Here is a 141,498-nt window from a genome sequence, read left to right as displayed (position 1 = left end):
TTGCCTCATGGACGTCGAGCTGCGTTTTGCCTCTTGTTGGCTCTGGTGCTGCCTGGAAGCCCAGACTGTTTGCAGATCTGTCAGCTGAGGAGGGTCTTGGGAGTTGCTTAGCTCTTTTTGCTGTGAGCACTACTGGTACATGGCTTCTGGTTTCCCCTGGAGCCCTGACCAACACAGTGCTGCAGGCACAGAATCGAGGCTCCCAGGCCCAACACCTCCAGCAGCCATAAGCTGTTCCCTGGGGCTGGAACCCCAGTGCAGTCTGGGCCATGGAGGGTCTGGTAGGACCCAGCTCAGGCCTTTCTCAGGAGCCAGTCACTGGTCTGTATATCCGTTGAGTGGCCCTTAGAGCTGGGGCTAGAAGGGAGCAGATGATCTTTCTGAAGGGAGGATTTTTCTGTGTTTTGGGGCTGGAGAGATGGCTGAGAGGTTAAGAGCACCTGCTGCTCTTGTACAGGTCTGGGGAGGGGGGAGGGGGAGAGGGAAGAGGGGGAGAGAGAAGAGGGGGAAGAGGGGGAGGAAGGGGGAGGGAACGGGGAGGGAGGAGGGGATTGGTTCCTAGCACTCGGGATGGCGACTCACAACCACCCAGGAACCAGTGCCCTCTCTGGCCTCCATAGGCACTGCTTGCATAAGGTGTATACACACACACACACACACACACACACACACACACACACACAGGCACACACACCACACAGGCAAACACACCACACACACATATACAAACACATACCACACACACATCACACATACACACATACATAAACACACACCACACATATATACACACACATATACACATACACACACACCACACACACATATACACACACACCACACACACAGATACACACACCACACACACACACCACACACACATCACACACACACACACACACACACACACACACACACAGGCAAACACACATGTAAGATAAAACTAGAGAAATCTCTCAAAAACAATATTCTTTATTTCTTCTCAAGTGTCACGAATACTACTTTTAGTTGTTTATTTATTTATTTACTATTTTTATGTGCCCTGCCAGTTTTGCCTGCATGAATGTCTGCGGGATGGCGTCAGAACTCCTGGAGCTGGAATTACAGACAGTGGTGAGCTGCCACGTGGGTCCTGGGATTTGAACCCGGCTCCTCTGAACCCAGACGTCTCTCTAGCCCCACAAATGCTATTTTTAATGTAATGAATGTGCCTGTAGTGGGTCTGTAGTCTGATGCTGCCTGTATTCTAATCATAATACTGGTTCCTCAAACCAAGACAACCCCCCTCCCCTCCAGTATGTCCTCACATACTCAAGTGATACCAAGTGGACCTTCCCCCCAGTTTAACTTCAATAAAAGGCTAGAGCCAGTGATCGGGGGAGGTTTGAGAGAAGGGGTTTCAGGTAAAGAGAGAAGAGGAGGAGACTGAGGAGGGAGAAGCCACCATGGATCAGAACCGTGTGGCCAGGAGAAATAGCAAGTAACAAGGGTCATGGAGAATAAGTCAGTATAGCTCGCGTTCTGCCCAATCTAGGAATATGGCTTATAAATAAAATATCTGGCTTGTGAAATTCTAACTACATGTGCCATTGTAAGGCTCCTGTGAACCCACTCCTTCTACACCATCTTGCTTTGTTCTTGAATTCTCATAGGTTATCTTTATATACTGGACTCCTCTCTTGCCCACAGGGCGTGCATAGCCTGCAGGAGAAGTGTGTCAAGGTATTCCTCAGAGGCCTAAAACCAGTGAGAGTACCAGGCTATATGTGAACCGTGTTTTTATTCACTGTTTATTTTATAAATCAGGCACAGTAAGAGATGAGCATTAACTAATAAGATAGGACAGTTTTAATAATAGGATATAATAAAACCGGTTCGAAACTTACGAGTTATTTTTGGAATTCTCCAATTAATATTTTCAGACCAGAGTTGACCTTTTTTATATTAGCTCCTTTCTCACGGATGTGACAAAATATCTGAGTGTTTAGGCTGGTTTCGGAGACGTCGTGGCCCTGTAGTAGGGCAGAACATCACAGAGGTGGGATTGCTTGGAGGAAGAAGAGCTTCTTCACCTCACAGTGGCCAAGAAGCAGAGAGACAGGAAGAGGCAGGGCCAATGATATGCCATTCAAAGGCCTAGCTTCCTTCAGCTACATCCTACCTTCTAAATTTCACACCGTCTGCCAAAGTAGCTTCATCAGCTGGAGAACAAGCCTTCAACGAGAGACCGTGGCGTCCTTTCGTATCTCACCCATGATGCTTTGGGAATCTGCAAGTGCGGCAGGATCCTCGGTTAAAGGGGGGTCCACCATGCAATAGACTCAATGAAGATCCACCAGACACCAGATCGAAGATGGTGGTACCTCCCTTCTGCTGTATCATTTGTTCTTCCTTATCCAGGTGTCCCCACTCCTAAATCTCCTGTGTGAATAAAAAGACTATGATTAAATCTCACCCTAAGTATTAGAAAAGGTTATGTTGTTTGCTTTAGTTCTTAGTGTCATGAATGTCTCATCACTTTCCCGGGAGTCACACGGATCAACCTTGGCTGGTTTGCTGCAGAGGCCAGGCCAGAGAGACAGACAGAGGCTAGGGTAGACAGAGACCAGGGCAGACAGAGGTCAGGGCAGACAGCAGGTGGCTTGGGCTGTAAGGCCCTGCGTGTGTGGTTCTGAGCTATACTCTGTGAGCTTCTGAACATTTGGCTCAGGTCAGCTGCAGTGGGACACGGTGGGACCGCCATTCAAGAGGAAAACATCTGAGTGTGGCTGGTTTAGAGCCAAGGTGTGAGGGGTACTGAGAGAATCACTCCACTTTTATTGCATGTCTGTGTGCACAAATGTGTGTGTGTGTGTGTATAAGTGTATACAGATGTGTACATGCATGTATGCCATGTTGTACCCTATAAACTTATATAAAATTTTTACTTGTCAGCTAAAACTAATCTTTTTGGATACAAGGTCTCACCCTGTAGCAGGGCTGGAACTTGCTATATAACTCAGGTCCGTCTTGGACGCCTGTTGTTCCCCTCCCTGCCTTAGTCTCCTGAGCAACCATGTCTGGCTAAAAATGATACATTTATCAATACTTGTTGATTAGACAAATGTCCTTCCTCTATAAGTCTACACGGAAGAACTCAGAGGGTACAGTGGTCTCCCCTGGAAGACAGAAGGAGAAAGAAGCTGGAGGGGTCACAATGGGGTTAAGAACAAATTACCCAATGGCTGTTTTCTTTCCCAGTAAGGAAAAAAGAGAAATTTCTTTCTCATTCCAGAAGGTGAAGAAACTCCACAGCATTAGGGGAATATGGAACCTGTACCCACTGTCAGGACAGAGGGCCCTGAGAGCTCCTTAGCACCTCCCCTGCTCCTCCCTGACCCTGGACACCTTTCCTCCCACAGCTGTTGGATCCTAGGCTTCCCATGCCATTGGGCCCCAAAATGGCTGCTGCTCTGTCCTCCAGAGTATTTGAGGAAGGCTTGCTGGGTCCAGCTCTGTCTATCTTACTGGAGTGTTAGGCTATCTCAGCCTCACCTCTTAGCACCTGCAGCCCCTGTGTCCCATGTTTGTCTCATAAGGACCAGGAGGTGTCTGTTCCTCACACAAATACAGCCTGAGACCCCAGGTCCTTAGTTAGCCTCCAGGTAGACAATAACAACAGAAGCTAAGCTAACATCTTTTCTGCGTTAAGCGCTCTGTGAGTATCACTTCCTCTAATCTGCAGATGTAGCTCAGTGAGTAGAGAGCTTCCCTGGCAGGCATGGAGTTCCGGATTCAAACCCCAGCACTGCATAAAACTGTGGCACATACCTGTAGTCATAGAACTTGGCATCCCAGGATGATCAGAAAATCAACATAGTCCTCTACGACATAGCCAGTTCAAGGCCAGCCTGAACTGTTCAGGCTCCTGACTCAGAAGCAAAACAAGCTGGCTAGATTGCTCAGTGGGTAAAGGTGTTACCATAGTTGACTTGACGTCAATCCTTGGGCCGGCATGGTGGAAGGATAGAACTGACTCCTGGGGGTGGGAAATGAGCAAAGAAACAAGAATTTTTACTCATTCCTATTTCAGATGTTGCGTCTGAGACTCAGGGGTTACATCACGCGTCACAAGGGGAGATGGGATTCAAACTAAGGTCTGGCCAACTCTGGGTTCTTAGTCATGAGCTGTGGAAGCGTGTCAGTTTGGAGACAGGGTTGAGCGCAGCAGGGATGGTGATGTACCGCCTGCCCCAATACAGCCGCTCTCTCCTCTCAGGCTGGGCCACTGGAGCCATGGGAATGGGCCCATGGCTTCTGGATTAATGTAAACCTTGCTGGGTGGGGGCTCCCAACATGTTCTGCCAAAGAGGACACTGACTCTTAGCTCCAACCTCCAGGTCCCCCCGTGGTTCAAAGAAGGCTGGAGGTCAGCCCTGGCTCGGATGATTTTACCGATGATTTGTCTGGGAGGAATGTGACCCAGTTGGGCAGAAGCACCAGGTACGCTGGGTCTGGGCCAGAGTGAGGCCAGCCCACACATGTGGGTTCCGGTACTGACTGTGGGCACAAGAGTCTTGGCAGGGGGAAGCTTGGGGGGTTGTGGATACGACAAGAGTCACAGGATTGGTCAGGAGGCCCTGGTCAAGGTAAGGACAGGAAGTAGACTGGGGACACCAGCCAGATGAAGCTGGTCTAGCTGTATCCCTTGATGAGCCAGCTCACAGGGCAAGGTCAAGGCAGCAGGCCCTTAGCTCAGGGTGGCCAGCTCCTCACAGGTCTGCCTTCAAATGCCCCCAGGAGGCTGGAATCAGGAAAAGATATGTCTGTGTGAAGAGGAGACTGTCCCTTCACGAGTCCCTGAAATCAGGATGCAAACTCCTCAAGCAAGAAAATGCTCCCTGGAGCCTTGGAAGGAGCAGAGAACCTGGGGAGGTTGCCAAACCCCAAGTTTGCTCCTTAGGCAAAGGCTGGAGAGCAGAGGAGAGCGGTTAACATATGGAGAAGTCAGCATCCTTCTCCCGTTGCCGGGAGATGCAGCTCTGGTTGCGGAAGCTTGGAGGCAGCCTGCTCTTCCTGCCTCCTTCCCGTCCCGTCCATAGCTGCCTGTCTCTAGGATTCAGCTCTGGGTAGGCTCCAATGATGAATAGTGGGTACATACAGGTCCTTGCCTTCAGGGAGTTATGGGGGTGAAAGATCAGATGGTGGCAGGGGGGTGTGGCCTGACAGAGAGCGTTGGTTTTCAGGAACAATCAAGGAGGGCTCCTGGGAGGTGGTAGCAGGTGAGGTCTACTGGAATCTGGTGGGATCCATGGGTCGACGGAGGTGGGCTTCCGAGGTGTGTACACATGGGGACTTGGAGCTCAGAAGCACGAGGTGTGTTTTGCTCTGCTCTCTTAGGGTCGGTAGCCAGGTGAGATAAGATCCAGGCCCAGGGCACATACAGATACTTTGATTCTGGAAGGCGCCTCCTTGGTCACCAAGCCAGGATGACCGAAGGGGAGATGCTGGGGAAATGTGGTCCATTAACCCAGAGCCTCATTTTAGGGAGGAGGTCCTGGGGCTAAGGAGAAAGAGCTTCAAAGGATGACAATGACCTTTGGCCAGGGTCTGGGCTAGAGGGAGTCAGAGAAGATCACGCGCCAGGTCGTTCCCCACAAGAGCATTTCAGACCACCTTCCCTAGCCTCTCAGCAGGCTTGAAAAGGGTGTGCGAGCACTCTCACAGAGCTGTGTGCACGCACGTCTGTGTTCAGCCGCAGCAAGCAGCTGGGACGTGAGTACAGCCTATCCTGGAGACGCGTGCCCACACTTTGGAATCAAGTCAGCAGGAGCTGTCCTGGCTTCAGCCCTGTGTCCAGGACTTAGTGGTGTGCTTGGGTGTGGCAACCCACCGAACATCCTCAGGTTTGCAAGATTGGCAGGCAGACATCAACGCCATACTGGCTGGGCAGGCCAGGTGTCCTTGACTGGCAATGGCCACTAGCTTTTTCCTCTGGAGACCAGGCTGGCCTCAGGCTCACAGAAGTCCTCCTGCCTCTGCCTCCCAAATGCTGGGATTTGGCGCTCACCACTATACTCAGCTTGGCTATTTTCTTTAGAGGAGAAGACCCAGGCGGGCCGGTGTAACCCTGTACAAGTAGCCTGGCATCTGGCAGGAAAGGATTCTAGGGAGTGCAAGGATCTTCACAGAGGACTGGTTAGGGGCTCACATCCCTGCACTTTGACCTGGAATAAGAGTGTGGCCTCTGGGTGAACCCTGGCATGGTGGAGCCCTCGGCAAAGTCACCAGGAAGTCCCTGGAAGGAATCACTTATCAGTCATCTGGCTTCAGGGGCCAAGGCTGTCCTCCTTTGGACACTGACATGAAGGGTCAGGGTTTGGGGGAATTGGGACAGAGCAGGTCCGGAAGCAGAGGCCACATAGGTGGGAGGAGGTGAGAACTGAACTCAGGGGTGTTTTCTCACTTCTACAAGCCTGTACACTGGCTAAAGTCCCTGTGGTCAGTTACCTGGCCCAGGCTCTGACCTCTCTGCAGTCTCTGTTCCTGGGGGGGAGGGGTGCTTTGCTCTGTGGGCACACTGCAGGCCACACTGCGGCCGTCCTGAGATCTCACTCTTGCCTTGACTTTCTTGTGTCCTTTAAAAGCCTCCTGAACCCTTGAGGCACTCAGTGGTTGTCTTAGTCCATTCCATTCAGCTGATCAGGTGAGCCCACCTAGGTGCATTCTCAGGGCCTCTGTGCCCACCCCAGTCCTCTTGTGCCAACCACCAGCTCTCTGCATGACGGCTCTGTGCCAGGGATCACCAGCCGCCACTCTGTTACCAAAGCCCGGGACCAGGGTTTATAAGCTTAAGTGGCGCCCCCTTGTGGCGAGAGCTCACATGTAATCGATGGACTGCACTCCACCCACACAGGGTTGAAGGGAGGTTTCCGTGAACTTCACAGTGGGGTCTGAAGGGTAGCGACTTTACGCTGATTTCAGACTTCAGGTGTTCACCTCGGTTTCACTTCCGCTGTGGTGCCACAACAAACACCCGTCAACTGTCTTTCCACAGACTGAGACTTACTAGCATGCTGCTTTGACCTTCCGTTAAAAAAAAAATCACAGCCCCCCCACATTATAAAACCAGACTCCAAAGACTTTATTACTAAAGAAATGCTTTCCAGGGGTTCCCTCTTAATCCACACTTGGTCCGTGGGGCCTGAGAGGACTCGGGCCCACAGTTTGTAGGTGAGATACATAGCCAGACACACATTTTATTTTGTGTTTTGCTTTTGTTTTTCCAAGGCAGGGTTTCTCTGTGTAGCCCCGACTGCCCTGAGACTCTCTTTGTAGACTGGGCTAGCCCTGGACTCAGAGATCGCCTGCTTCTACATCCAAGGGCTGGGATTAAAGGTGTACACCAGTACAGCCAGATTCCAGACACAAAATTCAACACATACTCTGTTCTGAATGCTGATTCTCTCTGCCCTCAGTCCGGGGATTTTAGGAGAAAGCCAGGATTCCGAGGAATGCAGAGTTACACTGTGAGAGGTAAGTTCAAGGTGAGGATAAAGCCAGAGGTCGGCCCTGAGGTGCACGCTGTAGGCGCACAGTAAGTGTTTAAATGGGGATTGAGGCTGTTGAAAAGAGTAGCCCATACCCCATCTTTAGACTTCAAGGCACCTCTGCCTGGTCCCCTATTCACTTTGCCTTAATGGCTCTGCTGTGTTCCTGTTCTGGTTGCCCTGGTAATAACTGTACTTCTCTAGGATCTGGGTATTAATTAATTAGCACAGGACAATGGCTGCAAATGTGTCTCTAAAGAGGGCACAGAGAAGGTGAGGATTGGGGGGTCAGTGTGGTATTTCTAGGTCACTCATTGATCCCGTTCCCTCAGATTTTCAAACCTTGCTCTAGACACCTGGACCTGAGCCTTCTGGCCTTTGGTAGGTTTGTTGACCCTTTCTGTCTGGGCTGGCTCAAACCCAAATGCCTTGTCTCTGCCTTCACAGGTCACACCTCTCCTTTCCCCCCTCTTACCTAGGTCTCAGCTTCACCATGGACTCCACATGCCTGAGTGGCAGGTACCCTCCAGAGCTCTCATGGTGATGCTTGTGACCACAGGAGCCAATCCTGGGTGGCACAGAGGGCTCCTGCCTGCCACCCCCCTTTCTCTCAGATAGCTGCTTCAGGTAGAGATGCACAATGACATCCTTCATCACTGCCTGTCTGCATCTCGCTCTCTCTGTCCTCCCTGGGATCTGAAAACCCACAGAGATGTCTTGCCGGAGAGGTCAACTCAGTTTTGTCCCTGTGAACTGTCATGGGACAGGCTGGAGGGAGGCTACACCTCTTCCTGCAGACGCACTCATGGGTCCTGTCCTTGCTGGTGGAGAGATTGGGGCTGGGGTAATGGGGTCTCAGCCTTTCCATTTCCCTGAGGGAGCTCTAGCAGTCAGGGCTACCCAATGAGCACAGAGTATAGCAACTTAACTAAAAACACACTGATTTAAATAAAAAAGCATAGCAACTTCGCTATCTCATCTCTTTTTCCTAAGTTATTTTTTTTTTTTTTCGGAGCTGGGGACCGAACCCAGGGCCTTGCGCTTCCTAGGTAAGCGCTCTACCACTGAGCTAAATCCCCAGCCCCCAAGTTATTTTTTTTAAGTTGTGGGTCTGTGTACATGTCTCTTTGTGTGTGTGTGTGTGCGTGCACAGAAGTGTAGGTGTTCCCAGAGCCCAAAAGGCAGTTATAAGCTGTCTAATATGGGTCTTGGGAACCGAGGGCCTCTGAAGACATAGTCTAAGCTCTTAACTCCTGGGCCACTTTCCAGCCCGGCAGAGTGGCATTGCAATCAAGCACACACCATACAAAGATCAGATAGCGGCCACACAGGCATCTGTCACGTCTGTGTTGGGGGATATGTTTAAAAGTCCCCAAGGCAGTTAGTTAGAATTAAACAACCCATCGTCAGTCACAGAGGCCCTACTGTGCCACAGATGTGGAGGAGTCCTGCACTTTCTAAGTCCACCTTCTGGCTACCCTCTTCCTCCTCTCTGCTCCTCCTGGCCTCTGGTAATCACCACCTCATTCTCCGCACCTGTGGGATCAATTTTCCCTTCCATTTACAGGTGAGAGCAGGCGGTATCTGCATTTTTCCATCTGGCTTATTTCTCTTAGCACCACATCTTCTGGTTCTATCCACGTAGCTGCAAGACAGGCTTCCATTCCTTTTTTATGGCTGAATAATATTCCACCGTGTATGTGTACCACATTTTTTTTTCTGCGTGCATCTGTCAATGGATACCTAGGTCACTTTTCTACTGGGGACACTGTATAGTGCTGGGGTGAGTTTGGATGCAGGTGTCTTCCCCCCCCCCCCGTCCCCATGTTGATTTCATTTCCTTTGGATGTGTACCCAGGAATGGACGGAGGGCTGGATCATAAGACCAATGGTTCTGTTATTTTTTTTTAAGGCCTGTCCTACTGTTTTTCATAATGGCTATGCTAATTTATTTCCACCAACAGTTCATGAGCGTTCTCTCTCGGGCACCATCTTACTGAGGTCCGAGTGGGTTTAAAGGAGCCACCAGGGAGGTTGCTATGGTTAGGGGCCAGGGATACCAAGTGGTAGGAACTGTGAACCCTCCCTCAGCAGAGGGATGTAAGGTGGGGACGAGAAGGAAGTCTCCTGGTTGAAGCTGTTGTCACAGGAGTACATGACTATGGCTAGCTGGCACCTTGGTGCTCACTTAAGGAGAGGGCAGAAAAGAAACGGCAGACTCTTCCCCACTCCCCATCTGCAGGGACCTGCCAGTGGCTCAGAGATAAGGCCAAGCTGCTAAGTCGATATAGTCCTGACTGGGTCCTGGATTCCAGCACCACAAGGGGAGATTAGACTACGAGGCAGAAGCAGTCATGGAAGCTGCCCCAAGTTACTCTGGCCCAGGCTGTTGATCCTAGGGTGTCAAGAGAGGCTCTGGAGGGATGGCTCAACCCGAGGATCTTCGGACCCTTTTAAAAGTCAGGTGTAGTGGCTTAATGTTTGTAGTCCCAACCCTGGGGCGGCAGAGACAGGTCCTGGGGCACGGAGGGGGAAGTTTGTTGGCCATCCAGCCTCGACCAATCAAAGAGTGACTGAGGAGGAAGCTGGGTACAGACCTCTTGCCTTTATATGTATGTTCACGTGTAGCTACCCCCCAAACATGCAAGCACATGGGAACGCATGCACACAAGAGAGAAGCCGCTTTTCGTGTCTATGGTATTCCCATGTATTGCAGAGAGACTCTGGAGAGGGGCCTCATGGTGGCTTTAAGGCCTCTTGTCCTCAGCTATTGACTGTTAAGAATGTTGGGTAGATTTCAGAATGCACCAGGGGTCAGGGGTTATAGGTCCGCACTGGGTATTGTAGGGGCATTCCTGTGGTGCCCGGACATGGGAAACTTCACCTGACAGGGTTTTTGCTAGGATCGCCATGGGCCGTTAGCCATCTTCCCCTGCTTTACACCTCAAACCGGTTTGGGTACTGCCAAGGCCACATTAATGCACAGAGCCTAGTCCAGCCACAATTAACCCTTTAAATTATGACTAAGACAGTGTAATCGACCTTCCCGGATCCTCGTCTGTATGGGAGTGGGCTGTGGGTTCTCTTGGCCCCAGTTCAGGGGCAGGTGGCTCCCCAGAAACTTTCCAGGGTCCTGCCACCAAACAGCTGCAGGCCCTGTAGCCTCCTAACCGTGGCAGGAAAGCCAGGCTCCCTGCCTCTCTGACCCAGGCGTCCCAGTGCCCTGTGGCTCTGTTCCATTGTGTGACCAGCGCAGCTGTCGTTTCTGGAGGCCACTGGTGGGCTCTGGGTGATCATTTACAGATCAGGAGGGGGAGATAAGGGCCGTGTGGCTCACTGTTTGCATGTCCCTTATGCTCATAAAGCGATGGTACCGTACGGTCACATTCCCTGCTGGCCCCCCTTTCCTGACTGTCTTTTATTGTCCAGTCTTATCTCTCCCTCCCCAGGCCTCACCCTGTGCAGAGCCCCAGGACCTAACCCTCTTCAACTGCTGCTGGATTCTTTGTGACCTTCTGCCCCAGGTGTGGAAGGAGACCTTATCAGCAGGGGTGGGAAGACTCGGCAGGCCCAGCCCTGGGTGGTCAGAGAGGGGACGTCGTGTAAGCAAAGCTAAGACAGGAGAAAGGCCAGCACTGTGCAACAGGGTTTATAAGGACTCCTATTCTAGGCTAACAACATCCCTGTCAACCACTGGTGTACCTTGCCCCTCGACAAGCTCTTGCCCCTTGGGGAGCGGGATGGGGTCAGATTGGGTTCTTCTTGACTTTCTTGTGCACAGTGGCCTCTCTTGTTAGGCAATGAGACAGAAATGTGAGCCTCTAAGTGACTAGGGACCCCCGAGGGACTCTCGGATTTCTGTCTTTGTGTCTTAAAATGGATTCAGATCCTTGGTGCTGTGTTCAAACCTCCTTAGGATGGGAAGGGAACAGTCGCTGCAGGCTGGAGAGCTACCCAGGAGTGTTTGCGTCGAAAGCATGAATACCTGAATCCAGATCCCCACGCCGAGGCGGCATCTACAGTCTCAGAGTTGGGAGGGTGGAGGCAGGAGGATCTCACAGCCACTGTAGCTGAACCAATGACCTCCAGGTTCAATGAGAGACCCTGTCTGTCTGTCTGTCCATCTGTCTGCCCGTCCGTCCATCCGTCCATCCACCCACCCACCCATCTATCCATTCATCTATGATGAAAGCCAGCCGTTGGTGGCACATAGCTTTAACCCCAGCACTCAGAGGAAGGGGCAGGTGGATCCCTGTGAGTTCGAGGCCAGCCTGCTGGTCTAATAGAATGAGTTCCAGTGCAGCCAAGGCTACATACATAGAGAAACCTTGTCTCAAACAACCAACCCCCGCACTCCTACCTCCAAAAAAGATGGAGAGTGAAAAATTGAAAAAGTAGATGCCACTGACCTCCTGCCCCCCACCCTACCCCACCCCATGGATTCTCCTCAGTTTCAGAGAGAGGAAGTCATAGGACACGAACTCACACCTACAAATCCGAGGTTTGAGCCACAATCCCTAAGTGTACAGCCACCACGGTCAACTTTTGTACTTCCATACATAATCAAGGGGGAAGAGAGCAATCTGGGTCTCACAGATGCTTGGCTGCAGAACTTGGGGTAACCATTGGGCAAATCCATCTCTCTGTGTCTCCATTTCCTGTTTGCAAAACGGAGCTTATGAAGCCCCCTACCCAGGTCCTAAGAGAACTGAAGCGAGGAATGTCCTGGCTACAAACGAATGCTCCCTGAGTTGTAGTGGCTGGCAGATGATACTGAGAAAAGTCACCTGTGTGCCCATCGTCCAAGTAAGAAAACTGAGGGTACAGAAGGGCAGGCATGTGGTGAGCTGCACCAGCTTAGCCTGGGGGCGTATCTGATGCCTCACAAATCCTTTCCTCTCCCTAATGGGCTGCTCCTACAGTAGGTCCAGCCTCAACTCCAGACCCAGCTATGGCCGGCGAGTGAGGCAACAGCTCACCCCTTTTGAATTTGCAGCATAAAGCTAGCATCTGGGTGTCCCGCATCTCATGACTCCATAGAGTAGAGAGACAGTGGGTCTTGAGTTCTTGCTCTAAGTGTTCGGACCCCCTTTATGGACTTTGGGGCATCAATAAGGGTTGGGGAAGATGGGGTGCCTGCTGGTTCCTCCAGTCTTGAGTCACTCTCCTGTGGGCCCAACCCATGTTTGTTTAGTCTTTCTGGGTTTCAGCCCTTTGACCAGTGAAGGTTAAAGATTATTGAGGCAGCTGACAATAAAGTGCCCGGCATGCTGGCCTTTGCACCCCCATTAGCGGCAGCGGGATCACCTTCTACACAACGGCCAGAAAGGCGAAAGTGCCAGGGTGTGGGCAGGCACACCTTGGGCATTAATATTGAAGGACAGTCGCTTTTGCTTGGCAGTTGGACCAAGTTTCTCTTTTATCTGTAGCTGGGCCACAATGTGTCATTGTTCTCAGTCTCAAAGGCCACCGTGCAGCCCCAGAGTGGACCTGGTGTGGACTCCACCTGCTAGAGTAAACATGCACTCGAGGTGGCCGTGGGCCAGGGGGACAAGAACGTTTCCTTCTCCTGGAAGAGTTGCTTTCTTTCAAGTGGGCTGGAAACCAGGGGCCCCATGGTCTCACCAGTCCCCCGTCTGCACCGCAGTCCCTCAACCAAGCAGGTGGCTCTCAGACAACCTGGGCCCCAGGACAGTGTCAAAGGCTTTGTGCCCTGGACCCGGAGGCAGCTGGGGGCCCTCTTCTCAGAAGAATGCTTTCTTGGGGCCTTGGAGACAAAGCTAAGGGATTGAAAGGAAGCTAATGATACTGAAATATAGTTATCAACATATTTCAAAGCGGATTCGAGTCAACCTAGGTGGGTCTTTATGGACGCCATAAACAATCTGGCCACAGATCTGTTGACAGGTACAGCCTCTCGGGGCTGACGAGTGGAAACCAGCTTACAAGGTTTCTGCTGCTGACTCAGGAACCAATGCTCTTCTGAAGGATTCTTGTGCAGCGTGCTTATGTTTGTTTGTTTATTTATTTGGAAGCAACAATCGTTGCGCAGGAAGTCGCAAAAGCAGCATATTACTTCTCCTTGACCAGCTTTTCCCATAGCCAAAACCACTCTCAAAAAGCAGGCCCTCCATCGCCACATCTCTCGTTCCTATTCTCACATACCCGGGTGGGGGCGGGGGTTTCACAGCTCCCATTTTACAAACAGGAAGCTGGGACACACGGAGACGGGCTTGCTTTTCTTTTGGGTTTTTTTTTCTACTAGTGATCCTTTTCACACTGGAAATAGAAAAAACATTGACATTAATTTATTTATCTATTTGGGTGGGGCACAAGTGTCAGGGTGCACGTGCGGAGATCAGAGAATAATGTGCGGGAGTCAGTTCTCTTCATCCATCGTGTGTGTTCCTGGGTATTGAACTCAAGTCCTTGGGTTTGGTGGCAAGCACCTTTACCCACTGAGCCATCTTACTGGCCCTCACCCAGTGTATGATTTTATGTATGATTCCCCATGTTGGAAATAGATACATCGGCCACACGCTTACCAATAATAAGCCGCAAAGGCATTTAATTTAAAATAGTTCTGTGGTACACATATCACCTTATCATTTATTAAACATTAGAGCAAATTTGCATATTAATTAGATGGGCGTGCTTGCTCATGTTCCGTCGACACTTAAATCTTGGATGAACATTTGACATTTTTGGGATGCAGAAGATCTCCGGCATTTCCAGAGGTGACGGATATTTTGATATCATAATTGTTTGTGTTGAGGACGCTGCTTCAAATGAATAAGCAAGGTTTATGTGTTGACTTAAGTGAGAAATGTTCCCTATACGGCCAGCAGGGGGCGCTGTATTTTTTTTTTAGAAAGTACACCCTTGGGGGCGGGCTTTGAGAGTAAAAAACTTGTCTATTTCCGGTTTGTTCTCTGCCCTTGTTCTTACCTCATATCTGCTGCTTGCTGCTACAGTTCCCTCTTATGGTGGATTCTTATCTTCTGGGAACCATAAGCCCAAATAAATGTTCTTATGTAAACTGCCCTGGTCATGACATTTTTGTCATAGCAGCAGAGAAGTAACTGATACAGTATCCAACAAGAAAAGCATGTTTAGGATCATTTTAGAAGCTGCTGTAAATTCTATCCAATTCTAAACCAAAGCTCATTTAAGGATATATTTTAAAACGGAACTCAAGTCAGCGACCCAAACAGTTAATTTTTAAAACAAAACATCGTAACATAGACTATTCCAAAAAGGTAACAATTTGATACATCCTGAGGACCTACATGCTGAACAGGAAATATTAGAAGTCTTTTTTTTTTTTTACTGTAATTAACTATTATGTTATGTGCTGAAAGCCACATTAGCACCAAAAGTGCTACAATTCATGGAGTTCAATAGGGCTGCAGCTGTGGCTTGGTGGTAGAACGCTTGCTTGGTAGTCACAAGGTCCTAGGTTCAAGCCCCAGTATTGCAAAACAAACAAGCAAAAAAAACAAACAGGAAAGTAACTCACGGCAGTCTTTAAACTGATCTACATCGTCACCAGCAGTGTTAGATGTTGGTGTTGTGTGGTGTGTGAGTGTGTGCAGTGTCACGTGAGCTCAGAACGAAACTGCAGTGAAACTACACCAGCCGGAAGCGGTTTCCTTAGGCATCTGTTTTTGAATTAATTTTCATTTGCTGGCACTTTCTGAAACCTTCTACTATTGCCAGTCTTTTTGGGACCTCCTTATACCCACTGTGGTGGTTTGAATAAGAACGGCCCTCATAGGCTCATATATTTGAGTTCTTAATCAGCAGGGAGTGGCGCTGTTTAAAATGATTAGGAGCTGTGGCTTGTTGGAGGAAATGTGTCATTGGGGCTGGGCTTGGTGCTCAACCCCCACCCCCTGACCCCAGTTGCCTACAGATCGGGATGTAGAACTCTCAGCTACTTCTCCAGCACCCTGTCTGCCTGCATGCTGCCATGCTCCCACCAACAATGGACTGAACCATCTCAACCGTAAGCCACTGTCCTGGCTGATTTGTGTGCGTGCGTGCGTGCATGCGTGCGTGTGTGAATTTGGCACAAGCTAGAGTCATCAGAGAGGAAGCAGCCCCAGTTGAGAAAAATGCCTCCCTGTGACCCAGCTGTTCTCCATTAGTGATCAATGGGGGAGGGCCCAGCCCAGCCCATTGTGGAAGATTTGGGTTCTATAAGAAAGCAAGCTGAGCAAGCCATGAGGAGCAAGCCAGTAAGCAGCATCCCTCCGTAGCCTCTGCATCAGCTCCTGACTCCAGGATCCTGCCCTGTTTGAGTTCCTGTCCTGACTTCCTTCAGTGGTGACCAGCAATGTGGAAGTGTAAGCCAAACAAACCCCTTTCTCTCCAACTTGCCTTTTGGATATCATGTCTCATTGCAGCCACCCTGATTAAGACAGCCACCCCCCCTAGGGTTGGGGATTTAGCTCAGTGGTAGAGCGCTTGCCTAGCAAGCGCAAGGCCCTGGGTTCGGTCCCCAGCTCTGAAAAAAAGAAAAAAAAAAGACAAGTAATGTTTTTTTTTTAAATAAGAGTTGTTGTGTTTATGGTGCCTCTTCACAGCAACAGAACAGTGACTCGGTAATGTGACCTCGGACAGGGTCATGGCCTGAAGTTTAAGAAGCTGGGAACCAGACAAGAGGGACTTCCCACTTCTTGCACATGCTCCCCTTTTTGTACGCCTTTGTGGGCAAGTCTATGCCAGCGTGGCACACGTGCAGAGTCTCCGACCCCTCATGTTACCAAGAGGTTGTCCCCCTCTGTTCCAGGCTCCTGCCGATTGCTTCAGATCTCCCTCCCGCCTCAGCCTCCTCACCCCCTGATCTGTTTTACCTCCTGGGCTAGATGAATGTGTACCCCATGCGCTGACCAAGTACGATGCCGTGGTCATAGAGGTTGGCTAATGCTCCCCAGGGACCAGCAGTCAACCGCAGAGACAGGCCACTCATATCTAGGCCTTCTGCCCAGCCCCATTCGGGGATTCATAATCTTGGGCTCCATGGGAGACTTCACTGTTTTCTGCTCCATCGCCAGGGAGCCAGAGGAGCTGGCCAGAAGTCATGGCAATGACCAGCTAAGAGAAAGGCAGGTGAAGATGGGGCCTGAGGCCCTCGTGAAGGGGGAGTCATTAGCTGAAGCCACTGTTTAGTCTACACTGATTGAATAACAATGGGTGAACGGGTAGAGACTCATGGTGCTGCTGTGTAGACAACTCCTGGGTTAGCTAGGATGGGTCTGATTTCATAAAATATACCACAGGGTAGGGTCCAGGGCACAGATCAGTGGGTGTGGACTTGGGAACTTGAATGACAGAGCATCCTTTCTGTCTGTCTTTGGTTTTGTTTGAGACAGGGTCCCGGGATGGCCTAGAACTTGCTACATGACCCACACTGACTTGAACTCCTGGCCTTGCTGCTACAGTCTCCTGAGTTCCGGGATTACAGGCGTGCTGTTTAACTGTGTCTGGCCTCTCTCCATTTGTGGTCTTCTTGTGGAGAGCAGGAGGAACATATGTCCAGAAGCAGCTAAAGAATCAGACACTTAGCCTGGGCATGATGGCACATGCCTTTAATCTCAGCACTTGTGAGGCAGAGGCAGGAGGATCTCTGTGAGTTTGAGGCCGGCCTGGACTACAGAGTGAGTTCCAGGAAAAGTCAGTACTACATAGAAAAACCTTGTCTCAAAAAACAAAACAAACAACAAACAAACAAACAAACAAACAAATCAGATACTTGCATTCCTGTGACCAAGAGGAGTAATAAATCTTCCACACACCGAGGGCAAAGCCCAGGGGGCAGTGGGTCTCCTTCAGTCCTCACTGGGGAAGGCTGTGAAGTGGGATTTGTCAGGACAGTAGCTGGATGGTGGAAGAACATCTTAGGAAGACCCAAGACAGCCTCGAAAGACAAGAAGGGTAGCCTGGGAGTGGGGGAGCCGCGCACAGCAGCATGGGAGCTCAGTCACCATGTATGCATTTGGAAGTGTTGTTACCTGGTTTTCTTTCCCAATATGTAGTTCTTAGCCAGACTAAGCTGAAGAGGATCTATTGTCTGGATTCCTCACTTTAAAGAGGACAATAGGCTTCATCCATCTGTCCATCCATCCATCCATCCATCCATCCTCTACCTATCTTCCAATCCACCTACCCATCCCTCTATCCCTTCATCATCTCATTCATTCAATGATCCATCCATCAACCCACCCCCCTCTCTCTCTACCCATGCACCATCTGCCACCCACTCACCCATTCACTTATCCATTTATCCATCCTTCTATCCACCCACCCACCCATCCATCCAACTGTCCATCCAATGTTTGCCAAATTGCCTGCAGTGTGTGCTAGGAATTGAACATACACTGATGGTCAACCCAGTCTCTGCCTCTGGCTTCCGTTGTTGTCACCAGTTCCTAAAGAGAATGCAGAACACCTCAACTGGCCATCCACCTTCTTCCCACTACCTTTCCTTTCAGACTCACCCATTGCCCTGCCATGACCACTCACAGTCCCCAAAGTCACCTGGTCTTGGCAAGACTCTGTGCTGGCCCCTTCTGCTTGCAATACCCTTCCCACCTCAGTCTCCCACTGGCTCAGCTTCAAGGTCAGGTGCATTTCTACCTCTGTCTGGAACCTCTGCTCTTTGTTTGCTGGGATGGAGGGTCATGTCTGGGAAATTGATACCACTGCGGGCTTCTGAGGCCTGGAGGAATACCTGCCTCTCTTTGAACCTGGACTGAGTACTTTTGGGCCTGTACCTGAAGATTTTATTTCTCATAAGAGAAACACCGTATTACAGCTTGTTCCAAATTCCGTTCACTCCCAGCCCAACCCCCCCCACCCCCACCCCAACCCCCCGCCCAGCTATCCTGGGAGTTTGCTAGAAGTTCATTTTGGCCTTCCACTCCTGGCAACACTGTGAGCCAAGCACACAGGCAATGGGGGGCAGGAAAACGTTTGCTCAAGGCTGAAAACATGACGGTGAGCACCCTCTCTGTCCAGGAAGTAAGAACCGATTCTGGCTGTTCGTGGGGCAGGAAGGGAGGACGTGGACACCTCGTGGGACCTGCCCAATGTGGCATTGTGGAGCCCGGAGCACAGAGCTTGTAAGTGTGAGGCAGAAGGCCATGTCCCCTCTCCTGGGCCAGCCAGGAAACCCAACTGTGTTGATACCTGGTGCAGCCTGGAAGGCAAAGTGAAAGCCCCTTGGAGAAACTGCAGCTGAGGGCAAAGAGCCTCGCTTGAGGAATCCTAAGGAATGCATTTCAAGCAGGTGGACCCCCAGATGCAAGGTCTGAGGTTTGTGGAGAACATCCAGGGCCTGGAGAGATGGCTCAGCGGTTAAGAGCACTGACTGCCCTTCCAGAGGTCCTGAGTTCAAATCCCAGCAACCACATGGTGGCTCACAACCATCTGTGATGAGATCGGATGCCCTCTTCTGGTGTGTCTGAAGATAGCTACAGTTCTGAAAAGAGCTACAGTGTATTTATATATAATAAATAAGTTGAGAGAGAGAGAGAGAGAGAGAGAGAGAGAGAGAGAGAGAGAGAGAGCGCGCACTCGGTGTGTTATGAGAGGCGGGATGTGTGCATGTTCAGTGGGCGCATGCTAGGGATAGTGCTGAAGATGGTCGTGTTGACAGTGGCAGACACTGTGACTTGCAGGATGGCTCTACAGAGAAGCATTTTATCAACAAAATTAGGTTGATCTCTGGCTATCAGCTAAGGGGATCTGAGGCAAGAGGGGAGAGGATCGTGTTTGTGGAATGATTGCAAGTTGAGTTAGATAATGCATATTAAACACCCAGGGGGACGGGGCGGGGCACACTCGGGAATTTGCATCTCAATGTTAAGTTCAATTTATCAGATAAATCCTGAAGGCCAGTCGCCAAACTAGCTGTGCGTGGAACATGGGCTGCATACTAGACACTAAGCCACGGAAGGGGGAGAGATGTTTATTCTGGCTTACACTTCAAGGGTACCATCCACCAGGGGGAGGAGTCATGGCAAAAGGAGATTGAAGGAACGGGCCATATTGAACCTCACAACCAGGAAGCAGAAAGGGATAGATGCCCGCCATTTGTCTGCACTAACACAGTTTGGGATGATGGCTAGAGAGTGTGCTTCCCACAGTGGGCGTGTCTGCCTTCAGTGGGCGTGTCTGCCTTCAGTGGGCGTGTCTGCCTTCAGTGGGCGTGTCTGCCCGCAAACACGAGTAAGATCCTCACCTACTCAGGCTGAGACTTCTGTTTTCCAAGAGGTTCTAGGGTTGGCCAAGCTGACAGATAACATTAACAGTCACATCTAACGCATCTGACACCCAGGACAGATCAGCTTTAACCCTTTGCCTCAACTCAGTAAAGCTATTTTTCTGTAACACTCATGCAACAGACAATATTAATTACTGTTTTTCTTCATTATTCGGCTCAAAAAAAAAATAAATGCAAGAGGAAAACCGTCTCAGTTCCATGAAGTTATTTTCTGTAACAATCGTGCAGCCGTCAATATTATCATTGTCTTAATTATTTCCTTCAAAAAATAAACGCTAAAGGAAAATGAATACCAACTGTATTTACATTCAACAGCATTATTTCATGAACTGAAAATTATAATTTTCAAACAGATATACTATATAAACCTCAAGTTTTTAATTGTGAACAATTTCTAACTATTCTGAACTTGCCTTCTAGATTAGCCCACATATGGGAGTTTATTCATAGGTATTGGTTACAAACATTTTGTATCTGGATCTTTCATCTAAGATATAATATTTGTCAAAGAATAAGTAATAGAAATATGATATATGACATAATTGGTCAGATTATAAAATCTTAACCAGAGAGCACACACCTAATGCTAGCAAAACTTGTCCTTCTTAAAAACTAACTTTGTTATTTAAAAAATCATAATTAACTAGACTCAAAATGAAGTAGGCCCCAAAGACTATACAACTCAATGAAAAATGCTGTGGGATTTTTTTTTCTAAGTACGTCACTGGCGTTATGACAGCTGATTCACAGTATTAAGAAAAATAGTGTCGGGGTTGGGGATTTAGCTCAGTGGTAGAGCGCTTGCCTAGGAAGCGCAAGGCCCTGGGTTCGGTCCCAGCTCCGAAAAAAAGAACCAAAAAAAAAAAAAAAAGAAAAAGAAAAAGAAAAAAGAAAAAGAAAAATAGTGTCAACTTTTAATTGGTCTTAACTGTCTTTAATAAGCTATTGACAAGTACACAGGGACATCCTCCTCTTATAAGCCTTCCTTGATACAGGGTGACCTGTCACTCGATTGGAAACTTCTGATGGAAATTTCCACCCTGGTTAAGGAACTCCTACTTAAAAAAATATTTTATTTATTCATTGACGATTTCATAATATAATCAATGTGTCTTGATCATATCCATCCTAATTTTCCCTTGTACTCACCCAGGCACCTGCAATATGTCCCCTTCTCCAGACTCCTTCCCACTCCTCTTTTCTGGTAACCCACTGAGTCCAGTTAGTGTTGCTGGAATGCTGACTGCTCTTATCTTGATCTTGCGAGGTTACTGTAGCTGTAGTGAGCCGATGTGTCCAACAACCTTGTCCTGCCCAGAAGAAAACATTTTCCAGCATTTCTCTCCATCCCCCAGTTCCTACATTCTTTTCTGTTCTTCTATTCTTGACTCTAAAACCAGAGCCACAGGGTTGAAGCTGTCGAGTTCTGCTGCTTGCAGGAGCTAGAACAAGCCCCCCTTGTTCTATTATCATGAGCGTTCTGTTTTCCAACTCCTTCCCTGAATAAACATGGCTGTCCTGGATCTTGCTGTGTAGATTGACCTTGAACTCAGAGATCTGCATGTCTGTCTCCTGGAATTAAGTGTTTGTACCACCACACCTGGATTTAAGCTTTTCTTCACCTAGAACTTGCTCTGTCCTAGGCTTGTCTTGAACTCAGAGATCTCCCTGACTTATCTCCTTGGATTAAAGTTGTGTATCACCATGCCTGGATCTAAATTTAGCTGGGTGGGATCTTGCCCCATGTCTAATTCCCTTAATCTGCTCTCTCCTAGAACACAGGATTCAGCTCCATTTCACTTCCAGTGCCCCTTTTAACACTCACACTATATAGTTTATATTTTTCCTTTCTCAGCTTGCTACTGTTGTTTAAAATGCTTTCTTCATGAGACTTAACCAGAGAGCAAAGTCTATGATGGGCACTTCTGAGACTTCCTTTGTCAAGGCAATTAATCTGATCCTCTTCACCGTAGCCTCAGGCACACTCTTCAGACAAGAGCCAAAAAAAAAAAAAAAAAAAAAAAAAAAAAAAAAAAAAAAGCCACATACTGAACTTCTACTCTGAAACCTCTTAAGCCAGGTCAGCACAGTTCAAATTATTCCTAGCACAAAGTCTTCCATATTCCTACTAGGATAGCTCATTAAGCCCCATTAAAACATTCCACTGCTTCCCAAATCCAAAGTAGCAAAATCCACATTCTTCCAGACAAAAGCATGGTCAGACCTATCACAGCAATACCCCACTCCTGGTACCAACTTCTGTCTTAGTTAGGGTTTTACTGCTAAGACCATGGCAAGTCTTATAAAGGACAATATTTAATTGGGGCTGGCTTACAGGTTCAGAGGGTCAGTCCATTGTCATCAAGGCAGGAGCATGGCAGCATCCAGGCAGGCATGCTGCAGGAAGAGCTGAGAGTTCTACATCTTCATCTGAAGGCTGCTAGTGGAATACTGGCTTCCACGCAGCAAGAGCTAGGATAATCCCTGAGCCTTGGGCAGGATTGAAATGGGGGAGGGAGGTTAATCAATAGTGTTCCCTGAGCCTCGGGTAGGGTTGAGGTGACAGTTTGATATAAATGTTCCATTTATGGCTGTACCCCCAACACTAGCTTATTCTCAACTCTTGGACCAGTTTTGAGTCTCTGCATGAACTGCAGTGCCATCTCTGTACTAGAAGCATCTCTGCCAAGACAACTCCCACTTTTGATATTCAACTTGTTATATCTTGTTGCTTCATTCCAAGCTATTAACCTAATATCCATTTCTATCTATCCATTGGTTTAAAATATATTATCTGTTAAATGTGTAATAAATACATTGTTTTAACTCTCTCTCCTCTCTCTCTCTCTCTGTGTGTGTGTTGTGTTTGTGTGTGTGTGTGTGTGTGTGTGTGTGAGAGAGAGAGAGAGAGAGAGAGAGAGAGAGAGAGAGAGAGAGAGAGAGAGAGGAGAGGAGAGGAGAGGAGAGAATTTTCCCCTTAAAGTGCATTAATAAATTTTCAAATGAGTGTGTATGTGGAGATGTAGAGTAGAACATGCTTGGGAAGCAGAAGCAGGACAGGAGCCATCACCCCCAGGACAGCCTCAGCTGCATAGGTGAGGGGAAAAGAAAGGACAGCTCCATCCGGGATGCCAGCTGATTGGTGGTTATTTTACTCTTTGAATTTAAAGTTATCCCACGGGGATGAACTCTGGGGCTGTATAAATACCCTTTGCCCCTTAGAACTTGACCCATTAGTTCGAGCATCTCTTGGTGGCTTCTGCCCAAATCGATCATCATTATTTTGGTACTTTTTGTTGATCATTTTTTTTTACTTTTATTACTTGAATTTATAGTTTGTCAATAACAGTGTGGAAACATCTAGTTCCCTTACTTTATTCTATGGTTGTGAACACTAATTCTATTTTGATACTCAAATTGTCTCCAGTTAGCCAATAGAAGCCTCTGTGGTCTGGTTCTTGTTCTCTGACATGCCTTCTCCTTCTCCTTCTCCTTCTCCTTCTCCTTCTCCTTCTCCTTCTCCTTCTCCTTCTCCTTCTCCTTCTCCTTCTCCTTCTCCTTCTCCTTCTCCTTCTCCTTCTTCTCCTTCTCCTTCTCCTCCTCCCCCTCTTCTTCCCCTTCTTCCTCTTCCTCTTCTTCTTTTTCTTTTTCTTCCCCTTCTCCTCCTCCTCCTCCTCCTCCTCCTCCTCCTCCCTGTCATCCTCCTAGCATTTGTCTACTTTTAGCCCCCACAAATGTTCTAAGCTCATCTGGATTCTCTTCATTCCAGCCCTGGATTAGTTATCAGTTCCTTGGTGGTTATAACCAGGATCTTGTTTGTGCATGTATCCACTGCTGCTAGGCTCAGGAGCCAAAGTCATGTACACACATAAGCAAAAGCACTGTCACCTACCTGTTCATCTATCATCTATCAACCAGCTTCCTATCTATCACCTGCCTATTCATCTTCTGTCTGTCTGCCTGCCTGCCTGCCTGTCTGTCTGTCTGTCTATCCTTTTCTGGTGTCTTTCCCTCCCTCCATTCTTTCCTCTCTCCCTCCCTCCCTCCATTCTTTCCTCTCTCCCTCCCTCCCTCCATTCTTTCCTCCCTCCCTTCATTCTTCCCTCTCTCATCCCTCTCTCAGTCCCTCTGTTCCTCCATCCATCCACCCCTCCGTCCCTCCGTCCTTCCCTTCCTCCCTCCCTCCCTCCTTCTGTATTGAAATATGCAACGTCACATTGACATATCTGATTCCCAGAAACACCACGTGGACATCTCTCACTCTTTCTCCCCTTTTTGCTTTTGCAGCTTCCTTCTCAACAGCGACAGCCCTGGCTTCCGTTCTCACAGCACGTTCGTGTGTTTGATCTTAAGATGTACAGAGTAGTTTCGGAATTGCTAATCAATTTTTCTGCAAAAAAGACAAGCCAGTTAGCTAGAATTTAGTATGTGTCTAGAGCTTTTGGTCTATTTTCTGAGGGTGTGTAACTCAAGCATTATGTTCAAATGTTACTGGGTTTCCCCTTTGGTGGGCTCTAGCATTTGTTTGAATCTAGCTTTGTGCTGAAGATGACTTTAGGACCCCCCCCACCACTCCTGCTTTTCAATTTCCCTTTCTTTTCCAGGCATGCCGGATGGGAGCTTGGTCAAGATCACACAAAGTACAATAAGGTACAACAAGAAGTGTTAATTGCACAGCGTTGCCTTCCTCTCTTCCTCCCCCAAAGACTGGGGGACTGTGCTGCTGTTTCTTCAAACCCATGCCAAAGCACAAGGCTCTTTACCTCAGATGGCGACTGTACTTGGAGACACAGCTTGTGTGTCTCTGTGTGGGTGCATATGTATGTGCAGGCAGCCCAGGACAGCAACCCAGGCTATTGTCTCCAGCTGCTGCTGTCCATCTCACTGATTGATTGATTGATTGTTTATTTTTGAGATACTATTTCTCACTGGCCTGGAGCTCCCATAATTAGGCAGGGTGGCTGGTCAGCGAGGCCCAGGCTCCACCTGTCTCCACCTCTCCAGTGCTTGTAGACACATATCAGCACACTTGGCTATCTTATATGAAGTCACGGGAGTGAGCCTTCATCTAAATGGTGGGTATCTGTCACCTACTCGTTCCTCTATCTATACACCTATCTATCTGTCATCTATCAACACCTATCTGTCACCTGCCTGTGCATCTTCTGTCTGTCTACTGTAAGAGAAGGTGCCGTGTAGGCTCAAGGACAAGGCCCCAGAGAAACCAGCTCTGCTGACCCCTTGACCTTGTAAGAAGGAATGGTCTGTTGGCCACCACTACATCTGGTTCCCTTTTGTGGCAGAGGGAACGGACTAGCAAGAAACCAACACACCAATCCTCACTGTACCTTCTTGCTTCCCTTTGTTCAAATAAGCAGATGTAAGTTGTGTGTGTGTGTGTGTGTGTGTGTGTGTGTGTGTGTGTGTTTGTGGGGGGAGGGCACAGCGCCATGTGTGTACATGCGTGGGTGTGTGGGCCACAGTGCACTGTGGCAGGGAACACTCTTTGATGTCAGTGCTTGTCTGTGTGTGTGTGTGTGTGTGTGCGCACGCGTGTGCGCGTGTGCCACAGTGCACTGTGGCAGAGAATACCCTCTCATGTCAGTATTTGCCCTCCATCTTGTTGAAACATGATGTCTTTGATGATTGTTGCTGCATACAGGAGGATAGCTGGACCACAAGTTTCCCCCCATCTCCTCTTAGCGACACTGGGCTACAGATGCATACTACCCAGCCATCTGCGCGCTATCCGGCCCAGCCTACTCCACCCGGGGATTCAACATATTCAAGCTTGCATAGCCCGTGGTTTATCCGATGAGGCATCTCTCCAGTGTAAGGGTGTATTTTCATTCTTTTTTCTTACCCTAAGTGCAGCACTCTGTGGACACTCTCACACTTTTCACTCAGCAGCCCTCTATTCCGGAAGCTTTTCCCACATGGGCATCCTATGCCGAGTGCTCCGTCAGCACGGTGGAGCAAACCCCGCCTGCTCATGACTGTCATCACAGGATTTGGTCTTCTAATCCCTTGTTGAGGACTCGCTCATCTGGGTATGTGAGAGTTGACGTTCCTTAGTTTTCTCTCCTGGCAATGCCCTCATTAGGTTTCGGTCACAGTTACCTCTCACAAAATAAGTTCTGCACCGTTTCCTCTTTTCCAGAAACGTGTGTGGAATTGGTGCTTCCTCAAGTAGTTAAAGAAAGTCACAGGTTAAGCCTTTGGTGATGACTTCTTTTGGGTGTGGTCAGGCAGGTAGAGAGAGGGGAGGTCAGGAGCCATTAATTGAGTCTTTAACAGACACGACCGTAGATTTTTTTTCTGTTTCATCTTGTGTCAGTTTTGATAAATGACACTTCAAGGAATTTTTACCTTTCATCTAAGCTGTTGGAGTTTCTGGGACAAAGGAGACCAGGGACAGGATATAGTAGGTGCAAAGGCCCGGAGGCACACACTGAAGCATGGAGAGCAATGGAGGAGCCAGCAGGCTGTGATGGGGTCAGAGCTCCTACGTAGATTACTGTAGTAAGTCATTAGAACAGTATCGTGATCTGTATCACACCCCGAACCTTGACGGCCTCTTGAGAATAGATGTAGGGACGGAAACAGAAAGAGTAGGTGGGAAGTCTCTGGGTCCAGGAAGGTGGTAAGAATTGGCTGTGCTAGGGGGTTGGGGATTTAGCTCAGTGGTAGAGTGCTTGCCTAGCAAGCACAAGGCCCTGGGTTCGGTCCCCAGCTCCTAAAAAAAGAAAAGAAAAGAAAAGAAAAAAAGAACTGGCCATGCTGCAGAAGGGCTGTAAAGGCAGGGGTAGGTTAGATGCTGGCTGAAGGGACAAGAGAAAGGCCAGGGATGATGCTCGAGGTTTGGTTTGAACAATGACCACCAAGTTAGGGAACATCATGTGTCAGGGGAGCAGATTTGGGGACGTGTCCAAGTTTGCTTTCCATTGCTGTGATACAACATCACGAGTAACGACGGAGGAGTTAATTTGACTCACATGTCCTGATTGTAGTTCATCGTGAAGAGACATCAAGGCAGAAACTAAAGCAGATGCCATGGAGGGGTGCTGCTTACTGGCTTGCCCGCTCACACAGATTGCTCAGCCTGCATTCTTATACCACCGAGGGCCACGGTGGCTTGGGCCATCCCACCTCATTAAAAGAAAATGCCCCCACAGACTTGCCTGCACGCCAATCGTATGGAAGCAATTCCTTAACTGAGGGTCCCCCTCTCCCAGATAGGTCTGCGTTTGTGTGAAGTTGTCAAAAAACAACCAGCACAAGAATGTTTAGAACTCAGTCTCCGGTTCAGAGTGAAGAGCGGCAGGACCTTAATCAGAGAGTGGGATTTATGGAGGTTTGGCTGGGGGGTAGGGCATTAGCCAAGGTTGGAGATGGCTCTCGAAGCTGTGGTTCTGTTATGTGCAAAGAGATGTGTGAACTGAGGGGTCCAACCAATCTCCAAGACCCCCAGGGACTGCCGTATGGCCGATGCCAATGTATAGTGTCTAACACTAGCCACCAGCTCTTCAGAGCCTGTAGCCTGGCTGGTCACTGAGCTTCCAAGGTGGCCCCATGTCCCCGGTTTTCTTTCCCATCTCCCCTTCACGTCTCAACCAGAGAGGACATACAGTTGGTCGCCTCTCGCCATTGGTGGTTGCACCCAGTCCTGCCCTACCTCTTCCAATGGCTCTTTGCAGTATCTCTGTCAAGGTACACCCCTGGTAGCCTTAATTTCTTCACCCATGACAGATGGGAATCTTAGATCTATGCATGATGTCCATCCCGCCGTTGACAGTACTCCTAGAGACAGTTCCTGCCTTCTAGCAGGGGCCTCAACACCTTAGAGTGTTTCCTAATTTTTCTCTCATGCTTGACATCAAGGAGACATTTAGCATGCATGAGGGCATGGTAACGTAGCTGAGACCAGTCCTTATGATGTCATGTGTCACATAACAGGCCCTTTTCCACCTTGAGGTCCCATCATGCATCAGTGAGACGGCGGCTCCTCTGCCATCGGGATGACTACTTCTCTCATGAGCAAGTCCTTAGATTCCTTGAGAGTTCTGTGGTCTTCCAGCAGGAAGATTCCTTGTCTGGAACCAGTTTGGCCCCTTAGGTCTTGAATACGAAGCCCAAGGCCATGATGAAGGCGGATAGTAGCAGAGAACTTGGAAGTTGTTATGGAATATTGTGACCCTTTCTCTCTGTATATTAGAATTCCTATATGATGGTCTTTGGAGGGGGCGACTTGGTCATGGAAGCTGTGAAAGCTCACATGTTGTCTTAGGGTTTCCACTGCTGTGAGGAGACACCATGATCAAGGCAACTCTTATAAAAGACAACACGTAAGTGGGGCTGGCTTATGGGTTCTGAGGTTCATCATGGTGGGAAGCATGGCAGCGAACAGGCAGGGCTGGCACTGAGAATTTTACATCTTGTTCTAAAGGAAAACAGGAGAAAACTGGCTTCCGGAAAGCTAGGTGAAGGGTCTCAAAGCCCACCCTCAAAGCGACACACTTCCTCCACTAGGGCCACACTTACTCCAACAAGGCTACGCCTCTCAAGAGTGCCAAACACATGCAAACCACCAAATGTGTCAACTTGACAGAATCTAGAATCACCTAGGAGACAAGCTTAGTGCACACCTATTAGGGATCACCTAGATTAGATTAGTCTCTGGGCATCTCTGAGAGGAATTATCTAGATGGCGTTCACTGAACAGCACCACACCCTGGGCTAAGACCCTGGACTGAATAAAATGGAGCCAACGAGGTAACCACTAGCATCTGCCTCTGTCAGCTTTCTGACACTGGACACGGGTGACGATCTACGTCATGGTTAAGCTGCCCTGTCTTGTCCACCATGACAGACTACATACACTCTTACACTATGAGCCAAAAGAAACCCTCCCTGTGTTTTGTCAAGTATTTTGTTACAGCAATGAACACAGCAATGACTGTTGTGCTGTCTTCCCATTGCTGTCAGCAAGCCCCTGGACCTGCTGGAGACTCCATCGTGGGCTTCCTTGGCTCCAAACTGTGAGGAATAAGTGTCTCCCCTTCCCCTCTTTAATGATTGAAGAGTCTCCACTAGGCTCCACCCATTTCACTACCCAGTGTCATCCTGGGTCACCCAAGACCCATCTCCAAGCCTTTGTCAGCTTGACTAGAAACAGATTCCTATTCTTCCCCAAACATGTTTCCCGTTTGTTGCTTGACGGCCTAAGACAGAGTAAGAAAAATTTGGGGTGGGGTAGTGGGTAGAGATACTGACACCGGCTTGGAAATGAAGGCCTGACGCCATGCACTGCTCTGGCAAAAATCATTTCTGCCACCCACGGACTCTAACTCCCTCTTGAGGTATGTGGACTGCCTTATCTCCTGGCCCTCTCCTGACCCTTTCCAGCTTAGAATTTCTGTTCCAAATCCACCCATCAAACACTATTTTGAGGCCATTGAAGGGACACCTGGGCATCATTAATCATCTCCCACCTGACTGACGGGTCTAATGGACAAGCTTCAGGATTAGAGGGCCCCCTCCCGAGAGCCACGTCTCATAGGGGGTGAGGTCACCTTTCAGCCGCTCAGGTGTGTTTGCTTCCGGTGGCAGATGGCACTAGAAAGGAAGCAGCTTCTAGACCAAGACATCTCTGCCTCCAGGAAGGCCCCAGCCTTCTCCTGTGGGGTGGGGCCAGTTCAGTGAGAGTGTGGTAAAGAAATCAGTCACAGTTGGTAAATAGAAGAGGGTAGGAAGAGAAACTCAACAGCCCAGAAAGCAAAGCCTCAACACGGTGATGAAGCTTGACCCTTCTCTCTTTCCTTTACCCATGACCTTGGCCTCGGCTGACTCCTGGAGGCTCCTTGTACCTTTCAGTTCACTGTGAATAGTTCAGCACATTCCTAGGGCAAGACCTAGGCACAGCTCTCTGATACGCACCCGCCTGCACGCATTTCCCAGTTTCCTTTGCTGTTACATTGGGTCATGCGACCCAATAGGTTATGAACATGAGGTAGGTGCCATTTCTGGGCTTAAGAAGTTACAGGAGTCTTGGTAGGACCAAGGGCTTCCCCTTCCACTGGTGCTCTCACTAGGCTATTCATTGCTACCTATGAGGTCAGAGTCCAGGGTCAGTCCATGTATATATAGTCTTTGGGTAGTGGCTTAGTCCCTGGAAGCTCTGGTTTGTTGGCATTGTTGTTCATATGGGGTCTCGAGCCCCTTCAAGCCCCCAGTGAACGTGATTGTTGTGGGGAGGGCGGTAATCGGGGGAGGATGGGGAGGGGAACACCCATAGAGAAGGGGGGGAGGGATTAGGAGGATGTTGGCTGGGAAACCGGGAAAGGGAATAAGAATCAAAATGTAAATAAGAAATACCCAAGTTAATAAAGATGAAAAACAATAAATAAAGAAAAAAATACTTTAGCTGAGATTTGATATCTTCCTTGGTAAATGTGCATATGCATGTTAAGAAAAATACTAAGGGGGTTGGGGATTTAGCTCAGTGGTAGAGCGCTTACCTAGGAAGCGCAAGGCCCTGGGTTCGGTCCCCAGCTCCGAAAAAAAGAACAAAAAAAAAAAAAAAGAAAAATACTAAGTAGCTGTGTTATTTTTTTAAAAATTTATGTGTATTTTAAAAATTTTTTTAAATGTGTATGAGTGTTTGCCTGAAAAAAAAAAAAGTTACAGGAGTGACTTCTCCGAGTCCTTCCTGTGTCTGGAGATCATCAGATGTAGCAAGCTGAGCAAGAGGGCTGCAGAAAGCACAAGGTGTGAGCAAAGGTCAGAACTGTCCTAGCACGAGCCTTTGGGATACAGGGCTTGTTTGTTTTAGCAGCACAGCTCGGCTCATCCTGACCAACCAAGGCAGACAGAATAAGGACCGGCATCTGCCTCTGCTGGCTGTGCTCCCTTGGTAAGCTTCACCATCTTGGTCCCTGTGTTGTGTAGGGGACACTGCTGAACTAATAGTGTTAGGTGCTAGGGAAGCAGATGTTACATGTGCTGCCAGTCAGTGCCCAGTGTACTGTGGGGAGCAGTCTCCACCCTGCACTCTACTCCCTGTGAAGGTCGCAGCTTGACCCCTAAGTTAGAACAGCCTGCCGCGTATGGTCAAAGTGGCACCAGGTTGTGGCTGAGTGTGAACCTGGCACTTCTCAGAAGTGTCAACCCTCCATTTGCTTGCTACAGAGGCAGTGCCAACCAGCAGAGCTCCTGCCTGGGTGGGCACCAGGATGAGGCTGTACAGGGCAGCAGAAAGACAGAGAGATGTCCTTCAGTCCTTCTCCCTGCAGGAGCCGGGTTGGAGGGCCATGTGCAGAAATGTTAAAATTGAAACAATTGTTGGTCAAAGTCAAAGTAGGTGATGGCTTTAACCAAAGCCAGCGCGTGCGACTCAGGGGTGCTGTGAAGAAAAACTTCCAGCCCTGGAGACCTTTCAGTATCTATAATGAAGGTTCTTAACCCGTGGGTTGCGAACCTTTGGAGAGGTTAAATGACCCTTTCATGGGGGGTCACTTATCAGATATGCTGTATATCAGATATTTACATTATAGTTCATAACCATAACAAAGTTATATTTATGTTTAGCAATGGAGATAATTTTATGGTCAGGGATCACCACAACAGGAGGAACTGTATCAGTCTCAGGCAGCATTAGGAAGGTTGAGAACCATTGGGCTATACGGTGAAAATGAAACCCAGCTGGCCTCACACAGCGAGCTGACACCTCGGCAGCTGCAGAGGGCCAGAGCTGAACGTGTCTTGCTTTGGGATCAGCTTCAAGTTGATGCTGGTTATGTGGTCACAGGGAAGGTGTGATTTGAGGGCCACAGTGAGTATCCTCCAGCCCCCAATATTTCCTGTACTGAACTGTTACTTAAACCAGATCCTGTGGCGGTAACTGGCACCTGAACTAGGCTGTGTGAAGACCAGAGGCCACTGTGGGGTTCTGGATGGGACATCAGGATAAGCCTGCACGGCTCGGCCCAGGGGATCTTCTGTTCATTGCTTTCAGGAACCAGGCAGTTCTCCGCAATGTTCTCGTTCAGCTGTACCACACAGGGAAAACTCCCTCCATGTCAGCCTGCTTTCCAAGACCTCTGGCCTCAGGCTGGGCTCCTGTGCAGCTGGGTTCCCATGTCAGGATGACAGCGTAGGGGGTGAGGGGGTAGATGTCAAATGCCCTTGAAGGTGTTTCAGAGAGGATTAACAAATGTGGGCCGGGGCCCTGATAGGAATAGGAGAGGAGGAGGGGGAGAAGCCAGGAGCAAGCACAGGCACCCTTGCTCTCTCTGCATCTGGGTTGCCATGATGAATGTGCCTCTGCTTCTTTGTGATGGACTGAAGGAAGCCCAGGTCACTCTGAACCACGGTGAGAGCCCTTTCCTTTAAGGTCTGCCACGGCACCGCGAGAGTCTGTAACATACCTGCGGGAGGGCACAATGGAGTTCATGACAGAGCGTGATACAGAGTGAACGACAAGATGCCTGGGAGCAGAGAGCTCAGGCAGAGTGCAGAGCCACGTGTTCATTTCTTCAGAAGCTGCTGTGTACCGTGCTATGTGGGACAGGACATCCCCCCACCCCCACCCCGCTGCCAGGCCATCAACAGCTTTGCTGAGGCCAGCTTGTCTGCCCTAGTGAGGGGGCACAAGGTACTTTTACTGGACACCCTCCCTCACTTCCTTCTCTCCCTCCCTCCCTCCCTCCTTCCCTCCCTCCCTCCCTCCCTCCCTCCCTTCCTTCCTTCCTCCCTCACTCCCTGTCCTTCCCATCTTCCCTCTGTCCCTCCTACTCCTTTTCCTTCCTTCCTTCCTTCTTTCTTTCCTTCCTTCCTTCTCTCTTTCCTTCCTGTCTGCTTGTTCACTGCTGTGCTGAGGCCAAGCTGAGTTCTGATGAGATGGCTAAGACAGCATAGTTCCTGTCTCCATGGAGCTGAGTCACGCAGACATGTTGGTGAACAGGACACATTGATCTCAGAGGTGACAGATTTGGATCTAGAACTCCTATCGGATGGACTTTGGGTAAAATGGGAGAGAGAAAAATATCAAACCTCCTGCCTTCTACTGCGCTGTTTGTTTTATTTGAGACCCCTGGTCTGAGGGCTGTTTGGACATTGGTGTCCACGGGAGGTGGGAGTGAGTATGGGTTAGGGAGCTCTGGTACTCTGAAGAGGGTGAGGGTTTGCTCCAGTCTTGTGGGAGTTGAGGACATGAGGGCCTCTGGAGAAGGCTCAGAGATAGGAGCAGAACTTGTGCCGTGCTTCCAGGAGGTTCCTCTGCAGGAGCCATCCTGTAGCCTTCCGGGTTCCAGAAGGCTCTGGAGTGAATGCATAATTAGGCCCTCTGTAATTTGGATCTGCCTAGGACACTCAGGCTCCTACCCCCTAATTTACCTCATAAATTTATTCTGCTAAAAAAGTTGAAAATGTCAGTCTTCTGTGAGCACTGCATAAATGAATTATCTTCCCTGATGACAGAAGGTGGGAAGGAGGAGGAGGAGGAGGAGGAGGAGGAGGCTTGAGAGGACATTCCTCACTTTGAGCTTGGCCCAGCAGAGAGCCCAGTGAGGCTCTGTCTCTGCAGGAAGAGGACAAGGCTGCTAGGTTCTGCCACTGTTCCCGGGAGGGCATTCAAGCCAGCTGGACTCTCTGAGGACAGCTTTGGGGACGTTTCCTACTAGGGGCTAGTAGATGTTTACCGCTCTCGTGGTGGACACTCCATCGGAGGTTTCCCCCTGGATTACTCAGTCTTTGACACTAAGCAGATGGGCTGTGATGGCTTGTACGTGCACCCTTCAAAATTCGTGCTGAGTCGTCTTCCTCATTATGTGATGCTAAAATGTACTCAAATTATCACAAATGGGCTAGTACCTTAAAGGGGGCCGGGGGAACTCTTGTTGCTTGGTTTTGTCATGTGAGTCTTTGTCCTTCTTGGCAGACACAGTCCCATCCAGAAAATCCTCACTGGGCCTTGACCTTTGACCTTCACCCTCCAGAGCTGTATGAGTTGCCAGCTCCCCGTATTTGCTGTAATGATGCAGACGGGCCAGGATGAGCTGCCTTGTCAATACTAATGGAGTATATCCACAGAGCCTCCTTCTGGATGAAAACGTTGAGGTGTGTACCTTGGATTGAACAGAATGTAAATTGCTGTAAAATTGAACACTGGACACCGGCCTCCATAGTCTTGTGTATGGCTCCTTAAATGCTTGCACTGTGCTGTGTCCATGCCGGGGGTGGGGTGGGGGTTGGGGGTGGGGGTGGGGGTGGGGGCTTCCGCATAGTCACCTGAGGGACTCCTGCCTGAGGCTGGGGCCTGACACAGGAGGACCTGGGATACATAGGAGGCTCCTTACCCCCAGGCCTTGTAGCGTAAGGGACATCCAAACTCACCACAGCGAGGACGTGGACACCGCATTGGTGCCTGTCTCTCCCATCTTACAAAGCTGTGGGCAGAATGAACTCAAGCTAAGAGGCAAAGGGGCTTTGCACGCTTTCATACTCTTCCCCAACATCAGGAGATTGCCTGACTGACATTTCTCCAGCAGAACCTTCTGTTGGGGCCCCACTTTCTCCGAGTCTGTTTCCTCGGTTCCCTTCTGTCTGAGACAAGGCCTCAGGCCTTCTCCTCCTTCGCTCCCAGCCACTTCCTCCCTGCTTGTTTCCTGGCCAAGGCTGTGACTTTACTACCCTACCCCTGTTCCGTTAACCAGGTGTCCTTGCTTAGTTGGGGGCTGGTTCACCTTTGAACTCTGTGTTTCTCTCCATTGTGTCCTGATTCACTCTTATTCTAGCCCTGGCTTAGTGATGTCTCTGGTACCTGCTTCTTGCTTGTAGGATGGTTACAATGGGGTCTGGGGGGAGGACAAGGTCATGCTTACATGGCCACAGGCCTGGAGGATTTGGGTTCTGTCTCTGGCAACCTGAGTTTAGCATCCCCTGTGTAATGGGGGAGGAGGGGGCGGGGTTAGTCTCTCTCTTCCTAGAATGAATGAATGAATGTAAAACCCTGACAAACATTTTTAGACACAGTGTCCCTGTGCCCCTGCAGGCGGCCTTGGTAAGAGGAACACAGGCCACATGTACGTTCCAGGGGCTAGAGTGTCCTCAGTCTACATAGCTGCCATTGTTCTTCATCTGATGTCAAGGGAGTGACGTATGGAGTATAGGTTTGTTTGAACTAGAACCTGTGTACCAGCTAATGAGTAGAATTACTTCTCCATCACAGTGTGCTGGCCAAGCTGTGTTCAAGGAGAAGCCACAGGGCCTCTGTCATGCAGCTCCTGTGCTTTGGAGGGGCACAGGACTGTCGGCTCACAAGTGTGCTGAGGCCCGGTGACACAGAGACCCTAAATCAGCGACAGCCATGCATCTCCCCACTTTCCTCAGCAAGTGGGGGCACCTTTTCCTACCCATGTCTGCCCCTCTGCCTCCTGGGAGTATAGCGGGAGTATAGTAGGGCTTACGGGCTACAAAACGCCAGGCAGTAAGGAGCCCTCAAGCCTGGTAGGAGGAGAGTGCCTACAGGTCTGGCCATCACTGCAGAAATCCAGCTTTAGACTCAGTTTCCATTTTTCATTCAGTAGAAGCCCTTGATGGGCACCGAGGTGGTGGCAGGGGCTAATTGCACGGAGCCTGGGGCGAATGCAGATGCTGTAATTCCTGTCACCTCCTAACAGCTCGGTGGGAGCTTCTGATGAATAGCGTGTGGTGTTCAGAGGCTGTGTGCATCAGCCGCATGTGTCACCGGCAGAGGTCTGGCAGGGCACCAGAGCGGTGGGGGAACACAGGGCCACCTTGCCAAGTCTTTAATTAAAGGAGGAAATATGTCAGAACCTACTCGGCCACTGTCCAACCTAACAGGCCCTTCCTGGTGTCGGTGAATGCTGCTGTCAGAGACTGGATGGCGTGCTGGAGAGACGGCTCGGCTCCGTGCTTAAGGTTATTTGCTTCTCTTGACAAGGGCTCAGATTCAGTTCCCAGCACCCAAACGGTGGCTCACAATCACCCATGACATCAGCCTCAGGGGATCTGATGCCCCTTTCTGACCATTGTAACACGGGTCACTTACATGGTATACACACATACAGGCAGGCAGGCCAAACACCCTTCTGCAAAAGATAAGAAGCAAGCAGATGAATCTAAGTTTTAGAATAAGGACTTGATGGGGGTCAGCCACACCTCTGTGCCTGCTCCTTGAGGGGAAGAGAGAGAGTGCGGATCTGGACATGTCAGGGGTGAAAAGTGGCCACCTGGAGAGGTCTTACGGTCTCAGAGGGGGCTCTCTCCACCCCCCCCCCCGCCATGGAAGTTTGAGGGTCTAGCCTCTGTGCATCTCTTGCTTGGGAACAGTAACCTTCACAGAGCAGGAGGGGCCTGGGATTGAGACAACTCAATAAAGTCACAATAAAACATCCGAAGCCTTCCATTCTCTCTCACTTCTTTAACTCAATTTATTTTTCATTTTGTGGACAGAGATTTAGTCCGGGTATTAGTTTATGATTTTTTTTTTTACTGAAGGAATTACTCAACACACACACATATAAAAAGGAAATATTATTTTTATCATTTATTTTGTACCATGTATACCATAGGAGGAGCAAACAGTGAAATCACTTCAGTACTGCTGTTTTTCATTACGAAGTTATTACATATAGAAATTACTCCAAATTATCTGAAATGAATGGAAATTATGAGGTTTAAATTCCCCAGGTTACTGCAGGCACAGCTCTGGAAATTTATTTTGTCATCTTGCTGAACATAATTGCTACAACAAAATTTCTCCCATTTTACAACTGCGGTATAACTTATTTATACCGCCGTAGCAGTAATTTTACATCAATAAGTTGCACGGGAAGGAATACACAGGTGGTAATTGAAAACAATAATTTGTGCCGAGGTCCAGGTGGGATGGTTGGCTCAGGAAAAAAAAAAAGGCTCCAGTTACTGTCGGCAACAGCTTCGAGTCACCCATAGCCTCTCCTCATCCCCTTAGTGAACGTGGGTGAGCCATCCAAACGCCTTCCGACAATGTTCTCTGGGGCTGGGGTGGTGAGTCACGCTTGTCCTCTCGACACTGAGGCTGGTGCACTCCATTCTGAAAACGAGGGGTGGGATTCGGGTGTCGCCGAGCCCTGAGGGGCGCGTCCCACACTGCCTCTTTGCCAGCTCCCGTCTTCTTCCTCTGGTTTCCAACTTGCCTCTGGGTTGGGTGCACTTAGGTACCCGGAGCTAATTAAGGTGTGTGATAGATTTCAATTGGAGTGCGAGCTCTTGCCAGAAACATTGACAATTCGGTCCCCCAAGCACGGCGCGCAGTGTTCAATCCACTAATGCTTTATACATTACTGTCTTCCTTCCCAGCCGGAATGTGTGGTCTGGGTACAATACCGAACCGGTCCCCAAACAGGCTCCCAGTCTTCTGTTCTCTAATTGTCCCTGTTAAGCAGATAGAAATAATGAAACTGCAGATGCCTGTGCCGAATCCCAGCAGCTGACGAAGCTACCATCTACATCCGGGGGGGTCCAAATGCAGATTTTAACAATTGACCATAAATCTGCCCAGTTTAGACTCCAGATCCTCAGGGTGAGCTGGACACAGGCTGGAAATGGGTCCCCTCTGTTCCTGTTGGTGCTCCCTGACACACTTGTGGGAGAAAGCGAGCACAAGGCAGGGAGGGGGGGTGGTTGTTGCAAGTTCAGGCGGGGAATATTATAATCGCATCTATATTTTAGAAGCCATTGTTGTTTCAAAGATCCCGAAGGCTTAAGATCACAGGGAAATCTTTTTTTTTTTTTTTAAAGACGCAGATTAAACTAATATCAGAATGTACAACGTTCTGTATGTACCAATTCTCCCTTGGGGGACATTCATCGTCTTTTGTTGTGGTAAATTGTCTGCTTCATAAATGGTACCCAAAGTGCATCTTCAAGCCAACGCACATTTTGTTTTATTTCATATTACATTTTACTTTCTTATTTTTTGATTCGGAATCTCGGGCCTCCCAGGCTGACCTTGGGCTGGTTGTGGGCCTGAGGGTCACCCGGACACCTGATACTTCTGCCTCTGCTTCCCAGCAATGCATCTTTGAAAAGGAAACAACGGAAAACTTCCACACACCCCCAGCAACTGTCCTGTCAAGCAGGGGTTTGCTAGTGGGCTTAGAGTCCCAACCCTCCCCTCTTAAATAGAAGGGAAGCCGTTCTCTAGGATGCAAGCTATCTTTGTTGTATTCACTCGAAAGCATGTGTGTGGCTGTTTCTAAAACGACGGAACAACAGATGAGCTCTTCCGTTTGCTTTCCCAGCTCTGGAAGGCACAACTGAAGCAAGGTGTCGGCTGGCTGGCTGGCTTTTCTTTCTCTTTCTTCCTTTTTTTTTTTTTTTTTTTTTTTTTGATGAGCGCCCCCTCCCAGTGTTCTCATTAGCTGCGCCTTTTCGCCTTTCGGGAGGGATGCTAGCCTGACTGACTCATGCTCCTTCCTTCCCAAGGCCTCCTTCCCCCTCACTTCCCTTGTAGTACATCACAGCACAGATAGGAGTTTTCACAGCCTGGGCCTTGGGGGTGGGGGCAGCTCTCGATTGAATCAAACTTGTCTACAACTGGAGCTTAACGTGTCCTGAAACTTCCTCCTTCTCATACTGCTTAAGGATAGAAACTAATTAATCCTCACAGCCTCATCAAACCTCCTTGGGAAGGTGATCCTCACGGTTACCTCCATCCCCGGTCCTCCCCGCCATCACCAGGCACCTCCTTGTCGCCCTGGTTCTCAGCCACAGCCCTGACAGCCGGAGCTGGAACTGAAAATCCCCTTCCGAATCCTGGTGCTTTCCTCGAATGAACCATCTTCTGAATCCCCGCACACCCTTGCCTCTGCTCTAAATAGGGCTGGTTGCTTGTCACCAGACCACTGAACCCAGGCTCCGGTATGGGTGCCATGTGCCAGTATGTCTGAAGTAGAAATGTCACCACCTTCAGGGAAATGACCCCTTCTGCGTTTTTAAGTCACAACAGACACACTGAGACCCAGAAGAGCAGCAGCAGCAGCAGCAGAGAGAAAGAGAGAGAGAGAGAGAGAGAGAGAGAGAGAGAGAGATCCTGAGCATGACACACATGTGTAGAGGTAGCTATTCCTCCCCACTCTGACCCCTGTCTGTGAGAGATGAGAGTGCAAGCTTGGTGATACTCTCTCCCAACTGGGTGATGGCTTCCTTACCCAATTTGAATTGATGACTCAACTAAAGAATTAAAATTAGCCAAGCAGCAAGAAAATTCCAAACGAGGCGACAGAGCTGTAGAAATAGTTCCAGATCCCTTAGTACTGAGCCACTCAGGGTCACTTCAGATCACAGGGGCAGAGTTAGGAGCATTTCAGTGTGGACGCACATATAGGGTGATGGGCATGTCTTGGTTTTGGTTTTTAATATTTTTAAAGGAAAATAAGGCACGAATCGGGATCCGTGAAACTGGTCTAGGTCTTCTAGGCTGCAGACTTAAAGAAAGCAGGCAGGGTTACCTCTGTCCCACTCCCCCGCCCCCAAGCCCATTCCAGTCTACTTCAAGTAATTAAATGATTGTTAAAATTCTCTAGGGTACGAAGCCCAAATATTTCTTTTTGGGGGGGGGGTTGGAGGGGAAAAAGAGGAAAGAAAAGACGTAATGACTCATGTTTAACAAAAGCCTGGATCTTAATTTCAACAAGAACAGACTGAAGAAAGGTGAGAGGCAAGCTTTGGGGTCCTGCTTAGCCTTTAGGTGCTAAGGCCTAAACCCTCTGTTATCCCTGTTATCCAGAAAAACCTTCCCTTCAACAAGGAAGTACATGCAATTCTAGAAGGCGTTCAGGGACACCTACCAGGACTCTCCTGACCACTAAGGAGTCTGGATTTGATCTCTGGAGCTTTTAAACCAGAGCGGGGGAGATGGTTCAGCCAGCAGAGGCCTTTGCAGAGAAGCCTGAGGACCGGACTTGGATCTCTGGGGCCCCACACACAGGCAGAGGGAGAGAGCTGAGTTCATGATCCACACACACGTCTTAAATATGATAATTAATTAGAAAAGATTTCAAACCACGAGGAAGAAAGCCATCAAGACCATCTTGGGCGCCTTCTTAATGTGTATAGGACTTGCTTGAGGTTTCTGTTCTCAAAAAGAGGAGGTGCGGATGCTCTGATCATAGCGTTCACTGAATTTTCCGAGCCTTCACAGTCAATAAGGTTTGGAGCCTGGAAGAAGAGAAAGCAGCAGGCAGAGTTTACTTCTGAGTTTGCTCCACACTTGTGAAAATGACAAGATTCGCCTTCTCTTTGCACAGTTTTTTTTTTCTTTTTTTTTCTTTTTTTTTTCTTTTTTTTTTTTAAAGCACCAGAGATGAAACCCAAAAGTAATTTGGTAAGCTGTGTTGTTGGGACTTCAGGCAGCTCCAAAGTTATCTGTCTACACTGCAGAGAGAGGATCCTTGTTATGGAGAGAATAACAAAAACAAGTGGGGGGTTGGGGATTTGGCTCAGTGGTAGAGCGCTTGCCTAGCAAGCGCAAGGCCCTGGGTTCGGTCCCCAGCTCCGAAAAAAAAGAAAGAAAGAAAGAAAAAAAAAAAAAAAAACAAGTGGAATGTCGGGTTTTTTCCTGCAAGGACTCCAGGGCTTCCCCCTCCACCCCCACGCTTATCTAGAGCCAACCAAATTTTCCTAAAGACATCAGATAAAATGTAGCAGCTCAGAAGGCAAAGACAACATGACAGACTCTTCCATAGGTCCCAGCCTGCGCCTAAGGATAGAAAGTCCTTCAAGGAATTTTAAGCACAAAGCCTGACGAGGGCCTGCTCAGTCTGCCCTCACCGTGGGTGTCGCGCAAAGCCCATGCGGGGATTTAGGACCCCACACAAGCTGATAAAAATGCACTTTGATTCGGTGAAGCGAATTTTAATTTCTGAATGATTTCTCTGTAAAGGACGACTCTCCTATCCTTAAAGGGATGCAGGCTGCGGGGATTCACCCTGGGAAGGCAGTGTGAAACCCGGGAAGAAATAGTGAAGTGTTGTGACATTCATATTCATTCTCTCTCTCTCTCTCTCTCTCTCTCTCTCTCTCTCTCTCTCTCTCTCTCTCTCTCTCTCTCTCTCTCTCTCTCTCTCTCTCTCATTTCTATCTGATTATGGACTGAGCCAAGAGCACACAGTAGGCTCTAGCAGGTGCAGGAGAAATGATACTACGGTTTTTATGATGCAAGGGGTTCAGGCCCACGTTTCTACCTTCACTCTTTTGGGTAGCCACCTGCATAACACACACACACACACACACACACACACACACACACACACACACACACACACACACACACACACACAGAGGCACACACGCGAACTTTATTCTAAACAAGGCTGTCTGAGGGTATCTTGGACACACCTGCCTGGCCCGAGGTCCGAGAGAGCAAAGGCTTGTAGTGATTTCCAGCCCAGTACCACAGAGAGCAGAGAGAGCCAGAGCTGGTCCCCTGGAGCCAGCAGCCTAAGTAAGGCAGGGTCGAGCAAGAGGTCAAGGTCGGCCGAAAGGCAGCTATTGATCTGGTTGGGAACGCGAGACACGGAGCGCCGCAAGACTAAAGGGGGAGCTGTGAGACCAGACATTAACAGCTTTCAGCGCAAACCATGCCGTGCCAGACGGGCAGAGGGAAAAGGAGGAGACTGGAGTGGCAGCTGGGATCGCTCGCTGCCTGCGCCCGCCCGGGCGCCTCTTGGGAGTGGAGGAGGCGCAGGCCGGGCAGGGCGGCCTCTTGCTGGCGGCCTCGAGGTGGAGAGCGCCCCGGCGACCGCGACAGCTCCGGCCTTGCACCGGCCATCATCGCGCGCGCCTTCCCACCTTCAGGGTAGCGCGCGGTTCGGGGAGGACCTGCTAGGGTCAGTCCGGACTGCAACGCCACTTCCCGCTGCCCTGTCCTTGGTCCCACCCGTGCTCAAACAGGCAGCTGACTCTGGGGCCCCTAAGCTCCCTGTTTTCAGAGAGAGAGAGAGAGAGAGAGAGAGAGAGAGAGAGAGAGAGAGAGAGAGAGAGAGAGAGAGAGAGAGAGAGAGAGAGAGAGAGCGCTCCTCTTCCTCCTCCCTCACCCCGGGCCTCTGACTCGCTCCCCGTTCCTTGTAGCTATCTCCCCCAGAAGGTGAGGGCCACGTGTTTGAATTTCGCGCCCATGGTGGCAGGCTGTCCCGGGCAGGGTGCAGCGTTTTAAGTGCAGACTTGCCCCTGATGTGCTGTGTGTTTTTGGGCAAAGTCATATCCCTCTCTGGCCTTCCCATCTGCGAGTCTACGAGACAGAAGGCTAGATGATCTTTCAAATTGTAGCGGGGGTGTGCGGATAAGGCCAGTTAATGGGTTTCTTGGGAGGTTTATTAAAAGGTGAGTGTGGGCTATATTTTTTTTTCCTACTCCGGCCACTTTCTTGGAATTTTTATTTTTCCTGTGAGGCGGGCTGGGTTGAGAGGAGACGCTTTCAGACTTAGCACCACGTGTAGGGATGCCTATGTGTGTGTGGTGGTGGTGGGCAGCTGCACGCGGCCTGCCCGGCCTACGGAAGGAGGTGTAAGCCCGCCCCCGCCCAGCATCCTCACAGCTCAGCCTTGCCTCGGTCTGTGGACCCTGCAGTCCCTGAGCGCTGGAAACTGCAAACCAGGGCACAACGTAGAGTGATTGTTTTGGGTGAAGTGGGAAGGGAAGACAGATCCTTCTGTCCTTGCTCCTAACACTGCGCCGCTTCCTTGGTGCCACGGCCCCACCCATGGCTTTCGGGATGAACAAAAAGCCCAGGTGCCCCCTGAGGAACAGGCCCCGGGAGAGGCAGCTCGCCTGGAGGCCTTGCAGCCTCACCAATCCCTGGGCTGAAGCCCGGCCGCCAGGCCTGGGGCGGGGTGGCGGGGTGAGGGTGGTGCAGCCAGGCTCACCGCAAAGCTCAGCCCCAGCCAGGCCCCGACCCGCCCTGGCCGCCGGGGAAGGGCGAGGGGTCCAGCTTACTGGCGCGCCCAGCGCGGGAGGCCAGGTTATCCAGTAGACCCAGCTGGTCTCCTGGAGGAGAGCGCCGGGAGGGGGCGGTGCATTCGGGACTGCAGCCTGGCCTTGTCCCCGGGCCACGGGCAGGCCCCCACAACTCCCCTTGTCCTCGCCGGCTGGAGATCAAACGGTTGACAAGGCGGCTCTGTCCTTCCCGGTCGGACAAGCAATTTCAAGTCCGATCCCGGGCGGTGGAGGAGGGGGACGACTTCCAGGTTGCAGAGATTTCACGGAGGGAATTGGGGGGCGCCTCTCTGAGGCACCCTCCTTTCCGACCGCTGGCCACGCCCACTTCTGGGTCCGAGAGTCCCAGACTTCTACGTGGAGTGACCCCCACCCCGTCCCTCTAGCGCGTGCTTCCCAAGGAGACTAGGGGGTGGGGGCGGGGCAACGCTTGACCCCCCTAGGAGTTAATGGGGCCCAGAAAGGCGAAGAACCCTTCTGGAATGGAATTCAAACAAAACGCAACCCCCCCCAACTGTGCCCCCTTAGTATATTTTATTTTGTTATTTAAGACAACCAACCGCCCCCCCTCCGGTTTATATGGAGACACTTTTTGGAAGTTTCTATAAAATACCCCCCTTCCCAAATAAGTAAAACCAACTGTAACTACTTTTCCAGGGAGTGAAGTAAAACAATTGTATCTGTCGCCTCAGTCTCCCCCCCCCCCCCCCCGATTTCCAGCCCTCCTTCTTGAGTGGGTGGGTTTAGACTTACTTGGACTCAGTGTACCTCAGTTACTCACACAGCACTCCGCCCCCTTTCTCAGGGAGTCCGGCTCCCGGGGGAGGAAGAGTGAGTGGGGACAAGATTTTATTTTATTTACTCCCCCCCACCCCCACTTTTGCGAAGCCGGTGCTCGGTGATAAGACCAGCTCACAAAAACAGTAGTTTGCACGTGTGGCCGGCCTGGGTTGCGGGTGTGCGCACTGGCGAGTGTGTGTGAGTGCGCGCGCGCGTGTCTCGGTGTGTGCTTTCTTGTTCTCTTACAGGGTACAATGTTAAAAAGCCACCGCTAGTCGCCCCCAGTGCTCCGACTCTCTGGGTCTTTTTGTCTCTAGAGCAGATTAAACGTCACGTCCGCACTTGAACTTGAATTTTATCCCATTGTACAGAGGCAGCCCCAGCCACAGAGAGACCGAGAGCTCCCGGAGAACCCGGACTCCGCCATCTTCACGTTGCAATCTATAGCTCCCGTCCACGCCCGCACCGACCCGGGCGCATTGGGCGAGCCGCCCCGCAGTCCCGCTCCCCCTGGGCCGGCGGCGCCGGGCAGCGCTGGGGAGCGCACGCGGGGACCCGCAGCCCCTCCGGCCGGCGCCAGCCTGCCAGGTGACCCGGGAAGGAGCCGCTCCCGGAGTCCCCCAGAGCCTCGGAGGGGTCAGCCTCCGAGAAAGAAAAAAAGCAGGCAGCGCGCAGAAAACCCAGAAAGAACCGAACCAAGGCAGTTTTTCATTGCTTTCGGGTTTTTTGAGGGGGCGGGGTGAGGGGGTACGAGACAAGTCCCCAAGTTTTCTTTGCCTTTTTTTTTTTTTTTTGCTTTTTTGAAATTTGTTTGCATTTTTCCTCCCCCCTCCCCTTGGGTGGAAGTGCGCGTTCCACCTACCAGACCCCGAAAGAAAAGTGTCAGAGGCCGGTGCAAAACCCGGCGTAACTTCAAGAAGACATTTACAAGTCTAAGAGGCCAAGCACTTTGAAGAAGTGTGAGAGATATTTTTCCTCCAAAAGAATATATTTTTAAAGAAACCGGCCAGCCCGCGGCGAGCAACAGCAGCTTTATAATTTATTTTAGCCTTTCTCTATTTTAGAGCAAGCCATCTTCCTGGCTTTTTCTTTTTTCTTTTTGCAAAAACAAAAACAAAAACACAGCCCAGAAGAAAAAGCAAAATAAAGACGAAGAAGAAGAAGAAGAGGAGGAAGAGAGGAAGGGCAGAGGCACCAACCCGGGCGGAGGAGGAGGCGCGGCGGCGGCGGCGGCGGCTCAGACCCCCTCCCCGGCCCGCATCTGTGCAGCTTTCCGGGCGATGCCAGAATAGATGCCGGGGCAATGTCCCGCCGCAAACAGGGCAACCCGCAGCACTTGTCCCAGAGGGAACTCATCACGCGTAAGTGTCCGCCGCACGCGCGAGGGGCCGGCGGCTGGGGCTCCGGGCGCCCGGGGCTGGGGACACCAAACCGGGCTCAGAGGCCGAGCGTGGGGCTCTGGGAAAGTTTCTCTGCAGCCGGGGGCAGCCGCCGCGGGCTCCGGGCCGGGGAGGGGGTGCGCGGGCTTGCAGGCGGCTGTGCGCGCCGAGCCCGGCTGGACGCTCGGCCCTCCAAGCGGCGTGTGTGGCGGCGGCGGCGCTGGTGGCGGGGTTTGGAGAGGAGGGGGAGGGGGCCGGGGAGCGGAGGGGGAGGGGGAACCGGGAAAAGTTGGCGAGCGCGTGGGTCCGCGCTCGGAGAAGCGGGCGGACGGAGCCCCGAGTGAGCCCTGGACCCGAGGACCCGCAGGGTAAAGGGGTAGCCGCGGGCTTCGGGTTCCCGGTCGCTGCGCCCCGCCAGGCAGGGCGCCGACCGCGCCGCTGCTAGGATTCCGAAGCCGCCGTCCCCTCCCCTCCTCTCGCTATTTGCAAAAGAATCCAGCTGCGCAGCTGTTTGCTGGGCTGGAGCACCCCCTCCTCATTTCCCCACCTCCGTCTCCTGGGACGGTCTTGTCTTCTTTCCCCCCCAACTCAAAAAAAAAAAAAAAAAGGTGTGGGGGGAGGTTTTGGGTTGGTGAAAAAAAATCCCCGCCACGAGTTAAAAAAAAGAGTCATGAGTGGGAAAAGAGGGATGCTCTTGTAACAGTAAAAATGAAGAGGAGAAAAAAAAAAGGAAGGGGAGAAAATACCTATCATCCTCTTATCCATCTCTCTATCTCTGTATCTTTCATCTTCCCCATCTAAATAAACAAGGCAGGTCGCAGTGCAAATCCGCCGGATTTCAAGCAAGTGGCGGGGCTGGCAAAGTCAGGCAGCAGGGCAGACACTCAGCGGCTTCCAACGCCCCAGCTGGGTTCGTTTAGAAAAGAAAACGCCAGCGCGAGCCGCGCAGGTACACAGTTCTCCCGGAACCCGCCGGGTCCCGGCGCTGCCACCAGCGAGGTCGGCTTGCAGAGCTCTGGGACGCCCTGGCCGCAGCCAGCGCGAGTCTCTCCCCGCGGGTTTTTTTTTTTTTCTCTTTTGGTTGCGGTTGCTTTTTATTTATTATTTTTTTTATTGCAATAGAAATAAAATTTCCTCTGGGTGCCATCGAGACCTCAGGCAGGTTGTAATCTTGCAATTCTTCGCTCACCTCACTGCGTTGGGGCCGGGCTCCCCGCGCTGGAGCTGGAGAAGCCTGTGAATGACGGGCCGCCGCTGAGGACTGACTGCCCTGCAGTCGAGAGCCGAATATTTATGTTATATTTTAAAGAATTTAAATAAATAAATAAATATATAAAGGGGCTCTCCCCTCCCCTCCAACCCAGCACAGGAGCCATCTGCTCGAAGCTATTGCTGTTCCCATCTCTCCTTTGTTACCGCAGACACGTTAGTAAGAATTCGTGCGTTTATTATTATTATTATTATTATTATTATTATTATTATTATCTCGGGGGGCATATATATTAAAGTGAGGTTCTTGGGAGAGGGATGTCTCTTACGGGTAGAAGGGAAGGGAAGTTTCCTTTATTTTTTTCAATGTTGTAATGTCAAAGGAGACTTGCTGGTTGCATTTAAAACAAAATGTTTTGCAGCCAAATTTGAGCCTGGTCTCATCAAGATCCTTTTGACCACTTGACATTTATTTTCTTCCTTTAGCATGCTGCAGCCATGGGTTATTTTACAGTCCACTTCCTACCTTTAGGTGAAGTGGTTGTTAAAACATCCACACTTCCAGACCCTAATTTGTCCAAGAGGCAGTTTGCTGCCACCCCCATCCCCTGTATAATTGCAAGAATTGTTTTTGAGGGGGGGGGGTCTGTGGGAAGGGGGAGAAGCTGGTAGCCCCTGACACTGGGTCATTTGCAGTATTAGGGGAAAGGCAGATAGATTTGCTGTCCTTCTCTGGGCATCCCTGGGACATCCTGAGCAAGCTCTGACCAGAGGGACCGGTGGCAGCTGGGCCTGGGGGTGAGGGGTGCTTCATGTGACATCCTTCCATGCATTTGGTTCTCTGTCTCACCCTTGCTCTGAGCAGCTGGGAAAAGCCAGCTGATGCTTTTGCAGAGGCAGAGAAGGCAAGAGTGCTGGAGAGAAAAGGGGGCAGCAGGCCAGGCTGCTGAGCAGTTCTACCTGCCTTCTGGGGACCCTGGGAGCCTGGGCATTGTTTCAGGGGGTTAAGCAGGGAGAGCGGTTCAAAAGGTGTTCAGAAAAGCAGCTGGCTTTTCTGTCCGTGCAGTATCACCCCAGAGGTAGCAAGACCGGGATGCAGGAGATACAGTGTAGCCTGGGGATTGTGACTAGTTATGAAGCATGGGATACAGGAGCTCTGATTGCAAAAGGCCTGGGCAGCCGAGCAGGTGTTGTCTCAGCCCCTACAGACACTCACTCCCATGTGAGATTTTAGATCTGAAGGAAACCATCTAAGACGTGGCCGATCGTTTTTTTTTTTTTTTTTCAGTTGGGTGGCAGCCTTGGGCCTGTGGGGCAGTAGCTTAAGGTTCTTCGGTGATGATGCAACTTCGAATCACTGATAGTCCAGGAAACCAGAAAGGCCCCAAAATAGCATCCATGATCTTGGTGTATGTGTCGGGAGTAGGGGAAGGGCTTCTTCCTAGTGTGTTAAGGTTACTGTAGGCAGGATGGGTAGGAAAAGGACTGAGGCAGCTAAGGGGGTGGGAGACAGCTGCAATAGAAGACCTGGGCTTCTGGTTTGTTTCAAAATGTTTGACCCAGATGGATGCGGCTTTTCAAACGGGAGGGCAGGCACAGACATTAGTAAAAACAAACACAAAATAGCCTGGGGGGGGTGATGGTAGAAGGGAGGGAAGAAGCAGCCGCTGGCCAGGCAGAGGGAAGGGCCTTGTGCCAGCTATGCCAAGCAGGGTCAGGCAAAGGAAATGTATTCTGAGAGCCGTGGAAAAGCTCAAAGGTTTTCTGAAGAACCGTGGAGGCAAAATGGAGTGGTGAATTATATAGGCCCTTAATGACGCCAACTTTCCAATAAGCCACCAACAGGTTCCCAAGGAAGGATAGCGATTCTCTATATGCATTCGTGATTTTGCCCAACAGCCAGAGACCCAAGATTTGCCACAGAAGTTAGGCTGGTTGTATTAATTCCATGCTAACCTCTTCAGATTGGGTTTTGTGGTGGTTGTATGTTTTAAAGGCCGCTACGTTCACAATTGTCTGAACCCTAGGGTACAGTTATACCTCTAATGGTCCACTTACCTTACTAAACTGCGTCTCTGATAAATTTCATAAGGCAAGGGCCCTTTATCTCTCTCTCTCTCTCTCTCTCTCTCTCTCTCCTTTTCTTTTTCTTTTTCTCTTTTTTTTGGTAGCTGGGTAGAGGCAGTGAAGTTTGTCTGCTGTTTGCACAGAAGGGAACCCCGTGTCATTAGAAGTCTGGTTTGTCAGCCGCTCGGATTCCACACGAGAATAAAAACGTGTTCGTCAAAGGTGTTATGCCAGGTTGATTTTATTCATTTGTAATTCACACCCGAGAGAAAACAGTCACGAGCCCATTTTAACAACCCCTCATATTTTTAGAGGAGATTTTTTTCTTCTCTTATTCGAAGATTTTTGTATATATAGTTGCTTCCTGTCTGGAGGGGGGAGCCCGCTATCTGCAGTGGGCCCTGGCTTTGGCGAAATTTGTCTAGTCTTCAGAATGTTTCATAACAGAAAAAAAAAAAAAAGGTCAGCTGTTTAGTCTTGGGGTGAATGCAGTTGCTCCTGGGGACCCGGCCTTAGAGACTTGGAGAGATTAGATGGTTAGATGCACTTTTCAGCTCACCACCAAAGGACCCAAAAGCTCTTCGTTGGCCAGAGGGAAGGTGTATTTGACAGTAGTCTCGGGTGAAATGGACCCACGTAAGATCAGTCTGCTTACAGACTCCAGCTTCCCACAGCAGCTAGGAGATCTTGAACGCCCTAGTCAGACTTGACTCTTGATAGATCTTCCTCACCTTTATGCAACCATTTTTCACCTCCCGTCTTCATCGTCTTGCACTCTCTGTTGCTTGTTGTGATAAAACACTTTCCAAAGTAAACTTTCAGTGGAATTTGCTTTTGGTTAAGGGTAAAAGCCTGGTGCTCCAAGCCTCGCCTAGCGCCTCTCGTCAGCTAGGGGGCGCTCGGTGCCCGTGTCATGGCTGCGGTGCCTCGGCGGCTATGCCTGGGAACCCGCGTCCATCAGCACATCGGCCGCGGCGGCTGCAACGGCAGCCGCTGCAGTTTGTGTCGCTGCAAAATGTCTTAAGCGTGAAGTTGTAATATTGATTTTCCTGTAGAGATTTGTGCAGGACAAAAATGAGAATATAAGTTTGAGAAATCTATTTTCAAGCCATTGCTATGGATTCGTAAGCCCTTACCTGGCAGGTGGGGAGGCCTTTTTTCTGTTCCTCCGATTTCCTTTTCTTTTTAAACAATTAAAATTGTTATTCCTGAAGGAGTGTTTTTCTCCCCCTTCGTCTGTCCGTGGTCTGGACATTCTGAACACCTTGTTTTGTTGGTTAAGCATTCACTGTCCACCTAGGGAGTCTGGGAAGAGTGGTCCCCGGTTTAGAGGTGGCCCCCATCTTAGCGCATGTTCCCTGGAGGTGGGGGGGGGGATCACTGTGGACTGCTGCTTAAGGGAGTCGTGGACCCAAGACAACTTGATGGATGGCAGTCCTTTCAGTTCCGATTTGATAACAGTCTCAATACGGTCTATTCCGCAGCGAGCCCACAGAACCAAGGGAGCAGGCACTCTTTCCCATACAGCACAATTCAAATAGTGCTGGTGAGTTTGTTTGCAAGCGGCCTGTGCTTGCCGGGGGGGGGGTGATGGGGGGGGGGCAGCGTACCTTTCACCCCAGAGAGTTACCTTCATAGATGGCACGTCACGAAGTTCTGTCTCTCCCCAAACAAGTGCTTCGGTGCTGCGTGCGTTGATTGCGGGGTTTCTAGGTCTATGATGTCTTAGCTTTCGAGTTCATGAGATCTGCAGACAGTGCAGTGAACTGGAGTGGTGTGCGTGAGTTCGGCGGATGGGCTGGAGAGCTTGCCCTGACACAGGAAAATGCTTTATTCTAGCCTGAAAGAGAAATAAATTAGGTCAGACAAAAGCCTTAGCTGTCATCAGCTGGAGGAAGAGGGCCAGCCATTTATCTGATGATGTCTCTACTTCATCTAATGTTTGAGTCTGGCCAGTTGCAAGCAGGCCATGCAGGCAAACACAGGGTAACTGTGAAATGAAGAAATGTTGCACCTCTCAGTCTTGGGTCTGGGCAAACGGCTTATGGCCTACAGAGAACTGTTTGTTTGTTTGTTTGTTTATTTATTTATTTATTTATTTTTTATTGTTGTTGTTTGTTTGCTTTGTTTGTTTTTAATTCAGTTTATAGGAACCCTCAATCATTTGCCTTGGAATTTGGGGACCTTCCCATACTGCGATTACTCACCAACACAGACATTCAATTCGTGAAAAAAAAATTATAAGGGGTGATGGGACAGGCGGCTAGATGCTTTCCTGTGAGAACCTCTCTCTTTCACGAAGGAAGGAGTCTTTGGCTGCCCGGTTGGGCCTTTCTTTTAGCTTAAACTCTCCATGGATTTTGGTCCCCAGGTTAATGCTGGTGGTGAGAAATAAACCATTTTGGGAGGGCTGTGCCCTGCACCACATGATCATGATCAAGGTATTGATGCTAAATGAGCGTCCTGTCCTGAGGACTTCATTAGCTGTAGGGAGGGTAGCTTCTGCTTGGTCGGGAGGAGACAGAAGATGGTGGTCCTGGGTCATACAGCTGTTCCTACTGATCCTGCCTGGGGGGTGTCTTCTGTGCTCTGCCCTCGGTCAGGGAGCAGATTCCCCCAATCTCATAAATCTAGTTCCTAGGGAACTAAATACAGCCCTGTGGGATTTGTCCATGTTTCTCTTCCCCATGATGCCTGTAGTTTGTGGACTGCCGTCCTTGAGTGCTTGGTTTTCCCAGGATGTGCCTAAAAATGGCCTGAAGGAAGCTGTCAGGTGGACATAGCCCCTCTCAGGAGCTTGTGAGAGAGACGAGCACAGCAGCCAGCCTCTTGTTTATTGAGCAGGGCTGTGTTCAGGGGACTCTGGATTTTGACATATGCACGTCTTTTGTGTAGTTGCTGAAGTTTCTCGTTCCTCTCTCTCTCTCTCTCTCTCTCTCTCTCTCTCTCCCCCTCTCTCTCTCCCTCTCTCTCTCTCTCTCTCTCTCTCTCTCTCTCTCTCTCTCTCTCTCTCTCTCTCTGTGGCAGCTGATAATTTGCTTGGGTGTGGAATTAGCCAGCTCCGAGCTATTTACTGCAGCAAAATGCCAGGCCACACAAAATTAAGTAACTTCAAAGTAAAAAAGAGGGCAAAAAAAAAAAAAATCCTCTGTTTTGCTATAACTTTTTACGACCTTGTTCTACTGAATTGCTAAACTACAAATACATTTGTGAACCGCTTTAAGGGGCCTTCTAGAACAGCGTGCAGAGAGACTCTAGGAAGCCGAGTGCCAGGATTCCCTCCATTAAGAAGTGCTCAGACACAGGCTCTGCTACAAATGAGAGAGGACCAAGTTGGAGTCCTATTTAAATTTCCTGGAGAGGATATGTGGGAAGAACCCTTGTGGGCTTCTTGCCGTCTCTGAGTATCCGGATGCCCCTGGAGATAGCCTATGCACCCATGGAAACTCTCCCCCTGTATCTTTGAGAACCCAAAATGTTAAACAAAACAAATGCTCTCATTTGGCCACAGAGAACGCTCTTCTGTCAGGCCATTGCCAGCCCCACCGTGGCTCTGAAGATGGGAAGCATTTGCACTTTCATGGGGAAATGTGTTTAGAAGGTCTTCTGCCTTTGATGGGGTCCCCCTCCCCCCTTTAAAGGCAGCTGTTATCAAAGCGTAAGTGGAGTCATTCTCATCTGTCCTGGGTGTAGATTTTCAGCTTTTGGTATGGTGAGGGTCAATGGAAATACCTGAGTATAAATTACCTTTTCCCTTCCTTAGTCGCTTAGTTTTGAGGGGATCTGGCCTCCTGAACCGTGTTTTTGTGCAGTGGGAGAGAGAGGTTTGGACTAATTAATCCTGCAGAGCATTTTAGGCGATGTTGAGAGGCAGTTCTTAATCAGTCTGACTTCCCCCAAGGTGAAGCTGTTACAGGACAAGCTGTGCAGATGGGGGTCCCCAGCCCCCATCACTGAATTTTCCTACCTAGAGTCTGTCAACCAAGGCTGTATAAGTGAGGTCTGCCCTGTAGCCAGGGCCTCTTTGTGGCTCAGAAACTCCCTACTACCTTCCAGGAAGTCTGACTAGGCTCCATCATGCCCCTCCTTGATCATACCAGGTCTGATCTTGGTCAGTTCCCCAGAGGAGAAACCCACTCTCTCCTCACGTTCTGCGATGGCTGATTCCTCTTAGTCTTTATCTCACTTGTCAGAAGTGGGGGAAGTTTCAGATTGGGTATGGTGGTGCACACCTTTAATCCTAAGCACTTTGGGAGGGAGAGACAGGTGGATCTCTGAGTTCAAGGCCACCCTGGTCTACAGAGCTAGCTCCAGGGTAGCTAGGGCTACCCAGAGAGACCCTACAAACAAACAAATAAATAAACAAACGGACAAACAAAAAAGGTGAAAATTTCAATTTGAGTTGTGTGCACACATGAAGCAGGCAGGGTGGCAACCTGGTGTGTATGTGTCCCTATTCCTCCAGGGAGGTGGCTTTTGGAGGTCTTATGGGGATGCAGGGAAGTGACACCTGGGACTTGTAGGACTTCTAAATCCACTGAGGGGCAGGGTAGAGGGAGTGGAATAGAATGCACAGGTCCTGTACTGGACCTTGTTATTTAGGTGGGGACCTAACCCTTGGCGGTCCCAGAGGGACATTCCTCTCAGCATGTGCCTCATTCTGGCTTCCATCCCCTCCTCTGTGGGCATTTCATTATTCCCTCAGTTGGAGAACTTCATAAAAACCTCTCGTCGTCACAGCGCCTTGCGTCATCTAGCCGTAGATCATTTTCTTCCCCGAGAATTGACTCTTGCTTTCTCCCACCCAGCCTTCCCCTCCCTGTGTCGGTTATTTTCCCTTGGATCTAATAAATTAAACATTGATGGGAGAATGTGCTGTGCTGTGCTCTGCCCGGCCGGCACGTGTGTAGGTGGTGTTACTGTTGCTGTGTCTCTTGGTGTCTCGGCCCCTCCTGAGTGTCCACCCAGAATAGAATGAGAGGCTCCCTTTGCAGAAGGTTGGTAAGCCCGGGCTAGCTGGCCAAGGCTCTAGCTTCCTGGGTATCCAGTGTTAAGTCCCTAGTCAGAGGAGGCAGAACTTGATGGATGCTTAGTGGGTGCTGGACACTTCTTGTAAACATCCATACGCATTGTGATGGGGGCTGTGAGGCTGGCAGCATACCTGTCCCCCCACCCACCCCCGACCCTTCCTTACTGTCTCCACATACCTTAATGACTGTGGGTCAGTCATTAAGGGTAGAGATTTGGAACTGAGCAGAAGCAAAGGGGGACAGGAACTCATGTCTGCAGTCTGTAGCAATGTGCTTGCAGGAGTGTGTGTGTGTGTGTGTGTGTGTGTGTGTGTGTGTGTGTGTGTGCGTGCACACACCTAATGGCTTGAAGACAGCGGATCTCTTGGCTGGAATTCCCTGAGAGGCAGGTGCCCTACAGTTCTACAGTTGTTGATGGTCTAGGGCAGGCAGGGTCCTAGGATCTGTGTGCACATAGGGGACTTTCAGGCTACGTAAGGCCTTCTGAGCCCTGATGGAGGTTTGGTGGCTGCTTGGCTGAGCCAGTGTGAACAGCTCCTTTCCATTTCTGTCTTCTGTCCCAAATTCCTTCCCAGCGGAGCCGAGACGAGGGAAGTTTGCCTTCGGATCAAGGGTTCCCCTTCCACTTAACAGCAAATGACTATTATTACTAGTGAAGCCTGATTTCATTGCCTCTAAATGCGTGTACCAGCTGGGAGGAGGTCCAGCCTTGTAAATAAAATGTGGTTTTGTTATAAAGGAAAATCCTCTCTCTCTCTCTCTCTCTCTCTCTCTCTCTCTCTCTCTCTCTGTGTGTGTACAAATATATATATATATATATATATATATATATATATATATATATTTGTTCACGTGTCTTAAATTTAATATTGAAAACCCTCTCCAATCCTGTGGAATCTTACATTTGAGCAAGTTGCTGCTGCCTCCGTCCATTCATTTCCTCTTAATGAGTCAAACATTTTAGCAACTGCTGTTCTTACTCGGCTCGTGGTGCATTGAGAGCAGTAATGGTGTGCAGGCTGCCTAACGCTTGGAGCTTTTCAAGGAAGCACATATCTTTCCAGGGGAATGCTTTACTTTTTAAGGCTGAGTTTGCGGGATGAGGTTGAGGTGGGGCTGGGGGTGGTTTCTAAACTTCGAGGTTGGAATGGCTGCTTTCATCTGTCTCTTCTCTCTGTGTAGCATTTGGGACTCTCTGCCCGTGTAAACAGAGGCTAAGTCCTCCAAGGTGATTCGGAGCTGGGGGATACAAGTGTCTGGGCCAGATCTATGTTTTCAGTACAGGGCAGTCGAGCAGGGTTCCCAGAGGACCAGCCTCCTTTTTCTCAGGACTTGCCAATAGGTTCTGTTCCCTTTTCTTTCTTCCGTTATAGATACAGTTCTTAGCAGGCGCACGCGTGTACACACACACACACACACACACACACACACACACACACACATACTCACTCACTCACATATGCACACACACTACATACCCAGCCCATATCCGCTGCCAGAGGAAATGAAACCACAGCCTTTGGTGTGTCTCTGAGAGCTTCTGCCCGAGCTTTCAGGCCCAGTCAGCTGCCTGGTCCATTCACTCTAACCCAGAAGTTGGGGTTCAGTAGGACTCTCCTGCCTGAATGATGGGGTGGGGGGCGACCTTGCCACCTCCCTCAGGAGAGAATCATTAGTAACAGGCCAGAGTTCAGAGACTTAGGCTGGGGGTGGGAGAGGAAACCCCACTCTTTGGCGTTAACAGGGCAAGCCTGCTGTCACAGGCAAGCATTTTGCTTTTAACATTGAAAGCAGGAGGGGAGGTGGCTTTTACCTTTCTCCTGGTTTCTTTTCCTCCTAACTCCTTTAGTAGTAGAAGCCCAGATCTAAGTTCTGAGCCTGTGCTGGCACGGCCTGTCTGTCTGTCTGCCTGCCCTCCTGGAGGGCTTTGGCTACTCCAGGTTAGCTTACCTATATGGGGGAAGAACTCAGAACGGCTGTGTAATAAACAGGATTGGAAACCTTCACACCCAATGACTGGGGGTGGGGTGGGGGGCTCACAGGGCTTGCTGCATGAGGGTAGTGAAAAGACAGACTGACAGAGAGGATAGACAGACAGACATACAACCAGATATGACAGAGGAAAGAATGCTGGTTTGGAGTCTTGGTCAAAGGAGGAGTGGAGAGGGAAGGATACTGTGATTGGCTAGCAGTATATGACCTTTCCTAATGTTTATACTGGGCTGTGCTTCTTGGGAGTTAGAATGTCGCCTTGAAATTTCATGGCCTGAACCCTCCTTGCTGAGAGGATGGGACTCCTAATATGAGAACTGTCCAGGTGGGTGTGACTGAAAAAGTTAATAATAACGATAATTAGTAATAATAATATCGAAGGTGGATTCAATTAAAAGGCAAAAAGACACCCTTTTCCGTGGAGAGCAGCGTTGGGTTGGAGGTATGGGTTTATTGTTTTTAATCAGAGTCTATAAGGGCCAGCTGCACTGCCAGGCGTGCTCGAGGTGGGCACTGAAGCCCTCTGGGGTAGAGCACCTCCCCCTGCTTAGTTTGAATCCTCAATTTCAATTTCATTTTGCCACCCCCCCTTTGTTTTGCTTTTCAGTTTATTTCCTTTGTCCTTTTTTTTTTCTGACCGAACAATATTTTGACCCCCTCCTCCTCTTTATCAGTCAGTGTTCCTTTTCCGTGTGCTGGGCACAATTCATCCTTGTATTTCTAAGGGACTCTTTGCGCAGCCCTCTCCTTTGGCTCTGGAATTATGTCTGTGTAATTGGTAATTAAAGGTGCAAGCTTTTCAATATAAACAGTATTGCTCAATGTTAGATTATTAAAGGGAAAGGAGGCACCAAATAATTACCTTTTACGTCCTGACAAACGGTTTACGGGAATCCAGTCTCTCCCTCGAACCTTCAGCTCGAAGGCTGTGATTACATTTTAACCATGGCGGGGGTAGCTTTTCATAAGATAAATTGGTAAATTAATTACGTAGCATTGTCTTCGAGCTCCTTTTTAAGTAAACTCCGATTTCTTTCTCAAGTGTAGTTAATGGTTTCTGGGCGGCGTGGTGAGGACGTCACCGTTACCTGTCTGTCTTTCTTTCTCTCTCTCTTCTTTCTTTCTTTCTTTCTTTCTTTCTTTCTTTCTTTCTTTCTTTCTTTCTTTCTTTCTTTCTTCCTTTCTTTCTTTCCCCTTGCTTGTTGTTATTAATGATCTACAGACAACAGATTTAGGATTTACACACACACGCTCTCGGGGTGTTTCTGAACTGCAGTGTTTCCCCGTGCGTGTCTTCTACATTTAATTCACAGAGGGCCCTGCCTGCCTCCCGGTAACCACGGGCAGAGACTCAAGGTGTGATTCCCATTGGTGATACCTGTTCTTCTCCCTGCCCGGCTCTAGCTGCCCATTCTACATCGCCTGCGTCAGGTTCTGCATTCAGTCTTGCACAGGGACTCACCTAGGCCCCAAGCAAGCTTCTATTGAGAGAACATGGAACGGTGACTTCACGTAGCATTGGAGATGTCACAGACTATTTTCCTTCAGTTTTTCCAGTTTGGCGCTGGCTCATTAATAACCTCACTGCCACGGAATGTCTCCCCCTTTTCCCCACCCCCTCCAGTTCCTCTGTGCCAATCACTACCCAGTCCTGATTGCTGGACAGCTTAGACATTATCTCTCTCCTCAGCGTCAGACCTGTGGCTGTCCCCAGCTCCAGTGGAGACCTGGCCACTTGTCTTCAAGGCTGACACTGAAGCATCCCAGACAGAGCGCCCAGACCTGAGGGGAACACAGAGCTCCCCTGCCCACTTGCTCTGATTTATTATGGCACTTTGCCGTGCCTTCCCAAGATCCCTCGAGGGAGTGGCTGATTTTTGAAGCATTTATTAGCTTCAAAATATTTAGGTCCCGTGCCCCCTTTCCAGAGAAAAAATAACATAAACAACAAAAGGAAGTGTAGTGACTGCTGAAGAAATCTTAAAAACTTCCAGCCCGGCGAAAGTGTGGTTTGAGAGCTGCCAAGAAGTGATTTTTTTTTTTTTTTGCAGTCCGAAGAGGCCGTTTTCTTTCTCGGAATGAAAAGAAAGGATGGTGGGGAGCTATGTGCAGTGAGAATTTTACGAGGGCCTGGAGGTCTGAGCAGGAGCGCAGGGTGCCTCCAGCTTGCTTTCCCCCTCCGTGTCCCCGAGCACCTGTGCTTCTTTCTTTGGGCAGGACTGGCTTTCCAACGCCTGTCTGGGTCTCTCCAGTTTGGTGCCTGGCCAGGACTCAGGTAGAAGAATGTGAGTAGGAAGCTCATGAATGGGGAAGGCCCTGAACGTGAATGAAAGCTGCTGAAGGGAAGGCACGGCTCCAGCTGGAGTGGGGCTTGGGGCATAGCGGTTCCTTCCTCCTCAGCCAGGCCACCCGTTGGAATAACGTGGTACAGCTTAAAGAATGCTGCTAGGCTTCCCAAATCAGTGACCAGGAGTGAGAAGCTCCCTGAGTGACGCCCAGATACCCAGAAGTGCGAGAGAGAGTTGTCTCCAGCCGATGTTGCGGGCAACAGGCAGGGTGTGCGTGCGGCATGCGTGTGCACACACGTGTGTGTCGGGAGAAGTTGGCAGGGCATGTTCTAGGGAGCCCAAAATCGGTGCTGTTATGCTGACCTCATGGCTGTGGTGGCATGGTGAGCTCCAGTCCTGGGGGGATGTGGGGAGCCACAGAGGCTGGCAGCAGAGGGGCTCGTTTCTCACTGGGAAAGGGTGAAAGGAACTAACTAGTCTGTGACCACCTAAGCCCATCTTTGTCTTCTCTGTCCCTTCCCTGTCTCCTTTCTGTCTCCAGCAGAGGCTGACCATGTGGAGGCTGCTATCCTCGAGGAAGATGAGGGTCTGGAGATAGAAGAGCCTAGCAGCCTGGGGCTGATGGTGGGCGGCCCCGACCCTGACCTACTCACCTGTGGCCAGTGTCAGATGAACTTCCCGCTGGGGGACATCCTGGTTTTTATAGAGCACAAGAAGAAACAGTGTGGGGGCCTGGGCTCCTGCTACGACAAGGTACTGGACAAGGGAAGCCCTCCGCCTTCCTCTCGCTCTGAGCTCAGGAGAGTGTCTGAACCAGTGGAGATCGGGATCCAGGTCACCCCCGATGAAGATGACCATCTACTGTCACCCACGAAAGGCATCTGTCCCAAGCAGGAGAACATTGCAGGTACGATGTTTGCTTACCTGGTGGTGGCTGAAGCTACCTCCCCAGCTGGTCCCACTCCCTGACCTCGAAGTACTGATTCCCAGGAGGTCCAGAGCTTTTCAAGATGGCCTCTGGGTCACCATCTGGGGCTTCCCCTTTCTGGTGACTCTCCGGGGAAGACAGCTGAGGGAGGCCTGGCTGTTGTGTGTTGGCTACTTTGCTTTTGCTGAGGAAACTCCATCTTGTGTTTAATCCAGAAGTGGCCTGGAGCACAAGGTGGAAATTTGGAGGTTGGCTCGGTTCTCTTTTTGTTGGTGATCTCGGCCCAGTCCCTGGCACTGGAGCCAGGCTTGGTTTGGGCTCTGTTATTTCCAACCTGGAAACGGTGGTTTTCTCGTCTCTAAGATGGAGTTCAGGAGACCCCTCCCCCTCCCCTCGTATCGACTGCCGTGAGGACGCAGGTGACTCTGAGTGGGGCAGTACCTGCAAGGCACTTGCGGATGGCACTATCTACCCTCCTGTCTTTGGACTCAGTTTCCCCTGTTGTGAAAGAAAGGGGGTAGACCCTCTTTTTCATGAGCCTGTTCCCCATTTTTACCTGACCCTCAGGTTGTGGGAAATCTGTCTGAGTTCTAATCCCTCGGGGAAGCAGCGGGCATTCTTTTTTGGTACACTGTTTGGTACCTGGACAACTATTCTGTCTACCTGAAGAACACATATGGAGCCTCTGCCCCGAGTACCACCAGTGCCCCTCAGTGGGACGTTCCCACTTGGTGACTTTGCTGTATGTCCTTCCTGGCTATACCACGACATGCTAGAGTCTCCCAGGCAGTGTGCAAACCAAAGCCTCTGCTTCTGGGGAATGTGAGAGCCTCCCTCTGCTGTGCTCCCCTAATGAGACAGCAAGATGAATTGCTTTGCTTTAGAATTCATGCAGATGAGGGTTCGAGGCTTGCCTTTTGACTGTGGGCCTTATTTTCCTCTTTGGCCAACGGGGAGTGGGTAATCCTAGCAGGTCTTGTGTGATGATGGAGAAAGAGGGGCTCCAGAAGAGCTTTGGCAGGAGACTGTCTCTTGTGGGGGCGTCCCTCCGGCTGTGCAGCATTTTCAAATAGGCAGCCAGATGGAGAGATGTGAAGCCAGTCCCTGTGGTGTTTGGGTCACAAAGCTCTTAGGACATGGGGGCGGGGGGCGTGGGGGGAGATTGCATTGCATCCTCTTAGGAGGTGGTACAGGAGTATGGACCAGTACCTCGAGTCACCTAGAGGCACTCAGAGTCACTGCAAGGCCAGCTCCACCACAAGCCACATTTGGGCTCCAGTTTATCCTCCTGTACACTGGGAGAAACTGGACAATCTGAAACCTCCTACAGGCACAGGAGGGGCAGTAGGGAAAATCTGTGGGCCAGCTTGGCCTCAGCTTGACTTTCTGGTGTGTGTCCTAGTGGGAATCAGGCATGAAAATACCAGCATAGCCAGGCCTGGGGCAGGCAGACAAGGCCTGCACAACACCTCCACCTTTAAGGCAAAAAGGGTGTCTCATCCCTTGTCTGTGTTGCCAGACATTCCGCTTGGGATGGATTTCAGAAGTGTGGGGATGCCTGGCGTCTGCAGTGCACAGCAGCCTTTGAGGGGTAGCTAGTCCCTACTTGACTTTCATCCACTGACCCAGCCTCAAAATCTTCATTTTATGTTGAAGGTCTTTCCCAATGAGAGCCTAGGGATCACTGTGGGGAAGTTTGCTTAAGAAAGCAACGAAATGTGATTTTTCAAAAGGTGGTTAATCTCCTCACAGCTTCGTCCTTATCCCTCAGCTTCCCCTGTGAACCCCCTCCCCCTGTTTCCTCCCCTCATACTGTTAATGGCCCACAGTATTTTTATTTTATGCATGGTGGGAGATATCCTTGGTCTGTCTGTCCAGTGGCGGTGCAAGAGGAGCAAGGGGAGGGGTGGGTTTCTTCATTCTAGAAGAAACTATGATGTAAAATAAGCCTTTTAGAAGTCTAAAGAGATGTGTCTGCTCCAAGCATTTGAAATGTTATTCTAATCAAAGGCACAAAGCATTCTGTGTCACCTGCCACTGACCATTCCTCCTCCTCTTAAAACCCATCCCACCCTTCCTCTCCACCCTGGAGTCTCCTGGTCCTTCCCTACTCGGGTATCAACTTTTCTTCTTCTTCTTTCTTTTTCTTTTTTTCGTTTAATAGAAAGAAAAGATTAAAGAATAAAACATCAGTGGCTCAAATGTATAACGTAATTTAATATGGCGAGAGCATTAATTATTTTAGCTTAATTGAATTCTGAGGACCCTGCAGTCCTTGTAGCTTGGTAGACAAGGCCTGTTTATTATTTCTCTGTAGATTAACAGTAAAGGAAACCCAGATAACTTTCAGTTATTTATTGTAAAATAAATGTGTCAATTCATGTGTAAAGCAAGCTGCTCAGAGATAATTGAGCCTTTATATTTTAAGAGGGGGAGCTAGGAATCACGGACTCTTCTCCCCCCAGGCTTCCGGAAATCCTTACAGATGCTTGCTGTCCAGGCCACCCTGGCACGCTGGCCTCCATGGGACCCCTGCTCCTGCCTCCCGGCTGTGGCTTCAGGGTCCCTTCCCAGCTGCTCCAGGTCTTGCTGCCATCTCCACTGGCCTTGCTGGTCCCTGCCAGTGGCCGGTGAGCAGGTGGCTGCTGATTCTTGGGACTCTGCTCCTAGCTGGCCATTGTGGCTGAGTCCACGGTGGGGTGGCTGTGACAGTGACATGGTCTGAAGTCTGCCGCCTTCACTTTGTTCCAGCAGCCTTCCTTTCCTCTCAACCAGACACTTCTAGAAGCAGGGCCCAGAGATGGATAGAGGTGTTGTTCTGTAAGTAGGTGAGATTCCCCCTGTCCTTAACTGCGTCTCCAAGGTGAGAGCTGAGTTGGGACTTGACCAGTCATCCAGTCAGAGTGTGGACTCTGTCCCTATGCTTTCCTTGGCGAGGTCTTTCTGGAGATAGTCATAGTTTGTGAACTTTCCGTTGTTTTAAACGACAGAGCAGTGGTTCTCTCCTAACGCTGCAACCCTTTAATACAGTCCCTCACATTGTGGTGACCCTGGCTGTGAAATCATTTTGGTTGCTACTTCATAGCTGTACTTTTGCCACTGTTGTGTAAAGTAACTGTCTGTGTTTCCCTGGTGTTCTCAGGTGATCCCTGTGGAAAGATTGTAGACCCCAAGGAGGTTGTGACCCACAGTTTGAGAAGCACCATGATAGAGGATTAGGAATGTACGGAAAAGATTTTTATAAAGCTCGGCTTCTAAAGGACATTCATTCATTCATTCATTCATTCATTCATTCACTGAACACCTATGCTGTTTCCCTGGGGAGGACATTCATTCATTCATTCATTCATTCATTCATTCATTCATTCATTCACTCACTGAACACCTATGCTATTTCCCTGGGGAGGACATTCATTCATTCATTCATTCATTCATTCATTCACTCACTGAACACCTATGCTGTTTCCCTGGGGAGGACATTCATTCATTCATTCACTGAACACCTATGCTGTTTCCCTGGGGAGGACATTCATTCATTCATTCATTCATTCATTCACTGAACACCTATGCTGTTTCCCTGGGGAGGACATTCATTCATTCATTCATTCATTCATTCATTCATCCATCCATCCATTCACCGAACATCTATGCTGTTTCCCTGGGGAGGACATTCATTCATTCATCCATTCATCCATCCATTCACTGAACACCTATGCTGTTTCCCTGGGGAGGGTGTCTCTCATAGGGAATGTTATCCTTGATGTTGACTGTTGGTGGGACCTTCTTGCTGCTCCCCTGCTACGGAAGAGGAGGTCCCTGGTAGCTGATTTCAAGGCTTGCCTAGGGACGGGGTGATTAGAATTAAAGCTCATGGCTGGAGGTCTGACTCAAGAATGTAAGGGGTGCCTATGATGACACCCGCTCATGGAGGTGCTGTGTGTGTGTCCCTCGTGACTCCTTCCTGTGGCCTCTCCCTGCCTCTGTTAGGAACTTCGCTCAGGCACTAGGTCCGCTCTCCTAAACTGACCTGGGTCAGGGATGAGGAGATAACAGCATTTGCTGAGGGATTGTCTAGGGGAGTGACGGAGGACGGGGTTCACTCGTCTGGGGTCTGAGGCTGTGTGGGAAAGGCAGGACGTAAAGCTGCTCTACTCAGTCAGCTTCCTTATCTGTGAGTGCAGCCAAGGATGACTGTAGCCTTCATGTGGCTTCCTGGTGAAGGGGAGAGCACTGGCATGGTGCACACGTGCAGTGCACATATTGCCCCCACCCCCACCCACACAACCCCAATCACCTGAGGTCTTCCTTCCACCATAGCAATCCTTAGGTCCTCCACCATAGCAATCTGCCGTCCAGCCCTACACTTTTTCTTTGCTTTAGGAATGGCTCCCTGAGAGAGCTGTGGCAGCATCAACTGTGTTCTGAGACTCACACACCAGATACAATGGCAGGGGGGAGATGGTGAGGGTTCACGTCCACCTCTCTGTCTAGTGTCACGTTGTGTCACTTGTGCAGCACCTCACCCTGCAAAGGGGATGGGGGCCATGGTGTCCCCTGGACTGAATCCAGGCACCTTTCTGGTCTGAGGGTGAATCACTATTTTCCCAGCCTCCTGCGGCTGCTCTTTAGCATCCTGCAGAGGATGGAGTGATATAGCACATAGGGCAGGTCAAGTCAGAGACAGACTGGGGTGGGGTGGGGGAGCACAGGAGAGCATGGGCCAGGCTTAGCAGTAATGGGAATCCTACTCTCTCAGTCTTGGAGCGGAGTCCGGCTCTCACACGTGGATTCTTCGTTCTCCTTAGAAATTCCTTAGATGGCCTCCAAAGGAAATTTGCTTTTTCCTGTTATCACCTTGTCCACACCCAAAAGGAGGCCCAGCAGGGAAGAGTCTGCTCTCTCAGCTGTCTTCCTTCTCTCTCAATGAAGAAAAAAACAATAAAAAGAGGACATGGCTGATCCCAAGGGGCTTATTATAGATATGAGAGAGAAAACACGCAGAGATAGATACATCTGGGAAAGTCTAGAGAGAACCTGACTAGACCAAGGCAGGCTATGAAGAGAGAGAAGAACCATCAACCAAGAAGGGTAGCCTGGGCCAAGAGACTGGCATAGCCAGTTATATAGGGCCAGAGAAGCTGGGGGAGGAGAAGGCCCAGTCCAGACCCTGGATAGTTGAAGTTTAGGGTAAGGCGATACAAGCTAGGAGAACCCTATAACGGTAGGGACTGAGGGATGCTGGGAGAACCTGGAGTCCAGAGTCTACTTTGATAGGTAACAGGCATCTCAGCCAGTTGTCCTGGGTTTGAGACCTAACACTCCGCTAACCTCAGATGTCAGGTTTCCGAAATATGAGATTTAGGGTAGTAGTGACAGGAGGTGGCAGACCCCCAGTTTGGAGGCGACAGGTGGCTATCACTGTGCTATGTGTGCCTGATGCCCATGTGTGTCTTCGTTAGAAGCCCGAGCAGGGGCCCAGGATGAGCCTGGATAACCCTTGTATAGACAGGGCTTGGTTTATGGTCTTAGAAACTCACTGCCGTGGAGTTTCTGAACGGGGTCCTGGTGAGCCCCACAATTTACACGCTGCTCTGAGGATACTCTGCTGCAGGCTGTACAGAAAATTCATCGTGAAAAACGAAGACGTTACTTGGGATATTCGGGAAAGAAAATAAGTGGCTTGTGCTGGGAACTGGAGATAACCCCACTTGCAGGACGCCTCAGAACACTTGCATTTGATCTGTTTGGAGTTTGTTATTTCCCTTCCAAATTAAGATGGGCTAAATCCATGTATGCCGTGGAGTGGATTATCTCTTTCTTACTGTTAAATAGGGACAACTAATTATTAGTTCTGTCTGCCCATATTCTTCCCGTCCGAGGGACAGAACCCAGGGTGAAGGTTGGGGGTTGGGTGCTGGTGGCCTGACTTCGGGGTTCCGGATGGGATGTCTACTGGGTGGTCCAGACAGAGGTCATGCCTGTCTCTTCTCCTCCGTGTGCTTTCTGGGTTCCCTGGCTTAAATGTCAAACCTCCGAATAGATATAGCTAATCCTATACTGAATTGGGCTTTGAACGTTCTATGAGACATTGAAGGACTTGCCACCGGCACACATCAAAGGGGATGAGACCGGGTTGGCCTGGCTCGCCTGGGTAGATGTCTTTAGGGAGAGGGAAGTCTGTCGTTTGGCTGGCAGACCTGGTAGGCAGCAGACAGTACCTCTGTACTCCATCTGGGGTGACATTTGAATCCCATGCCGAAGTCTGGATGTAGCCAAAAATCCTCAGGCCCCTAAAACTTGACCCTTGCCTGTGAAGGCTTTGGAGAGAGACAGGTGGCAGCTGAGGGAGCCGTGAGGTGTGAATTTCCATGGGACTAGGCTGGAAATGGTTTTTTTTTTTTTTTTTTTTGCTTGTTTGTTTGTTTGAATTTTACTCATGACAACGTTTTATTTCTGTTTTATACTCATTGTTGAAGTTATTTCCCGCCCCACAAATCATTTGTTTTATTTTGTGGAACCGTGAGGGTTTGAGCAAATCTAGACGCCTCCGGGAGTCTCGGCCCCCCTGTACCACTGGATGATCTGCGCCGCCTTCCGGGATGGACAGTTTACTGTGAATTTTATTTGATACTGCATCTCTGTACACCCAGCCCCTAGACCAGGAGCTGTTGTTACAGGACCAGAGGTGACACTGGGAGAGCAGACAGGGCTACCACAGGCTTGGTCGCTTGTCTGAACTTAGCTCTTGTGATCCCGAGTCAGGACAGACTGCCCCGGGGGGCTACTTATCTCCCAGGGAGGGTCCCATTTCACCTGTGACAGCTCGTGAGCTGTAAGAACCAGAGCTGTGACAGGCACGGCCTCAGTTCTCAGCAGCGGTCCAACATTTTACTGGATTGTGCAAGCATCGGGCTGTTAGAAGGGTAGTCCCCCCTCCTTTAGGTGGGTATCTTTGTCTGCTGGATGGCCCGTGCTTACTGGCCCAGTCTTAGAGAAGCGTTTGAGGAAGGAAGAGAGGGAAGAGAGAGAGAGAAACTTGGCTGTAGGGAGAATTTAATCCCACTCAGTCTGTTATTGTTTTTGTTTGTTTGTCTATCTGTCAGTAGTTAGCAGTTGACTAGAGTATGATTCTATCTATCTATCTATCTATCTATCTATCTATCTATCTATCTATCTATTGATAGTATGTGATAGGGTTTGTTGATGGCACTGTTGTTAGTCTTATACAAAACTGGTGTGTGTGTGTGTGTGTGTGTGTGTGTGTGTGTTTGCTCATGACTGTGCAAACAGGACAGCCTGGCCACTCCTCCTGTCCTCCTGGGTTATCTTTCCACTGAAGGTTGAGGCTTCTGTTGCTGGATTTTTAATTTAACGCATGCCTGTCGAGTGTGTGCTGTGTAGCACTATTTCCAAGGACCTTGTAAAGATTAAGCCTCCATTAAATCCTGTAAACACGTGCAGCAGGAGTTAACTCGAACCCCCCTCTACCTAGGACGGGGGAAGCAAGCAGAGATGCGGTCCTCCTTGACTCTTGGTTCTGCGTGTGATCTCTGTCCTCTAAACTCAGCCACTGCTTTCGTTTTTGCAGGAGAGGCAGCATAGCCAGGGTAGGGCCTAAGTCTGTGGGTGGTTCACTGAAGCCTGGCTTCTGATCCCTGCCCGGGAAGGAGTCCTCACTGCGGACTTCTCCTGCGGGACCCAGTGGGTCTTAACTAAGTTAGGTAACAGACAGGCTTTTTGCTCCTAGTTGGGCCATGGGTGCTGTCTACTGGAGGCCGTTCAGAGAGGAAGTGGGGCCTGGAGGACAGTGGCTTCACCTGTTCTATACTTATCAGTGGTTATGTGTCCACTGCTGCCTGTGTTGCCCCAACTGATCAGAACCATCAGGTGAGGTCCAGGGAGAGGAGGGTCAAACTGATGGCAGGGATCTGAGACCTGGAAGGAGTATTCTTGTTGTGTGACCTTGATTAGGCCCATTCCCTCTCTGGCTCCCCACCTTCTAAGCTAAAATGTGAGAAGGGGTGTTAGTATTATATGGGGGGGTGTTTCATAAACAGAGTCTTGGATCCCCAGTCCGGGGGAGGGAAAGGTTAGACCTCCTGGTAAGCCTCAGACCTGGGGTGGCATCTGTGGCTTCCCACATAATACCTGGACCTGGACCCTACACTCCTGGATTAGACCCGTGGTAAACTATTTAGATGTGCCTCCCAGCCAGGGCAAACCTCCAGTCTAAAACAGCCATACCTAAGGATTTGTCAACAGAGCTGTCATCTGGGGGCTAGAGCCAGGGGCCGGTTTCAATGACTTTCAGGTTGTCAGCATGACCTTACAGGGACAGGGCAACTGCAGGTGTAGGGATCAGCCCTTAAATGCAGAGCCATGTAAAATGGCTATAGCCCCAGTGCCTGGGTTACACCCCAGTGATGACACACTAGTTAGCGTCCAGGAAGAATAAACCTGGTTTCCCTCGAACTGTCTGAGTGGCTTCCTTTCAGTTTTTCCAAGACAGATCAGATTTCTATAGAGGGTAGGGGTCCAGTTAGAGATGGCCCTTGAGGTTATGGACCTCATAACCTCACCCTGGGTTTAGGGTGCTGGGAAGGGTCAGGATCCTTCTCCCTTAAAAAGAAATAGAAGTGGTCCTCCCTTAACCCTTTCCCACCTCATAGCTGGAAAGCCAGTCGCAGGGTCCTAGACCAGAACTGAATTCTTTCTTGGGAGTCGGGTCTGCCCCACCCCCACCCGAGTTCAAAGCGAGCCAATTAAGGGACCCAAACAGTGCGGTCTTCCCTGCATCATTGGCTTGTAAAACTTTCCCTGCAAACCAGGCGACTTTATTCGCTGGGAAGGGGGAAAATGGCATGTAATTTTCCTGACCTGGCCTTTGCTCTGGGGAAAAAAGTGATTTTCGTAAACAGAGTCTATCGAATCGCAAAGGAGGTCGGGATCTGTATACTGCAGTGCAGGAGTCTGGAAAGTGGCCCTTGGTTGTGGTAGTGGTCCCAAAGGTTTCAGGGTGCTTTTGAGGCCTAAGAGGGTCATCTGGGGTGGGGATGGACATCAAAATCTTCTACATTCTGACCTTGAACCTCCTCAGGCTCTTGCCACAAGGCACCACTAATGCAATTTCCCTTGCGCCTGGAACCTGCAGCTTAAGAGACCCATCTCCTTTCCCGCCTCTGGCCGCAGCAGCCCTTCCCCCACCCGGCCTCTGGTCCTTCCTAGACTCCAAGAAGAGGGGACTGTTACTGTGCTTCTTGGCCTGATCCACGTGGTATGCATCTTCAGACCGTCGTCTTGGAGGGCACTTGGAAGTTTGGGTCCACTGACACCAGTTCACTCAGCAGGAGAACACAATGGCCTCCCTTGGAGCCGGCTGCGCAGTGCTCTAGCCCGGCACAAGGCACACCTACACCTTGGTGTTTACACCCGGGCCTCCCTGGCTGCTGGTGACCGTCCCCCGGCCCTGCTGAGTTGGCTGGGGACCTCCGATGAGCAGCTTTCTTTCGGGCCTTGGGACTCTCCAGGTCCTCCTCCGGCCATTCCTGCTCGCCCTCCTCGCCGTGCACGTTGATTGCACCCTGAGCGGGAGGAGAGCGGGTCCGGGGCCATGCATAATTCCCGGGCTTAATGGAGCAGCTGCCCGCGCCGGGCGGGAGCAGGCACAGCTGACCCTGTAGCCGTCTGGCCTCGCGGGGCAGGCGCGTTCCTTTCTTCCCTGTCCGCTTCGGCCCAGGTCGGAGGAAGGGGTGGGGGCTGGGCGAGCCTAAAGGCCACTCCTAGGGGGAGGGTTCGTCCTTCGAGCTTCCATTCTTGCAACTTTTTGCTTTGGGTTTGGGGGATGGGGTAGGGGGCCATTGAGTCGTAGCCGCTCCGACCCGCTCCTGCAGGAGTTGCAGTGCGGGTTTCCACAGAGCGCGCCAAAGTCCTAGACTTTTTTTTTTTCCTTCTTCTTTTATGTGCCCCTTGCTCCACCCCCACCTCCACTCCGGCACCTTGGCGGCCCCTAGTCCAGCCGCAGTCCAGCAAGCACACCGCTGGCTCCATGCCAGCCCCTTTCCCGGGCTGCAGGAGAGGGATGGAGGCGGGGACCAAGGTCAAGGGCGGGAAGGCCGCCCGCCTTGGGGCCCTTTGTGCACTGGCTGCCCTTCCCCCACCGCTCGCCCTCCTCTGCCCACCGTGCGGGCGCCAAGTCGAGTGACCCCTGGCCAGAGGGATTGTATTTCAGAAGCTCCTGGAAGCTGCCAGTGGCCTCTTCCCCGAAAGCCGCCACCGGGAGGGGCAGACCTCACAGCCCTTGTGACTTTTGTCCTGGCTCCTGGGGCCGCCCGGGAACCCCCCCCCCCCCACCTTTGCCGCTATCGCTCAGATGGGATCTTAAGCTCACCTTGGCCTAAGGATCCAGGTGAGACCGGAAGGCAGGGGCCTAAGTTCCCTCCTGCAAGCTTGAGTTCCTGCGGGTCAGGCTTTCCCCATAGTGGGAGAGCAGGACCTGCTGTTTCAGAGGGGAATCTTGGGGCTGTGACCTGGAAACACTCGGGGACAAAAGTTTTCTCAATTGTGCTGTAATGGAACCCGTCACCGGATTCGGGGGAGGGGAGGCATGGAATTATTAGGAATGGAGTTAGCCCCCTCCTCAACCTTTGCTACTTCTCTTATCAAACCCCTAGAGAGAATTTGTATGCAAATGCCACCTAGCTAGATAGAATTCCGGTCCTTTATCTTAAAAATCCGGCCTCACAGTTGAAGCTCTCCAGGAGCTGGAAAAAACAGTGGTGAAACATTTCTTCGGAGCTGGTACTCAAAAAAACGTGTTGCTTGCCTGTGGAAGATGAGGCTGTTACCTTACCCGAGACATCGTTTGCAACATAGGATTGGTCCCAATTCTCTGCTCTCTATTACTCAGAAATAAGTCTGAGGTAGACTGAATCAATTCGTTCATGTGTACTTAAGGTTTGGGCTTGACTGGGCTGCGCCTTCTGCCCTCTCTGGGTCCTGTGTCAACAATGCCTTCCTGGCATTTTGAGAGAAAGTTGATCCTCAAAAGGGGGAAAAAAACGCAACAAAAAAACCAAAACGCACAAGTTTAGCTAATCCAAACTTGGAGCAACTGGCTTTTCTGGTGGAGTCTGAAGGTACTTGTCAATTTATTTGTTGAAAAGCCTTGGGGAGCAGTAAGTCGTTCCCTGGAACGGAAACCCGCCAATCCTGGATAGGAAGGGTTTCTCTCTGCCCGAACTTGCTCCTGGATTTCTCAGACGTCCATTTATGACAGTTCCAACAAGACAGAAACTGTCTTTGGATATCTGTAAATATGGTTAAAGATCACAACCATGCCTTCAGAATGGGCCGAGAGGAAAGACCAGTTCTGTGTCTGATTAATATTTATGTACCTGGGTATCTTTACAGAATGAAAGATGAAACGCCGTGTGTGTGTGTGTGTGTGTGTGTGTGTGTGTGTGTGTGTGTGTGTTTGTACACACATATCCCAGCTCTTCACAGTCAAGGGAGATGAGCATTCAGTGTCTCTGGAGGCTGTGTGTGAGAGGAGGGCTCACTGTTCATGCTTAATGGCCACCACCCCAAGGAGAAGGCCAGTTTAGCACTAGTCCTTTCCTCACTGATAATTTTAAAAATTATATATGGCCCCATTCCCTGGCCCCCCACGATTTGAGTTAAGGCTTAAGACTTCTCAGTGGAAGGTTTTCTTCTAGGGCTGGACTCCCCCTCAGCCCCAGGTGCCATCCTTCAGGGTAAGGGCGTGTGGATCCTTCACGTCTCGGTGCTCCTCAGAGTGACAAAGTGCTGGCCGGCTGTGTGGGGCTGAGCCCTGAGCTGTGTCCTCGGGGCACAGGTGGCTTTGCCTGGGCCTCGCTTTGTTCAGGAGCGGTGTGTGGGAGGTGTGCATGGAAATGGGGCTCTGGGTCAGCTGCATCTCCTGGCCATTCAGCCACTGGGGTGGGTAGCAGCGGAAGAAGCCTCCCAGAAGCATCTTCACATTGGCTGCCCGGAGAAATCTCCATGTTCTTGTAGGGTTTCCTACCACGCTGCTCCCCTTGACGGCACCTGCACCCTGCTTAAGCATTTGATAAATATTTGTTGCTTTTGGAGTATCAGGTGCCGCCTCAGGGCTTAGGTACTGGGGGTGGAGATTGGATCCTTGGCACACAGCCTGGGCTGTCCAGGGCCAGCCAGTCCCTCATCTGTAGAATGGGGACGCGTCTTTTTTTTGTTGTTTTTTTAACCTACCAGTCCCCATCTATAGAGGAGCACAAGCCAGTGGAGAGAAGCGGCTGATTTCATAGGCGTCACACCGTCGGGAGAAACTGTTATTGTTTGGGCCCTGGGGGCGGGGTGACTAATTTGCAAAGAGGAAAGGGATCCTATAGCTGCTTGTATAGGGTGTTGTTTTTAATGCAAAGAGGAAGCATTTAGGGGAGAGGCTTACGGCGGCATACCACAAGGAAACGCCCTTCCCCCCCACTCCATTCGCTTCAGAGGCCCTTCTCTCTAGCTCCCCACCCCCAGCTTCTTATTTTTTGGGGGAACGTGATGTGATTCATTAACTTAAAGCCCATTGGTGTTGCTGTAACCCTTGACCTGAACACAGGAGAACGTGTCCTCTCCCCTTTTGATGGATGCTAGGTTCTGGCTGTGGAAGAGCAGGGAGCAATTTGGGGGTGAGGGTGTGTGTTTGGGTGGGTGGGGGGATGGGATACACACTTGGGGGAAATGTATACAGCAGGCAGCCTTTAAATGCGTAGCCTTGCGCCCGTGCAGGTGAAAAGGAACTCGGATCTGGATTTCCTTTCTCTGCCTCCTCAAAGCTCTCAGAAATTAGCATCTGTACCCATCGAGCACGCAGCTGGCGGCTATGAAATGGTACCTTCCTTCACGAGGGAGAAGCAGACTTCCAGTGGCCTGCAGGGGGCCAACACTTTACCTTTTTTGTTGTTGGCAATTTTTTTTTTAAACCTCAAAGAGGCTTGTTTTCTTTTCCCTCTGCAAATACTGGGTGACTTGAATTCAAGTTCTAGTAATAACGATAACCTCTTGCTGGACCCAAAGCCTCCAGGCTCGTCCTGGCCTTTAGGTACACGGATACTGACCTTGCTGTGTATCTGAAGTGTTTGTCAGCTTGGCCTTGAGTTTGGGATGGTGTGTGTGTATGTGTGTGTACCCTCAGAGCCCCTGCCCCAACCTCTTTACTGGGGGTGGGTGGCGGGATGGCAGATAGGCTAGGTTTGTACTGTAGGGCAGGCTTGTAGCCAGGTGTGTGGCACCTGTAATTGAATTCAGACCTGAGTGAGTTCCTTGTGGGCATTCGAGGATGCTCGAGGTGGGTATCGAGGCTCACGGCTCTCTCGGTGGCCGCATCTGGGCTGGAAACATCACGGGACTCTATGGAGGCCAAATGGTGTGTGAGGCAGCAGACATCCTAGACGCCCGTGCACTTCTGTCTGCAGGAGCAGGATCTTTCGTCAGTGGCAGCTCCTTAATTAACCCGCAGATTAGGGCTGCCTTCTCTTGACAAGCACGTATATTTTGGGGTATAATACTCTTGTTCCCCTCACACCCCAACCGGAACCGCTCAGGAGCCTCCCCAGGGAGCCAGGGACTCTTCTCCCCCTCTCGTCTTCTCAGCTTTACCCTTCCTGTTCCCTCCTGCCCACCCTTCCCTTAAACCCAAGTGGGCTTGTAGCTGAGTGGAGGACCGGCGTGTTACACACAGCTAAATAAATCATGTTTATGCTTGGCATTCTTGGTAGTGAAAAAGCTGTTGGCTGTTTCCACTTCCTTATTTCTCAGCATTTGCTTCCTACCTGCTTTTGAGCCCATGCCCAGAAATAGTAGTTTTGTCAAATGAGGGGAGAATGCCAGCCAGCTTTTCCTCCTGCCAAGGAAGCTGCTGGATTTTGCAAAACAGAGTGACTTTTTTTTTTTTTTTAGTGACACTGATTCCCCCCCCCCCCCTCAAAGAAATCAGGGTGTAGAGTAAGGGGTATTTAAAATGCACATGGAGAACGGGAGGAGAAGAAAAAGCTTCCTAGCCACTTCTACTCAGGGCTTGTAGCAGGCAAGGTTAGAAAAGAGAGGTCTGGGTTTTTGTGTTGTTCTATTCTCCCAGGGCAGCAGGCACCCGTAGGAGGTGCAAAGGCCGATCTGAGCCGGGAGAGCTGAGTCAAACTCCTGTTTTTTTTTGTTTTTTTTTTTTTTTGTTTTTTTGTTTGTTTGTTTATTTGGTTGGTTTTTTTTTTTCACTCCCAGGACTCCATTTTCTCAGATTGGGAGATATGGTGCAGTGATTTTTTTTTTTCCCCTTTCTTTCCTTCTGTTCAGTTTTGGGTCTGTTTGGTTCCGGAGGCTTCCAGAATAGCACTTGCTGCATTCTTCCTCTGAGGTACCAGTTAGGAATGTCACCCTGGGCCGGGGCAGGAGCTAGTCAGTACGCGGCTGACAGTCACTGCTTCTGTACTGCGTGAGCTACGCAGGCCTCCCGCCTCTGCCTTTCACCCATGGGGTTGTTTGGGGGGCACGTGAAAAAAGTCACTTTCGTGATGGGTCCTGTCTGCCAGGCAGAGGGTTTCCTGGGTAATCGAAGCCAAGCACAGGCTTGTGGGTTTAAAAAAAAAATGTAAAGGAACAATTTCAAAAACAAGTAAATGGCAGAGAAGCAGTCCACTCCTGGGGGAAGGTGAGACTGGTTTCTCTCTGGAAGGCCCTTGCAGCGATTCTGTCTATGGTCAGGCACGTCAGCCGTGCTGTAAAGATGGCCAGGAAAAAAAAAATTACGATAAAATCAAAGTGGGCATGCTACGCTCTTCCAGGATTTCTAATGGAAACAGTTTGCAGTAAAGATGATATTTCCACTGAGACCGCACTGCCAGCACCTTTAATTACATTAAATAGCGGTATAGACCTCAGCTGAATGTAAACCCCCGGTACGTCCGCCGCCGTGAGCTCGCTAGATTGACTCGTAAGCACCCGTGCTGCCAGGGTTAATGGGACGACCACACCTTTATTAAATTAATCCCTCCAAGTGTTAATTTTTACATATTTTGTTGTGTGCGCACCCCACATGACCTCTGGTGTGTTAGAAGATGAAAATAAATTTCACATCAGGAAGAAAAAAATTAAAAAGGTGGCTGTCAGACTGCTTGGTCTCCCTTAAAAGGAAATGGGTGTTTTTTTTTTTTCTTTCACTTTTTAAAATTTTTATTTATTTATTTATTGCCATCAAATGCTACTAGGCTGGAAAGCAGGCTCACGATATGTGTATTAAATACCATCCACGTACAGAAAAGTGAGGTAAAGGGACGACTTGGTTGAGAGTAATTACAGGCCTGCTCAGTTCTTTAGTCAGTGACATTTCAGACCTAGCTCAGAAACAGAGAGACAGAAAGAGCCTGCCCTTATGTGAGGCAAAGCATCCGACCCCACATTCCGTGTCCGTCCAAAAGAGGTGCAGAGAGATGACAGTGTGGAGGTCAGTTGAGTCTAGAGGAGAGCTGGATTAAAAAAATTAGGGTCGGGGAGATCAATTGCTTATAACGGACGCGTGCAACACAAACAGACCACGCCGGGAAGGGCGAGCGCCGGGAAGGGCGAGCGGGGACTCTCTTTATGGCTGATTATTCTCCCCCTTTGAACTTTCTCTTTACCAAGTTTACTTACTTCTAATCCATCTGAAACAAGAAACCCTGTCACCCCAGAGGCTGGGAGTTCACTTCTGTCCTGCTGGAGTTTTAGGGTCCGGTCTGTAGAACAGTGTCTGTGCTGACCTGCCTCACCCAGCAGCCCCACTGTGTGCACCTTCCGTGTGCTCCATGCTCTGGGCCAGAGTCACTGTGCTAAACCCATGTCGGTCCTTTCTTTTCGTTCCTCTTTTCCACTTGCACTCTTTTCTTTCCTAATTCTCCGGGATCCTCGCAGTTCAGACTTGCGTCTCCCCTCTCCTGATTCTCCGTGTTTTCCCCAAGCAGAAGCTAAGGTTGGAGCTCCTGGCGCCTTCTAATCGCAATGAACTCTAATCCTGAACTTGGCGGCTTCTAAACCTGTTTTGTGCAGGATCAGATTTTTGACGAGGGGCAATTTCAGTGTTTTCGGGTCATTGGTGTCAGGCCCAGTGGCTGCTGTCAGGGAGGATAACAGAGTCCTTAGTTGGAAACTCCCAGGAGGCCCCAAATCTGACAATTCATTCCCTGCCTTATTTCCCTCTGGTCACGTGACTTGTTTTCACTATGGATTTCCCCGAGACTCCACCCCTTGAGCTGTAAAGGAAAGAAAGGCAGGGGACATATAAGGAGCGCAGGAGCGAGCTTGTCCTTGGAGTCTGGTCTTGAGTTTTATTTGTGAAAGGACTGAAGGGTCCTGACCTGTAACTGTCAGGCTCTTCTTTCTTGGAGGGCACACAGCGTACGGAGCTGTTGACTTTCATTGGTAGGCGGCATCTTCATGGGCTCTGAGCCCGTGTGCACATGTGGTAAACTGTTCGAGTTTCTGTGTGAAGTTTCTGAAGTACTTGACTGACTAGGATTGGAGGGCGGGATCTGATAAGGGCAGGAGGACAGCAGTTTAACTAAAAGGCCTAAGGTGGGAAACAGGAGCTTCCTTTCCTAGGCATTGGCTCTTTTTATAGGTAAGATAAGAGACCCTGTCAGCCTCAGCTTTGTCCTGGCCCCTGCAGACTCCTTAAGCCTTAACCTGTCCATGTTTCTGACACAAATGTATGTGCATGTGTCTGGTGAGAGCTGGCGTCCTTAGCTTCTCTCTCTCTTTGTCACAGATGTGCTCACCCATGTTTCTCTAACTAGTTAAATGCATGGCCTCCCACTCCCGTGTCCCTAGGCCATGTCATTCCCAGAATCCTGGACCCCTAGTTGGTGGGCTAAGCCTGCCGAGATGACAGTTGAAGACTGCTATTTACCACTCTGCACGCAGCAGCCTGAAGCTTTAGTGGTAGGTGAATTGAACTTGCGTTCCAGCTGTTCCAAGAGCTCCAGGCTCCCTCAAGAGAGGCAAAAGAAGAGGTTCTGGTTTCCAGTTTCCTCAGCAGGTATTCATCTGGGGGTTGGAATCATGACGCTCAAAGGACTGACTGTCCAGCTCCCCTACCTCCCCCTGGGTAGATCTGAGGAGATGCTTCAGGGTCATCTGACACCTTAGTGACATGTGGACTGTCCTCCCTCTCCGCCTCTGGAGCCTTTGGAAGCTGTTGGAAGATTCTGGAACAGGTGGCGTAGCCTCACCTGCCTTTGGCTTTGGGTACCGAAAGGGGATCTACTCACCCCAGGGGATTTCAGCAGCTCCTCGTCTTGAGGAGGATAGGAGTTGGCAGTCACTGAAACAAACGCTCCTGGACCTTGGGAAGCGGTGCTGCTGTAGCTCAGCTTTGATTGCTAAATGCGCCTGCCAGAGAGGATGGTCTCTTTTCCAACACTGGCAGGAGGCGGAACTCAGGTTCTGGTGTGTTGTCGGAGGGCACAACCCTGCCTTTGCATCCCTTAGCCCTTCCCTGGCATGCCTGTCAGGGAGTTAAAACCGTGATGGTCTTTGGCAGGTACAGGGATGCCAGATGAGGGAGGAGTTGTGGGAAGGCAGCCTGGCTCGGGATCCAGAAGATGTGTTTTCTCCTAGGGTGCCTCTGAGCCTTTTCACGCTGGCTGCAGGAGAGACGTCCAGCTGCACGCATGGGGCCGTGAGTGGTGTCCCCGTGTGGTCATTTCAGGAAGAGGTAGTAACAGTAATGTCAGGCTCCGTCCTGCCTGTGGTCCTTTGGGCTGTGGCCGGACCTTTTTTCCCCTGTTGTGGACACCCACAGAAGCCTTTTCTGAGTCCAGTCTTAAGCACTGGATGATGGAGAAGTAAGGCAATCTCGTTCATCTGCATCCAACATTCGGTCACCCCCAGCCACCTGTAAGGTCACCGACCCTTGAGTGGGCAGTCCAGAGAAAGGGCATTGTGGGGTTGGATGTTTGGTGTCTCCCGTGTGAAGACCTGGGAGGAACTCCTAAACACATCTGTGAGACCCCATTTTCCCCTTGTGGCAAAGGACACATTCCCCAGTGAGGGACTGGAGATTCACGGTGGCCACCGCATGCTACACGTTGCTGAGACAAGAGGGGCGTCCTGCTCAGACTGAGGATCTAGAAGTGAGAGTTGGGAGTTGGGGAGCCCTCAACCTCTTCACAGTTTTCTAGGTCAGGCAGTTGCCATGGGGCTGTGAGCCCTGCTAGCCTTCCCCTGGCTTGCTTTCTAGCTCTGCCTTGGAGGTCTGGCTTGGCTTTTAGGTCTTCATGGCAATAGTTAAGATTCATTAGAGTGGTAGATGGTCTCTCCTGCTTTTTAAATTATCATTGCATTTTATTTCTTACCGATGAAAGAACAAAAGAATCTACTTGTTGAGCTTTGCTCCCCAGACCTGGGTCGCAAGGACAGTGAGTGACAGAGAGGTTTTTTTAGGAAACCTTTCTGTTCCTCCTGTCTCGACTGCTCCCCACCCCCACACACAAATGGAGTGGGAGAGAGGCTAGTGATGCCAGGCCCAGACCTTGTCTGGGGAGTTACCCAGGCCCATCTCCATTAAGGTGGCACCCCACCCCTTTGAAATAGGCAATTGCCAAAATGGATGTCATTGGCTGCTAATTAGGTGAATTTTAACTGCAGGATCATTTTGCCGGCTAATACCGTTATTATGTGCTTCCTTGCGAACCCGTGGCGCGGCTGTTACAGTGTGAGCTCAGCCCCAGCAGACATGGAGCAGGGTTGGTTGTTGAGGTTCTTCTGCGTGGCTGCTGGCTTCCTCCACTCCCACTTTCTGTGTTCACATCAGGGCCAGTGAGAGCAGACCCTGAGGTGCCCAGGCCGTGCGCACCAGTGCCCCTCCTCTCCACGTGGCACTGTCCCCCAAGTTTTGGGCCTCTAGACTAGCCCAGTACCTGCATGTTATGGTTTGAACCTATCTACGTGGTACTACCGCAGGGAATCGCGCTCTGAGCAGGTTCTGGCTTTTCAAGTCTAATCTGCCTTCACCTCCATCTTCTCTCTCTCTCTCTCTCTCTCTCTCTCTCTCTCTCTCTCTCTCTCTCTCTCTACCAAACCGGAAAAAGAATCTTAATTTCCTGTCGAGCTGGGAGGAGGCGGGCTACAGTCAGGATAATGATTCTTAAATATGAGCAATGCGTCTGGTTACATGTTATTTTTCCTCTACCCTCTTAATACACGGCACTTTTTTTTCTTTATCGTCCTTAAGACAAAGTAGCTGGCAAAATATTTAAGTGATCAGAAACAAATGTTTTTATTTGCCTGCGTGCGAATTGGGTTATCTGCCTATCTTGTTTACGAAATTCGGGGCTGCCATCCCGCACAGTATGCTCGCCTCTCGAATCTTCCCCAGTCCCTATTTCCATATTTTCTGCGTGCTTGTTCTGTGTTAATCACTTGGCAAGCGCTTATTTGAATATTAAAAATTTCTTTAATCATCAAACGCAGGAGCACAGTCTCATGAATATTCATATTCTCCCCCCCTCCTCAGACTGGATTCTAGTTCATTACCCTGCAGTAAAAGCCAAACAGCCATCAATCGCTCTCATTACTGGCTCTGGCGTTTTGATTGGCTGCCTGCTGCCCATAGACCTTTTTTTTCTTTTTTCTTACTTTTTTTTTTTTAAATTTCCCTTCTCCTATGAGCTGTCTTATACCTGCCAACAACTTTAAAAAAAAAATCAACAATGCAAGAATAAATTTCTCTGGTTGAAAACAACTTAGTGAACTTGTCAAACAGCCCTTGTAGCTTGCTGGGCCCTCCCAGGACCCTGGGACCACAAATCTCCCTCCTCAGTCCTTCTGGTCCACCCTAGTCTCACCAAAAAACAAAACAAAACAAAACAACAACAACAACAAAAAAAACCCCAACAAAACAAAACAACCCCAAAACAGGGGAAAAGGGGGGGTAGAGAAGAGATAGAATTAAATAAATAAATAAAAAAAGAGAAACTTGAGCTCAGAGAGATGAATATTTGTCAAGAGAGTTGACGTAAGTTTCATTTGCATAATGACTTTGTACTTCTGCATTAATAAAATTTGCATATGAAGCCATGTTAATTACTCCTGATCATGCTTTTTGCATTCATGCATAGTAATTTTCTCCGACTTGTGAGAATTAATGTCTTGGCACGAGGGGGGGGAAGGGGCGCGGGGACTGTCAGGTTCCCTCGCCAGAGTCCCTCGCTCACACGCGCTGGCGTGGCTGTCTGTCTCCTTCTTTGATCTCTGACTCATTTTTGAACTATCAGTAGGAGTTCTCGCCTTAAAAAAAATATATCCGTTGAAAGGCACCAGTAGGGAGAAAAATAGACTTCTGTACGGTGTGTGCCAGGGTGCCTCTTGGGCTAGGAACATGGAATCTGCCACCTCCCGGTTGCAGAGTGGCAGCCCCAGGATGCTGCACCAGGAAGGCTGCGCGGGAGGGCTTGGTTCCCTCAACAGGGGCTGGGCGGTTCCAGGCATTTTTTGTGTCTACACGCTCCTGATGGTGGGCGTGTTGCTGCTTAGTGCGCATGTGCAGGGCATGGAGCCCAGCATCTGCAGGGACTGCTCGAAAAGGAGGTGGGCTTCAGGCTCCCTCCAAGTGCCTCACCCTAGGAAGGCATCAACAGTGATCTTGTCCTCTGTTTGGACTTCAGCCATCATACCCGAGGCTGGTTTTGGAGACTTTTTGGATATTCCTTCGTACGAGGCTCAACAACCAAGAAGTCCGCCTGACCTTGACTTCGGAGCCTCGTTTTCACGTTTTTTGTTTCTTTTTTTGTTTTTGTTTTTTTTTTTTTGAGAGGGGCAATATATCCCCGCCCCATAGGAATGTTTTATGCTTGCATAGCAAAATACACGTATCATTTTATTTATTTCTTTCGCCCTAATTAAAATGTACTTTTATGATAAAAATCGAGGCAGCCAGGGTTTCATTAATCCGCTCGAGATCCTACAAGAAGCTGCGATGGTGCCTGCATCCTTCCCCCACATACCTGGATACATATGGGTCTGTTTGGACTGGCTTAGACTGCGAAAGGAAGCGTCTTTTAAAAGAAAGTGTGAAATTGTATGGTGCACATTGTTACTGTGCCCGTGTGTGCACGATGAACTGTGGCACACGGTGGCGCTCAGGACAATTTTGTGGGTTAGTCTCCCACCTCCTCCTTTATGTGGGTCCTGGGGATAAACCCTCAACTTCTGAACCATCTCACAGGCCCACATCTTCTGTTCATTCTGGGAACAGAAACCAAGTCCCCATGCCCACTAGGAAAGCACTCCCAATGATGAACCCCCATCTCAGAGGGCTTTTTAAAGAAGTGTTCTGAAGAGGCTTGTAGGGTGTCTTCCCTGCTGGAGCAGGCTCTGTGCTGTGAGGAGACCTGGTGAGGAGAGGAGAGACAGTCCCAGGTCTGGAAACAAATGACCGTTGTGAGTAAGGATGGTAGTGGCCACATTTACTAGGTGGCTGGCTCTGTCTGCGCAGTGCCCCGACAGACCCCTGGGGCTGGCATCTCTGTGAGCTACCTCAGGAGCTGTCTGTTTTAGCTCCAAGGCCAGCATCCCTTCCACTGGAAGGTGGAGGTTGGGAGGCACCGGCCGTCCTCACCTTGGATTCCCTTGTAAATGGAGATGTGCATATTGTGAAACTTTTAGTTCGTTCCATTTGGGGCTTTGGATTTATGTGCAATGTGGTGTAGCCGTCACTACTGTTTAATTGGTCACGCCCTCCGAAGACCACATAACCCATTAGTTCTCCACCGCCCCCAGCCCCTGGTAATTACTACTTGGTTTCCTGATATTTGGCTGCCCGGGAGCTCACGGTGGCGTTATAGCATGGTGGCTTTTCATTCAGCTTTTGGGGGAGCTGGATCCAGGTCCCACTGTGTGCAAAGCTCAGACGGAGGTCAGCGGTGCCTAGAAGGGGTTGCTATAGGGACCCCACACCCTCCTGCCCTTGGAGCAGTAGACATTAGTGAGGCTATCATACCTGATGAGGGCCTGTGGCCACCTGTCTAGCCAGTGTTACCACCTGGTATGGGTGTGTGGCTTCATCGTGACAGACTCTGGTTCAGCCCCAGGGACCTCCTTCCAGAAGGCTGTGGAGTCAACGCTATGCTATTTCCCTTTTGCTCCTTGGCCATTCTTTCTGTCAGCGTCGACTCTGAGGAGCTCCCGTGGGCATTCTCAGCCGTGATCCGTGGTGCTAGCTGAGTTATGGCCCTTTGTAGAGCCAGAAGCCTTTTCCTTTCACTAATGGATGGGCTGAGGTCCAGGCTTCTCTGTTTTCTTCCATCCCCATGTGGCCCTTGGCTTCAGGATACCGGGTACCCTGGTCACTTTACTCCAAAGCAACCATAGCGGTAGGAACGGGCTTTGCGCATGTCCCAGCGTGCTTTCTCTTGGGTCTCAGTTTCTCCCTGTGGAGTGGGAGGTGGTCCTCTCTGTTCCTAATGGTGCCTATCTTACCCTTGGTGCAAATTCACTGTGATGGCTTTCAGTGACCCTAACTCTCTGGTTTAAAAGGAAGACCCCCCCCACCCCCCACCCCCACACAGGGACTCACGGCCATTCGTGGACAGGGTCAAGTACAGTGTCTTGATGCAGAGGGCTTTGAGGCAAACACTGGCCTCCCATGGGAGCCAGGTAAGTCTGGCCTCAGATCGTACTTGCTTGAGGCCCATAGGAAAACTCTGGCTTTTTGCTCTTGGCCCTTTGGGGGTTATGTGCCAGGGCAGAGACAACTGTGCCTTGTACGAGTATGTCACTGCCTCAGCAGGGTCTGGCAGTGTCAATGCTGGGCGTAGGCCTCTTGGCTAGACATCTCAGTGCTCGAGCTCCAAGCTGGGCCCCTTCTCAAGTGCCCCAAGTACCTGGATCCTGTATTCACATGATCCTGTATTTACACGTAAGACATGGGATTTCGAGGAGGCTTGAAACTGCTGAGGTTGCCGATTCCTACAGTTCTGGCCTCTGTTGGGCTCTGTGCAATGGGCGTCCTACATCCTCATGTTCAGGGGCGTGGTAGAGACCCGATCTGGAGGCTCCCCGCTCTCCGAGGGCTTGTGTGGTTCTGTGGTGGCTACAGGGTAGGCAGATCCCACCTGTGCAGATCTGCAGGTGTCAGGAAGCGAAGCTCTGGCCTCCCTTGAAGAGCTGGTGAGGCTTAGCTGTCCAGGATCTTGTTGGTGTTTTGGGTTTGGTTTTCTTTCTTTTTTTTTTTCTCTCGTCTCTCTGATGCTTCTCTGCTCAATTATTTACTCAGGGAATTTGGGCTTCTTCACTTGTGGTTTTGGCAAGGGCTTCACACAAATGTTTTGCCCTGGTGGTCTCCTAACCAATGTAAGATAAATGGCCAAATCAAACCCAGGCCTTGCTGGCAGTGGAGGCTCCATGTGGGGCGGGGTGGAGGCAAGGCAGCACCCTCGCCGCCCCTGTTCATTGCTGTCACTGGCTGTCCGATGAGGGAGTGGGGACTCCCAGGGTGAAGACCATGGGCCATGCTAGGTTTTCTTGTGGTAAGGGAGGGAGGAGGAGCTCAGGGCACCTTGTGAGCTTCTGGGGCTTGGGTGCCACTTGTCAGAGTCCAGCAAGCCCCAGGCAGTCAGCTAGGCAGGAGGCTCATTAGCGCCCAGACTCTTGGAGGTAGACTTGAGGTGGCGCAGGCCTGTCCGGAGAACCTACACCGACATAGTTTCTTGCCTCTTTCAAGGAGGGGTGGCTCATATTTTGAGAGAACAAACCGCCAAGCGAAGCCCACTCCAGTTCGTTCTGAAAGACTCTTGTAGGGAACCTTTACTGGGAGTGGGGCCCTGACAGGCCTTCTATGCTAGGCTCCCTGCACTAGGGACCCCCAAGGCAGGCCCCCTCCAGAAACTATCTGGCAGCTGCAGGTGTAGTCCCTGCTTATAGCCTTTGTGCACCCCTTCTCCCTTGCCCCTGGACCGCAGTTGCCGCTGGTGTCCTCGGGACCGAACCCTCTCTGAGGCTGCCTTTCTGTAGCCCAGTGACCCTGGCCCCCTCTTGTGCCCCGAGCTCCTTGTACAGTCCAGGGCCCAACTGACCAGTGTTTTCTATTGTTTTTTCTCCAGGGCCGTGCAGGCCTGCCCAGCTGCCATCGATGGCCCCCATAGCTGCCTCCTCTTCCCACCCTCCCACCTCCGTGATTACTTCACCTCTGCGTGCCCTGGGCGTTCTCCCACCCTGTTTCCCGCTGCCTTGCTGTGGTGCACGCCCCATCTCGGGCGACGGGACTCAGGGTGAGGGTCAGATGGAGGCTCCCTTTGGATGCCAGTGTGAGTTGTCAGGTAACAGAGTCGCTGCGGTGGGGGAGGTGGGCTCCCGGGATGGCGGGCTGTGCCCCGGGCCGAGCCGGGGACCCAAGGTGGGAACCCAAGGGGGGGTGTGCCCCCCCCACTTAAAAAGCTTTTTTGGGGGGGATGGCAGCAGAAGTGCCAATGATGTCAACTGAACTGTAAACCTGTGTCGGTTCCCAGGGGGTCAAGGGGCCGTCGTCCCCGTATATCCCCCACCCTTAAATTCTGAGAGTCTCACTCCCAGAATGCACCGCCCGACCTCCAAATTTCATCTCTTTGGGCTGTTTAGCTAAAGTTTAATTGGATAACACTTAACATCTGAAGTTTTCCTCTGCCCCTTGCCTCTGCCGCCCTGCCACCCACCCCAGACAAGGGTAGGAGAGGATTCTTGGGTTGTCTGTGTATAGTGCTGGAGCCGTTCAAAATGCTGACTTTCTCTTTGGGACAATGTGTTGCCCATTAACTTAGAGGGAAGGAAAAAAAAGTCATCTCAAAGAGGAGCCTTTTAAAAAAAGCTGTGGCCACGGGTAGCAGTCAAACATCGTGGGCGTCTGGGGCACGGGGCTGTGAAGGTCAGTGGCTCTGGGTGGACCCCGGACTTGTTGGAGGTCAGTGAAACCCCATCACACAAAGGGCATCCCCAGCCAGGTGGCAACACAGCCTACATTGCTCCCCTGCTCTGACTCCCCACAAACAGACTTCTGTGGCTTAGGGTCCCCACAAGGTCGAGGAGAGAAGGCCCTCCCTGTAGCCTCATGGTGAGGCCTGGTTTGCAACACACTGTGGCTTCGGGAGCCAGGATGCTGACACAGACTCACGTGGCAAGCAGCTGTGGCCTGGTTTCCGTGGCCAGGGCCAGGAGAGGAGAAGAGGGTGGCTGTGTGCTGGGGTACATTCAGTTTGTCCTTGCTACACTGCCAGGCACGTTGTAGGCTTTCTCTTGACTCAAGCTGTGAAAGGAAAACTATTTTTATTGGGCAAGTTTCGCTTCTCATTGACGCCGTCTCAGGGACCTCTCTAAGACAAGTAGCCCCCCCCCCCCCTCCAGGGTGAGACCTCCCTGGTCTTCCTGCTGGTGGGGCGTTCTGCAGTACTGGGCCCCATTACTCCTGCTATGACATGTGTTTGTGTCGTTGGATCTCCCATCCAAGACCGGGAACGCTGGTTCCTTACTGGGCTCAAGTCTTGAGTGTATCAAGCAGAGACCAAAGTCACCCAGGAAGCCTTTCTGGGCAACCTGCTTCCCTGAGGTAACTGAGGCTCTGTGTAGTTTGGAAGATCCTGTTCACCAAGCTTGGGGCACCGGCTGGGCTGGGCACCTGCCCTGTTCTCTGTCTTCTTATAACGTATACTGCAACCCTGAAGCCCTGGACCCACTTAGTGGGGGCCGCACTGTCAAAGGTGAGCCTTTATGGTCGGACATGGTCAAGTTCTGCATGTAGAAACATGATCTCCTTGCCCCACATGCCATCGGGGTAGGCTTCACTTTCGACTGGCCCTCCGCAGGAGCTATCAGATCTGAGTTTCCTTCAGTTTGACTGGGCTTCCCTGGTATCTTTTAACAAGTGCTGAGCAGAAGCCTTTCCTGTGCCCATGTGAGTGGGAGGGGCAGAGGCTGGGAGGTCATGGCCAAGCCCCTTCAGAGGATTGGGCTAAGGCCTGGGGATTCATTCAGTTAGCCGCGTGGTCCCTGTCTAGGCCCAGTGGAGGACAGACAAGGTCTATAGGGCCTGGGCTGCTGGGGAAGTCTGGCACCTGTCTGTGCTCACACAGGCTACTTGCTCTCTTAAGAGAGGCTGTCTGACCTGAACTAGGCATTTGGTTGTGTGTCAGGGTTATTCCCACGTTATAGACGAGCTTCAGAGCCCTGAGGTCTCACAGCTCATTCATTCGTTGGCCGTCTTCAGGCACATAGCTTGTAGGCCAAGTGCAGACACAGGCAGAGTCAGGTCTGTGGTCCCTTGCCTGCCTTACACAGTGTGGTCTCGGGGACCTTGTTCTGAGGCTGATGGGAGGGAAGGGAAGAACGCAGAGGAGTGGCTCCCACGTGGTACCTGTTTCACTGGTAGCACAGAGGCCGCCATGGAGTTCAGGGCTCTGGAGCATCCTGTCCATGTGTGGGGATCACAATGAGGGGCGTGGCGGGGAGAAGCAGTGAGGGCCTGAGCCCTGGGACCTCTCGGAGCTGGCTCCTGAGAGACCTGCTGTCTTTCTCCTTCCCGTTTTTCGTTACTGTTCTTCACCATTGTTCTGCCTTGTTAGCATCGAGGCGTCGGGCGCTACCGCTGTGCTGTGTTTTCTGATAAATTTTGACACATTCAAGTATCCTCTTCCAGTGGGTTTTGTCCCTTTGGTTCTGTTCCTGGCACCGGGCTGTTTGCTGAAGTGTTTTTAGTGCCTGTTTAATTAGTAGCTGTAGAGGAGGCATAAAATCGCCAGGAACCCTAGAGGAAGGAGGGGCCATAAAGACCGAACGCTGCGATACTCACTGCGCTTTGTCCTTTTCCTGATCAGGACGCTTTGAACCCATCTCTTCAAATTAACTCAGGAAGCCTGAGTTTCACACAGGTTAATTGCATGCCCACGAACGCACTCCGGGTTATTTATAGAAGGCGTGTGATTCCACGGGAGAGAAAACTACCCAGACATGGCCAGGCCCTGCTAAGACCCCCCTCGCCCATGCTTCCGCAGATGGTTACAGCTGGGAGAAGGGACACCGGGACCCGTTTCTTATGGATTCCAAGTGGATCCTTTGTAGTTTCGAGTCAGGTGCTCCTGGCAACTTCCCTCAGCTGTATCGAGGGAGCTGTGGAATCGAGAGCCACAGCCAGTTGCCCTGCCCCATGTTACCTAAGGACCAGAGGCCTTGAGCATGTCATTGTCTCTCTATAAGCCTCACCTCCCTTTCCTGTATAAAACCCATAAGTATGTATGTATGTATACATGTGTGTGTGTATATATGCATGTATGTATATATGTGTATGCATATATGTACGTAGCTTATATGTATATGTGTGTATATGCATGTATGTATATATGTGTATGCATATATGTACGTAGCTTATATGTATATGTGTGTATGTATATGCATGTATGTATATATGTGTATGCATATATGTACGTAGCTTATATGTATATGTGTGTATATATATGCATGTATGTATATATGTGTATGCATATATGTACGTAGCTTATATGTATATGTGTGTATGTATATGTATAATGTGTGTATGTATATATGTACATGCATACATATACATACACATATACATATATATATGTAATATTGCAGAGTAAAGCTCCTCTGGGAGTGTACCTATGGATTGGGGTGTTGTGGGTTTGGGCCTGCCTAGGGCCCCAAGCAGAATCTGAGGGTACTCAAAAGTCAGGTGAAAGTCACTGGGCTCTATCCTGTCCTCAACATCATGATCAAAAGGTGGCCTTCAGAATATACCAGACTGCCTCCGTGAGCGAAGTGTGTAGCTAGGTGTGTGGCCTTACCCAAGTGATTCACTCCTTGTCTTTTCTCTTCCTCCGTTCTCTCATCTGTGAAATGGCCGTAAGGACCGGGCATGCTCTAGAGTCGTCTGGAGGATTTTGCATGAGGTCATTTAGGGCAGACACTCAGAACAATGCTCTGAGTGTAACGAGCCCACAGACGTTATGATTCGTACGCGCAGGCAGTAGGGGTTTCGCAATCTGATGGCGTTCCGTATCTGGCACTGGGTGGGAACTTCCCTTAAACCGCATCCCCGGTTTCCATGCTTAAAAGCGTTTAGCCTCTTGGCTGGCTCCTTCGTGCACCAGCGTTAGGAGGTGGAACGGGAACTGGGAAACTTCATTGCATATTTAGAAGCTGTAAATGGTCATCAGCCAGAGTGATTAATGCATGCGCTTGGCGAAGTTCAAGGTCTCACGCAAGAACACACAGCATCCAGGCTCGGGGAAGTGGAAGTGTTTGGATTTAATAGAGGGAGTCAGTTGCAGTCATTAGTATATGCTGGAATCACAGGGCAATCTTGTAAAGTTAAATTCAATTTACTTTTCTACTGAAATTGTGCTTGCTGTGTTATTTAACTAGTCTGGGGTTTCTTGGCACGGGTTAAAGGGACAATAAAGATAAAGGAATACCTGTAAGTAAATAGTGGGGTTTAACGGGAGAATCTCTCATCTTCTCCTCCTTCAATTATGTCCCGGTGTTGGTCCTGTGTTGATTTTTATACCCAGAGCCCTCCAATGGGATGCCTCGGATCAGACCACCCTAGCTGTGGAGGCTTGATACAATTAATACAGTCTGTCTGGAAAGTGGTCTTATTTCTGGAAGTTTTATGTTAATGATATGGTCTGCACAGCGCACATTTCATACCAGAATGAAGAGGAAGCTGGAGTTTCTTTCTGCACTGGGTTTGATTAGCAGCAGAGGCTCCCTGGGCAGCCGCTCTCCCAGAGGACAGAGATTGGCAGTCCTCCCTGGTCCTGCCAGGGCACTGCTTGGTGGGTGTGGTGTACTGGGTGCTGGGGGGGGCGTTTAAGCCTTTGTGGGGAAGGGGGGCCGTGAGGGTGTAGTAGGGAGGTGTGTGTGTAAGCCTCCAGAGGGAGGTGACAGATGTACATCTGAGTTCCTCTGCACCGTAATGCTTTTGGGGGGGGAGGGGTGCTTTCCGAGTTCACCGGGTCCCCGTGTCAATGGGGCTGGCTCGGCGGAATTATTAAAAATTTAGAGAGCCCTGGTGGGAACGTAGTGCAGTTGGCGGAGTGCTTGCCTAGCATGTGTGAAGCTCTGGGTTCAGACCCCTAGGCCTACACGGTGTGAAAGCAGGAGTGTGGTGCCAGCCAGTTACAAGTTCAAGGTCACCCTCTTCTAGACAACAGGTTCATAGGTCAGTCTGGGTTTTGTGAGACTCTGTCTCAAAAAAAAAATAAAAAAAAAAATCAGCTAGTCATTAGTTGTTTGTCCCTTTGCAATGTCTACCTAACAAAGACAGCAGTAGTCTCCTCGCCCTGTGACTGACATTGACAGCACGCTGGGCAATTCCTGGAGATTGGTCCCTAACATTGAGTCTGGTGTTTGTGTCATCTCAGGATGGCTCTACCATACCCGCTCTCTTTCAGGGCCCGCCCAAGACCTGCACAGTGTCCTCCCTGACCTGACACGTGCCAGTAGAGAGCTGCCAGCCCCCCTGGAGGTTGACAAGGAGGTCTCCAGAGAACGACCACTTTGTCCACTGTCCACGTAGGGAATCACACCTTTTCAGCGCCAACAGGGGCCAGCGCAGCTGCGGTGGGCTCAGGGGAGGGACTGCAGCTGGCCAACAGGGTAGGCCTCATGGGGGGGGGGGCTACCTTCAAATGACAGAGGTCTCGGGGACACAGACCTTATTCCAGATACCATTCCGGCCTCTGCCGGCCTTTCAGAAGGCAGAGCTAAATCAAAGAATTCTGTTCAAATCTGTACAAGATGTTGCTGTTTTTTTTTCTGCCCTGACAGGAGAGGCATTTGGAAGAGCAGTTTCTTTTTCTTTCTTTCTTTCTTCCTCTTTTTTATTTTTTTTATTTTTTTTTATAGCTGTCTTAAAAGGGAGTTTGGCTGTTTAGCACAGCTGGTGCTCATTACGTTCCGGACTGGCAATGAAATAGCATGTGTAATTAATTTTTAATGCCGTGCTGGGTGCACCACTTTCAAGCAGTTAGTGGATGTGAAGGCCCAGCACTGGCTATGGACATCAGAGACCTGGGAGCCCGGCAGCCACGGGCTCCTTTCAAGGGGATTTGACATTGGCAGAAGAGGCTGCTCGACACCTTCCTCACGGAGGGGAGCTCACCCAGAAATGAGTTTGTTTTGGGCGACCCGAGGGTCAAACAAACCTTACCGAGAGTCTGGATTTAGGGGTCCTGATTGGACGTCTCATCTGACCCCTTTGATATCTAGATGGAGAGACTGAACCGGGCTGGAGGGAGATACTGTAAGACACAAGTGGCTGGCAGAGCCGACTTGACCCGATGTCTTTCGGGCTCTGGCCACAAGACTGCATAGCCTGCCCTCTTTTCTTTTTGAGACAGCAGCTTCTGAATCCCAGGCTGACCTTGAACTCCTTTTTATAACGGGATCTTCTGATTCTTGTAACAGAGGATCTCCGGATCTTCTGATCCTCCTGTCTTAGCTTGGCGTGCTGAGGTCTTGGGTCCATACCAGTGTGCTATAGCACAGTGTAGCACTAAGGACTGACCCCCAGGCTTCGTGTATGCTAGGCAAGCCACTGGTGTGCCATCACCAGCCTGCATCCTGATCGTGTTGAGTTCACGTGGAGAGCTCGTGAAGGGCACCTGTTCTCCGAGGTTGATGCTTAAAAGCCAGTTTCTGTGTTGCCACCAGGTCTGATGTCCGGTGCCCACCCCGGGACTTGGCAGCAGGTGGCATTTTGACAGCAATGAGCCCCAAATAAGTGGTGCCGGGCTTCTCATGAGGTTTCTGGCCTCTGTTGTGTGCCACTCCCCTAGGCGTGCTCCTGTTCTGAGACTGCCTGCATGGTTGCTGTCCAATCTACCCTGGGAAATTCAGCATGGAGTCTTGTTTGGATTAGCCACTGTGATTCACAGGTGCCAGTTCTGGGACCTCCTCAGTCCCGTTTTTCTGTGCCTTTGGGTGTGAACGTGTGACCCCTAGGCTGCCCGCTCCTCCTCTCTGTGCCTCAGTTTCGTCACTTGTCACGCAGGGCACAAGTAACCCCTTTGGGAAGGCACTGAGACACTTCTGTCAGGGTGGGCCAGGGTATGAGGAAACAGGCCGGATGACGCTGGCCACTGGGATGGTCAGTCTGCCCACTCTGTGACAACCCTGACATGGGAGTTTTCTTAGCATTCATGAAAGGGGTGAGGGGTCCTTACTCTCACCGCTTTTAGAACTTGCTGCTGCTAGTCCACAAAACCTATTAGGTGGCAGCTCCACCCCTCACCTGACACCCTATCCTTATCTTTTCTCCAAGAAGAGGTAACCCCTCATCCCACTCTGGTATTCTCTGCTTAGGGAGCCCAGGTCACCCAACCGAGGTCACACAGCTGCTGCACTTGGCTGTCCCCTCTGCACTCCCGTTGGGCCGCAGTGGCTGCTTGTACCTGCTTAGCAGACGCAGACCATGCTGGTGGAAAAGCAGCTGGTACTTAGGCATGGTCCCAAAGGTCGTCTGGGTTCTTCGTTTCACTGACCACATGTGTGTCTGACCCTGGCCTAGAAATGGGACCCTTGGGTGTGTGAGTAGCGGAGTGTACCAGAGACTCCTGACATAGGAGGTAGGGATGGCTGCCCTTTAGTCTTGCTGGGTTATGGAAGCTTTGAGGTGGGCCTTCGTGATGACTGGACTTAAAGGGGACACGGGGAAGAAGGGTACTGACGAAGAGACAGGAGATCGTGCAAGCCAGTTTTGGCAAATTGCCCTAAAACAGTGTTTTGGGTTTCTGGTGTCTGGGTGGGAATCCGGCCTGCCTCAGTCAGGCTTTGTGCTTCTGCTTCTCCTGCGTTTGTGGTAGGGCCTGCACCCTGAGGAGCTCAGGACTGATGGGCGTACTGAGGTCTGAGGACAGACAGGCAGGTCCAAGCCCAGTACTGTAGGGAGCACGGCTTTGCTTTCTTCCTCCGTGTGAAGCCTGTCCCTCTGCGCTGGGGGAGAAACTGAATTTGCTGTTATGGGGTGAACACTGAATGCAGCCGTGGTGTGAGGACATGATGTCGGGATTTCTAAAAGTCATAATTATACACAAGAGTTACAGTTTTGACCACCCACCCGCCCTTATTTCTAGAGACTGAACCCAGAGCCTTGGGCTTGCTCAGGTGAATAGAATGGCCCACGTTTTCTGAATCTGTGGCAGGGGCAGAAGGAGGAGGGAGGCTGCCTACTGGAGGTGTTTTACCGCAACTCCGAGAAGTTGAAACCATGGAATCTGGTTTATCTAAGTGAAGATTGGCTAACTGAATCTGAGCAGGAGTGGGGAGAGGCCACAGGGTCCCTCCATGTGAGGTGTTCCAGTCCCCTTTAGCTCTTCGAGGAACCGTGTTCTGGCCAGTTCTGTGGTCCCCTTGCTGGAAAAGTGTCAGGAAATGGCACATTGCCTCAGTGTGTGGTCACAGGGGACAGAGGCAGCATCCTTGATTTCTCTTTGTCACCGGGTCCTTACACCCGTCGGTGGGCCCACGGGTCTTGTCACTTCTACCTGGCAGGTGTTGGTAGGAGAGGTGCAAACGTGAATTGGGATGGTCGTACAGGGCCCTGGATCATAAGACCATCTGTGTTTTATCGTTCTTACAGAAGGGGTCAGAGGGCTCAGGTCTTCTCCGAGGAGGTTAATGTGAAACTGAACTTTCTATCTGCAGAAACGGGCGGATGGGATGGATCGGTTCATAAAACTGGACGTTTATTATTGCCTTTCTTAATAAGGTGATGACTGGCTGATGGCGTGAGGCCTGCTCTACCGGGTGGGCGTATGCGTCGGTGACTCGGGGTGAGTTTAGTCTGGACTTAGTTAATTCGGACTTGGTCTCCTTGCTCTGAATTTCCTTGGGTTTTTATTAACAGCTCATTTGTTCTGTATTTAATCATGAAAGAAACCATCGATCTTGATGGCCCACGGTATGCCACAGGCTTTAAGAAAAATTTTTGTGTTTGCCGTAGGACCTCACGTAGCCCAGGCTAGCCTTAAACTTGCTGCTTCTATCTCTTTAGTGCTGGGTGTTTGCCCCCATACCCAGTTTCTGTGGTGCTGGGAACCAAACTGAGGGTCTTCTGCATGCTAGGCAAACACTGTATCAACTGAATGATATTCCCCGGTCCCCGGGGAATTGATTGTCACAATGGCTCAAAGGTAGGATCATGAAGTGTGTTTTATTGCGGGTAAATATATATGTAATATTTTCAATTTTGCTAGGCGGTCACTGCTTTTGCTGATGCTGCTGGAGCCTTCTGCTTGCTAGGGCACAGTGTACCCCTAAGCTACAACCCTAGCCTCGTCTCTGAACCGTTTTCAAGTATTCACTATAGTGGTGCTAAGCACATGTCTACAATGTGGCCACCACCCCCTTTCACCTCTGGAACTGCCTCCTCTCAAACAACTCTCATTAAACGATAACTCCATTTCCCCTCCCCCAGCTCCTGGAAGCCACCATCTTACATCCTACCAGCTGTTTCTTTGATTGCCACAACTCCAGGGGCCGTGTGTGTGTGTGTGTGTGTGTGTGTGTGTGTGTGTATGTGTGTGTGTGTGCGTGTGTGTGCGCGCGCGCGTGCTTGGCTCATCCACGGTGTAGCAGGTGTGGAACTGTCTTTCCATTTTAGGACTGTGTACTAAGTCCCTCGTGCGGCTGGTTCACACTTGCTCTTTCTGTTCTTCCATTCCTCCGTCAGTGGGCATCGGAGCAGCTTCCTTTGCTGTGACCCTGGGTGTGGGCAACATCACGGGATCACAGGCGACTCTGTGCTTACTGGCCATTATTGCTGTTATTATTAACTATTATTGATACAGAGGCAGGCCAGCTTGCCCACAGAAGCTGCCCTGTTTTCACCCTTGCTGATTCTGTGTACGGCTCCAGTTTCTGGGTTTTAGGACTAAGGACATGTTCATCAAGGACATGGGAACTGGCTCAAGGGATGTGGTTATCGCATGCATGGTTTGAGGCCAGACCCCACTGACTCCTTCTTAGCCCTGCTTTGGGTTAATTCTTGGTGAGGGTTCCAGTCCCCTAACTGCCCTCAGGACAGCTTTGTCCACTCAGTTAGCTGGTTTTAAGTAGTCAGCCAAACATCACACACACACACACACACACACACACACACGCCATGAAGATTTGGGGAAGAAACTTGGGCAAGTGAGTGATTTTTTCAGTGACTTGGAGGCAGCTTGATAGGAGTACTGTGCTAAGAAGGGAAACCCGTGGCCCTCTTTGAGCCTCAGGGATTTCTCTGTCTCATAGGATGCTCTTGCTGGCCTTGATCCCTTGACTGGAGGGAGGGTATCTCATGAGTGGCTTTGGGTCCTTTGTAGGTGGGTACCGACCATCATTATGAGAATTCTGCATAGGCGACTGCTCAGGGTTGCTTTCTCTGCACCTTATCTCTGGTTCCTTTTGTGAGCGTTGTGACTGTGGCAAACGAACCCAGACTGGGTGTTGAAGAAGTCACAGATTCAGAGTTGGCTTCCTTTAAAGCAGCAGTTCTCAACCTGTGCGTCCCCATGCCTATGGGCAGTCAAGCAACCATTTCAGAGTTGCCTAAGACCTTCTGAAAACACAGGTATTTACACTATGAGTCACAACAGTACCCAACTACAGTTACAAAGTAGTGACTTTTAGGGTTGAGGGGGTCACCACAACCTGAGGAACCTTATCAAAGGCTCTCTTCAGTGTCAGGGGGGCTGGGAACCACTGCTGTTGACTGTAGCCTTCCTTGCGCCTTTCAGCTTTCAGGCAACACCAGGAGTCTCTTGGCCTCTGGCCACATCATCTTAATCCTTACCTTTGTGGGCACATAGTACCCACTGTAGTCTGCTGCCTCCTCTTCTAGACTGTAGCCTTCCTTGCGCCTTTCAGCTTTCAGGCAACACCAGGAGTCTCTTGGCCTCTGGCCACATCATCTTAATCCTTACCTTTGTGGGCACATAGTACCCACTGTAGTCTGCTGCCTCCTCTTCTAGACAATGGGCTAAGGGTACACCTAGACCACCCAGGGTGGCCTCTTATCACAATCCTTCATTTTATCCACATGAGGCCACACACAGCTTCCCCCGATTTAGTCATGAGTATGTGTAACATTGTGGGTCTCACTAGCAAGCCCCTTGTTGCTGGACTGAAGGCCTCTCCAGGGAAGGAATGTCTAAAGGCTGGGAAAGTTCTCCACACTGTGGTATTCCCCTGCCGGACTCCAGAGTGGTCCCCTGACTAGATGGCCACAGGAATGTTACGTTTCTCAGCTGCCTGACACCTCTGGCCAGTTCTCCTCAGGCTCTGAGGCAAGCCCTGTGGCCACATCTGGCCCCACCAGTCCAACCCATGTCAAGAGTACAAAGTGTGTGTGTGTGTGGGGGGGTGGCTTTTCAAAAAGCCTATAATGGTTATGAGAAAAAATTAACAAGAGTTGAATAGAAGCTAAAAATAGCTGGACACACATTTGCCTATAATCTATTTTTTTTTTAAAGAAAACATAATTATTTTTGTAAACCAGCTCTCAGGAGTATTTTTAGCCCATGTCTTCTAGGATACTGGGCACCATCCTAGGAAGAGCATCTCAGAGCCCACCGGAGTGTGGTGATGTCAGCATGTTGAGCGGTAGCCCCCGGGGGAGCAGGGTCTGGAGTTCAGGAGCCCTGTCCTCAGCCCTACTTTGCTGAGAGGATAGTTCTTGAGAGTCAGACTGTGGCTTCTATGGCTGATGGCAGCTGGGGACATCCTGGTCTCACCTGGACAGGTAGCCATGGCATTGGCTGATTGATAGCCGGCTCAGCTCTGGTTTGGGCGAGGGGGACCTTGTGGTGAGGCTAGCCCTGTCTGCTACCTCAGCAGACCTGCAGGAGAGACTAGGGCTTGAGGAGAAAGTGTTCCAAGCTTTCTAGTCGGGAGCCAAACATTGCCTCATGTCATCTCCCTGTTTTTTCCCATTGCCTCTGCCAGGGTCGTTGGGCCTGGCACCATCTCTGTAATAAAAAGCCCTGTGTGTGTGTGTGTGTGTGTGTGTGTGTGTGTGTGTGTGTGTGTGTGTTTGAATCTGTGTGTGTCTATCAATGCATGTTTATGTTGGTGTTTGTCGTTGTTTGTAGATGTACTTGGGGCCCTTCCTACCCTTCTGCCTGGTACCAGATGTCTCTGGTTCAGGTATGTACTGACACGGCAGGACTGAGCATTGCGTGACCTTGGTGTGAGTGTGTCTCTGAAGATAGATTTTCTTCCCAGTGCCTGCTGGGGAACTCACTGTACTGAGGCCAAGGCATCACGGTCAGTCCAGAGTGTGGCCACCCATGAGCGTACACAGGGAGACCAAAGGCTTTGGAGTGGATGGTTCTCATCCTGGCTCTGTGACGAGCTGTGATTGTGGGTGGGTGATCAAGCCTGTTTCCTCGTCTGAAAAAAAAACCAAACGGGAATGGTGCCAACCGAATGTCCCAGTCAGCCATGACAACGGGACGCATGCTTGCCGTGGGTTTTACGCTGGCACTCCTTGCCCGTCTCTGAGAGGAAGGCAGTGCTGTCAACCCCACTTTACAGATGGGGAAACTGAGGCAGCACAGTGACTCCAGAAAAATGTTCCCGTTGAGTCTTCCCCATTTGTGACATGCTCCCTGCCTCGAGCAGCAGCTGGCCTTGTGTCACTGCTACATCTTACTGTTGTTATAACTATAATTATCATCCCCAAGATCATTACGGCAACCGTTTCCTGGGTGGAGATGTTCCTCCGTCACTGCCCCAGCCAGCCTTGACTTCTAGCCATGTTCTTCCTTTCTGGGCATCTCCTCCTTCATTTCGGACTCCCGATGCTGCTGTGCCCCAGCCTTTTCCATTTCGGGTTTGCGAGTTTGAGGTCTCAGCCTTTCTGCTCTAATTGAAATAATGAACACAGCTCCCTACCCCCAGAATTGGAGCTAAAAGTCAAGTGCAAAGTGACGGTTGCCATTCGCCGACCTCCCCTTTCTTTCCCTCTTAGTACACATCTCTTTACGAAGGGATTGGCTGGATGCAGGCAGCTAATAACATATGGATTTATGGAGCCGGCGAGAGCTGGCTTTATAAGCTCGGATACCTGCAGTCAGCGTCCTGTCTCTTTAAGCCGAGGCTCCGACTCGCCGTGGTATTTTACAGTGCCTGGTTTCATTTATGCTGGAGCCAGACTTACTATGTGAGCGTCGTCCACATGCTGGAATTAGTCTTAAGCTTGCTTCTGTGGCGTTGCCAAATTCCATGTTTGTGTTTTATTTAGAATTCTTTTCACGGCCAGCCGATTCTGTGCCGGCACACACAGGCACTGTTGCGCCCCATGGAGAAAATAAGCAAGCTTGCGTTTTCTTTGGCAGAGGCCGCGGCCACAATAGACTGTGGTCTCTGAAACATTTTTTAAAAGCTATTTTAACCCATAACAGATGCATAAAGTCGGCTCAGGCATGCCAGTTCTCTTAGTTTTAATTAAAAAATAATTACAGTCTAATGGGATGTTAGTGACACATTTGGATGAATGGTCGGTGACATTATCTGCAACTTATAAATTAGTGCCTCTCCCTTGGCTGGGGCAGGGGCTGGGGAAGATTTGGGGAGGGACATTTGCATATCTGTTCTTAATTGCAGGGTGGGGGCCGAGAGGGTAGCATCGATGGGTTGGAGACGTAGGGGCAGGGACAGAGACCTTGGTCGGTGGCTTTGAGACCCAGCTTGTGTGGCTCAAATTACCACTGGCATCTGGTAATATTCTTCCAGCTCCATCAGACAGAAACTCACCTGCAAAGTCCTCGCATATACAGATGGGGGTGCCTGGGCTACCTTTCTCCTTCAAGATGGCTGGAAATCCCATCATGGACCTGCTGGGCCCGAAGGGCCACTGAGAAGGATGAGGGACAGAAAGTATAACAGCGTATTGCCAGGGGGACAGAGGCTTGTGGGAAGCTTGTAGCCCACACAGCCTGGCCTCAGATGTTTTGGAAACCTTGTCATTCATTCGAGTCCCAGGGAAGGGAGGTAGGTTTGAAGCTTATGGGTTCTGGGGTCTCTGCAGATACCAACCAGGAACGGTCGGGGCAGCTCATTGCATGGCTTCTGGTGATGGGGCAGCTCATCTAGGAACCTGTGGGCCCAGGTTCCGTGTGCTCCAGATAGTGCAGCCTGTCTCTCTTCAGTAGCTGTGGGGAGCTGTGTCTTCCTACCCTTGGAGATCAGAAAAAGATTCACTTTAGCTGTGTCCCTGTGCTTGGTCATGCAGTTTGCTCCTCTGGGGACTCTTCCGGGGGCCCCTGTGCTTCATTACCAGGCCTTTTTCATAGGTACCACCCAAAGTGTTCTAGAGAGGGGGGACAGGACTTGCCCCAGGCCACTGGCTGAGTCAGGACCTGCCTGCCTGACTTAACTCCTCACCTTCCCATTGAAAACTGAGCTACACCCTGACAAAGTCTAGAAGACTGGATCAAGGTCTTTATTTTTACTTTCAGGGGTAGGAGGGGTGGGGTCGGGTGCGGGGAGGGGGGGCCACTTCCTGTTGTGCGGGGACTAAAATGAGTGTTTCTTAGACAATGTTTTCCCGAGCCCAAATTCCTCCCGAGTAAAATTAAGTTCTTCTATTAAAAGCATGAGTCACACCAGCCCAGATGAGAGTGGTTTTGACGTTCCTCGAATTTTTTTGGAAGGGAAACATCACATTCATGCTAATCCTTGCAATTAAACCTCATCGCTGGGTAATCCACCAGACGCTTGGTAACCTAGCCCTCTGCCATCCATGTACGGTGCCTGCCCAGAATTTCTTCCTCTGTTCCGGGCTCATCAGATTCCCCGTGCACAGTCTTGGGTATCTAATTGCCACACATGATTAATGTCTGGTTGATAAAGTTCCATGTCTGGCTGCTCATGTGAATTCTAAGGAGATGGGAGTCCATTTCTGTCTCAGAACTGGGGTCCGCCTCAAGGGGTTTTCTGCTTAGATGGGGGTGGACCCCAGACATCCCCAATGACCAAGAGAGGGACATATGTAGGCAGAGAGGTGTCCCTGGGGGTGGATTTGGACCTGTTTTGGGGAAATGTAGCCAGGCTTGTGAGGAATTGGATAATATTGTGGCCATGATATCGACTTTCCTGAGCTGTGTGTTTCTCTCACAGGTTCATGCTCAGCTATCGCTAAACATCATGGTAGGGAGGGTCCCACGGACTCCCCTGAAACTGCCAATATGAGCTATTCCATCCGCCTGTGGACTAACCTGGGTGTTCCTGGTTCCCATGTGTCTAGGTCAAGCTTTGGCTGCAACGGGCTGACCCTGGTTGCTTCTTGAGCCCAGGTCAAAGCAGAAGCGCAGTGTGACAGACAGCCCAGGTCAGATGCAGTCGGGAGTCTATGTGTTGGCTGTGGTGTCTATGGTGTTGGCTGCCTGTTCTAGTCCTGGACCAAGGGCAAGTTGGCATAGTTGGGGAACACTGGCCCCTGGAAACGCAGCTGTCAAATGAACCCGAATTGTGTCTCCCTCCGCAGCTTTGGGTGCAGTCTTTAAATCAGGGGCCACATTTTGTTTTTCTGTCTCTCTATTCAGAGAGCTGCTGTAGCTCACCTGCTGCTCCTGTGAACCCCGGGGTAGGAGGAGGTTCTGGTGTCTGGCATTTAGGGGAGACAAGCCAGGGGTGGAGAGGGTGAGTGTGTGGAAGCCAGTGACTTCGATGGGAAAGGCTCTGGGTTTGGAATGGGCTAGAGTGTGGTTTCTGAGTTTGGAATAACACTTCTCTTTGGGATGTGGGGAGCGGGGGGCGGAGTGGGCAGGGATTCAAGTTCATTTACTTGTATTAAGCTGAAGCTTCCTCTTTTCACGAGCAAGGAGCAAAAGCCCGAGAAAGTGACGAGAAACATAGCCTGGAGGGGCAGTGCGTTTACTCATTAAATCTTCCATAAAATAAATAAGGATTTAGAAGGAAGGGCCCAGCTGCAGGGCATTCTGGAGGGAGGGGACAAGTCCGTTGTGAACCTCAGAACCTCAGAGTGGGAAGGCACCAGCAGGTCAGAACCCTGTGTTCCTGCTCCAGAGACCAGGTGTTGGCCCTGGAAGAAAGAACAACCGGCAGGAGTGTCCAAGAGTGGTGTGTGCACACATATACATGCGTGTAAGCATGTGGGTGCATTAGCAGTTTACATGTGGACCTACAACACGTGAACATGCATAGATATGCTTTTATATACATACATGCACAAGCAGGCATGTATGCATCAGCACATGTATCGAAATATGTAGGTACACGGGTGCACAAGGGTGCTCATGTGCGTGAACACACAGGTATAGATGCATACCCATGTTCCTATTCACCTGTTAACAGGTGTAGATGCGTGTATGTGCTCACATGCATATGTGTCTGCACGCACACACACAAAGTTCATGTGTGCATGCTCAGTCAGATGCAAGTGTAGGAGTGTAGTCTGTCTTTGTGTTTTCAAGTCTTCATGTAGTACAATGAGTGTGTGTGTGTGTGTGTGTGTGTGTGTGTGTGTGTGTGTGTGTGTGTGGAATGCCTCCACTTACCTCTGAGGACCTGTTTGAGATGAGCTGCTGTGGTACTGCAAGAGGGAATCTGGAGCCACAAATGCACAGGAGCAGAGGGAAGTGAGGTGGGGGAACAGCACCCAGATGCACAGCCCTGCTGTGGTCCAGTGGAGTTCAGATGCTGGCTCTGTCGGGAGGATGTCCGAACTCCTTGATGCTCTCATGCCTGAGGCAGAGTGGAGTTGGGAAGCACTAAGGGAGTACACGATGGGCCTTGTGTACCCCGGAGAAAGATGTGAACAGTAAGCATGTCTGCACACAAGATGGCTAGGAGAAAGTTGTATGTTTGCTTTCAGGGCTTTCAGGGCCCTGGCTGTTGGGTGTCTAGTCTATACCCCCCCCCCCCGGTGGTTTCAGGTACCCCAGCTTTGTCCCTTTGCTTTCCTGTTCCAGTCTCAGTGTCCTTTCCTGCTTAAAGGAGATGATGATGTTCTGTCAGTGTCCACATGTGCAGTGCTCAGGGTAGGGCTGACACATGACAGGCTCCAGCGAGGCAGGGAGTGATTGATCTTGTAGTTAGGTAAATGTGTGTGGGCGAAGGTTTCTTGTCCATCATAATTTAATAGGCCCTCAGCAACCCCGAAGCTGAGGCATGATGGGAAGGCCGGGACCCTGGGCTTGACTAGGTCTGGAAACCCATTCGTCAAGGGCATTCTTGTGCTCCAGTGGTAAGGCCTACCCTCCCTCTCTCCCTCCAGTCAGAGTGAGGCCCTCCCTAAGCCAACTCTCAGTTTTGTCGGGCTCTTTCCAAATAGGAGCAGGGAGGATCCTTGTCATGGTTGACTTGAAGTGGTAGGCTTCTCCATCCCCAGCATAAGCTTCTGAGCCTCCTTTGAGAGCCTCTAGACCCAGACAAAGCTGTTGGGCAATGTACTAGAAGGTTAATGGATGGACTATGAGATCTGGAAATGGTTTCTCCCTGGAGAAGATGTGGACAGTAAGCACGTCTGCAGACAAGATGGCTAGGAGAAAGTTGTATGCTTGCCCGGGGCCCTGAGAGCCCTGGCTGTTGGGTGTCTTGTCTACCCACCCTCCTCTGGTGGTTTCAGGCATTCTTATGGACCAGCACAACAGCCTTCCTGTTTTTACAGCCCTGACCTTGTCTCTTTCTTTCTCTTGAAAGGAGCAGGGTGCTGTTGTCATAGGGTTCTTTTGAGCTTGGTGTACATGTGTAGCACTTGTGTCCAAGTGGCTCCTTCTTGTACCATGGCAGACATTACTAGGTGATCACCACCTTCCCTGACCTGGATAACTCAAGATGAGGGGCAGGCAGGCAGGCAGTAGTAATTGATCATACTGGCCGGGACTTGAAGCCTCTCTTCTGACAGATCTTCCCTGAATGGAGGGAGGGGCTCATTAGATAACGAGCTTCCCTGGTGAGAGCCAGTGTGTGCTGGAGTCAGACCAGGAGAGCCTTGCATGGATCACAGAAAAGAAGGCTTTGACCTGAGGTCCCAGACCTTGGATTATAGAGCATGGCGAATCAGCCAGTACCACTCCAGGGATCTCATATTTCACAGTGTTAGGGATGCCAGGGTCCCCTCCAGGTGGCTCTTGGCTGCTTCGGAAGTAGGCACTGGCTCACTGAGGCTGTCTCCCCAGTCTGGGAACAGGCACCCAGGCATCTTGCTGAGATGGTGGTCTGGCGTATTGCCTGTTCTTCCCTTGGGGTCCCACGTGTTCCCGGGTGCTCTGCTGGAACTACATCCAGGGTAGGGCCTATCCTCTTACTGTCCTAATCCTGGCTGTGCCTTGTTCTGTCACATGACCTCTGTGGTCTCTGTGGGTTTCCACCCCAGGGCCGTGGGCCTGTTCTCTAGTCACCCAAGAATTCTCTGCTGATGTCAGCAGAGGCTGTGTGTCAACAAGGAGTCTTAGGGTCCACTAGGAATGTGAATTGAGAGAGAGAGAGGGAGAGAGGGAGAAAGAACTGGGAACCTTCTTCTACCTCCAGGAGCTTGGTCATTTTCTTTCTCTCCTTCTCTTCAGGTCCTGCTGAGGTGAAGGCCACTTCTATCTTAGAGATGGATAAACTGAGGCTTATAAGGCCGAAGCCCTCCTGAGTGAGCCAGCACTGTGGTGCCTGGCCTACTCCCTCTGGCTAGCTTTTCCATAAAGTGTCTCCTCTGACAGGGCACATCAGAGCTTCTTCACACTGCCACCCCTGTGTCCCAGCAGTGCTTACAACATTCTCATCCTTTGGGGTTTCCAGTCCCTGTGTCTGCCCTGGCTGCTGCCTGTCTTCTGTGAGTTTGTCTTCTAAGCTGAGAGGGCTCGGGACCTTGATCTCAGCATCTCTGACATCAACATTGTTCCTGCCTGAGTTCTTCCTGCTGGTGGGTGGGTAACAAAGAACCTATTTGATAGGAGGTTGGGCTGGGCCTTCAGCCTCTGGACAAGATGGAGGAGTGGCGGAGCTCCTCACGGAGGTGTATCGGTTCCAGGGGCTGGCTCAATCTCTGTGCTGCCTTGGTACCCCACAAATCTAGTCAGGCTGCTGGTGACGGCGTGAGTGGATAAGTGTACCTGTTCTCTGCTAGGTGCAGAGTCCTGTTACCTCCATCTGCTATCAAAGCTGTGGTGTTACTGTAGGGGCCAGGACTCCATCCTCCATTCTGCACCCAGGCTGCTGTTCTAGTAGATTTTATAGGTGAACCTTTGGAATCCCATCGGCTGTCATTAGATGGCCAAGCTCTGCTCTTTGGGGTTCCTGGTTAAGCCAGATGCTGTCCAGCAGGCCCACGCCATTTCTCCTCTCTCCAAGAGCCAGCAGAGTGCTACACCTTAGGAAAGCACCCTTGGGCAGTCCCCCAGCCCCAGCACACCCGAGGACCTATCCGATCACCTTGTATGGGAGAAAGCCGGGAGCTCTCATGCACACATATCCTTGCTTCATCTCCCCGTTCTCTCTCTCAGGGTAAGCCTTGGCGTTAAAGGCCAGTGAGGAGCAGTGTGATGGAGAGCTTTCTTTGGGGCTTTCTTACCCAGACGTAAGAAAGACTCTGGGAGCCACGAGAGCGAAGAGTTCATAGCTTCCCCTAACTCTGGACAGGCTTCTGGGTCTAGAAGAATCGCCCAGGCAAAAGATTGTGTGGAAGGGAAGGAATGAAGGGCCCTTGGCTGAGTGAATTCCCATAGTGTGTGTGCAGAGATTGAGTCCGGTTTGGGGAGGCCCGAGAGCCCGGGGCAGCCACTCTGTTCTATTGTGTGAACTAGAATTACGTGTGTAATGAGAGGAATGGGAGTTTCATGCTTTACGAAGCACTAAAATGAGAAGAATAGAGGCGAGTTACAGAAAGACGTGACAACGGGCGGGGGACGTGTTGGCAGGCGTCACAACGGGGTTAAGAGAGGATGGGATGGCGAGTAGGACCAGAATGCATTACATATGTGTATGAAATTACTGAAATATACACCAGTTATTTTACAAAGGGAAAGAGGCTGGGGACGATGGCTCAGTGTTTAAGAGCGCTTACAGAGGACCCAGATTAGATCCCCAGCGCCTGCATGGCAGCTCACAACTGTCCGTAACTCCCGTTCCAGGGCATCCAACACCCTCTGCAGGCCTCCGCTGGCCCGGAGCACATGTGGTATGCAGACATACGCCCAGGCAAAACACCCATACATGTAACATAAAAATAAATCTTAAAATGGAGGTCAGGAGGCGGGGGCGGGGGCGGGGTGCTGGCTTAGTCAAATGTTTGTGGCACTTGGGCACAGACTTGAGTTCTGTCCCCAGCACCCGTGTAAATATCTGTCTTCCCAGTGCAGCAGAACCACTGGGGTGGGATGACCAGTCAGCCTCCTGAACCTGTGCTCCAGGTTCAATGAGAGGCATCTCAAAACGTAAGATTGAGTGTTTGGGTTTGAGAGACACATACACGCACACACGCACGCACACACACGAGCACTATACGAACACACACCCACACCCATGCACCACTCGGAAGGGAAGGGAGTAGAAATCACACCATCAAGCGATGGGAAAGGCTGTGTCCCCGTAGTCAGCCCTGCAGGGATGTAGACTTTACCTGGCAGCCATGGCAAAGTGGGAAGCATGGCTGGCCCTGGAGGAAGAGCTTTGCACCAGCCGCAAGTGCCGGAGGTTTTATCCTACGGTTTTAGATGAGGAGGGAAGGGCCTCTAACTTAGACAAAGATCCAGATAGATCGTACTTCAGGCTCTGTGCCTGGGCTGCTCAACTCCTGACTGTAGTGTGAGAGCCTCTACCCCTCTAACATGGGCATGACCTCTGTAAATCTCTCTCTCTCTCTATCTCTCTCTCTGTCTCTGTCTCTCTCTCTCTGTCTGTCTCTCTGTCTGTCTCTCTCTTCCCCCCTCTCTCTATCTCTGTCTGTCTCTGTCTGTCTCTGTCTCTCTCTCTGTCTCTCTCTGTCTGTCTCTCTCTCTGTCTCTCTCTGTCTCTGTCTCTCTGTCTCTCTGTCTGTCTCTGTCTGTCTCTCTCTCTGTCTCTCTCAGTCTCTGTCTCTCTGTCTCTGTCTCTCTGTCTCTCTCTGTCTCTGTCTCTCTGTCTCTCTCTGTCTCTGTCTCTGTCTCTCTCTGTCTCTGTCTCTGTCTCTGTCTCTCTGTCTCTCTCTCTCTCTGTCTCTGTCTCTCTCTCTCTGTCTGTCTCTCTGTCTGTCTCTCTCTTCCCCCCTCTCTCTATCTCTGTCTATCTCTGTCTGTCTCTGTCTCTCTCTCTGTCTCTCTCTGTCTGTCTGTCTCTCTGTCTCTCTCTGTCTCTGTCTCTCTGTCTCTCTGTCTGTCTCTCTCTCTGTCTCTCTCTCCCCCTCTCTCTGTCTCTCTGTCTCTGTCTCTCTGTCTCTCTCTGTCTCTGTCTCTCTGTCTCTCTCTGTCTCTGTCTCTGTCTCTCTGTCTCTGTCTCTGTCTCTGTCTCTGTCTCTCTGTCTCTCTCTGTCTCTGTCTCTGTCTCTCTCTGTCTCTGTCTCTGTCTCTCTCTCTCTGTCTCTCTCTCTCTCTCTCCCTCTCTCACATACACACACACACACACACACACACACACACACACACACACACACACACACCCTAACCCTAAAGTGGAAGCCGTGCATCTTTTGTTCTGCACCTTGGGTCTCCATTTGCTTCTTGCCTAGAGAGGCGAGTGTATCTGGGGGTTAATGAAGCAACCCATCCTGGGTGTCACTAGCTGAACCCCATTGACTTGAGTGTCCCTTCCCTAGGTCTCACTCTTTCTGGTGAATGCCAGCAGGCCCTCACTGTCTCACCTCAGGATCCTCTGTATAGGGCTACTGTGGTGGCATTTGTCACTGGTGTCTGGCGTGTGCTCTGTGGTGGGGGGACCCAAGCTGCTCTGGGAATAGAGAAGAGGGCTGCTGTTTCCTTTGCTGCAGGGGAGTCCGTCCGATTGTAGGGTGGGGGAGATGCTGGTTCTGTCTTCTCTCCTATTTCACATACTGCCACCTTCCTGCCCTCGCTGGATGGCTGGATGAGGTACGGCCACGCCAAGCATCCCTTGAATTGGCGCCATTCCTCCTGGGGACAGGAAGCCTTGAGCTCATGAAAGCCAGGCAGGCAGGAGGGACTCCGATATTCCTTCTCCCTAGGTGCTCCTATGGTCAGCCTGGCTTGACTGAAGTAAAGCCATTGGGTGGAACACAGACTTTAAATGTTCAGTCCGGTCCAACCGCTTGCTATTGCAAAACGACATTCCCACAAACCAGAGCTTTCCCAGGAGTCGCAAAATTGATTTATAAGAAAAGCCACACTCACAAGTTTATTTGTTTGTTTGTTTGTAGACAGGGTTTCTCTATGTAGCCCTGGCTATCCTGGGACTCACTATGTAGATCAGGCTAGCCTTGAACTCAGAGATCTACCTCTGGCTCCCAAGTGCTGAGATCAAAGGCGTGCCTCGCCATGTCCTACAAACATCTTGTAATGCTTTAAGTTCAGAGGTCTTTGTTTGGGTCGGGCGGCATTCATAACTACCCTTGGATTATGGTCGAAGGATCTTGGCTTGGATATACCTGCTTGAATGTGGGGATCCCTAGAGTGACAGCAACTCATTGGGGATCTCAGGAAGTTGACTGTTAGGGGTTGAGACCCTCTAGAAATGCTACTCTTAAGAACTAGCCCAGGATAAGAACACAGTCACGACTAGCTTCATGGCTCCCTTGGCCACCAGCAAGGTCCTTGGAGGTTTTCTGGGTTGTCTGGGACCTCCTCTGTCCCTGCGCCGAGAGGATCAGCTGGAAAGTAGTCAGAATATTATCTGCTTGCAGAGGTCATGTGACCAGACCCATGGGCAGGTGATCTGGGGTCTAGCACACCTGTCCAAGCATGCTCTTGCTGAGGGCAGAAGCTATAGCACACAGTGTGAGCTTTATCTAGGCTCTGTATCTGGAAACTGTGCTTGTTTTATGTGACTGTAGGTGGCAAGGTTCTAGGAGTTCCTCGTGGCTTTTATATTTTGAATGTGGAATGCTGGCCCTCCTCCCTGGCCATTGTCAGGGACCCACTGGACTTCAGTTCTCTCTAAAACGTTCCTTTAGGTCTTTGCCTGTGTGGTTTCTAGACCCTTGTCAGGTTCTGGCCTGCCTGGTACTATATCTGGCAGTTGAGGGATTTATTCAATACTTTGTGGGCTGGGCAGGTGGTGCTGGGTCACTGTGTTATGTTAACAGAGTGTTCCAGGAGCACCAGCGGCGTCATGGTGGGACTGTGCATTCTGTGTGGAGGCCCCCCTTCTTGTGTCTTCCTCTGGTTAGCCACCTCCCTCGTAGCTATTGGGTTCTGCAGACAGGATGAGCTCAGATGCAGCCAGTCAGAGCGGGAGGTGGTGGTCACAGGATTTCCAGCCTCCCTGCCTTCATTTTCAGACCCTCCTCCCTCAGTCCCCGGCATGGCTAGCCACCTTGAATAACGGCTTTCTGGGTCCAGGACTCTGCCTCTTGCCTGAAGCCCATTGTATGAGAGTCAGCCTCTTTCCCTGACCTGGAAAGCCTAAAAAGATCCACGCTTTAAGGCTGGGCAGCATCTGGAAGCTCCTCAGAAAGGGGGCCTCCATTTGTAGAGCCAAACGGTGGGAGGCGGTGAGGCTTTCTGGATGCTGCTGATAGTCAGGGGCTTGAGATTCTCAAGTAGTATTAGTTACACGGCAGGCTGTGCCTCCCTCCCTCCCTCCCTCCCTCCCTCCCTCCCTCCCTCCCTCCCTCCCTCCCTCCCTCCTGTCCTTCCTTCCTTCCTTCCTTCCTTCCTTCCTTCCTTCCTTCCATCTATCTTAATGTCTTATAGGTGTCTTCTTTGGGGGCGTCCCCTTTCCTAATACCCTCCCCAGCAATTCATTGCCTGACCCTCGGATGCAGTCGTCAGCATTTGTGTAGTAGCCAATGATGAATGAGCACTGGGTGAGCGGATGAACTGGTGTGCCAGGGTCTTCCCAGGGCAGAATGAGCGGGTGCCTGGGAAACGCTTGTTCAATGAATACTCCCAAAGAACCCAGCTTCCCTGCCTTGGTCCTCAGGGTTCCAGTGTGCACACCCTCTCCCATAACCTCGTCAACCCAAACTTCAAGGAAGGAAACCCATGGACCCCGCCGTCTCTTCTTGTCCTAGACCCCCATTATCAGCTGCTGGGAAGGCGTCTGTGATCCAGGGAGAACTCGTTCTAGACGCTTCTCTATCGGGGCTGAGCCTGTGCCCTCTAAGGCTGCAGATACAAGAACAGGGCCTGGGAGGGGGTTCATGAGATAACACATGGCTAAACTCAGCCTCATGCCTTCCCTGGCATCGTAGAGGCTTGAAGAAGCTGCTATTTATCCTGTCAGAGCCGGGCGGACATTGGCCAGCGAGGGTGGAGGTGATTGGGAGCTGGCCCTGCGTGGAAATGGCTTCTTAGCAGCTGTCCTTTCCCCAGAGCGCTTGGGTGGGAGGGGCTGGCTTGGTGGTGCATTAGAGGCTCTAGGCTGTCTTCTTCCCTAACAGAGCCCAGGGCCAACATGGAGAGACTCAGGCTTGTCTCTAGATAAGCTCTAGACCTATGGTTACCTTCAACCTGGTTATATACCATGTCAGTAGGCTCAGTCACCCTTCGCCCGGAAGTGCTGATAGACTTGGGTTCCAGTAGCTAAGAGGCAACCTCTCCCTTCTCCTCAGGCCTCTTGAGCTAAGTGACCTTTACCCTTCTGACTAGTGAGCCCCTGGTCTTCCCCTGGTGCCCCCTTAGGCTCCCTCCTAGGATGGAGCTGTTAATATTGCTGTCTTCTGGTGTGGGCCTGGGTTTGTTCTCTTCTCTATCTTGAGGTATGCTTTGGGAAGATCTCTGAATCACCACCCATAGCTTTCTCTGACGGAAACTCCAGCAGGTGGTCAGCAGAGACCCTGAACCTCCTTTCTGGATGAGTTCACCACAGAGGGAAAAATAACAATAAAACGTCCCCCCGAGTTTCCTCCTTGATGAAAGGGATCACAAGGTGGGATGGTTTGCACTGGTCATCCAGACCATGCTTGCTGTCGCCAAGGAGACACACATTTGGGTGTGCCTAAGAGTGTTTTCAGAGAGGGTTCAGTTAGGAGGGAAGACCTACCTAGAATTTGGGAACACCGTTCTGTGGGCTGGGACTTTGGAGTGAATGAAACAGGAGACAGGGGCGGAGAGCCACATTCCTCTCTGCTTCCCGACTGAGTGAGACATCTCCATGCTTTTCTACCATGGTGGACTGATTGCCTTTGACCGTGAGCCAAGATAAACTCCTCTAATCAATGTCGGGTGTCTTCTCAGTTTGAGGAAAGGATCTCGTGTAAGGCCTAGCAAGGGTCTCTGGAATGTGTGGTTGAAGCTGTCCCTTCTCCCTGGTATCCACTGGGGACCTTTGTCTGTGTGTAGGTCCTGGCACAGGGAGCAACATGCTGTGCTGGGCAGCATGGATGTCAGGGGGTCAGCTGAGAGCCAGAGCCTCTGTCATGGGGACAGAGGCCTCTTCCACCCCACAGAGCACTGTGGAGGAGACGCCAGGGCATAGAGTTCAAGGAAGGAGAGTCCTGAGACTTGTCATCAACAGCGATGCTCTTTCTTCTGGACAGAATGCAGAGGGGAGGTCCAGCCGACCCACGGGTACCATCTAAAAGCAGACGCATTGCTCTGGACTGGGGGTCCTCAACTTGTGGGTTGTGCCGGAGGTCTCATATCAGATGTTCACATTATGATTCGTAACTACCAAGATTACAGTTATGAAGTAACAATGAAATAATTTGGTGGGGGGGTCACCATAACATGAGGGACTGTATTGAAAGATCGCAGTATCGGGAAGGTTGAGAAGCTCTGCTCTGAGGTAAGGGTAGGTTTCTCACCTCCCAGGGAACAATCCTTTAGTCACGATCCAGCGGTTTCCAGCTGTGTGGTCTTTGGTTCATCATGTCACCTCTCTGAGCCCTAGACTTCCTCGTCTCTGCCTGGGAAAGAAACACCTCAGATGGACCATGAGGTGGATGGTGGTGCTGGTCCGCTCTTCGGCTTGGTGCCAGGCTTGAGTCTAGATGTGTGTACCTGGTGTTGGGTAGGTTGCTGTTTACTGACCACTGTGATCTCCTGACCTTCTTCAGAGCTGGCCCAGCTCTTGCTTGAGGGTAGATAGACTTTTTGGCACAGACCCCTGGCCGCCTGCCCAAGGGACTAAGTATTCTTAGGCCTTATGTTGGGGATCCTGGGGTGGCATGTGTCCCTTCTGGTCTGCCTTGCCACAGTGTTCTGCCTTCTCCACGCCTACCGGAGCTAGCTGAGCCTATGTCCCTGTATGGTCATGTATGCTCTAGGAGGGGCCTGCATCTTCTATAGCTCCTGCTTCACTTTATTTTGGGTCACTAGTATTTGGGTCAACAGTATATTCTGTGCTGGCCTGGAACACCCCAGATTATAGGTCAGTGGAATACAGATCTTACCTTCTGGAATCTTCTGGAAACTCCAGGCTCTCTGGTTCTTTATGATCTGTTCTATGGTAGGCCAACAACAGCTGTATCAACCTCTTGCCCTAGGCCAGGGACATGTGTCCCTGAGGGCAGGGAAGGGAGGTTATGGCTTAGGTCTTGAAGCAGGTTGGTAGGGGTCTGGAGCTATGACTGTGACTCTAAACACATGGGCAATGGGATACCATTTCATTGCCTTGGCTGTACTGGGCCTACGTGGAGGCTTCCTTTTCTGTTTCGGGGATATGGGCTCAGACCTTCAGCAAGTGTGAAGACTTACACAGTGTGCTTAGGGTCTTGGGTACAGCTCATGTCCCCTGGGTTGGGCAGTGGGTTCTGGTTTTGGGCACTTAGCAGTATTGAAGAGCTTGGAGCTTCTGAGTAAAGAGGACACTGGGTCCCCTCCTTTGCCCACCAGGGAATCTGTTGTCTCTTTAGCTCTGACCAGACCTGGCCTTCGTTGCCTGGATCAAGGGCTCTTCTCGCGACTATGGGCTCCTACCCACATCTGGATGTCTACATACTCTTGGTGGTGGGCTCTTGGGCTTTTACCACCCACCTGTGCTCTGTGTTGGTTCATAACAGCAGTGCTGTTTTGAAAAGACCAGAGTCCCTGTCCCTGGTAGAATTCCTTGCCTCTGAAGCTGAGGGATGGAGAAGTCAGGGGGAGCTGTTACACAAGAAATAGACTGTTGTAGCTTGCAATTTGGGGAAGAAGAACTGGCAGGGTTTTTTATTTATTTATTTTTCTTTCCTTCTCAGGCACTTTGTATTATTAAGATACTCTGTCTTATAGAGGATGCTGGATAATTAATCCTGGGGAGAGGTAAAAGCAACAAGCATTTGAAGAATATATTTAAATAATGGAGAAGTTCCTTAGTGTGGACCAGGAAAATCCTTTGGGCTTGTGCTATGAGTAAGAGAAGGGTCCATCTGTGTGCTGACATGTGCTTTCCCTTTAGAAAATGGGGTTGTGTACACATAAACACATGTATGCACACATAGATAAATACCACACACACACAGACTCAGACAGACACACACACAGAGATTCAGACAGATATACACATACACACACATACAGATGCACACACAGACAGACACACACACCACACACACAGACACAGACACACACACACAGATTCAGACAGATACACACATACACACATACAGATGCACACACAGACACACACACACACACCACACGCAGACACAGGCAGACAGACACAGATTCAGACAGATACACATATACACACATACAGATGCACACACAGATACACATACCACACACACAGACACACACACAGATTCAGACAGATACACACATACAGATGGACACACAGATACAGACACATGTACACAGGCACACACAGATACAGATACAGACACACATATACACAGACATAGACAGACATATATATATATATATACATATATATATATATATATATACAGACACACACACAGATACAGTCACACATAACATATACACAGACATGCATATACGCACCCAGATACATATATACACAGACACATTCAGACACACACGTAGACAGTCATGCATATACACAGACACACACATATACACAAACATATATACACACATGCATGCACATGCACCCACACAGATACACACACACACACACACAAGAACATGTAGCCAGAACCCTGCTAAGTCTTCTCTCTTTCCAGTAGAAAGGGACCAATTATGTCTTGTGGTTGATTTCCAAAACCCACTTTTGACTGTGCGATTTGGTTGCGCTGGAGAGTACTCCAATCAGCCCCTCAGACATGAGAAGGGAGACTAAAACCCCACCAAATATCTGGGTGAGACTCTCGGCGTCGATATTATTGACAGCAATCATGATTCCGCCGCTGTTGAAACTTCGTCTCTAATTGAACTAGGAAAGGTAAACCCGGATTCAGGGCTCTGCACGCCATAATTGCAATAATTTAATTTAGCTATTTAACCTGTAATTCAGTGGTATTTATTAAGGAGCATGGGAGAAAATGAGGCCATTAGGAACCAGAGATGAATACATTGAGATGAAAATGAACACTTCTAACTGCCAGTTGACCCTCGGTTTGTAGCAGTTTTTATTAGGCTGGTCACGGTAATTACCAGGACGTGAATCGGGGAGGAAAAGTGAATAATTCAGTAATGAACATTTTTATTCGTTATTTTTATTCGTTTCCAGGAAGTGGAAAGTGTTGGGAAAGGACCAGCCGTGCTCTGTCTGTTTGCTTTTCAAAACATGATTGTTTGTGGGCAAAGCATTGTTTTGTGACTTGGGAGCCCGCGGGAGGTGTCTAGGCATGTCACGGGGGCTAGCTTCTGGAGTGGCGCGCCCTGCGAGATGGCGACGTGTCTGGCAGGGACAAGGAGAGTCCACCTCCCCCGGCCCTAGATGAACAATGTTTTCCCATGGTAATTTGCGGCACGGTGGGAAATTTCTCCTAAGTACTGATCTCTGTTAGGGGAGGCCGGTATCCTTGGAACCTGGGGGAGGGTGTCCCGGACTGTCCAGAGATGCTGAAGTCTGTGACAGGAGTGTTCAGTCCCCTTGTCTTAGGGGTGCGACTTCCAGGACACCATGAAGACTGACCGTAGAGGCCCATGGGGACATGCAAACACCTATGGTGTCCCTGTGATAGTGGAAGATGGAAAGGGGTAGATTCCCATAGTGAGAGAACAGGGAAAGCAGCCCAGGAGGAGGGAACATTACACAGCGATTAAAAATGGCGGCACCACAGGCATTTCCGGGGATGGTGGACGTGCCAAGAGGGACAAGGATGAATCCAGAGTCTGCCGTGTGACAGGGTAGCTGGTATAGGTCTGACAGCAAAATTAATAATAATAATAATAATAATAATAATAATAATAATAATAATAATAAAAATGCTGGCTCTCTGTTCTAACAGCATTTATGTTTTCTCCCAGATCCCTGTCTGTATCTTTTGCGTATCAAGACAAACTTGAGCTTTGAAAAGCAGAAAACTCAGTGACCCCCCCCCCCCAAGCCCCAAAGTTTCAGTGACTTTTGCTGATGGGAAAAGAAAGTTTCTGGCTGGGCACCCTGTGCCAGCAGCCTGTGCCAAGCCTGTGGTTTCATTAGCTCTTGCCTTTCTCTTCCCAGAAAACCATTCCGCCCTTAGACGTAATAGGATGTGCTCAGGATACCAGTGTCAGCGGGCTGTGATTGATCGATTCCCAACAGAGTTCCACACCCCTGTGTCCTGGGAGGCACCTTCTGCTTAGATTGGTGCTATTTGTGTGCCCTTCTGGGGGCTCCAGATGGGGAGGCAGGACCCTCAGACCCCCAGATCCCAGGGTAGGGGACGTGTTGGAGGTGACTGTCTGAGTGAGGGTTGGGTCTCTTCATGCCGCTGGTAAACTGATGGCTTCCCAGTCCCAGGCCCCTCCACTCCGATAGATGTGGTAATAATCCTTTTTTTTTTTTTGTTTTTGTTTTTGTTTTTTTTGGTAATAATCCTATTCTGTGCATGGGGCTGGGTGGGGGCGAGGGTGGCTGGGCCTGTCCATGTTACCACAAGGAGCTCGATAGATATGCAGGTGACCCTCTTCCCTCCCCCTCACTCCCCCCCCATACCCCCCTCCCCCGCTCCTCAGCTAGGTCTTCATTTCCTTCTGGAATGCCCCTCAACACCTTCTGACACCCAGAGGGGCTAGAGCCTTGTCACATAAAGAAAAAATTACTTTCTTTCCGATTTCCCATCTCTCACACTCACTCATTTTCTTTATTAGGTGCACTATGGATATTAGAGAGAGAGAGAATGAGAATTCAAATCGAGGGTCCCTGCTTTGCATAGTAGCTTATACTGACTGACAGGACGGGCCACTGGGTCTGGAGCCTCCAGGGTCCTGCTTGGTACTCGATGGGTCCCCCACGCTATGCGTCCTCTGCCCAGGGACCTTTTCTTCTCACATACCTTCTCCTTGTTTCTGGCTCTGTCTTCAGCCTTCTGTATAGACAGTGCTTTAGAGCTCAGTGACTGGGAGCAAAGACTGAGTTGTTCACCTAAGGACCCCCGGACCAGGAAGGCAGAGGGCCGGCCCATGGCGTCTATCTCTGGTTTGAGGCCTCGGTTCTTCCAACTGTGAACCCAAAGATTAATTTCCAGGTAGTAGGGTAAACCCTGAAGCATAGAGACATTTGAGTGATGTTCCCGGCACACAGTAGGTTCTTTTTATCTAGCCTAGGTTTCAGTAGCACCCCAATTCATATGGCAGGATCTCTTCTCTAAGGGGTGGGGCCTGAACACCCCCAAAACACCCAGCAGGTGAGATACCAAAGTAAGCAGTAGGTGTTGGGTTTCGGGGTGTCTCCTCCATTCTGAAAAGCATCGTGAGTTTTTTAGAGTTGCAGGTGCACACTCTGACCATCTTCAAGGTTCAGTTTCACTTCTGAGAGCCTCAAGACCCCTTCATATCCTCCCACTTCTCCAGACACCCACATGTACTCTGACAAGGTGGGCATTTCCCTCGAGTACAGTCAGACTTCCAGCTACCTTGAGGGTAGGTAGGCACTGGCCTGTTGCCACAGCTGGGGCCTAGCATGGTCAGGAAAGGAAAGTGAAGGTAGCCCGTGTTCAGTGAGGATGTTCTGGAAACACAACGTCCTGGGCCTGACACTGCAAGCTCTTTAGGTGATGATGTTTGGGGAGAACAGGGCGCTTCCAGTTGCAGATTGGGTCAGCCCCACCTGGTGCAGACGGGGAGGTCGAGGTGTTTAAATGTTGCCCCTGTCCTTCTCTGTAAGACCCGGAAAAGATACTTGCAGCCAGTAGCTACGGTGCAAAGAACACGACCATCCTCCCTTGCTTGTGTGGAGGAACTTGGGAACCTTTCTTCCCCCTGGTTGCCTGGTTACAAGATCATCTGTCACGTGTTCCCGGAGAAGGGTGCTTGGTTGGGGAGATGTGGCAGGCGGCGGGGGTGGGGGTGGGGGTGCGCCGGGAGATAGTGTCTGCTGTGGGAATCAATGAGCATCTTCGATCATATCACAACCTCATTTCTATTACCCCGGACAGCCCCACTGCCCAGCTGCCCTCTCAAAGCCTCGGACCGCTGGGGCTTTTTTGATGCATGAATGAAGACTGGGAAGTGGGCCAGGACTTGGCTCCTGGGTTTCTCCATCATTTATTAGCTTCTAGTTTTAATTGTTTCTCGACTTCTTTCCAGATTTTTATCTGGGAGGAATTGTCAGTCCTTGCTGTGTGTGGCACAGACACGCAGGGCGGGGCCGACCACAAAATTTGAACAGCCTCTCATTTGATCTCTGGCAGGAATGGCTTGAGTACCTACTGTGTGCTGTGTGCTGATAGGGTTTCAGGGATGAGTGGGGCGGGCTCCTGCCTGTGAGAGACCAGTCTTCCTGGGGGTGCAGACAAAGGGGTAGTATCTGTGTTGTGTTTTGAGTGTTCCTGTGGCAGAGCTCCTGGGATGGGGTGAACTCTGTGGTCTCTGAAAGGTCGCCTTACGTCTTAAGGCTTTGCGCTCTCAGACTGGAAGCTAAAGTGGTTGAAACCTCATGTGGGATTGCTAAAGGCACTCACCAAGCCTCAGGGGACTGAATACTGAGGGTGTTAAGCCCAGAGAAGTGTCCTGGGGTAGAGCAGAACCAGGTGGCTGCTGGGAGTGTGGCTTCTTCCTCTGGGCACCAACAACAGTGGGAGAAGACAGAAGTATGAAAGAATGCCACAGAGGAAGCCGGGGGGATGTTGGGAGCCATTGAAGGCCTTTCCCCCTTCTTTCTATGTGGGTCAGAGTGGAGACACGGTTGTTGCCGTGGTTGGTTTGCTGAGCAGGACTCGTAATTCAGGGAGCCCAGGCTGACTCGCTCGGAGAACAAACCTCACACTCGATTTGGCAGACAGAGAGCTCCCTTCACTGGAGGAGCAGGACACTAAGGCCCAAGACCTAGATTGGCCACCATGGAAGTCATTTTGCATTAGGTAGTATCAGTTTCTCCTTCTGTGCCCTCCAGGGAGAGATTTTGAGTCTGGGCCAGCTAGAGTGGGAAGGGCGGGGCTCCATCCCACTAGAAGTCCTGTCAGTGGTGGTCTTAAGTAAGCTTCACTCCTGTGCTTTGGCTCCCCTGCACCCCTTGGGAGCCATGATAAGATGGGAGCCATGTGAGCACGGTGGGGCGTCTCATGCTCACGGCTGCCTCTTAACTTCCTCCTTGGGCTGTTGCTTTGGAAGACAGCATAGCATGCCCCTTGGTTAAAGGCTGGCTCACGAGTACATCCTCCAGACCTGAACATGGCTGCCTCCGTCCCTTCCTCTAGGACTAGCCCCCATATCCCCTTCAAATCTCTCTCTCTCTCTTTTCCTCCAAGGCTTCTTCATAGACAAGGAATTTCACAATGAGGGGCAGACTACGAAGTGAGGTGGTCTTGCCCAGGTCACTGAGCTGTGGTGTCAGATTCTTTACAGATCACATGGGCTGGGGTTCTGAGTGACTCTGTAGGGCAGAAATAGGATGATGATGTGCTGACCATACCCCAGGCTCCTTCCTGGTGCCACTGTCTGTCCTGCTGTATCAGTAGGGGAACCAGAGAGTCAAGCCTGCAGCTAGCCCTAGGCTGAGCCTCTGTAGAGGGGAGACAGATCCCTGGGCATGCAGACTTTTGCTTCTTTTCCACCGTGTTTGGGAGAACTGCCGTGAGCCCCAGATGCATTATGGGTCAGGGATATGCTCTGCTCTCACAAAACCCCCATGTTTTGGGGACTGTCAGATTCCCAGGTTGCTTTGAGGTTGTGTGGATGGGCAGAGACCATCCTGCACTCTAGTGCCTGAAGTTGGATTGAGCAACATCAGGACCAATGAAAGGGATGCATCTGAGGGCTGTGAAGGAAGATTTAGAGTGATGGGGGGAAGCGGGAGAAAGGGATGGAAATGACTCGCCCACTGGCTTCTCAGACAGTTGTCTCAGATCCAGTCTGGCTTGGGAGACAGAGCCCTTCTGGAATTTGAACTCAAATTATTTAAAAGAAAACCACCAGGAGTGAGCATGGGATGCCAGCAATTAAGCACTTCCCCGTGGCCCAGCACTTCTGCTAGCAGTGGGCTCTGAGACCTGCGTGCACCCCATTGTCCCCTCCACACCGGACACTTGTTCAGATTGTCCTGGGCTTGGCCACAGGCATTCACTTTACATCTGTGGAAGGGAAGTATTTCTACAGCGTGTAAGTGCACTGGGGGAGGTCGCCCCTCTGCTGCCGGAACCTGAGTTCCAGGCACATTGTGCCAAGCGGTGGGTTATTATTTCCCCTAGAATAATGTCCTTTTTTTTTTTTTTTCCTCCCTCTTGCTTTTAACATTCTGCCCTTGGCATCTGTTCCAGGCATTGTGGACGAACGGAGACTGTGTTCTGACAATGGGTTAAAGCAAGCTCTTATTGAAAAGCCTTCTCTACCTAATTATGTTTCCTTCTTCTGGAAGCTATTTTAATTTTTTTTTATAATCACATGTTAATTGTGTATTAGCGGGGCCTTTCTGATTAGTTGAAAACATAATGAAACCTTTGTAAACAACGCAGAGAGAGAAAGAAAAGGGAACGTGTGAAACAGAGCGGGTAGTGCCGAGCCAGCTCCAAGAGGCCCAAAGAGCGACATTTCTTGATGCTGCAGGAGGATGGAGACTGAGCCTGCAAGTCCTGCTTTGAATGGCAGCTCCAGGTTGCAGGGACAAACGGGCCAGGGGTGGAGAGAGAGGCTCACGGAGTTTGCTCGCCCGGGGTTGTGAGACAGGACCTGGTAGTCCTGCCTTGTTGGTCTTCAGTCGCTCACACATTCATTATTCACCGCTTAACCATTCACCGGGCCAATCACTAATTTACTCCTGACTGGTTCACTCACTCATTCATTCATTCATTCATTCATTCATTCATTCATTCATTCACAGCCATTCACTCCATGGTAGTCTTATCTCAGGAGCTCTGTCTACAGAGCAGTGACCGGATGCAAGCCCTTCACATGCCTTTCCGGCCTCTTCCTTACATCTTCAGTACAGATGCCTGAGGAGACTAGAGCTCACTCATTCAAATTCAGCTAAGGCAAAGGAGCTAGAGAGCCAGGTCTGTCCACCCCAAGTGATTGGGGAACCTGGCATCTGTCGGGGTAGCATCATGTTCTAAGGAGTCAGCGAGAGAGTGTGTATGAGTGCGTATGTGCCTCTGTGTGTGTGTGTATGTGTGTGTGTGTGTGTGTGTGTGTACGTGTCTCAGGGGTTGGGATGGGGTCAGGTTAGAGATGAGAGTTAGCCTGTGGCTGTCACCAGAAAGTTTACTGGTATTGTTTTGTTTCCCGCTTTTAATGGCAGCCTTGTTTCTGGACAGAAGGCGTGAACCCAAGTCCCTGTTGTGGCGAGCCAGCCCCAGAGCCCTGCTCTGTTCCCCATTTAAAGGGCTGGGCTCTCGGGCTTTTTTTTTTTTTTCCTTCAGTTCCCAGGCTGTTATTAGGGAAGCGTGGCTGGGGCGCTTCAAATGAAAGTGCTACTGTGTGTGCGAGCCAGGTTCACCGTGCGCACTCCAAGGAAACGCTGCCAAGACAGTCTTATGAACAGGCGCCAAGCAAAACACGCGTGCTCCGTCCAGAGGAGCCAGCTCACTTCTGCAAACAGAGGAAAAATTGACTTTCTGATTTGGAGTGTTTTTACAACTAAGAAGAATCACTTCAGTGATTGTTCTAAAAATAGCCCAGAAGCAGCGTACTCTGGAAGGCCCCAGGATGGTGAGCATCCTTTCACGGCGCTTTTTATATAATCTCTCTAGATCATTTTTTTTTCTTTTAATCACTTATGCTTGCGTGGTCATTCCCCCACCTCCCCACGTATAACACAGAGTGGTCTACGCAGCAGAAACTGTATTTTTATCTTTCCGACTTCAGGAAGTGTATTTGGGTTTTTCGTCTCCTGAAGCGGCTTCTGCAGGGCATTCAGCTGAGCTGCCAAATCTAGGGCAGCCCTGCCACCCTGCCCCAGTGGTGGTTGAGCTCTGGAGGGAGGCATCCTTCCCACAGAGGCATGCTTGGTGGGCAGGCCTTGCGGCAGGGTCAGGATCTCGACCCGCTTTTGCTGTTCACGCTGCCTTGCCAAGGCATGGAGGCTTCAAGGTTGCCATCGGCCCTGAGCTTCGTCACCAAAAGGGAGGTGATGCGAGCGCTGTCTTCCCTGGCTGCCTGTTGTAACCTCCCCTTCCCTTCTCTCTCCTCCTCGCCTCTGTCTCACCTTTCTTGTGAAGTTTGTTCTGCTAGGTGTGGGGACCAGTTTCAAAGCTGAAGAGTCCAGCACAGGACGGCTTCCCTGCTAGGCTGCATACCTGGGGCTGAGTCACTCTGAGTGTGCGGGAGGAATGGCCAGTGTATCCTGGCCTCCTAGGCCTTTGCCCCCCTCAGTTCCTTGTAGACACAACAATCAAAATGTCTCCAGATTAAGGCCCCTGGAGGGGGAGTGAAATTGAAAACTAGCTCTCTTGCTCTCTTGATCTTACCTTCTTCCCCCTTTGTCCCTTCTCTCCCCATCCCTCCCCCCTACTCGTGCTCATGGCTGACCTCTACTTTTCTACTTCTCTTCCCTTCTCTCCTCTCTTCTTTGCCCTCCTCTCTCCTCTCTCTCCTCCTCTCCTCTCCCCTCTCTCTCTTTGCCTCTGTCTTTCTCTACCCATACCACCCTCTTAACTCCCCTCCCCATGCCCTGAATAAACTCTATTCTATACTAAAGAAAGAAAGAAAGAAAGATGGAAAGCTAGTGGTCTAGCCTGTTTTCCGAGAGCAGAGAAAGGGCCAGGAGTGTGAAGATCCACCTTTACGTTGCAAAATTGCAACAGAAAGGAATATAAGACCCTGAAAATCAAGATTGATCTTTATATCCAAAGCGTATTTTAATATGTGATATGATTGACCCTGGCTACAGGATGACTTTGATGTGTCCCACACTGGCAGCAGGGTTCCCTGGTGGCAGGCTGACTGTGTGCTCAGTAGGGCCAGGCATCTAGGATCAAGCTGGTTTTCTCTGCAGTCTTCCCATTCCGAGCCCCTAAGAACACTGCTGGGAGAAGTGGTTCTCTTTCTTTTTTAGGGGAGGGGGACAAGACAAAGTCTCTTTCCAGGCCGTCCTAGAACTGACTATGTAGCCCAGGCTGACCTTTACTTCGCAGTAACCCTCGTGCCTCCCAGGTGCTGGGATTACAGTTAGGAGCCAGTTGTCTTGGTGAGTGAAGTTTGTAGGTTGGTAGGATGTTCTCTGGGACTGGCTTCGTTCCCTCCTTCCCCGATTCCTTTTCCCTCTCTACTTCCCTTCTTCCTTGGAAACACCCCCCCCAACCCCCACCCCTTTCTTAGGAGTCAGACTCAGCCTGCTCCCAGGCATAGCCTGTTCTAATGGCCCATACTGTAACCGTTTCTAAGAATCTCGTTCTGTGTCTTTAAATTGATTCGTCATTGTGACGTAGGGCCAGGTGTCAGGTGTCACTGCCTCCCTCTGGGGGCTCATCTTGAAGAAATCTAGAGTTGGGTGGTCAGTGGGTTTTGTGCCCAACTTCTTTGGAATACGTTGGTTGTGACTACACAAGAGGGATTTCCTGGTCCCAGCCAAAACTCTGGCTTCCACTGGCTGCTCTCAGCCAGCTGGCCAACCAGCCAGCCCGAGGCTCTGCAGATATGTGGAATCCACAGGACCCCACATGCCCCAGGGTCTGAGCTTTATGGTTTCCGGCTCTCTGATTCAACATCCGGGTTCAGGGACCTTCTGGCCTCAGACCTATGGTTCTGGGCTGTGAGTCTACAGCTCCGCCCCTTCCAACCTCCTCCTCCTCCTCTGTCGTTGGGCCAGCCTTCCTGGCTGCCTGTGTACATTTTTCTCCCGTTCTAGGGTGGTGGACAGGATACTGGGAGGACCAGTGGGCACGGCTGGTGTGGGTCACAGGTCATGGCTGGACATAGATGCTAGGCTACCCAGCAACCATACTGGGGTTGTTAGTGTTTGAAGGAGGATATATTGTAAGCGTAGCTGTAATCACTGTGTGACATTAATGTCTTTCCTTGTTAGTGCCCGTGCCCGTGTGTGTGTGTGTGTGTGTGTGTGTGTGTGTGTGTGTGTGTGTGAGAGAGAGAGAGATGTGTCTGTGGGTGGGAGGTGTCACTTCCACATCCCTCTTTTTTTTTTTTTTTTTTTTTTAAATTATGTGAGCGTGCACTCAACTTCTGTCTTCCATGGTGGCGATGTTGGCCTGTATCCGAGTCCTCCGATTTTCTAACGGCTCATCTGGGCACCCGGAAACTCCAGTGCCGTAGGGCCGTGCCTGATGAGGATGACCACAGCCCGGCTGCCGGCAGAGGGCTGGAGGAAGCTTGGCACGGAGGCCGAGAGAAAGCTGTGCAGAAGAGCCGCAGGTTTTTCATATGGAAATGCGAAATAATGGGGTGATTAAATAGAGCTGTATATTAAAGTACATCTGACATCAGAATTACCATAATGTGCTGTAGCCTGAGGCTGACTACTTTATTTGCCATCTGCGTCGGCCCAAAATCCCCCGGGGAAGCGCTAAAATATTCTGAATAAACTCAGCTCCAGTTCTTATTGAGAGTAAAATACCATTTGTGGCACGTCGTATTGATTCGTCTTAATTGTGGTGCAAAAAAAAAAAGAGCAGTCGCTGGCTGATGACTTTTGTGCTCGGTGACAAGCTGGCTGGAGTTACTCTTACACTGTAGTTGGTTAACCTGGGTAGACTGGCGGCCGGGGGCCAGGTGGGCACCTGGGCTGCAGCTAAGAGTCACAACGCCACCCCTGTCCCCGCCCCAGGCTGTGGGCACAGCTGGGGCTCTCTGCCAACCCCTCCTGGGGGAAGGGAATATGGCGGAAAGGGGGTGTGTGTGTGGAGGAAATTCATCCTGCCCTCTGTACCTCCTCCTCCTCACACCCAGCCTGCTGTCCCCTCAGCCACAGCAGCACTGACTGACACCAGCTCTGAGGAGGGCTGTGTACCTCAGCTTCCATCCGGGGTCAGGGGTCAGAGAGACACACTGCACACTGAAGGAAGCAGAACTAACCCAGGCTGACCCAAGTCTAGCTGTTCCCTGCATAGTGGCTGTGGAATTCGGCGTGTGCACCTCAACCCTTGCGGGGGGATGGGGGTGGCGGCGCTCACGAAATGCATTAAAGATAAAAGAATCGTGGTGGGGGTGGGGGTGGGGGTGGGCTGGGGGGGGCGGGGGGTTCGTGGGGGAGTGCTCTGTGATCCGCACGGTGCTTTCCCATTCACGGGGTCCAGTTTTTACCCTATAATTGCCTATCATTACACACAATTTAAATATTCAAACATTCTCCACAAACCCTGGGCTAGCGTGTTTTTATTACAAATTCAGAACAAGGGAATAACCTTTAGCTTCGGAGACAAATGAGACAAATTTACAAGTGCGTATCTGCTGTTTTCTCGAGCTTTATCAATCCCCGTGGACCGGAACACTTCCTCTTTAACACCACTCACAACAATATACATATATTACGACTTGTTTGTAGTGTGTTGGTAATGAGTCCCCTTTGCATCAGCTAACCTATATAACTCGGGCGTCGAGGCTCTCCATAACGTCAATTACCTCCTCACAGCTAAACGTACACTCCATTAAAACGAGATTTACTGCCCCGGCCATACTTCTTGGGGTAAAAAGTGGAGACTTTTGTGGATTTAAGGTAAGGAAGGAAGGAGGGAGAGTTTCCTGGGAGAGAAGCCACGGCACACGTGAGATATCCTGTGTCTCCTAGAAGGACAGAAAGCCGCGTGGACTGAGTGAGGAGGTTCACTTGGTATGTGAGAGAATGGGGTGCGGACGGAGAGGCTCCCACACACCTGCGGGGGTTCTCTGCCTTTCCTGTTTGCTTCCTTGATTCACTGCATCTTGGCCATTAAGTGATTAAGTATGGTTTTCCCAGTTTCTGGCACATTTCTCTATACAAGTCCTGCTCCAGAGTTCTTGAGAAACCCATGCTAGGTGGGGGCGGCATGGAATGGCACAACCGTTCAGGTGAATTTGTCCATCGGCACCTCAGATCTCACAGGAGGGGCCTGGGGAGGCTGCACAGTTGGTTAAGCTCTCCCTTGCAAGCCTGAGGACCTATGAAAAAAACAAAGCAGAACGAACAAAAGCGCCAGGCCTGGTGGCATGACCCTGTGATCTCAGGGCCGAGGGGGCCGAGACAGGCGGGTCCCTGGAATGCTCTAGCCAGCCAGTCCAGTCCGTTTAGTAAACTCTAGGGACAGTGAGAGGCCCTGTCTCAAAAGGAAACAAACCAAATCCAAGATGGATGGCTCCTGAGAAACAGCATTGTGGGTTTTCTTCCAGCCTCTGCACAGACAGACTCTGATTACCTCTCCACTACACACTTTTGCACACATACCCACACACAGAAAGAAGAAGAACCCCCTGGAGAAGTGTGGGTGTGGTTCCAAGGGGCCTGCCACACGCAGATTTCAAGGGATCCCACTATGTGGAACCCCGAGGTGATCTCCCATGAACTTGAAGACTTCACGGGAGGCCAGGGCTCTGAGGGTGACCAACTGTAGTTGTTGTGGGTGCTCCAGGGGAACTGTCGTTTGCAAGATCAGCTGTGCCCTTTGCCCCGTCCTCCCCCACCCTCCATATCAGTGACAAACACCCCTGTTTTCACTGCACTCGGATCAACCTCTCGGTCAGCAATTTCTCTTTGTTTCGGAGCTGGGTGTCTGTTTCTCCCAGCCTGACCTTGCACACCTGCTCTGACCACAAAGTTGAACAGTTGAAAGGAAAGCTGTTTTGGGGACCCGTGGGGTGCATGGTGCCCACAGTTGAACGTCTTTTTCACTTTGCCTAGATCACCCTGGTCCTGGAGGTGTGGGTTCACGGTTCTCAGATGCCAAATGAGAGGAGGCTTGCCATGATAACCGACCTGCTTGAGGGACGGTTAGAGGGCCACCTCCTACATTACAGGCCTTCGTGGATTGGCTTGGCATTCTGTTCTTATTTTCCTTTCGACATTTGGGAAAGTGGTGATGGTATTGGTGATGGCGGGTATCATCCAGTCGGGAACTGTCCAAGGGCTTTACCAGCATCCTTTGCTGTAGTGAGATTCGTTTTGCAGACCCAAACAGTTCTCGTCTTGAATGGGCCTTGAGTGTGGGTTTGAAATTGCTCTCTCTCTCTCTCTCTCTCTCTCTCTCTCTCTCTCTCTCTTTTCTTTTTTTTAGAAATTGGAATTTGTTTGTTATCTGGCTAAGTTATTTACTTTTCTCCACATTTTTGGTCCTCCCTCTGGTAGGCTCCAAACCCATTCTCGAGTTCCACCTCCAGGGTCTCCCCTCTGCATGGAGGGCCCCATCTCTGTGCTTGGCACTGCCTTTCCTCTGCTAGCCTGTCCTTTCTCTCCCTTCTGAAGTCAGCATGAGGGTGTCCTCAGAGGGCCTTCCCTGGGGCTCCCAAGTTGCCAGGATTCGCCTTTCTTTATGGGTGCTTGAACCCTTGCTGGAAGTCATGGAACCACCACCATCTTGCTGGACTGTAGGCTCCATGAAAGCAGCCTTTCTCCCGTCTCCTGATATTCAGTGGTCCTGGCTCACAGAGCTTTACGAGTCTGTGGAGTGTAGAGAGAGAGGCATGTGGCCCCACAAGGGTAGAGGGCACCTGGAAGTTGCTCGGGACATTGGACGAAGGAACAGTTTTCCTTTCCAGGCATGGTGTGACCTTGGGGACAGAACTCCTGGGAACAGACTGATTGCTAACGTTCAACACTTAGTTTAGTTTGGGAAGCTGAGTGAGTAGGTGGGGCTGGCCCTCCATCCACGGCTCTGGAATGTAAAACTTCTGGGTTCTGTGGGGCGGTTGTGGCAACTCTTGCTTCTCTCTCATTCTGCAGCAAGCAGGGCTGTGTTTTCCATCATGGCTACCTGTCCTGCACCTAGGCGCGCTCAGAAAGTCTCCCTTGCAGGCCTGCCTCTGTCTTGTAGGCCTGTCTCCTCTCTCTCCTCATCCCGGCACCTCTGGTTCTCTCATATTTAGTTTGACTGTAACCTCTAGCCCCACCCCCAATCTTTCTGCTTCTTCCCTTGGTAATTCTGAAGTCCGCTAGTCGATTTGTCTCAGCCTGACAATATTCTGGGTCTAACGCTTAACTGGACACCATGCCCATACCCCAACCTGTGGCCTCCTGAGGGGAGGGAAGAAACACTCACTGACATTTCCAGTAAGACTTGGCTCTTGAGGGGACTATGGCAGTTGGTTTGCCACTGTGGTGAAGGCGGTAAGTACAGAGCTTTTTCTCCCAGGGTGACTTAACACCTGGTAGATGAAGCCACGTGGTCATCTGTGCGGCGCTGGTCCCACACAGGGGAAGAGAATAAGATTCAATGTTACATCCGCTTCACCATTTCCTGTACTTGAACCCAACTACCTGGCTTCTCTGCCTGTCCAGCTCTCTGGTGTTCACAGGGCCAAGTAGAAAAGACCGAGCATTGCCTGGTCCAAGCGCCCCCTCAGGGCCAGCGGCAGAGCCAGGCCAGCCCTTCTTTTGTGACAGGGGTCGTTGGCTGTGAGTAACGACACAAAGTGAGCCAGAGTCAGGCAGGTCTGAGTACGAATACCGGCCTTCCCAGTTAACAAGCTATGAGGATCATGGTGTGAGGATAGCGGGGGCCCGCTCACCTGCCATGAGATTCAGTTTTCTTTTTCCTAAAAAGTCTAAAGACTCTTCCTCACGGGGTTCAGAGGTAACAAGACCAAGGTCAGAGAATGGTGATCCAGTCTGGTGTCTGGCATGAAAAGGGCCTGACAACGTGTGGACGCTCAGGCAGGGAGAGAGAAGACAGGTATTCCACGAAAAGCTGGCAGGAACACTTTCTGTGACACATACCACGGGGAAACGCATGGATCATGGTGGCAGGGCGTAGAGTTTTCTGTGTCCCCTGAGTCACCTGCTATGTACTCAGGAAGTAGAAGATAGGGGACCCCATCTTGGGCAATTTTACCACAAGAAACAACCCAGGAAGGCCTCCTCCCCCTTGCTAGCGAGAAGCCCAAGCTTCCTTGATGTCCAACAACTTGACTGCAGTGTCAAGTCTGAAGGGAACGGACGTCTCTGCTTGCCTAAGCTAAAGAAGTGTCCCAGGCTATGTCGAACTGCAGGACCACAGGACAGAGACATTAAAGGACACCCATGATCCTCACCCCTGGGGGTGTGGGGTGGGCTGCAGTCCTAGTACTTGACAAGATAAGCTTAGAATCCGGCCACAAGATGAAGTCTGAGCGGATAGTACGAGGCCAGTCAGTCTGGCCTGCAGAACCTCTATTTTCTTCTGTACGTGGTCAGGGTGTGCAGTTATGGGGGCGAAGGACTGAAGTCGGTGTAATGCAGACTCTTAGTCTTGGATCTTCAGTTAGCACCTAAATTTTCCCTCAGTACCACTCATACAACCCTGTGCGTGCTCAACGTGTGTGCGTGCGTGTATGTGCATGCATGTGTACGCGCATTCATTTGTGTCCATGCACATGTGTACCTGTGTGCATGCACATGAGTGTTCTTGTGTGCGTGTGGACTTGATATGTGTGCATGCACATGTGCATGTGTGAGTAAGCATGTGTATGTGCATGTGTTTGTGTCTACACGCATGTGTGAGTGCATGTTCTTCTGTGTGTGTGGGCTTGAGTGTGTGTGTGTGCGTGTTTGTGTGCATGTGGTGGGGTAGAGGTGTATATGTGTTAGAGGTCAGAGGACAACCTCAGATGTCAATCACTTCTCAAATTTTTCTTGAGGAGCTCAGAAATGGCCAAGGAGGCTATACCCCGATTTAAAAAATAAAATAAAATCTGGGAACTGAACCCAGATCTTTGAAGGCAAGCACTTCACTGGCTGAGCTATCGCCCCAGTTCCGAGGCTCCTCCTTCTCACTAAGTAACTCCGAGGTGACCTCCAGCTGCCCTGGACTGTGTACTGTGTGCACTTAGCTGCCTCAGGGGCATGAAGCACATAGGGGTGTCCATCCATGAGGTAAAGACCCACGATGACAGGAAGAACTTACACATTCACTTGGTCCTTTCTGTTCTGGTTCCCACTGCTCGAGCTCAAGGCTCTCTGAAGCACAGACCAAAGAGGATTCCAAGGTTTGCAGGGAGAGTAAACGGGCAGATGGGTCTGTCTGTTAGACCGAGGCTGGCTGAGTGCATCACCGGGTGTCACCTACACAGCATCCCCACAGTCACTGTCAGAGCCACCATCCTTCTGTGGATCTATCCCATTCTCAGGAGCAGGTCGGCATGCGTTCAGTCACCGCAGTTCTAGCCTACAGCAACTCCTCATCTCAACTTTCTTTTTTTAATTCACGATGAGATGAGAAAGGTAAAAATATGAAACACATGCCTACCTCTGTCCTAGGCCCTCGAGCTTCAGACACTTCTCTCTTAAGCAATGTTTCTCCGTACAGTGTACCACCTAGACACTGCCACGTGCCAGCTGTGGGGGGGACATCAGGCAGATCTCCTCATCTCTTCCGGGCCTCAGTTTCCTTATCTGTAAAGTGGAACTGATGGCGGTTGTGCTTTCTGAGCCGTGGGAGTATTGCACGAAGCCTGTAGTGTGCTTAGCTCGCCCTTGCTCACGGTAGAGATTTCCCACTGTCTGTTGCTACCTCTGCCGTTCCTCGCCAATACTCTCTGTCTGTGTGACATGTGCGTGCAGTGCCCGCAGAATCCAGAAGAAGGCAATAGATCCCCTGGAACTGGAGTTACAGACAGATGTGAACTGCCACGTGAATGCTGGGAATTGAACCAGGGTCCTGTGAAAGAGCAGTCAGTGCTCTTAACCACTCTGCCACCTCTTCAGCCCCATGGGGAAGGAGGCAGATTTTAAATGAGCATGAGATCTGCTTGTCGCCTGAATAATGGTTATACTGGTTGCCATAATGGAACTGTGCAGCCCCCTTAGCAGTTGTAGTGTGTGTGTGTGTGTGTGTGTGTGTGTGTGTGTGTGTGTGTGCATGCGTGTGTGCATGCGTGTGTTGGGGGTTGGAGTGGGGTTTAAGTGATGAAGCAAGACGAGCCTTCTGTTTGGGCATGGGGTGAGAAGGATCACTGTGAGACACCTCGTGGTCCACCTCACTGCCATGGGGTCCCTTCACTAGGTCCCTCGGTAAAATGACCCCCTTCTTCCACCCTAGGGTGAATGCTTGCCACAGGGTAGATCTGATGGGAAACTGTCCAAGGACCATCAGTGGCCTTCCATGAGAGAGCACTGTCAAGGTGGAACCATTAACAATGTGACAAAAGCAGACGGTGACAGACCCTGGGGCTGTCAGGTGTGTGCGGGGAGGCCACTGGGATCCGGTGTGGGGCCTGGGAAGGTGTTGAGGGCGCTGCGATTCTCTAAACTGCATGTTCTCACAGTCTAGCATGATCATGGTCCTCACTTGGTTTCCCTCAGAGGCGTTAGTGAACAACGGTGACTGACATGAGCCGCGGCAGGGATAATACGAGTGAGTCGTTTGTGGCTTACTGAGGGGCCTGGGAGGCCCAGACCAGTTCCCTGCTTGATCAGAAATGCCTTTCAACATTTGCTGCTTTTGAGTCAAGCTACATTCTGATTCGCCCAGGCCTTAGACCAAAAGGCATCCCTGAAACACTCACAGCCACGGATGAGGATGGGTGACAAACCCACAGTGTAGATTGCCTCCTGTCACATCTGTGTGGCAGTGAGCGGTTTATAAAGGCAGGACCTCACCACCCCAAGGCCGAGTAGGAAACAAGGCTCAGAAAGGTGACATCTCTGTTTGGCTACACCCCTTAGTGAGCAAGGCCCAAGTGTTTAGTGATGCTTCTATGTGTGTGTGTATGGGGGGGGGGGGCTCTTGTCAGAAGAGATCTGGGGGAGGATTCTGCGTTTGAAAAATCCTCAGACGAAACACTGGAAGAACAAAGAAGGCTCGGTGTGTGCTCTAAAGATGTATGAAAGGAGGGAGGAAGTGAGGAAAGACGTGGCAGGGCCCTGGATTCTGAGCTGCCCGGTGTGATCTAGCGAGACGAACGAGGCTGACATTTCTAGGTCTGTAGGCCAGGATGGGTGCTTCTGAAGTCATCTGGGCCTAGCAGTTAGGATCATTAGCGGCAGCCGCAGCAGCAGTGGGAGGCCAGTGGACGCTGTCCCAGCCAACACCTGTGTGCAGGTAACTCTGAGTTTGAGGCAGCAAGGAAGAGCTTGGGATGAGCTGAGGCCAGCCAGCCCTGAGTCAGAAGCAACCTGCTGTCTAAGGCTCCTCTTGTCTAAAAGCAAGCCATCTGCGTCTGTGCTGTGTCTATAAAATACTTGTTCAGTTCCTGAATAGAAAGATGTTCCAAGTGGCTCGTCAAAGACTCTCTGACATTGTTCCTTTCTTAAAAGTGAGCAGCCCCATGCTCAGGGCTGTTTGTAGGCAAGAGAGAGCCACGAGGTCGTCATATGTAAATGAACATTTTATTTTAAAAAAGAAGGGGGTGGCTGGGAAGAGAGTTGTCTAGGGAGGGCCTTCAAGGGCTGGGAGATTTTTTTTCTTTCTGTCAGGTACTGGGGGAGGTTGCTGCCTACAGTGAGTCCTAGAGTTCTGTAGAGGGACACTTAGGGGATCTGATAAAGATAGCTCTCACCCTGGGGTGACAAGTGGCCCTGAAATCTGACTGGACAAGTAATCAGCCCCCTTTCTCCTCACAGTTTAACTATGGAGGTGGCGTCTGGGTTCTAGAACAGGTAGTTCAGAGTGTGTGCGTCCTTCTCTCTGCTTTTCTAAAACATGGAATCGGTTATTTTGGCTACCTAGTTACCTAGTCCGCTTTGGACTTCTTCTGTATTTGCTGAATAGAACAGTCTAGAAAAACATGTAGCTGCCAGATAAAGAGACAGGAAGGACTTACTTCAGAGCTACTCGAGGAAGTGGAGATGCTGAGAACAGATGGGTCCTGACCTAAGAACGCCCCAGATCTCAGCAGCCATGGACCATAACCCATTAGAGTGACTAGGGCCCAGAGAAGGGTCTGGAAGATACCCTTTAACTTGATATGTGACTTCCTAGAACACAGTACTTCATTTATGTTAGTAGCTCCAATGTGTCTGAAAGGAACTTGTATTTACCTTCTTATGAAACACACCACACACACACACCACACACACACACACACCACACACACACACCACACATACACACACATCACATACACCACACACACACCACAAACATACCACATACACACACACCACACACATACACAACACACATACACACACCACACATACACCACATATACACAGCACACACATACAACACACACACCACACACACCACATACACCACATATACACACACAATACACACATACACACCATACACACACACCACACATACACCACATATACACACAGCACACACATACAACACACACACACCACATAAACCACACACACACACACACCACACACACACCACATATACACACACCACACACACATACACACACACATACACACACACCACACACACCACACACACACACACACACACACACACACACACACACTCGATGTGAGGAAGAGTCTAAACCTGTCTTCTGGCCAGCTCCGTGTGAGTTATCTGGGGGAGCCACTCTGTTTCCCAAGCACACTGACTAACAAACTCAGTATGGAGAAGCACGGCTCCTGTTAGCCTGACAGTCTGATCATAAGCATTGTGGCTACCCAGGCCTTGTGAAGCCAGGGTAGGACAGAAGATTCTCCTTGGGGATCTTGTTGCCCAACACAGACTCATCCAGACTGACTGGGGCATCTGGAGAGAGCAATTTTCCCAGGCTGTTTTGTTTGTTGTTTTGTTTTTGTTTGCTCTGTTTGGCTGGAGATCTGGTGTGGAGGGTTGTTCTGAGGCCTCGTACATGCTAGGCAAGGACTGTACCGTTGAGCTGTATCCTCAGCTCTCTTGTGGCAGTTTAAAGAATGGAGTTAAGGTCTGGAGGGATGGCTTTCTGTAAAGGGATGCACATGAGAAACAAGGGGTTTCATGATTCACGTCTACTGTCAGGGAGGTGGGAGAGGATCTCCAAGACACAGTAGCCAGACGGTCCATTCTAGTCTGTGAGCCCCAGGTCCCAGTGAGAGACCCTGTCTCAAAAAAGATGATGCCGGATGGGAAATGACACCGGAAGTTGTCCTCGAGCTCCCTCATGCATGCATACACGCATGCATGCCTGAGCACGTGAGCACACATGTAGCGGAATGAGGCTGGACTTTTAGGATTCTTTTATTTCCATCCTTCTCTGCTTTACTCCCCTCCACACCCACAGGTACAGCATCAGGGCATGGTGGGAAAATCCTGGCTTGCAAAAGCATGTCTTGTATTCCAGGGCTGCTTGCTCTGGGCCCGCTGGTGCAACGGTCTGAGGGAATCCCAGTGCTGCCCCACACTGGCACAAGTACTTTTCTGTGGGTCCTGGCTGGCTGGCAAACCTAACCTAGAGAGGTGCACACTGGGAACAGGGGCTGGGGAAGACTTCAGAACATTCATATAGCCTCCTAGGAAGTGTCAGTAGTTGGTGGGAAGTGGAGATGCTGTCTACCCAGGATTGTAGAAGTCCCAGGTGAGGCTGCTGGTTCAGCAAAAGTGGTGGCTTCTCAGGTCTATTTCCACAGCCCTGTCTTCTGTAGGGTATGGTAACAGCGTTCACTATTGGCTTTGCCAGGGAGTTTGAATCTACTGAGTGTCAGGGTTGACATCTGTTTGATAGAGGCAAGTTTAAACACAGGGGCTTTTCAAGACCGAGGCTGCCATACTGTGTGTCAGGCCTGTCCATGCCTGTCTTGCTCCTCTGTAGCATTAGGAAGGTTCTGGCAAGCGGAATGTGGCCTCCTGTCGAGGTCAACAGCTCCAGACGAGAGAGAGAGAGAGATTTGGCTTCCATCTTGCAACCACCCTGACAGATTGACAAATGCGTGGTATTTTGGCTCAGGGCCACCAGTGTCCACCGCGATTTATTACTGATGTCGCCGGAGCCAGTTGTGACAAATCAACACGTGTAGCTGCTCATCCCGACTGCTGTCACATTGGGTGACCGCCTCTCGTCCCTTTGTTTTCTGGTTGAAGACACCAAACCACACTGTTAGGCTAGAGTCCTGTCCCCTACCCCCACCCTGCCTGGGGTCTGGGGAGCTGACTTCCATACGGTAGATAAGGGTGGGTAGCAGGCTTTTGCACTGTGCTAGTCTTGCTTCGACTATCTGGGTTTCTATTGGACAGGATTTTCGGTACAGCACTGGCCCACGAAACAGGGATCTCCTGTGGCTAAAATCTCCAGTGTAGGCATGGTATCGTATAGTGCTGTCTGAATGTCTGTCTCGTGCATTCCTGGGAATTGAACTTGAGTCCTCATCCATGCGAGGCAGGCCTCCCACAAAGGAGCCTCAGAGCAATTTCTGTTGTTATTATTATTATTTTTTTTTTTTTTGGTTCTTTTTTTCGGAGCTGGGGACTGAACCCAGGGCCTTGAGCTTCCTAGGTAAGCGCTCTACCACTGAGCTAAATCCCCAGCCCCGTTATTATTATTTTTTTAACGTTTGCAAAGCAACAGAGGCAGGAGTTACCAAGGGGAGGATGCAGTGGAGTGATATTTTTTTTATCCCAGAGGAGACATTTCATGACAAGCATACTTTTCTGTCTGCACCACTGGAGGGTGGGGATATTGTGGAGGCTCTGGACTCCCTTTTTACCCCAGCAATGAATTACCAGGGTGAGGTCTACATGTCAGCAGTGACTGAGTCAAAAACCCTGGACTACGTGGAGTGGAGGTGAAGCTTATTACCCTGTCTCTCACACAGTGTAGCCACTGTCACACTCTCTCCCTTCTGTTCCCCTAAATGACAAAAATTACAACACTTACAGGGGGACACCGGAGGAGGACCTATTAAATGCAAGCTACTCCTGGGTGACGTGTTGCCGGCTCATAGATCCCATTGTCCCCTGCCATCTGGGTGGTCCGGTGAGACATGTCTACCCTTCCGTTGCACAAGTGACTCCAGGATCTCCCTGCCTACACACACACACACACACACACACACACACACACACACACACACTCCACCCCACCCTCTACCCCCCACCGCCGCCCGCTCATAGATCTTGTTTTCTCTGCCTTCTGGGTGGATGCAGTAAGGCCTGCCTGCCCCTGTGGCCTTCCCAGCTCCCCTGCAACTGCTCACACCCTGCCTTTCTTCTCTTGTCTCCCCAGGTAAAGATGAGCCTTCCAGCTACATTTGCACAACATGTAAGCAGCCCTTCAACAGCGCCTGGTTCCTGCTGCAACATGCGCAGAACACGCATGGCTTCCGCATCTACCTGGAGCCCGGGCCCGCCAGCACCTCGCTCACGCCCAGGCTCACCATCCCGCCGCCGCTCGGGCCGGAGGCCGTGGCGCAGTCCCCACTCATGAATTTCCTCGGGGACAGCAATCCTTTCAACCTGCTGCGCATGACGGGCCCCATCCTGCGGGACCACCCCGGCTTCGGAGAGGGCCGCCTGCCCGGTACGCCACCGCTCTTCAGCCCACCGCCACGCCATCACTTGGACCCACACCGCCTCAGTGCAGAGGAGATGGGGCTCGTGGCCCAGCACCCCAGTGCCTTCGACCGAGTCATGCGCCTGAACCCCATGGCCATAGACTCTCCCGCCATGGACTTCTCTCGGCGGCTGCGAGAACTGGCCGGTAACAGCTCCACACCGCCGCCCGTGTCCCCAGGCCGTGGCAACCCTATGCACCGGCTGCTGAACCCTTTTCAGCCCAGCCCCAAGTCCCCGTTCCTCAGCACGCCACCGCTGCCACCCATGCCCACGGGCACGCCGCCACCGCAGCCGCCTGCCAAGAGCAAGTCCTGTGAGTTCTGCGGCAAGACCTTCAAATTCCAGAGCAATCTCATCGTGCACCGGCGCAGCCACACGGGCGAGAAGCCCTACAAGTGCCAGCTGTGCGACCACGCGTGCTCGCAGGCGAGCAAGCTCAAGCGCCACATGAAGACGCACATGCACAAGGCGGGCTCGCTGGCTGGCCGCTCAGACGATGGGCTCTCGGCCGCCAGCTCCCCAGAGCCCGGCACCAGCGAGCTGCCAGGTGACCTCAAAGCGGCCGATGGCGACTTCCGCCACCATGAGAGCGACCCATCTCTGGGACCCGAGCCTGAGGACGACGAGGACGAGGAGGAGGAAGAAGAAGAGCTGCTGCTGGAGAATGAAAGCCGACCTGAGTCGAGCTTCAGCATGGACTCGGAGCTGGGCCGTGGCCGCGAGAATGGGGGTGGTGTGCCACCAGGGGTGGCGGGCGCGGGGGCTGCAGCTGCGGCTCTGGCAGATGAGAAGGCGCTGGCATTGGGCAAGGTGATGGAGGACGCAGGGCTGGGCGCACTGCCGCAGTATGGGGAGAAGCGAGGCGCCTTCCTGAAGCGTGCAGGCGACGCGGGTGACACCGGAGCTGGTGGCTGCGGGGATGCAGGTGCACCGGGCGCAGTGAACGGGCGTGGCGGGGCCTTCGCGCCAGGCGCAGAGCCCTTCCCAGCGCTCTTCCCACGCAAGCCCGCACCGCTGCCCAGCCCGGGGCTTGGTGGTCCTGCGCTACACGCGGCCAAGCGCATCAAGGTGGAGAAGGACCTGGAGCTGCCACCCGCCGCCCTCATCCCATCCGAGAACGTGTACTCGCAGTGGCTCGTGGGCTACGCGGCGTCGCGCCACTTCATGAAGGACCCGTTCCTGGGCTTCACGGATGCGCGCCAGTCGCCTTTCGCCACGTCGTCGGAACATTCCTCTGAGAACGGCAGCCTGCGCTTCTCCACGCCACCCGGGGACCTGCTGGACGGCGGGCTGTCGGGGCGCAGTGGCACGGCGAGCGGGGGCAGCACGCCTCACCTGGGTGGCCCGGGTCCTGGGCGGCCGAGCTCCAAGGAGGGCCGCCGCAGCGACACGTGCGAGTACTGCGGCAAGGTCTTCAAAAACTGTAGCAACCTGACGGTGCACCGGAGGAGCCACACCGGCGAGCGGCCTTACAAGTGCGAGCTGTGCAACTACGCGTGCGCGCAGAGCAGCAAGCTTACGCGCCACATGAAGACGCACGGTCAGATCGGCAAGGAGGTGTACCGCTGCGATATCTGCCAGATGCCCTTCAGTGTCTACAGTACCCTGGAGAAACACATGAAAAAGTGGCACGGTGAACACTTGCTGACTAATGATGTCAAAATCGAGCAGGCTGAGAGGAGCTAAGCGTGTACGCGGGGGACGCCGCGTGCGTGCATCTGTACAGCGTGACCATCGCCAACCTTCGCCAACGGGACCCGGTGACCGGACTGGCCTCTGCATCCCCGGGGCTCAGGGAGGCGGCAGTCCAACCTAACCTGTGTCTGCGAAGTCCTATGGAAACCTGAGGGTTGATTAAGGCAGTAAAAAATTAAAAAAAAAATTGTGGAGCCTTTTAACTGTGCAATAATTTCTGTATTTATTGGGTTTTGTAATTTTTTTGGCATGTACGTGCAGGTACCTATTATTATTATTATTTCTGTTTAAATTCCTTTAAAAGATTTTGTTGAGTATCCATCCCTTCATTTTTTTTAAGAACCCAGTAGTAGTCTGAGCAATGACTCGCAAGTGATGTAGAGGGAAGCTATCTTTTAAATTATAATTTTTTTTGTGTGTGTGTGTGGGGGGGGTGCTGCTTTTTTGAAATTTAAGCTAAGCATGTGTAATTTCTTGTCAAGAAGCCAACACTTAAATGACTTTTAAAGTTGTTTGCGTTTTCATCATTTATTTTGTTCTGAAATGAAAAGTGGCATGTGGGATTTTTTTTTTCGGGGGAGGGGGGAGGGGTGGCTTTCAAAAACCATTTTTTTTTTCCGGGAGGTGGATGTACAGCGGATTACAATCTTTAAAATTGTAGCACTTTGTTTTAGCATCGCATTGGAGAGGTAGCACTGATGTCCTCCTGACCCACAGAGGCTTCTCTGTGCGGAATTCAACTTTCATGCTATGGAAGGAAAACTTTGAGGGGGGCGCGGCAAACGAGCCTCTCCCCCACTCGGGACCCCGAGAATCTTTTCCAGGGTGACTCTAGGAATAGCCCCCGAATTCTGCAATTGTGCATTACCAGGAGATACGATACTGTCCTTTTCTGGAGGGAGCTTGGCGTATTCTGGGAAGCCACCTCTGCCCTGTGCTGTAGACTTGGCTGCATAAAATGGGCTGAGGGCACCCACTGGGTAGACAGCAGTGGCCTGTAGTGGCAGGAAGAAGGAGAGTAGCAATGCTCTCTCTCTGGCACCATGGGTTCTCTTTTCAGCCCCCAGCCTACAGATAAATCCCAGGTGTCCATTGCTACGGTGGTAATTGACCATGTCCCAAGCAGACAACTGGCCCTTGTGGTGTACTGGAGAAGTTAGCTGCGGGGTCGCTGATCTCACGCTGATAGGCACTTAGGGCAGGGGAATCTCGCCTGTTCTCTTCCCGGAGGAGTTGGGAAGAGTTCTGCCCAAGGTGCCCCCACGCTGCTTCCATTTCTGTATTGTGTCTTTTCCTCCCTCCGCTTAGTTGGGACATAACTATACATTGGACTTGTTGGGATTTGATGTTTGAATTCTGTTGACCCGCACTTTAAAGCTTTTGTTTGCATTTAAATTAAATGGCTTCTAAACAAGAAATTGCAGCATATTCTTGTCTTTGGCCCAGAGGTGGGTTAAACTGTAAGGGACAGCTGAGATTGAGTGTCAGTGTTGCTAAGCGTGGCATTCACAATACTGGCACTATAAAGAACAAAATTAAATAATTTATTGGACAGTTTCTCTACTGCCATTCAATTTGATGTGCGTGCCTTGAAAACTGATCTTCCTATTTGAGTCTCTTGAGACAAATGCAAAACTCTCTCTCTCTTTTTTTTTGAGATGAAAAGACTTTTTAAAAAGCAAACAAGAGAAGTACATTCTTTAGAAACAAAGCCACATTTACTTTAAATTAAAAAAAAAAAACAATTCCTGGTTGAAGATAGAGGACGGGAAAATGTCATAAGATCCAGTCAAATGAAGAATTAAACCCAGCACAGCCCTGGACATCCATTAGCAGACTTGTTTTCAGACCCCCCCCCCTTTTTTGGGACAAAGCTGCTTAGATACGGAGTGGAGGTGACTTACTGCTGAATTAAAAGTCATGTGATACAAGCTGATATCGTTGAATGAAAAAAAACAAACAACAAAAACAATTCAGGAACAATGGCTAATTTTTTTTCTCCTAAATATAAATTTAGTGCACTCTGTCTTAAAAATACGTTTACAGTATTGGATACATACAAGGGTAAAATAAATCGTGTGTATGTGTGTTGGAGCGATCTTTTTATTTTATTTTATTTTCAGCGTTTGCTTAATAGGTTATACAGAAATGCCACAATGGCTGGGTGTATGTTGTTTTCCTTTGGTGACGGGATTTTAGTATACATTATATATATTGAAATTTCTTGATTACTGTCAAAGTGGACCAGTATTTGTAATAATTGAGATTGCCTGGGCATTTTACAAAAATGAGAAGAAAAAAAAGTCCTTTTTCTTTTCCTTGAAACCGTTACAGTAAGTTTTAAATGGTGGGTCTATAAAATCTGTTCTGTCATAGTAACCTGTAAAGTCGGAGTTTTAGTATAAATTTTTTTCTGCCTCGGGTGTTGAATTTTTATTTTGAAAACAAAATGTATAGAAACTTGTATTTGGGGAATTAAAGGGGGATTGCTACAATGTGTAGAAAAAGTATGTAGAGAAAGTGCTTAATATTGTTACTGCTTTGCAGAAGAAGAAAAAAAAATCACACTTCTGGCCTGTACTTATTTTCTCTCTCCCACCTCCCTCTGGAATGGATATATTGGTCGGTTCATATGATGTAGGCTCTCGCTGTATTTTTACTGGAGCTTGTAATTTTTTAACTGTAAGCTTGTCCTTTTAAAGGGATTTAATGTACCTTTTTGTTAGTGAATTTGGAAATAAAAAGAAAAAAAAAACAAAACCCAACAGGCTGCCATAATATATTTTTTTAATTTGGCAGGATAAAATATTACAAAAAAAAAAAACCCACAAAAAACAAAAACAAAATGAAACAAACAAAAAACCCCACCCACATTTGTATGTTAAGTCTTCTTGTACAGGAGCGGGGGAAGAGGTTTGACAACCTTCAGGAGAGAAAGACACAGAAGGAGCTATGCTTGGATTCACAAGTCGTTTCAGTTGTATACAGTCCGTGAGAATTGGCCTACTCAAAAGAGTTGTTGGTTTCGGGCTTTCATTCCAACGCCTGAACTTTGCATCAGGTGAGAGGCCACAGTAGGCTCGATGGCGAGTCCTTACTTGTGTTGCGGCGAGAGCCCTTCCTCCAAGAGGCCATCTCTAAGATGGTAGCACGGGTGAGAGCGAAGTTACCTTCCCGGCTCTGGCTACTGCGGCTACCCCCTCCACCCCCTGACCACCCTCAGGAGCAGAGAGAGAACCCACAGCTGCTTTTGTTCTTGAGAAAACCTGGATGGAGCAGCAAAGCTTCAGGAAGGAGCCTCTGCCACTGAGTCTGGTGCAGGTGGGACGGAGCAGGGCCTTGCACGCAGGTCCTGGTCCCGCGGAGTGTTTGCTCCGTTTCCCTCTCTGTTTCTCTGCTTTTCTCTGCAATTCCATCCGTTTCAGAACCGTGAGGCCTGGGATGAAGGGATTCTGTGCCTTCCCATCTTATGTTCCCTCCGCCCTCCCCAGTCTCTGCCTACGCTATATCGAATCTTTAATTTTCTCTCTCTCCTCTTTGTCCCCTCTCCCCACGCCCTTTTCCTTCCTTCCTTCCTTTTTTTTTTTTTTTTTTTGTAAAGCCGAGTAGCTTTAAGATAACAAAGTGGTTGTTTATGGGATGAGGGAATAACAAGAATACACTTCACAAATACCTATGTCAGGAAGCCATTTTTCTTTTAATTTCAGGAAATGTAAGAAACCGTCATTTCAGGTTATGAAAGCATGGTCGTGCACCTTCCCAGGCGGATCCTTACTAAATGCAGAGTCTGTCTCACCAGTTTCCCATTTGACACTTGCCTTTGCACAGTTAAAGGATGGTCTCAGCGTTCTGCACGCCTGCTCTAAGGCCCCCCCGGGGGGGGGTTACCCTACCCTTTGGCTACCCTGCCTCTCTGCTGCCTGGGAGCCTCTGTGTGGTTCTCCTGTGCTCATAAAAGCTAGCCAGTGGGGCTGGGGATTTAGCTCAGTGGTAGAGCACTTACCTAGGAAGCGCAAGGCCCTGGGTTCGGTCCCCAGCTCCGGAAAAAAAAGAACAACAACAACAAAAAAAAGCTAGCCAGTGCTCAAACCAGCTCACCTATCACCAGAATGCCAGGACTAAGCCATCCTAAAGCACAAGGATTGTGTGTCTCTGTCAACTGCAGAGAGAGGAGAATTTTGCTTCTCTTCTCAAAGAGAAAAGTCAACCAACCAATCCGAAGCAGGTGACCCAGCCAAAGGGCTCTAGCGTGGGTGACCTCAGGTCGTTCCGCACTGCCACAACTTTACCCAAAGTTGCTCCCTACTGGAACCTGCCGCTTGCCATTGGAGGGTCACTGGGGGAGGGGGAGGGGAAGAGGAGACTGGATCACCCTAGGCAAAATGTGACCCCCCCCCCCCCCCCCCCCGAGCAGTGAACGGCCTTCCACCTGACCCTTCCGCCAGAGGTTTTGTCGAAGGCAGGAGAATCTGTGATTTTGGTGCTCTCTGTGTCTGCCCTGCATAGCAAAGGCGCATTGACTTCAGCTGTTTGCTTTTGTACCGGCAAGGCGAAATATTTTATTACCTTTTCTATTACTTACCGTATGAGCTTTCGTTGTTTGCCTAGAGGGGGTCTCTTACAACAAATTTGGATCTATTTATTATTGCTTGGTATTTGTGCTCTGTTTTTTAAAAAATGGGCACTTTTTTTTAATTATGGATAAAATGTTGAGATGACAGAAGGTCATTTCAATATGGCTTAGTAAAATATTTATTGTTCCTTTTCTTCTCTGTACAAGATTTTGGGCCTCTTTCCCCTCCCCCTCCCCCTTAATGTCACAGTGTTGAGTTCAGCGTGTGTCTGCCATTTCATTTGTTCAAAACCAAGTTTGTTCTGGTTTCAAGTTATGAAAATAAATTGGGACATTTAACTTGATCTCCAAACCTTGTCCTTTTCTGTGTCTTTTAAAGGTGGGGAATGGTGCCCCGAATAAACTCTATTCTATACTTTAAAAAAAAAAAAAAGGTGGGAATGGACCGCTCATTTCTAAGAGGGAATTGAAGGTCTTTCTCTATTTCCCTCTGACTCGCACTTTAAGCCCGTGGACAGGAGGAGAGAAAATACTTCCAGGAAGCAGAGAGGTTTGGAAAGGTTCTTAGCCCCGGCTGTACACCATGTTGTGCACACGGTGAGGCCTTGTCTCAAGAACAAACAGCAGAGGGGAAATGGCTATGGAAGGTAGTTTAAGGCAGCCCAGGATAACCCTGATCGTGGTGGGCCTTCCATGCTATGATCCCTACTCAGTCATGGTCAAGCACTCTGTGGGCGGGTTTAGGAGATGCCGATTCCAGATCCTGAGCTCAGTCCAATTCCGGGGCTGGGCCGCGGGAAACCACTTATTTCTGTTTTGCCTTGGTGAAAACAAAATGGCGGCCTCTCTGGTTGTGGTCTCTAAACTCTGCATTCTGGAAGCCGTAGTGAGGTCTCAAGTTTGAGGCCAACCAGGCTTCTAATAATGGGTTCCAGACCGGCTTGGGGTGTATGGCAAGATCACGTATGAGAGTGAGAGAAAGAGAAGAGAAGAAGGGAGGAGAGAAGAAAGTGGGGAGGAGGAGACAAAGAAAAGAGGGGAAGGAAGGAAGGAAGGGAAGAAGGAAGGAAGGAAGGAAGCAAGCAGACACTCAGAACTGGAAACCAGAGTATGGGGCCCTGCCAATTGCTCTGCACTTGGGCAGGTGCTCTTGGCTTTCCAGGTACTGAATGAGGGTTCAGGAGTCGGTGAGCCTCTCAGAGGCACACAGGAGGGTTCCCTTCCCTTTCTTTCTCTCCCCCTCCCTTCCTTTCCCTTCTCTTCCATTGTGCATGGTGTTAACAAGGGGAAAAAAAACGGTCTCTGGGGTTCAGCAGTGTCAAGCCTTGCACAGTGAAAGAGCCTCCATCTGGCTTGCACGTAGAGCATCTGAGTGGGTGAAAGGGTTTTGTAGGGTTCTGGGTATGTCTGCAAAGGTGAAGTAACACTTTTATAACTCCATGTAAGCAAGGCCCACCTGAGCTCAATGGGAAGGAGGAAGGGTCCTCCTGATCTCAAAGGGGCAAGGGACTTCCATTTGAAATCACCCACCACTCTCTCACTGTGGGTTGAGTGCTGTGCTAGCCCAAGAGTGTTCACTGGGGTCGCGCAATGAAGGGAAATACAGGAGTCTCATAGCCGAGGCGCTCTGTGGGTTCTGCCCTCGGAGATTACAGGAGAACAGGGGTGGGGGCAGGGTGAGGGGGTACTTCTCTCCATCTGGTCTTTAGCCCAAACAAGTCAATGCCCTCTCAAGAAGCTGTCACATGATTGAGCAAGAACAGGTTGAACTGCTGCACCTGAAGTTGAGTGGAGCATGCATGACTCGGTGATGGGGACCGGGAGAGTGGGACAGGCCCGAATGCTTTTTAGAGCTCAAGAAACAAGAATTCCCAGGGAAGATGTTCTGTTTGTTTTGTTTTTTGCTTACCCCCATCCCCCACAACCTTTCCCTCAGGTGGTTTAGAAACACAGGCTTTGAGCCTTGGTACTTCCTACCCAGAGAAATAGTGGAGCTGAAATGTTGCAATCTCTTACCCTAAGAACTCAGAGAGTGAGCTCTTCTTCGGGGAGACACCGTCTTCTTTAAGCCAGGGAAACAAATGGTTTGGGTTGAGTCACGGAAATCGTTTAGACAAACAAGTTAACTAATGCTTAGGCTTACAACAAACTGAGGGCCATGGGGCAAACTGGGGACAAAATAGGGCAAAGGAAGGGCATGATGGAGCTCCTACTGGTTTCCTTGGTAACTGGTCCTCTTCTGGGCCTCCATCTCCTTAGTCGCATAGCAAAGGGTTAAGGCAACAGGACAAACCATTTTGTCTTCAGACAGAAAGACCCTTAAGGTGCTACCAGCTGCCCAACTCCACCAACCAAGGAAAAACCTTGACAGCAGAACATCCCAGTTGCTGGTTGAGATCGAAGGTTTCCCCCAGGTCGTAAATCCTGGGATCTCTGCAGTTTCCAACCATCCCGTGTGGTTTGGGGACATCTCTGAAGTTTCTGTACAGCTTTAGTCACCCCATTCTGAGCTGCAAGGCCCAGCAATTAAAATGAGAAAATTCCCCTTGTCTGCTTCAGAGATAAAACTAGGTGAATGGGACTTTTTATGTTAATGTGATG

The 141,498-nt window shown here is 50.5% G+C and overlaps 1 protein-coding gene and 4 long non-coding RNA genes across 11 annotated transcripts; 1 reads left to right on the top strand and 4 right to left on the bottom strand.

The window, feature by feature from the left end:
* Positions 1–36,359: 36,359 nt before the first annotated feature.
* Positions 36,360–43,815, bottom strand: LOC148005463 (uncharacterized). Its single transcript, XR_015622572.1, has 3 exons — positions 43,570–43,815; positions 39,672–40,041; positions 36,360–37,254 (listed from the first exon to the last, which is right to left on the bottom strand). It is a non-coding gene; the product is annotated as an uncharacterized LOC148005463 (long non-coding RNA).
* A 166-nt stretch (positions 43,816–43,981) lies between these two features.
* On the top strand, positions 43,982–137,089 carry Bcl11b (BCL11 transcription factor B). 6 transcript variants are annotated; one of them, XM_087553501.1, is made up of 4 exons: positions 43,982–44,957; positions 58,106–58,468; positions 82,609–82,812; positions 132,301–137,089. In XM_087553501.1, exons 1-4 carry the CDS (start codon positions 44,900–44,902, stop codon positions 134,313–134,315), a joined length of 2,640 nt encoding a protein of 879 aa, XP_087409627.1. In that variant the 5' UTR covers positions 43,982–44,899; the 3' UTR covers positions 134,316–137,089.
* LOC148005462 (uncharacterized) lies at positions 48,479–50,722 on the bottom strand. Its single transcript, XR_015622571.1, has 4 exons — positions 50,459–50,722; positions 49,882–50,091; positions 49,388–49,556; positions 48,479–49,300 (listed from the first exon to the last, which is right to left on the bottom strand). It is a non-coding gene; the product is annotated as an uncharacterized LOC148005462 (long non-coding RNA).
* Positions 60,830–69,020, bottom strand: LOC103692702 (uncharacterized). Of its 2 annotated transcripts, none has more exons than XR_015622568.1 (3): positions 68,877–69,020; positions 63,238–63,404; positions 60,830–61,270 (listed from the first exon to the last, which is right to left on the bottom strand). It is a non-coding gene; the product is annotated as an uncharacterized LOC103692702 (long non-coding RNA). The 2 variants fall into 2 exon arrangements; XR_015622569.1 differs by having other exon boundaries at positions 63,238–63,401; positions 68,877–68,992.
* Positions 108,327–108,952, bottom strand: LOC103692704 (uncharacterized). Its single transcript, XR_015622570.1, has 2 exons — positions 108,604–108,952; positions 108,327–108,509 (listed from the first exon to the last, which is right to left on the bottom strand). It is a non-coding gene; the product is annotated as an uncharacterized LOC103692704 (long non-coding RNA).
* Positions 137,090–141,498: the final 4,409 nt, after the last annotated feature.

Source organism: Rattus norvegicus, chromosome 6 (genome assembly GCF_021556685.1).
Source record: "Rattus norvegicus strain SHRSP/BbbUtx chromosome 6, alternate assembly SHRSP_T2T, whole genome shotgun sequence".
Taxonomy (NCBI): domain Eukaryota; kingdom Metazoa; phylum Chordata; class Mammalia; order Rodentia; family Muridae; genus Rattus; species Rattus norvegicus.
This window is presented reverse-complemented; position numbering and strand designations above follow the sequence as displayed.

What these genes read in the sequence shown, in the direction of transcription:
- Bcl11b (XM_087553499.1), top strand. Translation starts at nt 44,900, where the DNA reads ATGTCCCGCCGCAAACAGGGCAACCCGCAGCACTTGTCCCAGAGGGAA. An exon ending in CCAGAGGGAACTCATCACGC is followed by an intron (nt 44,958 to 58,102) that starts GTAAGTGTCCGC and finishes TTCTGTCTCCAG; the next exon opens with CAGAGGCTGACCATGTGGAG. An exon ending in CAAGCAGGAGAACATTGCAG is followed by an intron (nt 58,469 to 82,608) that starts GTACGATGTTTG and finishes TTTTTTCTCCAG; the next exon opens with GGCCGTGCAGGCCTGCCCAG.